The sequence below is a fragment of the Trachurus trachurus genome, assembly GCF_905171665.1.
Source record: "Trachurus trachurus genome assembly, chromosome: 8".
Taxonomy (NCBI): domain Eukaryota; kingdom Metazoa; phylum Chordata; class Actinopteri; order Carangiformes; family Carangidae; genus Trachurus; species Trachurus trachurus.
The window spans coordinates 9712774-9856952 of record NC_139905.1 but is presented as its reverse complement, the minus strand read 5'-3'; the positions used below and the strand labels follow the sequence as shown (position 1 = coordinate 9856952).

The following is a 144179-nucleotide window of genomic DNA, read 5'->3' as shown; positions in this document are numbered from 1 at the left end:
TTGCTCTGATAAGGCTGCATGATAGAAAGTGTAAAAACAGCGATAACTGCATGAGGTTTAATGCCTTGCTGGAGGGCACTTCAGCAGTGGTGGTGGTATCACGCAACCCTGAACCTTCAGACCACCATCCAGCATCCACACCAGAGCCGTCCCTGTTGCAGATCATGAGTCTTGCACCAGCAGATGTTGCTTGAAATCACCCTCTTTTGACACTGGCTCGTTATTAATAAATGTGTGTGTGTTTTTTGGTCTCACTTTGTTGTGACAGTCCCAGTCATCCTTGTTGACCTGAGCAGCTGTTTGCTCATAGATGAAGAGGAATAATTGGTATGAAATAATTTATCAAAGCTACTTTTGTGAATATTGTACCAATCCCACTGATACGTAGGTTAATTGCTCTCTAGAAGATAAAAAAAAGCTAATATTGAGTTGTCTGTCAGACAACTGGCCTTGTATATGTGCATGTCTGTGTGCATACACCATATTTCTGTCTAATAATGAGAATGCAACACTATTGATAAGCTGCCTTCTGTCCACAGAACATCTGGCCTGACCTTGTACTACAGAGCCAACTGAATAAGACTGAATGATAATGATGTTTTTTTTTACCGGCCCCGGTGCCCACATTAATCTCTATGAGCAGGTGTTCACACAGGCAGGCTTGTGTTTACCTTCGGTTTGTTAGCATTGTGCTAGTCATCTAACTGCTGTCTTGGGGCGGTGTTGTTTATTCTCCTCACATAATACACTGTGTAAGCAGCGCTCTGGCACTCCGGAGACCGGGCAGAATTACAGACCAGTACTCAAGACAGATAAAGAAAGGTACTGTAACAGTGAAATGTTGCTGTGTAAGCATGTGAATCTATTAAAACACTCTTTTTGACATTGTTTTAATAGGTTTCAGTGTGATTTAGTGTTTAACACCATGTTATACCACCATCGCTGTTTTGTGCCAAAATGAAGAATAACACAAATGTTTTAATATTTCAATTACAGTAAACGTTGACGACACCAGACCAGTCAAAATCTAATAAAGATCCACTTGTGCAGGATTTTCGCTGTGTTGTTTTTTTTTTGTTTTTTTTTTTACAAGAGTGTATCTTTAAAGGGGAAAATGTAAATCCGTTGGCTTTTCCACTGTTTTGCTAACCCTCCTCCTGGCCATGTGCATTTATTTACAACGAAACCGGTGAGAACTCAATCAATAGGGCGGAGCATAATGTTATATATCATATACGATGTTGCGACTTGTATATTTGTGAAGTCTTATCTGTCATAAACATGAAATTACAGGTTACGGGTGCGTTTGTGTCATGGTACGCAGAGACAAGAGCTGGACTCAAAAAACAAAACAAACAAACAAAAAACACCAGTGCAAATTAATGAAAAGTGAAATAAGATATTGACTTTGATCTGTTTACAGTCAGTTCTGCTCAGCAAATTAGTTTCTCAATGACATGTTCATTCATCTGCAAGGGATTTTGATTGACTTCACTCTTTAAAGTAAAGTCTGAGCTACATCAGCTCTCACCTGGAGGAGAAAATGTCCAAGTTCAAGCCAGAAGTCTTCATGATTTCTTTAGATGAAAATGGAAAAAGATCAAACCGCTGCTGGACAGAACATATTGTACACAAGCTTCTTCGTCTGATTTATTTAAGTGCACACTAATTACCTCCTCATGGTTGTTTGACTCCACCATGCAGACTAGTTTCAAGTTGCACTCATGTATATCATTGAAATGGTGTATTAATTGCTGTGTGAAAGGTCACACCTAAAGAAAATGTTTGACCTTGACCTTTGACCTTTGACCAAATCAGTTCAGAAAATATTAGTCAGATACTTGAAAACATTGCTCCACTCTCTCTGCTTTTGTGACACACTTAAGGCACATAAACACACTTGAGTAAAAGTTTTGGTACCTTTACACAAACAAGAGATTAAAAGCTCATCTGTCATGTTTTCCTGCCTTTTGTTTTCCATGGATTATAACACAAAAGCTGTGAAAACACCTGATCATTCACTTATTCTATAAAGATCCTCTAAAATGGCCTGGACAGAATGACTGATGATGATTGGTCCCCCCCATTAGCGATGGTGATAAATAAGTGATTGTGGTGCTATTTCAAGCTAAATGTCATTTTCAATCAGCACCACAGGTGTCTTCAATCTGAAATCAGTCATTCAGTCGGTTCAGCCACAATGAACCTGGAGAAGGGGAGGAAAAGAGGAAGACAAAGACGAGGCTGCCTGACCAGATAAGGACGGAAATAACTGACGAGCAGGGTCACGATGGAAAGTAGGAGGAAACATCTCCAAACAGCTGCTCATATCAATGAGAAGTTCCAAGGTCAATGGGATCAAGGCCGTCCTCCCTGGACAAGACCACGGCCAGATTGAACCCAGACTGAACTGAAAAGCACAATTCAAATGGTGGGAAAGGACTGGAGCGAAGAAAATATCAAACCAGATAGAAGCAAGACCTCCAAGATCAAAGCACAACAGTCATAAAGTACAGTGCTGCTGAATGAAAGTGGACTCCATGGAAGGAGAGCCATGAGGGAATGGCAATACTTTGAAAGAGGGAAAAAAAAACCTGACTGCATGGCATTTACTGAAAAGTCACGTTGACAAGCCACCGATGCTTCTAGGAGAAAGTCCAAAATTAGAGCTTTGTATTAAGTCACATCAGCTCTATGTTCACAGGAAGTTTCACAAAAGAGAGAGAGAAAAAAGAGAAGAACATCACCCCCGCTGTGAAAGACAGAGGAGGCTGAGTTGTGTGTCACACAGCCCAGATGTTGTCATTCATATCTCTGTCGTTGTTGCCATGACGTGTAAAAAAAAAAAAACCCAAAAGCCTGCGAGTCACCGGAGAAGAAGAAGGAGGAGGCGAGGGTGGTGGGGTTGCAGACTGTCCTGGTTCTGCCAGCTCACAGTGACAAGGAGCCACATTAATCAACCCCATCCAGTAGACAAGGGGAGAGTCCAAAATTAACACGTCTCCAAATTTAGCTAATTTTGACGACAGAGAGGTTACTACCCCCTCCACAGGAATACCCTGCCCCAGATCTCCCCACACTGTCCCTCGGAAGAAGCCCAGAAATCCTTCACCAGAGGTTAGAGTGGTATAAAAATGAATGTGGGGGTCGTTTCAGTTATTGCTGAACATGTACTATTTTAGTAAGGTCAAATTAATTTATCATGGAAAAGCTAATTAAACAGACATCAATCTATTACCATGGCTCTGAGTTTGAGTCTGTGTTGGCTTCAGGCGGACGAGAACCCAGACGCTCCTGCAGAAAAACAGCCTCTTTTTTTCACATCAAGGATACAAAGGAACTTGACTGTGTTGATTTGGTATTGATTACAGACAGATCTCCACCCCTTAGCTGCATACTTTTCTTCCTTCTTCTTCTTCTTCTGGGAGTAGCACTGCAGCAAATCAGATAACGCTGTTAAAGAATGAGACGGCCAGATAACCCAGTTAGGATGCAGCAGGGAGGGATTTTGCAGCGGCAATGCTGTGATTTGGCGGCTTGTCATCATGTGCAGGCCTCTTGCCGGCACCAGATGTAATTTTTTGTCACACCAGATTGAGCACCTCTCTCCGTCGACCCTACGGGCGGGCCGGCACTCTGTTAGCCGCGGTGACGCAGAGTGTGTGTGGCCATTTGTCAGCCCAGGCGATTTCTTAAATGAGGACATATTGGCAGGTGCCCAGGCAGCATGAGACAAGGATGAGGGGCTTCGCCAAAAAGAGCAGCTGAGGTGACAGCAGACGACGTCTCGTCTGGTCTTAATGGGGGAGAGGAAGTCAGTCAGTCAGTAAATATAGTATGTTCCCAGATGCTGCGCAGATTTACATCACAAACAAGAACTATGATGTTGAAATACTCCCAGGCTGTCTGATAACAAGACACTGACACTCTTTCCTGTATGAATCAATAACTCCGCCCTGTTATCAATTATGATTCTTTCTTATTTATTTATTTTCTTATTTTATTTATTTATTGCCGTCAAACCAAACAGCAGAGGCCACATAATGAGAAATGGGACGTGCTCTCTGATTAATTCATAACAAAGAGTCAACAAAGAGAGGGGTATTGTATATCACCTGGTGCAGACAAGATAAGTGCCAGCTTTAAATTATATTTGTTGAGATACAAACATAGATGGAGATTACCTCTGCTCCCAAACACTAAATTAAAATGCAGCATATTCACCTCACCAGGTGCCTCCTCCTCCTGCTGCAGAAAAAAAAACACACACTTTTTTTCTTCTTTTAATTTATTTGCGCCTTTATTTATTTATTTATTCATTTAAGCAGGCAGCAGGATGGAATAATAAATCGTCCTCTTTGGTGGTTGGTTAAGACTCATTAAAAATCTCTATAAAGCACTGAAGCCAACTGAGGCTGTGTACCGTGTGAATTGCCTGCAAAATAAATATTGTGCCTCGGCCATATTTTCTTTCAGGGATTTACATTAATAAGATAGTGGGTGTGCAGTAATCAGCTAATGGCGAGCCTGGCCACGGAGGGCTAATAGCGGCGGGGTTGTGCTACAATTAGCTGGTGATTGCAGGCTACAGCTGAGACGTGCCGTTCCTTTGGAAGAGGCTCAAGACTTTTTCCTTAATGAGAAACAGTTTTAAGGATTGTTTTGTGTGAGATGTAATGTTTTTTTCTTTGTTTTTTTCTCCCTCAATTTGTAAGCAAACTGCAGCCTCAGATACAATTTGCAGATAATACACCTGCGATCTCTCCGCAGCTAGAAACAAGATATCCCACAATGCCCCCTACTCTGAACAACAAAACCAACACAGATTGCACATTGGTGCTCTGTGATCTCAAGTTTGTTTGTTTGTTGTTTTTTGTTGTGTGCGGGGGTGTGCAATAAAGAGGGAAGACTGTTCATTTTCCCAGACCTGTCACATAACTCGAGCCAGTGCAGCTCTTTTAATACAGCAGTTAAAGGAAGAGCCTCGCTGTGAGCAGAGGACCTGACCTCCATTCATAAGGACATAATGTAAGGCCTCGCAATAGAACAGCGAGTAAAAATAGCAGCCTCCTGGTTTAGGAGTTTTTTCTGGGAGTCCTTGTAACTCATCCCACAGAACTCCAACATTTCTGCACCTACAGTAACACAAGTTGCAGCCGGTGAGTGATGCAGGACAAGAATAAAAATGATGATTAATGTATTGGAGTAAAAAGTAGAAATGAATAATTATTGTAACTCAGAATAGAAAATGAAAACTTGGTAACCTATAAAACTGATTTTACAAGAGTGCAGTTTTATTGTTTGTATCTGTTATCAGTAGCTAATTTAGCCAACTCATCTTGCTATAACACTAAGGCTAACAACTTGATTAACCTGAAGATTGAGGCTGCACTTGAACACCGAATGCATCACGACCAACACATTTTGATATGGACGTATTATTATGTCCAAAACGTATCATCAAAAATCATTTTCTCAATTTCTTAGTTTTTTCTTCTTGTTTTAAGTTGTTTGTAGTGGTCTTCTTGTCTGCAGATGATTCCCAGTGCACGCTGAATGAGTTGCAGTTGTTAAAGGTGATTTTAGCCACATTTTGGGTAGGTACCGAAATACAGCAACCACTCCTCCGTAGGATGGACCATCATCTGGTCTGGTCCACATGGTCTACTGAGGACAAAGCCTTCGGATGCTGTGATGCAGCCAATGAAATGAGACGTACAGTTGTTGCATGTCAGCACGCAGCCGTTAGCATTTGGCTAAAACGACTGCTGTGACTAAATATGGCATCACAGAGCTGCTAACATTGGCCTTGTTTACTACCAGTTGGTCCCTCATATCAGAACGTGCATTTTCTGGTTCTGTTAAATCACCACAGCCAACGCTCCTTTGTTGTGATTGAAGCCAGTGGACCTTTTGTTTTACTCTTCCCTGGGCTTATGAAATTGCATGTGTTTGTTTATTCATTTATTAAAGAACCCCAGTGGCCAGTAATACCTGCACTCCCTCGGTTCATGGTAAACATAAAACCAGCACATGAATCAAATCAAGGCCTGCAGGTATGTGGAAAGAATAACAGAGGGAATAGGTGGAAATAAAAAACATAAATACTAACAAGGATACGTCTGTTTTTAGAAGCATTTTCTTTTCTTTTACTGAATCAAAGCTTCAACGCAGAAGGCCGTTGCAGCAGGCTGCTGCTTCCTGACTGATTCCCTTCTATTCAAATCTCCAAGTCTGGCTTTTGAAGACCTTTTGGACCTGACCTCCTTAGACCCCCGGCATTAATGCTGATCATGAAGATTGCTTTAAAATCCTTTTCAGGTATCTAGTCACGCTTTCGATTTAGCCATTAATACAATGAGTGCATAAGAGCGTGTCTTAATGACAATCTGGGCCAACAGAGTTATAGATTATACAAATTTATAACCTGGGCATCTGCGTCACTTGGGTCGGGATTTGGTGATCTTTATTTCCCGCGGTAATTGAGGAGGGGACAAAGTCACTTAATGCCAGATCTTTTAACTCGCTGGAGAAAAAGCTGGAAGGGAATTAAACCTATTGCATACATGAATTATTAAATGGTTCACTTTCAAGTGTTTTAGTTTGCATTAAGTATTTTTATGTGTTTCCTTTTTTTTCTTTTTCAACAAATCCAGCTCAGTTAAACGTGACGTCATTGAGATGTTCCGACTGCTGCTTCCAGTGATGAATGAAGAGTCGGAGTAGGGTCACGACCTGATAATGCCCGGGTGAGTTTTCCCTTTGCCCTCTCCTCTAGAGCCATCTAGGACGTTTCAAAGTCTCTTCTGTGTGTGTAGGTGTGTGTGTGTGTGTGTGTGTGTGTGTGTGTGTGTTTTTCTCTTCCCATCTCTAGACTCCATTTCCCAGTTTCTCTCTCCATCTCCAGAGGGCCATACCGGGATGGCAGAGGTAGTAGGAGCTACAGTGCCGTACAGTACACATCCGCCTCACATTAGAAGTGGGAGAGATGCTGCCTTTCCCCCCTCAGCCCTTTTATGGTGGATTAATGATTTATTGCTCTGGCTTCTCACTCTTCTCATCTTACTTGGAGGGGGGGCAGTTTAACAAGCACGCTTGTTTTCTCCCCCGGCCTTCAGATAGTTCTCACTCACAGAGAAATGTGCTATGGTGCCACTGTGTGTGCAGCACAGCTGTGACCCAGTTCAGAGACTTTTTCACCAGAGCAGCCTCAGCAGGGAGCGGAGAAATCCAGCAGCAAAAAAACCTGATGGGTGCAGCAGCTCATCGATGCGCTTCTCCAAAACATCAAGCCCGCTCTTGGTCTCCAATGTTTACTGTACCACAGGCCGGCAAACTGATACTCACATCAGATCGACAAAATGGTGTCAGAGAAATGACTTTGAAGTTGCTTTATTTTCCAAATGCTGCAATGAGGGTTGAGTTATCTAACTTTAGGTGGCCAGTCACTGTAGTTTAATTTCTCCGTACACTGGACATGTTCTGTTTCCCTCCCAACAGACACCTATTACTTCTGTGATCCCACCTCTGTCTATCTTCCTGGGATGGTTAAAATGTTTGCTCAGGTTATTGGGTTCAATATATTACGGAGGAAAGCTGAGGCAGTGGATTTCAACACTTCCAATGAAGATGACAAAAAGAGCAGAGTGTTTGATAGTCAGTCGAACCGAGGCGTCTTTGTTGGGTTCAACTTTGACTCAGATTTAGCGTCCATGGAGCTCAGTTCCACCTCCAGGTTTCCAGACCTTTTATAGCTTTAGCTTATTGGCATTGATCCTGACATGACTCACTTTGGCTAAGCTAAAGTTAGGACAATGGGTGTAGTACATGAGCAACACACTTGACTGGATTAGGCTTAATGTGCTCTATATACATCCTATCATTCTTTTTTTTCTCTCTCTGTGTGTGTCCAGATTAATTTCCTGCCGGGCTCTCCACACCACACTGTTCCCACCAAATCAAATCACGCTCCGGCCTGTTGCTCTGTCCACTCAGCTTTCAGCTCGTTCAATAAACTGCCTCTGCTCTCAACAAACTGCTGCTTTAAGACTTTCTCTATGACGCGTGGCAGATCATTTTAGCCGAGTGAACTGATGCTGATATTTTCTTTTAATAGAAGTCAAGCTCTGTTGGTTGTAGAAAGGGGAAGGGGGGTCTCACCGCAGACTGAAGAAAGGGCCGTTACTGATATCAAAATGAGATGAAGTCGGCAAGATGGCCGATAGTGTGAAGACAAAAATGACTATTTTGAGCCTTTTTCTTCACAATTTCTTGAATAATTGATCATGATAGAGAGATAGAGAGAGTTAGGACATGGTCAGTGATAACACGTGTTGTGGATTTCTCAGATGTGGTGAATAAGTTTTAGATAACTCAGAGGAGAACTTTGTTTTGAATAGTTTAAAACCCGTTGCAACCGCAGCTGATTTTTTCTTCTCCTTTTTTTTTTTTAATTAAAAAGCATATTACCTACAGGCAACACTACATCGAGATCAATGCTGAATTTAAATTGCCATATCTGAGTGTATTTGCCTGATAATTAGCTCAATTTAAGCCTCTATAAATATATTCACAAGATTTAAGTTTAAATAAATCACCATGATACTCAATGTGCTGATTTAAACTCCTAAATATTTATTTAAAAGACACATTTATATCATTATGCAGCCTCTGGGATGTGCCCTGTGACCTCTCCTGCTAGCTTACCTATATATTTATCACATTTACTTTTAACTTTATTTTTCTATGTTTACTACTTGGAAGCAAACTTTTTCCAGAGTGCTCATAGACTTTTGCAGGCAGCCATTGTACTAAAGCTGCAATAACCTTCAGGATGTTCTCGGTGATTATGGGTGCTTTGGTGCTGCACCAACATCATAGCCATAATCCCAGGGAAGAACACCCTCCTGGGTATTTTTGCTTGAGGCAATAACAAACGCATAATCAATATAGTTTGAGTTTACACCACTTATTTGCCTGTGAGGTGCTAATAGAAGCAAAAAAAAAAAAGTGTATGCATCTACTTGCAGACATGGTGAAAATATCTCTGTCTGGCCTCTGCAAGCAAACGTGCCATGTTTATGCTTGAGTGTAATCTGTTACAGGGCTTCCATGTATGTATTCCATTTAGTTTGCCTTCAATCGCACTGTATCTAGGAAAGGAAGCTGGGTATGGTGTAATTTTATTAGAGGGTACGAAGTGGTGTCCCTGCCCAGAGATATAATGTAGCAACAGAGTGGAGTCAGAACACTTTTATTTATTCTATTCAAGTGTTATTGGAAAAAGAAAATGCAATTGTTTCCCTTCTATCTATTACAAACAACCAAATAATGGGGAAAAAAATAAACAGAAAGCATGTTTCTATTTATAGTAACCCTAATAATAACCCCTAAAACACAAGAAAACAGAAAACTGACCCAAGCACAGCTACTTTAGTCTAGTCAAGTCAGTCAGGAGTGCAGGATGTTGTATAATGCTAATGTACACAGAACAGCAAAACAAAGATCCTTTCAGATCCTTTTCTGTTGGACTCCAGATTGTGGTCAGGTGCTTCCTGTTTGCTTCAATTATCCTTGAAATGTGTACTTGAACCTGACTGAAGTCCACTTGTAGCAAGTTGAACTGATTGGATATTGTTTAGAAAGACACACACCTGAGTCCCACACTTCAAACCAAAGTCTAAGTAACTCTGTCAACCTCAGGGAAGAAACTGGTGAGGTGTGGCTCAGACCAAGGTATAAAACCATTTCTTGATTGTTCCCCTGAGAGCAGTGGACTCAATCTGGGACCAGTAGGACTTTTCCAAACTGATTATTAATAAGGCAAGAAGGATGTCGGTAAATGAGGTGACCAAGAACCCAACAAATAGCGAGGAAAAAGAAGAAATAGAATTCAAAGACAATTTTGTACATTATTTCATAAATTTGCAAATAAATTCTGAATATCTCAGGTACAGAAGGTTTATTTCATGACACCAGCTGATAATGATCTCCATTCTTTAGTATCCAAAGATCTAAATCAATTAGCTCTAAATGAACCTTTCCAAAACAGTGGGTCATTCCACTCCCCTGGATGTTTTACTGAGTGCTCTCTGTCGGCATACAGATGGTTTTTCCTCCTCTAATTTATAGTCTGCAGTATTATTTTCTGAAATAGCTGTGAAATGGCTTTTTATTAACTCATTTTATGCACAGCCCTATCTGTTCAACCTGCACAATAACCTTCAATCTTTCCAGACTGCCTCGCCCGCCTGTTTATATTATATGTCCTCTTTTTATTTTAGTCAGAAAAACCCATTTTTTTCTTTATTGTCGTGGATATGGTCATCAGTTATTCTAATGTTGTACTTGTCTGGTTGACTGTAGAGTGGCATTTCTGTTCTGCAAAGGTTCTGAGTCCAGCAACAAAAGCAGTTACACACATTTTATCAAGACCTCTTCCACGTTCAGGTGCAAATCGATCATCACAGGCTCAGCTAAAGAGAGATTGTTTAATTTGTTACTCAAAGAGACACAAAGGGGTCAATCTGTACTTTGTAAAAGATGACAACAAAGATTAGAGGCCTCCACAAAATACTGAGGCAGTTTTTCTTTTCCTATCACTCAACGAACTACAGTGTGTAGTTCAAGCTTAGTCAGGTTAAACCAAGAAAAGACTGGCTTTTTACAATCAAAACTAAGAGTAAGTATGAAGATATGTGATAGGGAAAGGATAGAAAAAGGCGTTTTGCGTAAATGATTTGTTACAGAAGTCATTTGTAAGTTTAGCATACTGTAAGATACATAGCCAGTGCTTGCATTAGCAGCTGTTTACTCACTAGAGATTAAGTTGTGTGTTAAGCAATAAAGTAGAAAACAATGTTGATGTTGGTTCTTGTTTTGTCACTATTTCCATCACTGCTTATCTTCTACTGAAGTTTGCAGGCTAAATAGCCAGCCCTAGTTGGACTAACATGCACAACCCTTTCCGATACCGAGTCACTGTAGCACCCAGTTCGCCGTTTAGACAATGTTCTCTAACCTCATGTGTTGTAATGACTGACGTTCTTTGCAAGACTGTTGATGCTACTGTTACCGCCCGCTGTAGCAATTGCAAAAAGTAAATGTAGTAAAGATGGGGGAAAAAAGACTAAATATCATATCAAAATGATAGAAAATAAAGTTTTTGCTCACCATGTGTGAGTCTTTTTTGGCCTCTCCCATTAGGGATGTTAGTTCAGCTGAACCAAGCTGGTCAAACACAGTGAAAACAACGTCCCAGTGCTGATGGACCTTGTTTATGTGATTACCGCTCTCACCCAGCCAGCCCACCTGGGAACGATGCCATCAGCGTGGGATGTCCTGGTTGGGATTCTTGTTCAATCACTACTCTTGGCGGCTGGTCCGTGTTGCCTGTGGCATTTTGATTGAATGTTTTCTATTCACACACAGAACTCCTGTTAATGGCCCTTTTCATGTGACAGTGATCTATATTCAGGTAATTACAACTGGCTATGATGGATAGTGCTGTCAAATTGACCATGATTATCCTGAGATTAAACATGTTTCAAAAATCCCAAATGTCAAAAACTATTACAAGGTCACAGTGAGAGTGGATTCTCTGATACCTCAGATTATAATTTGTTTGAATTGGTGCAACTGCAGCGTTAACTGTTCTGCCCATTAGAAACAATCCATATCATCACGATGTTTGCGATGGGAACAGTTTCACGTGCCATGAAATCTGACGTCTGTACATCTATAAACCATGTTTATGCTGATTTAAACCTCTTTGCATGGCCGTCACGCTGCAGAGAGTGAAAACATCCGCGTTTGATGTGTAGTCAGACAGGTTTCACAGTCCTGTGTGTGTGACTGAAGCCTGCCAGAGCTGTGATGGATGCTTTATAGATGTGATGACAAAGCCAGTGATGTGGATTCTTCAGTCATTCCATGGAAAAACAAAACAGGAGGAAATGTAGGAAGTATCACGAGTGCCCTTTTCTGTTACTGTCTCACTAGCATGCGTTTCTGTGGTGGATGTTTTTGTTTTGTTTTGTTTTGTTTTACAAAGCATTTACCCTATCTGTCATCATGACTCACAATTTGTTCTTAATTGACCTCCATTGTTAGGTAAAGGTTATGCATAATATGAAAACATATTAATATATATATATAATGCTCAAGGTTGTTCTCTGAAAGCTTGGCTGGGCTGCAGCCAGCCTGGCAGGAGGAAGCCAAAGAGTTTCCTGAACTAAGAGGACATCCGCCAGAAAGACAAGGCCTTAAAGTCTAATTGGTCTGATTAGAGGGACTCCTAAGCCAGCACTTCTGATTAAGTGGAGTGATGGAGGTGATAAAGGCCGACTGGCAGGTGCCGTTGGACCGTTAAGTGGGCAAAATGAAGCAAAGTTCACTCCTGGCTGGGGCGGGGATCCTGTCTTATATTTTATCCTCCACCGTGAGCAGCGAGATGTGACCGTATCAATCATCATCTTTATGCCGGTGCCGGCTCCTACGTGCGTCTCCCCTGCTGCAGACCGACACATGCTCAGAAGAGAGCGAGAATAAGCAAGGGCAGAGGCAGTGATGTTTGTACTCTGAGAATTTCACATTTTCCTCCTCAGCCACTGTCTAATCACCTCATTCTTTTACTGCTGATCCAAATTTCTTCCCTGCACCTTCTGCAATATGCGCAGTTCAATATTTGTACTCAGGCCGATATTTCTATATGTAGATAGATAGTAAGTGCTAAACTGATCGGATTTAATTTTCCCTTGGAGACACACCAATAACTTAAAATTCAGTTTAAAAACAATAACTGGGGAAGAGAGAGAACAAAGACCCCCATGTAACTGTGTGTCATAACTGAGTTTAAAAGAAACAGAGAAACAGCTCTTTCCTTCAAGTTCTGGTGACGTTTAGCTGATTTTTTTTTCTCCCCCTTGCTCTGTAGCTTTGACAGATGTGCCCCAACCTGTTCAAAGTTCAGTTTGGCATTTTGAAAGAACCGCATTTCAGCAGCCTCAACACTGCAGAATACAGAATACATGACATGAAGTATGAAAAAGTATATGCACTTTCATCACGCCAGGGTGCTGCCAGCTTTGCAGAGTATTATTGGGACTTGAGAATTGATAAGGAATTTGATTGTTTTGAGGAGAGCCTTAGGGAGATTAAAGAGAGGAGCTATGCAAGATTTTTACCTAAACAGCTTCGGAGTAATTGTGATGGTTAAATGACTTGTTACAGGGAGAATGGAGGCTCTCTACCTTCCACCTAGAGTTTCTTGGCTAAAAACCGACCATGCAAGATTAGCGCCTCCGACAAGGACTACTTTACGGCACTAAGACACAAACACGCCCGATAATCTGCAGTCTCTTATTAACTTTACCCACCACATCGCTACATGGATTGCTTTCTCACTGGCTTCATTGAAAATGAATGCACATGGCCAGGGGGGCAGGGTGGAGAGTTAGCGGTGACCAAAACAACGGAAAAGAAAGGTTCCCCTTTAACATTTAAATCAATAAAGAAATGCTGAGTAAAAGAGTAAACTTTTACTGCTATTTGCTAATCGGGAGAGGTAAAAGTGAAAGATGTGAGTCTTTAGTGATTAGATCCCGTCATGATATCGCCACCATCTGAAGGGGAGTGAGGCTGTGTGAAGAATAGGAAAGTGCCAGTGTCTGGACACTGATGGGGAAGAAAAAGGATTCTGAAGATCTGGATGTGAAGCAAACTCTGATGAGTGCTGCTGGTACTCGATGTGAAAGCTGGAGGTGGATAAGGTGGAGGAGGGTCGCAGCAATATACACTGAAATGACGGTTGATAGCAGGAGAGAGTGTGGCAGAAGTGCAGGGCCGGACACTGAGCATCATATAGACTCTGCTAACAAATCAAACACATATGATGTTTTTGGTCTGAGCACCGAACTCGGTGCAGCAGAGAATGAAGAGCAAACTGACTTATGATAAAAATATGCTTGGGTGGAGGCAGGGCTTACGCAATCCCACATGAACAGCAGCAGCGGAAGCAATTGTGTTCGGATAGTGACAATGATAAATCATCTCACAAAATGTACATTAACACACGCAGCGTTACGGAGTGGAGCCTGGTGAAGCTGAGCAGTAATCTTCATCATCTCAGTGCAAAGTCAAACCTCTAAAAGAGTTTCCACAGTCCTGAGCTGCTTGTTACCAGCTGCGACAGAAGGGATGATATCGATATGATGAGTCTCTAATGAGAAATGAGCAAAATGAGCATTACTTTACTAATTATTCAGCAGCATGAAGGCATTATATTACATCCATTTCTTTGCTCTGCTGTCACCAGATCATCCACTCATCCTTTCTTTTGTATTTAACACGTGTTGACATATACAAAACAAGACACTGCAGTTTAACAAGCAGGCCGCGCTGCAACTCAGAGGGATTTACTGAGCATCCAGCAGCTGGCTCGGCCTCAGTGACTGCACACAGCTCTCCACAGGTCTCGACTTCAGAGGCACGGCAACAAGAGGCGACTCCTTTGCCACACCAGCCAACCAAGAGCACGCTCACTTCAGATAAGACAAATGTGGAAAGAAAAACCTGAAGTCACAGTCATCCAAGGGTATGGGTAATAAAAATATTGGCATTAAAACAAAACTCACACCACACCACACAAACTCGGAAGAAGTTTGATGTATTTTTATTTAGTTATTCTAAGAGTCATGATGCCCTTTTTCTCCCTGGCATATATAAAAACAATGATTCCCTGCACGGTCAATCTTTAAAGCTTCTTTAAAGGTTGCATATTGTGTATATATATACTATATGTGTTCATGTCCTTTTTGACTGTAAAGCAGGTCTAGGATCCACATTCATATGTAAAAGTATGAAAGTGCTCAGTTGTCAGAGAAGAGCACACAGTCTGTTTTCAGACAATGAATGACCTGTTAGGACTTCTGTGACTTTGTGATGTCATAATAAAGTAGTCAAAGCCCTCAGTGATCCCGCAAATCCACCCATCCAACTTTGCAGGATTTGGTTTTTCTGAGCATTTCATTTTAATTCTGCTATATTTTAATTGGATTACTCAGAAACCACCCAACCAATCAGGAAATAGTATAGCCTCCTTTCTTCTGGTTGGTTCACTGACCTGTTACTGCCAGAGCTACTGGGAGAGGCCCCCGGAGGGTTTCTGCTTCTCAAAACACAATATACCGTATCTTCTTATGGATCAGCACCTCAGATGTAACACGGGGAAATGTAAAGTATGAGACCCTGAAATAACAAGAGCCTTTGATCTGAGGGTATAAGGGCACATAGGTCGACATAATGCTGGGAATTGAACTAGCAGGCCTGGTGTCTGTACATGCCTCTGTCCACGCTTATGATGGCGCAATATCACAAAACCATGTCACACGACGGCTCCACTGTTTGGCAGCGGGGATACAATATCATAGGGATGAATCTAGCTGAGCATTGGTCCTCTTCTCTTCTTTTAACAAACACTGTCCACTAACCGTGTGATGAGAAAGGCTTAAAAGATTCCTCTCCTCATAATAAACGTCAAGTCCTTATTGCCTCCCAGTTATTAAAAGTAAATGTTATATTGACATTTCAATCACTCACCCTTATTGCTTTCTTCAAGGCAGCGACAGTGAGGATAATTTCATGTTTTCGGTTTCATGCAAAGCTTAAAGTTGCTAGAGCTAAGGTCATCTGAATGTTTTTTGTAGGCCGCCTTTAAACCTGTATAATTAGGTTTTCATGATCATTTCCTTTTACAGGACTCACACTTTCTGAGTCCCCGGGGAGAGGAGAGGACCTGCTACGAAATCCAGCTGGAGGTTTGTGGGAAACGTTGAATGCAACAATGTGGGCAGCTGATTTTTTCATTTATTTTCTGCCTCTGCAGCGCATATCCAAGCGTAAGATGATAGTTTAATTGGAAAAATGTCTTCTTCTTTTTTTCTCTCTCTTTCCTTACCAGTGAGAATGTGTTTATGAAACCTTCAGCGTCTATGCCATCCTTAATAAACCTCTGGTTCCTCTCAGTCTCTGCCCAGTGACAGTTTCCAAAGCTGTGACATTTATATCCAAATGGTAATTGATTCAGAGGAGGCTGTTAGTATGCAGCTACAATTTAACAACTTTCCTCTTGGGGGAGGAGGAGGGATCAAGGCCTGGAAAGGAGAGACAGGATTTTTTTTTCCCCTCTTCTTTTTGCTGTTGTTGTTTTTTGGTGTTTTAAACAGCACTCCCTCTCCCCCTTTCCTCCCTCTTTCTCTCCCTCCTCCTCAAGATGGTGAGATCAGATTAGAAAAAGAGAGGTGGCTTTTGTTCTGCACGTTTGCTTCCCAGCTCCACACATACAAACACACACTCACACTCACACACACGCGTGCACACTCAGCTCGTGCAGTGGGATGCTGCCGAGGATGTTTATTGATTGGATGCCACTGACAGAATGGACTTTGTCAAAGGCAGTACTCTGTGCTCACACTGCAGGCTGTGTTTACTGGTGCGTCTCACCTGCGAAGTCGAGGTGGCAACATGGCCCTGGACAACGAAGACAACAACAGCAACAACAACAACAACAACGACTGCAACAACAACAATAACAACTCGAAGGCCTGATGGGCAGCAGTAATCCTCCCCTGATACTGTCAGGCCTGCTGCACAGAAATAATGGCATCACATCATCCAGCATGCTGGCTGCATGTGCTTGTCATCTGTGATTACCGCTCGTGAGCTCCAGCTCTGGACCGCTACAATTATGACACACTTAACGAGAACAAATGAAGCAATGATTGGCCATATAATGTGACCTCTAGTAACTGCCAGCGGGGTTCATTGTCTTGTACCACTTACTGCGCATCGTCCTGTAGCATCTGCTAACATGGATGAAGGTAATCTCGTATCATGTGAGGTGCCATTAACAACAACAAAAAAAACCTCCCCCATAAAAAACAAAAAACCCAAAGCATAAAACTGAGCCACTGCTTCACCCAAGGATTATGCCATTCATTACAGCAAACCAAGGCTTCTCCTGAAAACAAACAATTGCCCCAGCACTCAATTTTGAAGTTGGACTGGAGCAGAGGTGAAATGAGTTTAGCAACCACAGTCTCAGCTAAACAAGACAAATGCAGTGTGTGCTACAGTTTACGCTTTCTAATCTAGTCTACCCCCCTCCCCCCCCCCCGCCTCGATCATTAGTGTTGCACAAGTGATGATAAGGAGGAAATCGTCGCCTCACTCAGTTGTAATGCCTCAGTTTTCCTCTGGCATCTTTCATTACACTCTATTTCCTGTAAAGCAGCACGATAAGGCTGCGTGACTGACAGCTCCCACGTCTCTCCTTCTACACAATAATAACAAACTCTAATTATTATTATTACTATTATTATTATTTGATTGTATATATTAAGCAGGAATATATCAGAATGCTTCTGGAGTATCTGCCACCGGCCAGATGTCGTCTAATAAACAGGTATTTGTTCGTCACTGAACACCTGTGATGGTGCAATGCACTTGCACACATCCTGCTCCTCGACTTTCTGTTTTGATATTTACTTTGCACTTTCTGATCCTCCTCTGAGAAAAAAAATCTCAGCAATTTTCTCTCCCTCCAGCTCACAATCACAGACTCTGGGTCTGTACCTTAAGTCTGTTTCCCATTTGCATTTACACAAACATCTCAAAAAAAAAAGAAGAAAAAAGTGCTGATAGTTTTAATTTCCCCTGAACCTACTTTGCATTCTTTATGAATTCATAAGGTATTCTTCAATATGTGACTTCTCTCGCCCCTTAGGTCCAAATGAAAGGTTTTAGAATATCTTCTAATCCCTTTATATGCATCAGAGTGAGGGGTGTCAAGTAGAAACTAATCAAAAATGAAGAAAACAAGACTTGGTGTAATATTTTATGCAAACCTTTTGTAGGTTTTAACAGTCAATGCTGCATAAAAATGATAAAAGCTGGTTGAGTAAAACAATTTTTGCCAATTGCACGATGAAGAGCACTGATTTTGAGTAAAGTCAGAGAAAGTTTACTTTGAATATTGAAGTAAAGCAATGACGCTACTCCGCCAGTGGGTGGCAGCAGTGCATCCAACTGTACCGATTCTGCCGGAAAGAAGAAGAAGAAGAAGAAAGAACACCTTTGGGCACGCGCAGTAACCGGTCTTATCTTGCTACTTTTGAAATATTGGCGCCAACCGAGGACGAGTAAAGTGACGGGTCGGATAAGTTTCGTCGTCGTAGATTTTCCTGCAGGACGAGGGGACGCTGGCGCTGCCCGAAACGGTAACTTGACGGATTTACTAGCGATGAAGTTGCAAACTGTTGTCATGATGTGTGTCCCTACTAGCTGTGTTACAGATTTATTTCTCTCATAGCTCAGCTGGAGAAATGCAGATGAGTGATAGCAACAGTTAGGATGTAAACACTGAGGTCTGTCTCTTTACTGTAGGCTGTGTAATGATGATCACCTACTGCTGTAACACACACCTGTACTTAATGAAAGTAGTAACCAATGGATATATAATATAGGCTATTTTATAAAGCAGCAATGCCCCCAAACAATGTTAAATCTCAAGAATCTCTTTTAGAAGTGTATTTTCTTGAGTTCAAATGAGTTAGACTGGTAACATCACCCATATGATGAAGCAGCCATACATTTAACCAACTCTGTTTGTCCATGTCACCATAGGGTTTCACTGCTGAGCTCAACAGTGCAAACTCTGCTTGCCATGCAGTGTTTCCATTTTATGCACAACAGGTAGAGCAAATCTTTCTCATTGGCATAGACTTATTTCACTAGAAAAATGTTTTACAGTTAAGTGAAGATGCATTTGGATATGTTGACACATAAGGGGCAGGACAGATGACATGTAAACATTATCCTGTGGTGGTTATGTCGCTTTTGTTTTATTTTTTTATACAGGTTTCTAACAGTGATGTAACCACCTGGACACAAGTGCCTGTTGTAGGGTGATGACTGTCATCGATGAGGATACGCCTTTCTCTCCAAATCATCTCCAGTTTAACACGGTATGCACCCTTGTTTGGGCTGTCATGTGCTTTTACACTTGGACTATCCTAAAGCAACACTTTTATTCAGTTGATTCAGAGAGTGATGTTTGATTTGGGACAGAACAAACTCTTCTATCAAAGCTGCAAACACTTAAAAATCTCCTGTTGAGCTGTACTGTGAATAAGCATATGAGTGGTGACACTTGGCATCAGACCTCACTTAGCTACTTATGGATTTAGTTAATTATGTTCATTGTTATGGTTATGTCAGCAGCTTAATTAATAGTTTCAAGGGCCTTATTGGCCTGTTTGTTCTGTAGCAAATTGGGTCTCTAATCTGCTAATTTAAGAAGAAAAATATCATAAATTAAACTTTGTGTCATTGGCTTCATATTTTGTTCTTTTATTTACATTCTATTTTTTTATTATTTATTTATTTTTATTTAATTTTACAGTGTGTGCCTCATAACGTTAAAATGGTGGATATCTCTGAGGGACCTGCATGTTTTATGTGATATATAATGTTACCTGTTAAAGTCAAGAGGCACTGTATGGGCGATCAGACAGCAGTGTCGTCATGGCCTCTTTAATGACATGCAGTCTCACCAGAATGGCGACAGGATTCACTTTGCTGTGGAGTGTGGGGGCTTTTGAAACATGTTGAAGCTGCCTGGCTCATTAACAAAGGCAGCAGAACGGACCCTTGAACAGGGCCCGTGTCAGAGGAGAGCAATTCCCCTCTGCGCCAGAACTGGGGCAGACATTTTGGTTGGTGCTCTGAGCTAAGCCAAATCAAGACCCACATAAAAAATCCCTGATTGAAAGACAAAATATAGACCAACGAGATACTAGAGAGAGAATGTGGGGCAAATATCCGTGATACTAGTCAACGTGACAATTACAAGGCGAGTGCTTTCAAGAGCTTTCCTCCCGCGTAGTAAAGAGCTACATTACTTTTCCCAGTGTGATTGTTTTGTGCTGTTGGTGTGAAAATCTGACTCTAAGCTCAGGATCTCTTTGGTGCCATTCATTATTTCATTCTTCTGTGGAAATATGGTCTCATTATTCTTCAGCCAATGTCGACCCCGTCGTTACCTGTCAGCGCTTTTTGCTGAGGCTGGCGCACTTGGAGCTGTTTAACACTAATGGACAATCCCTCTTCCCTTTGTGCTCAACATGCCATGTGATGTGCCATTTTGACTGACAGAGGAATGGAGGGCCAATTTGCAAATGCTGTCTTCCAGTGCATCCAGTGTGGAAAGACATTCATCAAAAGCCCCATGTACTTTTTACTTGTCTCCTCGTCATATTATCTGCACAGCGCTGTCAGGGGCGCTGTGAAGTTGATCACCCTTTTTCCGTTTGAAAGGCCCGTGGACCACATGACTGGTGTAAAGTATGGGTGGGCAATTAAAGTCCACTTCTTCTCCGTCCAACGTCTGGCGTGTGAGATAAATGCATGCATGCATTCAACCAAGAATCCCCATTAACAAGACATTTGGATCTATCTTTACCACGGTGCAAGACTCCAGTCATACCTTGTGAATCTATAACCTTCCCGTTGTCGGTCTGTAGCTCTACAACAACGGCCCTTTAAAACAACTCAACCTCAACACATTACCTAAGGTTTCATGGAAGTAAGTCAAGGAATTAAAGATCATTTTTTACTTTTTAACTGTCCACCATTTGTCCATCAAAGCAAAACAAACATAAAAATGATTTTATGAAGCTGAAATATTTAATGTAGCATATCATCTTCAGCCCTTCAAAACATGTCTATGGAAAGACAGATACAAGATACTTTTCTCACAAATGGGCCTATAATATTGCAGTATTATTACACCTGTTAATATTTGTAGGTGCAGGTGATGGAGGGAGAAAGAGACAGAGGCAGTCTAACAGGTGAAAGTCCACTACAGCAGGATGAGTGCTGACAGGTAGGAGAGGATGTCACAATATCAAGCTTGTTTGTTGAAGCAACAGGAAACACCCTAACAGGCATCTTGTCTGTGGACAAGTCGGTACGAACTCAGACTGTACAGAGTAGACCTGTGTTATTTTTAAGTTTCACATCCCAGACAAACTCGCGGACACTCGTCTTCATCATCCTCTCTCCAACTCTTCAACTTTTTATCTCTCACTATAAAAAGTTAACGCTCCGTTTCCACTGATGGAAGGTTGGGCTTGAAATGAGGCAACAAAATGCAAACAGAGAGTGTCTATATTTTAAGGTGAAACATAAAACAGGATCATTTAAGTGAAAATATAACAATAATATTAAAACTTCTTGTCTGATGCTGACTCAAGTGACTCAACAAGCCAAATGGAAACTTGGATGCTGTCCGTGGTGCTGAATTTGTTCCCTGATCCAGTTTGTTCAGCCGTTCTTCTATTTGCAATAGAATTATTTTTCTCTATATTTATTTATCAAGTTTCTAATTGATGCTTAGCCTAAATTTGAGCCCAACTCACCAACTCAAGCCCTCTGGAAACGTCTCTTTTCTGACAGTGTGAATGCACATGGTGAAAAGACAGATTTCTCTGGAGCAACAGGAAACTCCTTAATGGGCAACTTGTCTATAAGTTATTTTTAAGTTCTGGTTCCCAAAACCTCCAGAAAACCACAAATTGACCTTTTTTTTTTAGGAAATGTGTCTGAAATGATGTACATGACATTTGAGGGTCTGGGGAAAAGCTGAAACTAGCTGGTACAAAATCAGCCTTTTAATAACCACATTAAGTTAATGACATGTACTACACTGTATGTTAAGAGGTAATGCATTATCTGAAACTCAGTGTAATATCTCAAAATTGACAAACGTAAAATGAGACATAAAACAAATGGTAAATCCAGTATTGTGTGTTCTGCTTGTAACAGAGTCTACCAATGCATGTGCTTTAATAAAGAATACGTTGATAACTAATGGTGGTTTATGGCTGTTTCAGATCAATGTAATAACTTCATCGTAGTTAACGGTTGCAGAGGATCCCAATAAATATGATAACCTCACTCCAGTGGAGCCTTCGTCAAACATCGCTGCTATAAAAGTCATAACAGCAGACCTTGGTCAAACTGCATTCACCTTGATCAAATACCTCTCAGGCTGGCTAAAACAAATAAATCCTGGCAGTGGCTTTAGTCTGAACACCAGATGGATGAGCTGTGACACACTGGATAATAACTGAGTGAATGAGGACAGGGGAGTTGGACAGTGACAGCAAAGTATTTGAAAGTCAATTTGATGTGGCTTCGTCTCCCTGTCAAATTACCTGTCTGGATGTTTCAGTGTGGTGATTTTCACCATCTGGTGCGGCCAGATTTTACCAGATTAAAATACATTTATGAATACAATTAAACCACCAATCAAAAAAGAAAAAAAGAAACTCTCCTTGTAATGCCTTTGTGAAAATGAGACATTTTATAACTAGAATATACTGTATGGACTCAAATAGGTGCCATGTTAAATCAAGAAGGCAGAGTCGTAATTCAATATGCACTCTAAAAAGTGTTTTTCAGCTGTAGTTGAAGAGGTGTACAGTTCTGAGTCAGTTTCATTCATATTTCTTCTTTAGTGGAGGCAATCTAAATTTGAGAAGTATATCAACTTGTTATTATGTGTTGTTCCCTCAGCACACATGTAACCTGCTATTCTCATTTGAGTGAACCTGAATCAATTAGGTTTCTCGTGACGCTGTGCGTCTGACGTCATGATGACTCCGCCTTCTCCCAGAATTTTTCACCTGCCGTTGAGACGCCATTTTTTCCCCGCTTCAACTTGGAGAAAAGGAAACGACATTACTTTCTACTGCTTAGTCCTCGAAGGTAAGTCAAAGCTATAGAACAAATAATTTAATATGTTAGATATGAAATGGTCTAACTGTATTTTTTAATTTGATACGTTTTTTGTAAACTGACTAACCAAACCAGCTATCATTCAGTCCTGCTAACGGTTGCAAAATACAAATATCAACCAAACCAGTTTAGTTTGTGCTTGGACTGGCAGGTTAGCAGTTTACGGGTGGGAATCCCTAATTTTATTGTCGTAACGTTAGCTCAAAGTTGTGTGTTCATACAGCGTCTCTTGGCTTAGTTTTTCATTAGCATTAGCACATTAGCACGGCAAGCTGGGCCGCGGACGGTTAAAACTAATTCGGGCGCGCGCATTTATGCATCAGTGTTGGTTTCACGTGCCTGTCGGCGCGCACAGTTCATACAGTTACGGCCACGGGTGATGTCGGAGGTAAGATTAATAAACTGTGGTGCTGCCAGCATTCACTACCGCCTGCGTTGTTTTCAATGAACATGTCGTTAAAACGCTAGGAGGAGAGGAGAGAGGGCGCGTGCAGCGCTCGTACACGGAGGGATCAGCTGGGGGAGGGGGGGTTGTGGTGTGCGGTGCCTCGGTGCGGTGGCAGGGCTGCCTTCGTATTTACGCTGGATTTGATCAAGGCATTGGTGATAAATGTTTGCTGTGTGAAGAGTTTCCCAGCTCAGTGTTGTTGTGCTAGTGTGTTTAGCACCTGTGTTAGTTTGTGTTACTGGTACAGAGTAGACTCTGTCTTCTCTGTCCTAAATCAGTTAGCAGGTAATGAGCAGTGACAGTTATATATTATACTTCTTAACCATACACAAATCAAACTTAACATACAAACTTAATGAAAATGTCCTTTTCCTTAATATTAATGGTTGTCTAACTTTCTTTTCTTTTTTTTCATGACTGGCGGTGGTTAGACCAGGCTTCAGACCAGGACACGACTCGGTTGGACCATCTATTCAGTTGGACTGTCTAAGGTAAGTTGCACTTAAAGTAGAGTGCTACAGACCAAGGTGAAATGTGGCTTTATGTAACTTACAGGATGAGGTGTTTAAGTGAACTAAATATTTGAAAACCAAAAAAAAGTACTTTCAACAGTTAAGGTGAAATGCAGGTGATTGTTTACAGGCCTGTTTCAACTTGAGCTCCAACAACAATTTTTAATGTACAGTACTAATAGTTTTGCAAATAATTGTATTACAATTTTGTAACACAACCATTAAAAATATACACAAACAAATTGATAAACAATCAGTATAACTCAGCCCTCTCCTCCTCTTCCCCTCTCCATCTCTCTTTGCCTTGTCTTTTCTCCTCCTTGTTGTCTCCTCTCTTTTCCTCCACCTCTTCTTCTTTCCTTCCCTCCTTTCCTACATTTGCTAAACCCTTTTTTAAAATATCATATCTACACTCAGTTGCCACCTAGCTAAAAAATAATGCAGTTTAATACAATAATTCAACAGTTAAGAGGGGATTTGCTTTACATATTGATCCATACTAACTGTGCTTGTGCTCTCTTCTCAGACCACCATGGCTGGTTCAACACCTGCAAGACTGAAGGTGATTTTAGGAGAGAACAACACTGAAAAACTGACTCTTCCAAATGGCATCCCAGAGTCACTAGATGACCTTCTCAGCGAGATAAAGACTGCCTTTGGGTTGAAGGGTAACCTCAGACTGCAATACATGGACCAAGATTTTGGCAACGACTTCTTCAATCTGAATTCTACCACTGAACTTCAGGATTTGGGGACAATCAAGGTGATCCACCAGCAAACAAATCCACCTTTGATGGCCTGCACTCTTCACACAGAAAGCGGTAAGAACAGAACTGAAGTGATCAAAGTCTGTATGCTTCAGAATTTATTACAGTTAACTTTTATGAATTGGGCACAATTTGATGCTTCAGTGGTTACTTATGTGTTCTGAGTTTGTATATGGGATGAGACAAGTTGCATTTTTTTTCCATAATATCTTCTGTAATTTGTGTTTTGTTTTTAGATTAATACAGAGTTCCAGAGGCTCATGGCTGTTCCACTTGAGAAGTTCATGGCCCTGTTAGACGTGCACAAGTCAGCTGATCAACGCCATCCGTGCCAAAGGAGGATCAACACACCAAAAGACTGCAAACATCATGGACACATTGGACCAGGTAAATCTATACCATCTAACGAGACGCTTCATAACTAAGAGGGCTGTCACAATATATCTGTGTCCTTCATAAATACATTACAGTAATATGGGCAGGTCAATGCTGACCAGTCTGCCATCCAGTCCTCCCATTAAGCTGGCCTGCTCTCCCTGCCGCCATCCCACCAGAAGCTGCCTTCATCAACTCTTGTTAACATTTCTATGTTTAGCATATTCTTGTGTTATAAAACTGCTTTCTTGTCTGTAACAACATCTATTCCACGTCTGTCCGTACTGGGTGAGGGATCCCTCCTCTGTTGCTCACCCTGATGTTTCTCCAATTTTCCATGGAGTTTTTCCTCAGTCGATGTGAGGGTCTAAGGACAGAGGATGTTGTTATGATGCCATGTAAAGCCCTTTGAGACAAACTGGTGGTAAAAACGGGCTATACAAATAAAATTGCCTTGCCTTGATCATGGCTTTCATTTGCATGAATGTTTTTGGTGACTCAAAAACTACACTGCTGAACTCCTCACTTTTTTTCTTTCTATAATGAATCCCTGGGCCTGCTTTCTTGTCTGACTGTTGTAAATGATCTGTTTTCAAATAAAGTGTACGAGTTAAGCTATAAGAGTGAGGATGTCTGTCTTATGAGATTTAGTACAATATAATTAATCAACGTTTGTTCTTCTAGAGTTTGGACAATAATTGGAGGGAATGTGTGCTGAAAGCCTACAGCATCTTGCTGGGAGAAGATGCAGATGACCTGATCATCAAATACCTTGTAAGTATCAACAGTTATTTGCATGTCAACACATCTTGTCGGAGGGACACACAAAATATCAGTTTACTATAAAAGAGAGTTTTTCTCAACACTTAGAACCACATGACACAAAGAAGGACTTGTTTGGCTTAGTTGATTATACAAGTTCAAGTTAATAGTTTGAAATTTTGGGTAATCTTATAATTCTTGCTTATAGTTAGATGGTCAGATTGATACACCTCTCTACTGTTTGTGGTGTGTGATGACACCCAGTCAAGAAATTGCCCAGCATGTAACACATATATAACACCCAAAAACTTCATCACAGTAAGAATTAACTAATTATGATTTGTGTTTGTGTCCTGTACCCCTCTGTAGGACCCTGGAGCAGAAAACCCCCGGTACTCCCTATGGCCAATCCGCCCCTGGGAGCAGGTGATACTCAGAGGGACCTGGAGCAGCTCACCATGTTCAGTATTTGTCATTCGGAAGGAGGGGGAAGGACTGCAGGAGCCACCTGAAGACATTGGCACCATCGTTGAGGGCGTGGAACTGACTTTGGTTGCCTCAGCTTGTGCCCTGCATCTAAGTATCATTCATGCACTCAACCTCGCTTCCATCCAAAAACTCTTTGCTTCACTTTTGAACTGCTCCAAAAAATCGTCATGCAGCTTCATCAGCAACGACACACTTCAGTGTATTCCACCTCTGGACCAACAATGGCCATATTATGAAGGAACAATGGTGTGTGGACATATGGCATGTAAAAATGTAATCTCTTTCAGATGTTGGGCCTTTTTATGTTCCAAGAGACAATTAAGAGACACAACAAATATTACTCAAACCACAATTTGAAATGCTTTGACACATTTTGTAACAGCTTTGGCAGAAGTTTGTTATCGTTTTCTCCAGACATATTTCCTTCCATTTGAAGGTAAAGGTTGCATTACAGTCCTGACGGTGTGTAACGGTGTGATTTAAAACTCTAAAAGAAGTGTTCTTTTTTTTTTTTCTTCATCCCCATTGTTCAGCTACACTGTTCAGATGTGCAATATTCATTGGCTGTAGAGGTTTCTGTGTACTCTTGGAACTTTTTCATAGTTGTGATAACACTGTATGTGTTGATATTGTTAGGCATATTTGTATACTGGTAATACTCTGTTGCACTATTTTGCACTTTACTGACAAAATAACTTTGTGGTCTGCTAACAGTTACTTATGCATTTTGTGCATATTGTATGTTTATGTGTAATGTGTTTGTGGCCATTGTGTTAATGGTTCTTTACATTTAATAAAGTATAAAAAGAAATATTAGATTTTGAGTTTTTTTTTAAATATATTTTCAGCCAACTTAAAATTGTAATTTAAGTTACATTAAACTAAAATCTTATTTTAAGGTTATGCAAATTATTGAGTTGAAATAACTGAAAACTTTAAGTTGGCTTTCCTTAATTTTAAGTTGGATTAATACAAAATTTTGATTTGAGAACAATTAAATTATTAAGTACATGTGATTTAAATCAATTGTGTTGATCCAACTTATTAATTTAATTTCAATTAACTTAAGTCATTTAGGTGTTACCAAATGAAACAATTCAATTAAGTTGGTTCAACTATTTTCTTTTTTCAGTGTGCATTCTGTTACAATAACATTTTTTTAGGGTGAAAAGTAAATAATGTGAAGTCACATTTCATTAAATTTGGTTATTTTTAATAATTTTGAGAATATATAGGCTACTGTAGGTTATATATTAAAAAAAAAAAGTTGAATCTGAGAATTACATTTTCAATGTAAGAAAATATTCATAATACGACAATCAAATTTCCTATCGGACTTCAAAGTTCAGAATAAATTCATGGTTTCTGTGAATAAAACTAGATATTGCCCTAGGTAGGCAGTACTATCTCAGAATTACATCACACAAAGGCAAAATTTGAAATTTCTCAGAAACAAAACATTACAAGTCTTCAATAAAGTTGTTACTTTTGGGAGTGAACTGATTTTCTAAGAATTAAGTTTTTTTTCTCTGTTTTTTCCCCTCAGATTTTCTGATTTTGAAGTAAAATTTCAGAAAAGTACCAATTATCAAATTATGCTCAGACTCGTGGAAAGTTTAGAAAAGTTAGAGTTTGAGAGTAAAGTTCAAACTCAGAATATTTGAGGGAAAGATTTTAAATTTTGAAGGAAATGTCTTTAAAAAAACAACAACAACAACAAAATAAAACTGTGTGCATTTAAAATGTGACATTAAATATGTTGAAATAACATTCAGTCCATTTTAAACACTAAACTTTTATAAGATTGGGTTGTTGAGTCTAGACATCTACCACTTACAGGTTTTACTCTGAAATTCAGAATAAAATTTCCCCTGGTGCTAGACATTTTTTAAGCAAGCAAATCCTCCTCCCTCCCTCCCACTGCATGGCATTTGATTTATTATTCTAAAGTAAACCAGCACGGGCATGTTTTCACATTTCCCTGAACACAAACACACACATACTCACACATACACACACAAATACACGAGGCAGACTACACACTGCAAACACAGGACGGTGATTGGTGACTTGGTGACTTGTGAGTGGATGCAGCTTGTGCGCGCACTGATGTGTGAACATCCAGCAACACTACAGCGGCACCACCACCACCACCACCTCGCCTCTCACAGACAAACACACAACTTCTAATACACTCTAATCTTTGTTGGTTTTGTTTTTCTTCAGTTATCGAGTGAAGCCCGGAGGCAAAATGACCAAAGAGGAGGAAGGAGGAGAGAGGGAGAAAGAGAGAGAGGGAGAGAGAGATGCCTATTGATAATTAACTGAGGTACCTGAATCGGTGACGTGGGTGGAGGATGAAGGGGTGGGGGTGACGAGAGAGAGAGAGGTAGAGGGAGAGAGAGAGAGAGAGGAGGTGGAGGGAGGCGGGCCGGAGAGGAGAGAGAGAGAGGTCTTGCCTCTTGTGTTGCCGAGGCTCTTTGATTCAGTGGCAGTGGCTGAGACAACCCCGTTACCGGCCACCGTTAACCCGGTAAGTCTCCATCATCTTCTTCTTTCTCTCTTCATCCGTTCATCTCTCACTGCAGGACAAAACATACATTACAGAAGTTAACGCTCCTTTTCCACTCTGGAAAGTTTAGGCGTTAAATTAGGTGGGGAGGAAAAAAAAATCGCGTTTCATTTTTTATTCCATATCAAATTAATGAAAACGGGCAAAGTCTGTTTTCTGCTTTAAAAAAACGTTTTTCATTGTTTTAAGTGAAAATCTGATAGAAAAAGATCGAAGTCTGTACTTTTTCTGACACTGACGCGCTCCAACAAACCTAATGGAAACTTGGGCGCTGTCCGTGGTGCTGAAACTGTCCGCTGGTGCGTTTATCGACACAGATTCTTCTTTCTGTCTGTGTCAGCTGATTGATAAAGTTTATCGTGGATAAGTCAAATTGAGTCAAGTCCAATTGACTGACTAAAGCCCCCTGTCCACGTCTCTTTTCTCTCAGCGCAACTGCGAGACTCGATCCCACTCAAGATCAACTGCTCATGGTGAAGGGAAGGCAGATTTCCCAGGGGGACATCGAGTCTTTAACGCGTCTCTGCAGCCAAAATCAAAGTCGACGTCTGGCCAAAGCGAGTGTCCTGTAAGAAAACAGGCTCTTTTACTGCGGTGACAGCTTCAGTCTGAAGATGCACTGTGCGTCCGGAGAGCGCAAGAGCTGCCAGTCAGAGTCCGTGAGTGAAAGCTTGGCACGTAAAGGAGTACCTGCGATGAAGAAACCCGCAAGAAGCTCCACTCGGTAAGAAGTGGGAGAGGTGATATTGAGAGAGAGAGAAAGAAAGCGGTCAGAAGAGAGTGGGGGCCAAAGAACAAACACCAGCGCGTCCTCAAATGATGGGGATAAAGCACCTTCTGCTTCTTTTGATTTACTTAGACCCACTGAATGTCCTGTGCGCAGCCACCACCAACAAAAGGACCAAAACCCCGCAGAGGAAGAACCCAAAGGTGAAGGAGGTCAACGGCAGCACCACTGCGGTCCCGGTGGTCGCGGCCGTCCCGGGGAGGATCACCCAAGTCCCGGCTCCCTCGGTCGGCGTCGTCCAGCACGACACCTGCCTGGGCTACTACGACGTGAGCGGTCAGTACGACAAAGAGTTCTCGTGTAACAACACCGACCACCGGTTCTGCTGCGGCAGCTGCTTCCTGCGCTTCTGCTGCGCGGACCGGGGGAAGCGGCTGGAGCAGAAGAGCTGCACCAACTACAACACGCCGGACTGGATCAAAACCCAGCCTCCTTCGCCGGCGCCAACAGGTGACACGTATGACCCGGAGCTGGACCGCACCAACACCACGGTGTACATCACCTGCGGGGTCATAGCGCTCATCATTGCCATTGGAATTTCAGCTAAAGTTGCCTATGATCAAGCCACCAAGCCTCAGGAAATGAATGTGCACAGGTAAGAATGGTTCACACATCACACTCTGGTTTATCAGGCAATGAAAAAAAAGTAAAAGAAATACATTTTATCTGTATAAAGTTGCACTGTAGAGGTCTTAACTCTGCTGTTTAGGGGTTTCTCCACCCTAATGCATCTGCTCATGTAGGAAAATGCCATCTATAGTTTGCCTGTAGTCAGAGAGTGCAACTGGAGTGAAGAAAAAAAAAAACACATATCTTCACATATATATCCCCACTCTGGCACACTCTTGATCCCATAATGAGACTTTCTCTGGCTGTCAATCCAGCCCAGTGGCTTCAAAGGAGAAAATATATGTACATACTGTGGCTGCACTAGTGACTCAGCTGATTTATAGCCGTGTCCATAATTTACAACCTCAATATCATACGTTCAGTCCAGCCCATGACCTTTCACGCATGCCATTACTCTCCTCCCCTGAGCCTCCCTGTCAAAAAATGTCAAGATTGTATACCTTTCCACTGTCCATGTCCTGTTCTGTGTCCTCAGATAGGGAGGAGGGGGGGTTGGGGGGTGGTATTTTATGTCCGTTCAACCTCGGGGGGATAAAGCAAATGCCACTGAAAGCCATTATGAGTGATCACGTTCATCCTGATGGGAGTCGTGTCCTCTACAATGACAATATTTTTGAAATTCTCAAGGCACCAGTAGTGGTCATTGAATTGCTCAATGAACATTACGGCAACATAAAAACACGTCCTGTGGCCAATTCAGCCAGCAGCTGAGCAAACTGCTGTATGGTGATGTCGGGAATAGACCTCAGGTGACACCATCACAACACAGAATGACTCGTTAATGTCGCCAATTATGATTTTGTTGTATTATTTCACAACAAATAACAGCTGTTCTTTATTTTCTGTGTCCGGGAGCAAACAGCTTTTTAAGCATTTTGATCTGATCATTTCTCCATAGATTCACACTCCATCTCCTTATCTGCCTGAAACCCATAATGAATGATCAAATTATGACCATGAGGAGCCTTTGGAAGACCGTTAGTGCTACATGGTGGTGGAGTTTGTTTTATCCAACAAATGGTGCAGGGGTGACATGAGCTGAGTGCTTTAATCAATATTCTCAGCAGGTCTCTGCAGTGCTTGGCCTCAAATCTTGATTTTGAACATTAAACATAACTGAGTCAAAGGTTATTTTGAGTTTTTCACCGTTGAACTCTCAGTAAACATTGACTGTTTTTGCATGGCTTTCCATGTGCAGTTTGAACAGATTTGATTGACTGTTGCTCGGCAACCTTTAAAGCCGTAAGAAGACTTCAGTTTGAACACTGCTGAATCCTGGTTGGTGCACAGAAGTACATGATGTTACCAAGATGTTTCCAGTGCTGCCCTGCCCACTTCAAACCAGTGATAAGCACAGAAAAAATAATTCTGTGTTGAAACAATTCAAACTATTTGATTTTTATGTTAATGTAGAACACATGTAGTGCCCATACAAAGAAGCTGAGTGAGAAAATGCCTTTAAAGGTCGATGGACTTATTTGTGATTCAATCAATAACTTGACTGACACAATATTAATCCACAACTATTTTAATAATTGATTCGTTGTTGGTCATATTTCAACAATGCCAATAACGAGAGTGTTTCCTTGTCTTTCAATATAAGAAAAAAAAAGGAAAATTGTCCATGGAGAATTATCACCTAGCTTTGTAGTTCTTCACACTGCTGTGGTGTGTTAGAGACTTTCAGCTCATTCTTTTGGTTTTCAGGCTTGCAGCCTCAGTGATTCTCTCACCACTCTGGTTTTAGTGTTCCTCTGCCATATTGTAAATGAGGTCTCTCCCTCAATGTAGGTAAAGGAAGTAGTTAAAATAAAGGTTGAATGAATTAAGTGAAAAGTGTAAAGGCTTTAAATACCCATTGTATGCTAACGGACATAGTTAAAGAGCAGTGGAGTTAATGATGAAGCAGCAGAGGAGCTGGTAGAGACCAAAGACGGAGCTAAAAGAATAAATATTAGGCAAAGAAGACAAGTGATCAAATTGCCCCCTGGCCTGAAATGAGTTATTTCAGGTTTAAGATTTGAGAATTGCAAATGGTAGAGTACAAAAGAGAACAGTTATGACAGTGTTGTTGATTGCTTTCTTCTTTTAGGGCGTATTAGTTTATTTTTGTCGTGGCCCATTGTCAGGAAGACTTCTTTTTCTTTTCTTTTTTTGCATTGGGTCATATGTTGGTGCCTGTGGCATCTGATTGTTTTTATTATGTGGAGATGAAATATCCATCTAAACTGCCTTTTCCATAAAGGAATGCGTGGTTGTATACTCACAATGGCCGTTTCAATGGGAATGGAAAGTATAAAAAAGGAAAAATGGGCGTTCAATCAGGGTTATGTCTGACTTAAATCACATGTTTCCACCCACTGGTGAAGAAAACCGTCATAGGCACTTAGTCATTGCTCATATCTAAGAGTCACTTGAGTCACCTGCCATTATTCATAGTTGGTGCTGCTTCTCAGCCAAAGCTCAGAGGCTTGGTTTAATGATATGAGGATAACAGAGCATTGTTATATGTCAGTCATAAAACTTTGGTGCCTGCTGCTTTGGAAATGTCATTTGGGTTTACTTGGCTTTCTCAGAGAAACACAGTAACCACCTCTACATACAAAGCAACAACACAAAGCAGTGCTTTCAGGAGATCAGCTATATATTGAATTTAAGCTCCAGTGATCACTGTAAGTGTCTTTTTGAAAGCTGGCATAGTCAGCTTCCAATATCCATATGGACTCGTGAGATTTTATAATACAGCATTAGTAAAGAACAACAAATTTCATGATGCAGCAGTTTTATTTCCCATCTATGTGCTGAGAAACGGAGCAATGGTGAAGTTTATGTCTCCTCGCTGCTCTTCTATCCTAGCCATGGGGTGTACTTTCAAGTGGATCTGCTTAATGCCATCACTTCAATATGAGCTGTGGCCATGTGAGTTCAGAGAGAGGGTTATTAAATGGTGAGGCATGGCTTCCTGGGTGTTCAATAGTGTCATTTCTTCTTTTTATGATTTGTTTATTCTCAACCAGCCATTTGGCGAATTGAACATTCATAATGATGTCTGCTGGAATAGACCTCAGAGGCTGGCAGCAGACATTTGTGATGACAGCCGTGACCAAAAAGAAGTAGTGGAACATGGGATTAGCTTTATATATGGCAAGGGTCTTCTCCTTAAAAGTGAGCAGCTTCTTTGTTAATTTCTGGTGCCTCTCTAAAGTGATTTCGACTCCTACCTCTGCAATGGAGGGAGCACCGTGAGCAGAATACTGAGCTGTTGGCAGACCTTTGCTGTTTGGTCTGTGACCTTCACCGAAACACAAGAAATGCCGAGTGAGAGCTAAAGCCAATGATTTGAACAGGCTGTATTGATCAACTTCTGCAGAGCAAACAGAGATGCAATTTATGCCAGCTAGGTGGTGAGAATAATGCATTGGTCTCCGATTGCGCAACCAAGAAATTGAGTTAAAAGGCAAGACGACTGTGAAGAGGAAAAAATAGCAGCAGAATAAGTTAATTGTAAAAGGAACTGAAACAAAAACAAGTTTGTGTAATAAGTCTAAGATATAGAATCAGTATTATCAGCCAACTTTAGCCCATCACAAATTTACTAGTCTGTCCAAATGTGTTTCATAAAAATACAGAAATGACAAATATACAATATTTTTGAGGTCATTTGACATTATCATTGTTATCCATTACAGTTTATCTACAGGAAATAAACTTAGATGTGTTTTGTAGATTGATGCTTATTACAATCTATATTTTATTACTGTGCCATTAAAAAAAATACCATGAAAACAGAATGAACGATTTGTTACTATTTTTCTGTGCTTAGTTATGAACAGGAGTAAATGTTGCAACACACAGTACTTTTTGTTGGGACCAATTAACTAATGCCTTTTTATAGGATTTGCTGACTCCTGTTCTTCTGTACATTAGTCAAGTTGTGGTGTTCCCCAAGGTTCAAGTCTTGGCCCATTGTTGTTTTAAATTGACATGCATCCTCTCAATCCTGTTTTACAGAACCCAATTGCGTTTGATATAACTCCTAAAATACAACATTATTTGGAATTATACTCATTTTTAGCATTGTTTTGCACTTCATGTGTCATTTTTAACAATAATTAAAACTAACTCTGTGGTTTACAGTCCTTTGCTTAAGTTTTTCTTTCTGTTACAACAGCTTAGTAAAGTCAGGCCTGTTCATACAAACTATAGTTTCTGCTGCATATGACATAGCAGCCAACTAGGACAATGCAAAATCAGGTCGCCTCTGTCTGTGAAAAAGAAACGGCTAAAGTGTGCTCATCCTGGAAGGGAAATGCTATTAATATACTGTATATCTCTCAAAGTCACAGAACTATAGAAAAGTGGACTGTGTGGTTGCTTTAGGTTGACATTGACACAGTTAAATTGCCCTTTCATTTCCTTTAAGAAAATGCAGCAGTGGCACTCCATCTCACAGACTGACTCTGTACACCCAAGTCGGAAACAGTGCTGGTGAAATATCACTTTTATTTTGTGGCTTCAAAGAAAAGACACCAAGTTAACTCTTAACAAATGGGCTTTGAGCTCTTGTCCGGCACAAATAATAGAACGTGTTTGTACCTTGTGTACCTTGCTATTGAAAATCTAACTCCCTTGTGTGTGTGGTTGTAATTAGGATTTCCTTTCTGCCTTGCTCCAAACCTCTATGATTCAAATTGGAGCTGTAGCTGAATAAATGAGAAGGACCTTCAGGGAGATTGGTGTGGAGGAAAAAAAAAAAAAAAGAAAGAAAACGCTGGTAATTGGAAAAAAGACACATTTCAGTTTAAACATTTTTCTTCATTCGTGTGATTTCATTTCAGAGCCCTGGCAGATATTCTGAGGCAACAAGGACCAGTTCCAATATCTCAGTATGAAAATGAAAACATGGCTGCGATTGACGGGTCACCCAAAGACGAGACGCCAGTCAGAACCTCGAAGAATCATTACACACCTGTTCACACCAATCACGGTAGGTAACACTGTTTTTTACAGCTCAGTAACTCGGACTCAAAAGGGAATATGTTTGGATGCCAAATTTCTGTGTCCATTTATAAACACAACTTCATGTTATTAAGATGGTGTCAAGCAAATAGTGTGTGGTGCAGGGAGCTCGCTTTAATCTGCCACAACCTCCTTTGATTGACGTCCTCTGAAATAGAAAGACGGGCTGTGAATCTTAAGCTTTCCCAGCAATATTTCTTAAGAGGAAACATAGGAAATATATAGAGAATTAAAACGCACAGCCCTGGATGAGTTCTTCCCCCCCTCATGCTGAGGTCCCATAAGCCGACTCAGCACTGGCTCAAAATTGAGATGCAAATTATCATCTGCTGCTGGAGACGCAAGCTTTTTGTCCGGAGATAATTCTGTCGTGCAACGCTGTTCCTCCTACTTTTATCCGGTCGGTCTCCAGATCCCTGCTCCAGGGATCAGCTCGTTTGCTAAGTGCCCTAGTATGGTGTCCCAGATTCAACAGTGTAATGTTTCACTCTCGTGTCACCCTGCCTCCACCCTCCCTACCTCTACACCAGAGCCACCACCCAACATGGAGGGAATGTGTCAGAGAGTTGATATAGACTGAACTGCAGGATATGAGCTGATTTTCTCACTTTCCTGCAGCAGAGTGACGTTATTTCACTGGAGTGTAAGACTGACATGGATTTGTCCAGCAAAGATGGGACACAATAGATGACCATCCTGACCATCACCAGGCAGGATGGTCTTCAGTTATCGTCTATTCATATTCTGTATTATTTAAAATATCATCATTCTCAAGTAAATTATCTTCCCTTTTTCAATCCCTATCAACTTCACTCTCTGTTTTAAGACTTAGCTTTGAAGTGTATCTCACTCTAAACAAGTGAGAGGAAATTTGGGGAATTTTTTGTACAACTGAGTGTGTCTATAGATTCATACAATTTAGGGTTAGTTCTGTATTGATTACTTGGTGATTTAGCTCTCAAATACTTAATAGGACTCAAGACAGTCCAGAAAGTGCCAGAATAAAAACATTCATTAAAAACAAAAGTTGCTTTTGCAAAAGCAAAGCCATAAAAGAAGAATACAAAACACAGAGGCTGATCAAACAGAGAATAGTGCCACTGATTTATCAACCAGGCAAAATTGGCAACTGCCCCAGAGCCCCAAACACTTTGCAATAAATTTAATTACCACCTACTTATAGGCAAATTTGTTTGATAGTCCTGCATGCATACTAAAGCACATTATCAACTAAAAAGACCAGCCCCAGCCGTGTCATTCTTTGTCGTCAATGCAGAACATGGGCCTGGAATAAAAAAGGGATTTTCTTTGCAAGTATATTGCGCTTCATTTGTACATTTTACTGAAAAAACCACCAACTGATCATATAAGCAGGAACAAAATCTAACCCAACACCAAATAAAATTCTACAAGCTTTAAATTCAACCCCTCCAAACCATCCACATGAAACCTTTTATTAAGTCAAAATCACCTTGACCAAGAGGTGATGTGCATAAAAATGGCTTTCATGCAAAAGTAACATGACATTACGGATGATTCCCAACTGACAAATATTACATTTCATTTCGTTGAGCACTGTGAGAGCAGGAAATTGTCAGCATGACTTTTTCTTTAATACTTCCTCATCTATGAGTAGCTCTGCAGCATCAGTATCAGCAGCAGCAGCAATGTGTCTGGACCTTGAACACATATCCAAAACGTCATGAGACATGAAAAGATTGAGGAGGCTTTTTTGAGCTGTGCCATTTTGCTACATACCCAGTAGTATTAACAGTTGTTTATGTGCTAGTTATATCAAAGGTTTTGAGTTCAGCATTAACTTTACTAGTGATGGTAGCAATAGCAATAGCAGTCTTAAACAGGACTGGCTCACAAAGTTGAATAGACTCAACATCATAATATGCTTATGACATGATGTCAGAGGTGCTTTATTAGTTTCAGTTTGGGATTTATTTAGATTAAAACACAAGTTTTTAGCTCTGAGAAAAGACATGATTTTTCTCACAATCCCAGAGATCAAGGCTATAGGTCAAGGTTTCTGTTTTCAGTATTTACTTTAGTTCCAGTAAATATGAGTTTATATCAAAAGAAATGTATTTCCAATCGATGTACCGTACGTACATCCAAGACCCTGATGCACTTTGCCTATGTGGCGATGGCGATTGTGTTTTTCCCCTCACAAATTCTCCTTTCCACCTTTCCTTGACCCTTTTATATTTCCCATCAAGCTGAGGGTAAGTGGGTGGGAGAAGAAAATGGATTTTGAAAATGCTGTGACTATACAGATCCACTCCAGGTTTATAAGATGGCCCTTATGAGGGCAGGTGGCAGCTACAACACTCCTCTGGTCTGAAACCATCTCCTGGGTCACAGCAGCAGATCAGAGTTAATGGGAGAGGAGTATAAAGATAGATTTGAATAGATTTTTTTCCTTTTTGGGACACTGACTATAAAAGAATATGAGCTATAGTCGTGTTGTCAGAAGCCACTCACATTTGATGGTGTCCTGTATGTAGTTCAGTTCCTTTTTTCAATCACCCCTCAATAAAACTCCCCTTCAAATAATAATTACAAATGAGCCAGGGAGAGCAATTTTATAGTGTTTCCAGTACAAGGGGAAGAGACAATAAAAAGAGGCTGATGACATGCAGCAGTGGTTGGTTTCTGGATCTGAACTGAAAACAAGGAGTGTGCTCAATGCGAACTCATCTTGCTCAACTTGCCATTGCAGAGGAGACATTACACTTAAATGTAATGCCGATAGAGAGCGTCTTCTGGTGTGGATGATACTCCTCCACAACTGTCCTAGAGTGAGCATTATCACTTTCAATTTCCCAGAGTTCTGTTCTCGTCTCATCTTGCGCTCCAAAGTTTCTATGATGCTGTGAAAATAGGCGACAAATGTCTTCCTCACTTTGCGGGCAGAGAATGGAATCATCTCTGTAGGACACTCGTGACAGCTGGGTTCATTTTGAGTTTTAAAACCCATCAGAAAGTTGACACTAAAATGATATGAGGACACGTTTCTGATGGAGTTTTCGAAGGATTGCATCATGGTAAGATGACGATGAGGCTGGACGTCTCAGGCTGCCTGTAGAGTCACAATTAGAAACCAATTTTATCTGTATTCATTCAACAAAAAGAAGAACATTTAAATTCTGTGAATCGCTCCCGTCATTTGACATTGAGCATTTAGAGTCAGTGGACACCCAAAACCTGATATCCAAGTCATTTTTCTTTATATAGCCGTAAAGTGATGTGGGGGAGTAGCTCTACACTGACTCTTTTATAATATTAATTACAGAGGCCCAGAATTCCCCCATGAGCAGGGCCAAAACCATGGGCATTAATCTGCTGCTGTCACAGCCTCCACTCTTCTGGTTTTGGGCTCTCCAACTGATTTTGGAAACAGGCTTCAGGGTCCTGGATTGCATCCATGCGTGAAAGAATTAATAAGGTCCAACACTGATGTTGTGAGTCCAGACCTGGCGCACAGATGTTCCAGATGATTCCAAAGGTGTTGGATGGGGCTCAGATCAGGACTATGTGTGTGGGCCACCATGACAGCACTTCTAACTGGGAACACCATGTCTTTACTGGACCTGGCTTTTAGGCAAAATATTGTAGAGTGTAACATTTAAGGAATGGGATATTTTGGAAATATTCTTATTTTCTTGATTTATGGTACCACTTCTATATCTGTAAGACAGATAGTATGATGCTTAAGGTGTCAGCTTTTGACTATTCAAATGTTAACTGTAGTAGTGGTGCAGGTCAATGGAAAAATTTGATAAATGTGAAAAATGTGACAGATTGAAGACTTCCTTCTGCACAGGTTGAAAATGTTTCAACCAGACTTTGACGTGTATCTCCGCTGTATAAATCCCACCCATAGAAGACAAGGCAAAAGAGACACAAAAAAGTAGTAAAGAGTTGCCTTTAGAGTTGTTAGATATTTTTACTTTTTACCAGACCAACACAGTTGAGCTAATTCCCTCCCGTTTGCAGTATTTGTGCAAAGCATGTGAATAGAGGTCATGCGTAGTTCAATAAAACCTGAAGATGAAGATGGTGAGATTTGGCTGAAGGCTTTTAAAAAGAGAGCAAGTAGACCTTGAGTTAAATTAGTTTTGTCAATCTATTTCCAACCTGTGGTAAAGACTCACTCCCTGAAGGACGACAACTCTACTAAGAGCAGTCAACAGTCATTTAAGATAAACCTTGTCTGTTTAATACATGACCCCCTTTACCTGCTACCCTACGTGACGGGAGTGCAGAAATGTTCAGGCTCGGCTGGCTAATTTGATGACTGTTTACTTTCGCCCGAAGGCCAATTCAAACATTACTCTGCAAATTTCTCTCTTATCGGGATATTTGAGTTTTTATCTCTGAAATAAAACACTTCACCATTCATTCGTGAACATAAGATGAAAAGTGTGGTTATTCATTATGGAGAGAAGATAAGGCAATTTTGAGGAACATTTCCAGAGATAATGAAGGGCTATAGGTTTGTACTGGCACACGGGAGCAATTTATATCACAGTCAGCATCTCCAGCTACCTGATTTCAGCTCCACAGTGCCGTCCTTGGAGCATGCAGAGGTTATGAATCATCAGCATTTCACCCTATGAGGCATCACAGTGATACTCTACTTCATCATCTACATAGATACATCACTTTTGCTGTTAAAAAATCCCTGGATATAGAAAAGTGCATTAATTCCCTTCTTTGGATATTTGGCGATTCCTTAGAAGGTCTCAAATTAAAAGTGACTTGTGCGTCAGAGTGTGTCAGTAATCAGTTTATAGACATCCTCTGGGTTTGATAAAAAGAAACAAACAAGCTGTGGAGCAGAGGCTTCAGTGTCAAGCTTTGGTGTGATGAAGACCAGGCCTAATGGTCCCAGGTGTTCTTCCTCATTATGATAATTTGAAATGCTGTTCGATCTCAGCTTCCCAAGGCCCAAAGGTCTGAGTGATGTTATTGACTTTGAAGTGGTTCCTTGGAGAAAGAGGCATTTAACCATTCGCCAGTTAATGTAGAGAATGACTAAGAGAGAAAGGAGAAGGGAAAAGGAAGGAGGAGAAGCTATCTTATTAACCACGTCTCCAGAGTTGGGATTATTTTTCTCATTTCATCGACACTACTGTACGTTCTTTTATTTCCTTTGCAGACTTGTCTATGATTGGCAGGACAATTGAATGTTGTCAAGGTTTTTGTAGGCACCTTGTCTTGCTCCTTGTGTTCATGCAGTATTGTCAATTACAGCAGTGGTTGGGAGGGGAGTTAACAGTGATGTGGTACAAATTGCATTACAGAGTGATCTCTTAACACCAGGGAAATCCAGAAAGGGCGTATATACCCGAGGTGTACCGCATTGCATCCTGACAAATAACTCCAAAAATCCTAAACGGAGCATAAATCGATACTAAAATCAACTGTACCACAACCTAATCTTCTTCCCCCTCAGGGGCCAAAAGCACCGACTGTCCACATAATTTAATATTTCACTCAGTGATGGAGAAAATGGAGGAATGTCTGGCGGCTCTGCAGGATGGAGAGGTTCAGGAGATCCGAGGGCAGTGGCTCATGACCTGAGGTCTGCACTATGAAGCAAATTCAACAAACCTGGGATAACTTTTCATTATCTGCATTCAGTGAACCCAACACCTGGACAGCTGCTACATTGAAGCTGGCTATTGCCCGTCTAACTCTGGGATTGACTCAACATAGAGATAAACCTGATGTTACCTTGATAACCTGAAATCCTGTTTCATAGCACAGGCCTCAGGACTATTGAACTGTTGTTATTAATTATTTTTCACCAGCATTTTTATGAAGCTGCTTGACACATTAATTTCCCACTAGGGGATGAATAAAGTATCTATCTGAAACCTACAGGCAACATCTCTGGCATCCTTAATCACCATGTATTGACAAGCTGATGATTTCACCTGAGAGTGCGTGTTTAGTCGGTTATGCCATTTTAGCCCTGCTTAATATTCTTGTCATTTTTGGCTGCTCTTTTATAAAATGGCTGAAATGACTTGGGAGTTGAGTGCAGATACTCTGTATTAAAGCAGAGTTGAAGCAGCGTTTAAAATGGTGGAAATTCTTGCATAAAAAACAGTTCATTTCAATGGTGTTGCCATTAGCGGTGGATTCACACAATGGGGACAAAGTCAAACTGAGTGAATTCTTAATACTGATTTAAACTTTTGTAAACTTTGACAAGGTAATTTCTTTCTTGGCCACTTACAGAGGGATTGTGCTAGAGGCTCAAGATGGTAGAAGCCAATGTGGAGTTTGTGAGGTATCAGATATTGCACCAACAAACGCCTCTTGAGAAGTTTAGTGATAGTTTAAAAAATGGAGTACAAAGAAAATGCTGTTAAAGGTAGACTGGTGACTTGTGGTTTTTGTTTTCTGAATTTAAAAAAACACATTCAGACTTGGAGACAATGGACTTCTCTGGGTTTTAGGCTTTCTTCCTTAGCACTGTTGAATTTTTCTCTGCCTTTTCGGGAGCAACCACACTTTCAGGCAAACAATTTTTGCCTTCAAATATTTTGCTGACATTTTCCACCATTTTTATTTTGTCTTTCCAGGGCACTATGGGAAAGACACCCTGCGCGGTGGAGGCCAAGACCTCCACAACTTCATCTCCTCTGGGTTTGTGACACTCGGACGCGGCCACTTGAAAGGTATAGTACCATCCTCGTTATCTATTCTTGACTTGACAGTGCCATGAAAACCGAATTCAGAATAATAGTAATGATAATTCAAATCGAAAGGCTACTGTGTCATGCTGTCATCCTCCCTCAGCCAAAAGAGTGTGTGGGACTCAGTGGAGGTTGGACTTTACAATACATAATGGCTTAAAGTGACATCTTGCACCGTCCTCGCGCACAATCTACGCTGCTAGCGACAAAGTAACACTTGGTAGTGGTAGTGTTGGTAGGCAGTCGGGGAAACAGCATGGCACAGTAGCAGATTTCCATGCCTTTGTCTTCCATTGAATATCTTAAAAATGAGAAGCAGTGCTGGAAAGGGAATGAGCTGTAAACAAGAGGCTTGTTTTCTGCTGCTGTTGTTTTTTTACAGCTCAGCACTCCATAGATGAATCAGGGCAGATGTCCTGGCAGGGTGATCTGGACATCCCCATCTCCTACGGTACGTTCTCCAAATGTTCTGCTTTCCTGCTGGGGAGAAAGCCACACAACCTGCTTTCTGCTCGCACCTGATAAGAAAAGTCACTCACACACTTCACACACTCACACACACACACACACACAGACCAGTCGAGTGCCCTTGGCCGATAATCACAGCACAGTCATTGGGTGCAGAGAGCCAGAGTTGTAATATTTTATTTATTTCTTACAGTGGGTGGTTCCGTGAGCCAAAAATATTTCCAGTGGTGCTTGTTTGACAGCAGGTTTGAATGAATGCCATGTCCTGCAGTTAAAAGGTTTATTTGGATGACTTCTATTGACGTGAGGGTGTCAGGTATCTGTGTACAGTATCAACAGGGCTGCTGTCATGATTAACAGTGTGAGTGTAGCAAGCTGTTAACACTTTATAGATGTCTGCAAGGTAAGTGAATGCTCAGACACTCAAACTTTAGAGTCTCTGTTTGCACTGATTGAGAGTTACAATCCGACAGTCTTATTGAATTTGTGGTGATCACAGTAAGTAGGTTGAGTAGTTTCTGTCCCCGGTAATCTTTGTTTGAAGCCTTCATCACGGTTGACGTTTTAAAAGCATCATATCAAATCTGAATCTAATGTTTAAATCAATTCCCATATAAAATCACTTAATTATGTATGTAATACATAAATAAACAGGTGTAGCACCTTATTTTGATGAGCTATTTGATCTAAGGACTTGAGGTCCTGATCCAGAGCTTTTACACTGACCAATCTAAATGGTTGATATGATATAAATGAATGTTTAAGTGGAGGTTTATAGAAACTGAAAAGGATAAAATACAATAATATGGCTTTTTCAGAGCCACAAAGTTTTTTTAAAATCTATTTATGCCCATCCGTTCTTGGAAGTTTCCTTTGGGTCTGTTTTGGCTAAGGTCCACGAAGACCTTTTCCTCAACACAACCTATTGTTTCTACTTAAAATGACAAAATGAGTGTTTCAAACTGCTGTGCCCAATGGTGTTTCGCTTCAGGAAGCCATTACATACAGACAATCCGCAGAAGTTTTGCAGAATCAAAAACAAAACAAAAAAGTAGCTGCACCAGGAAGTTTAAATGAGGAAATTCACACCTTATTTGATAGTGATTAAATTGCATGTTGAACTAGCATCAAACAATATCTCTTGGGTAGGACATTTAACAAACATTCATTGTTAATGATGGGTTAAAAAAAATCCTCAGACCTTGAGCCAACTAAGTGTCATACTGTACTGTAGTACATTAAAGAGAGTGATGTTGTTAATCTTGCCCCCGGTGTGAAATCTTAGTTAAAAACACACTAAATTTTGACATAACACCTCAAAGCAGATACAAAAAGGCAGGTCTGAAAGCTGCAAATGTCATCTTCCATGAGGCGGGTGAACTCCTGTCAAACAAGGGCTGATGTTTTAAATGTTGTCTGAGGCGGTGAGTCTCTCCTGAATGTACCTGTCACCCTCTTACTGCACCTATTAGGTGACACGCTTTAGCGGCCTGATGGCGGTGGCTGTCACTTCAAAGCGGAGGTCCTGTCAGCCTCCATCGTACATGTCTTAGTTTAACAGCTGGCTGTCGGCGGGCGCTCCACTACCCCCCACCCCCTCCCACCCCCCCACATGCCTCCTGTCAGGAGGAAGCAGACTGACAGATGTGCACCGTGTCCCTGCCTACTGCTTCCTGCCCTCGCGCCAACACCACACACACACACACACACACACACACACACACACACACACACACACACACACACACACACACACACACACACACACACACACACACACACATTCCTGCTGTAGATAGTGACTATAACATTTCAGCACAGGTCTGCTCCAAACCCAACTAGATACACAATTCTCCTTCAGTGTGAAAGTGGGAATGTGAATATCCGTCGCCGACTGACATAGTGATAAAGTTGACCCATTGGTCGGCTGAGTGTTGGAGTTTCCTCGTTGGTGATTGAATCAAATCATTTTTGAATTTGAGCCAACATCAGGGGACGTTTGCACCAAGCAACAAAATCTAAAGACTTTTTATGAGTAAATATTATTGAAGCACGTTCTCTTGACGGGTCTTTTTCCAGTCAACATTTCAAAATGCCCTTGATTCCTCTTGTTCATCCCTTTATCCTTCCTGTCCTTGGCTCTGTCCTTTCTTATTCTCCTCCTCGAGTGATCTGCAACAATTTGAATCCCTAAATCTAAAGAAACAAGACTTTGACATGTTGGATTATGGCATGAACAAATATTGGCAGTCAGATGTATTCCTCGATCGGATTCAAGACTCGTGTTTTTTCTGTTATTGTACATTAAAGGCTTAGAGTAACTGCAGCCTGTGCTGCGTTGTGCTGCTTGTGTTTGCCTTACAGCGCTCTACACTCGAGGCAAACACGTTTACAACCGCTCCTTTTAAATCCACTGTTTTCTAAGACTACCACGTATGAGTACGATCGGCAATGACCTCAAACTCAACTCTGTGTGCGTCGTCTCTTTGTTTGTGTGGGAGCGCTGTAGTGAAAGGAACAGTACAAACCGTCCAGATTCATATCTAGGGTTTTTTGTGTGTGAGGGCTAACAAGCTGCTAAACAAAGCTCCAAGTAAATGTTATCATTAATATTCATGCACCGATGATACAACACGACTGTGTGTGAAGCCACAGAGACAGCATCACCTACCTGCTCCAAGTGTCTGGTTCAGACAGTACAGTAAAGTGACTGTGTCAGTGATACAAGAGATGGATTTATGCCCGATATCAGTGGGCGTTGTGAGGACAGTGCTGTCCGTCCACCATCTCTGCTCCCTGTGATGGATCGTCTGTAGTGAAGCGTCCATTTAACCGCTTTGGACCACGGTGGCTTTATTTTGATGGAAGACAGAGCGGTTGCCACAGTAGATGTTTGAGGAGAATAAGATTGAGAAGCTGGGCGTTGATCAATAACAGCTGAGATACTGAGAGATTCATATCTGTCCCCTGATGTGGTGAAAAAGGAATATTTTTTCCCCACAAACCCATCCACGTTAGAGTTTTATCTCCTGTTTTCCAGTCCATTATAAAAGAAAAAAAAAAAGCTACAGCAACACATTCTGGCTCTATAGCTCAGAGAAAATAATACTGGTCCATTTTCAGTGCAGCAACATCCATTTGGTGTTCAAATTAGTTTTTACAGCTCCAAAATCATTTGTGGTACCGAAATAAAACTGTTGCCATGTCCAGTTATTACTCTGCCTTCTGAATAGACACCGAAACTGTAACCCTATTGATCGATTGTTATCAAATCAGTTTGTCTGATAATAATGGTCACAAATTAGAACATTTCTATTCAGTAGACTTTGTGCCAGAACTTATGAGCATTTCATGTGGTGCTTTCTGATCTGCTGCCATTGTGCTTCAGGTTCAGTTTTACAATTTAAGGGAATGATTGTGACTCTTATCGTTCTCAGGTGTATAAAGCCCAAGGTGATGTCTTTAAATTATGTCTTTTAAAACCAAATCCATCAATATTGAACAAAATCCAAGTCTCGATTTTGAATTGCTGCATTTAGTGAGATTTTTTTAAATTATCTTCTGGCCATTTAATGCCTCCTTTTTCTTTTTTTTTGGACCAGTAGAGAGAGAAACTAGAAATTCAGGGAGCCGGGATGGGAATGACAAGAAGTAAATGTTCCAGCAGGTTAATGGCTCAATGCTCAGAGCATATGAGCCCATGTGTTACTGCTCTAACGAGTCGGCCATCAAGTCACCTCAAAAACTTCAGAAATTTTAATCTACCGGCCCAATTTAAACGATTTATAACCAGAGAACAATATCGAGTGTTCATATTGAATTAGAATTGTTTGACCATCAATCCAGAAGCCACAGGTTTGGAAAAAGCATCAAACCACCATGGAATAATCAACTTCAATCGATTTTTTAAAAAACAGGCCCATAGCTAATAGATTTGATCATTTTACGGTGTTTCTGAAGCAAATCCACAAAGATGTCAGAGGTTAAACTATCTCCCAGATATTGTTAGTACACCCCCCCAACCCCACCCCTGTCCTCGGGGCTTATACGGCTCCCTCCTTGCCTTCTCTGCCTGTGGCATCCACTGATGTGCATCCTGCTTAATTACTTTTTCATGAATTGCTCCCTGTTTTTCTCCTGAGGGAATTGCTTCACACACACTCACGCTCGAACACACACACACACACACCCACACACACCCCTCCTCATCCCAATCCACTTAAGGTGACCTTGTCTTACTGGGACGCACTGCAGCAGTTACCCCCGCACTGTAATCCCTCCAGACCCACAGTGGGTCCGTGCATGGGCTTCTGTGTGGCTAGAGGTGTGGGTTAAGTAAGCCAAGTGGGTATCACTTGCCCCCTCCCCACCCTTTCCATCACTGAGTCTTTATATGTCGCTGCTCTTAGTGGCTCCGTACTCAACCAGAACTGAAATTGAAAACTTTGAACCCATGAATCACGGATCAATAAAACCACGATATGTGACATCAGGACACTGCTCACTCATGTTTACCAACCTGACTATGATGCTTTTATATTGATTAAAGAGGGGGAACAGTGGTGAGTCAAGCTCTTCCTGGATCTGTGGTCAGGCAGTGCTTCACTGCCTGACATCCGCTCTTTTAGTTTGTCACTTCGTGAGGAGGCAAGCATCTCTGTCAACAACCAACATTTTGTTTACTTTCATCACCTCTGGGTGACTCGGGTGCAGGAGTTTGATTTAGACTGATGAAGTGTAATTATTTTAATATCTGCGTCTGCACAGCTTCTTGCTGCTTTGATTAGTTCTAATATTTATGGGTTGGTGTTCGCGTGTTGTTTTCTGAAAGAATTCATGAGGGTGACTAATGTTTCCTTTGAAAAGAGTTCAGCTAGAAAAGTAGATGGTATAAAAAATGAGCTAAATAAAGCGGCTACATGCACTGAATATACTAGGCTTTATTCTGGTTGAGTTATACCTCCCTTGTTACAATATATCTTTAGTCTTCTAACATTAGCCAGACTTAATGTGATGAGCAGACATTGTATAAAAAGCAAGAACAAAAGTGTTAAGTGACATTGTGAACTTGCAGAACTTCAGGGCTCCTGTTAGCGAGGTAAGAAAGTCTTGGCTTTTCGTTCCCACTCCCAAGAAAATGGGCCCATCCCAACACTTTGTTAAATGAGCAGCCGTGGTAAAGTCTCCATATGTAATGAAAGACAAAAAGATGCTATAGGGTCTGGTACCATCACTTCTTAGCAGCCAGGGCCCATCTCCCAGAAGGCCACAGTCTTACGGGGCAGCATAAAAATACCCAAAATGGCTGACACATGGCGGGATCGAAACACGGACACCGAGTCAAAACTGCAGCTTTGTGTCTGGAGACGATCAAAAGCATTCAGAGACACAAAGACAAGGCGTCAGATAGTGAAGCAGCACTGAGAGCTTTGCCCCTGCAGCTTCCTGTCACAGGACTGTGAACTTTTCATCCTGGTGATTTGTGCGACAGTGGAAGCTTGTCGTAGCCCAAGCTGGGTCAGACTTACACACACTTACACACACACACACACAAATCCTTCAAAGCTGAGCACTTGGACCACACAATACAACTCTCAGATAGAAGTACTTCTTTTCCTGCAGAGGGCTGAGAAGAGGGAGAAGAGGCTGAAATATTGATGAAGTTGTCGGGGTCATGCAGGAAGGAGGCGTTTGTGCAGTTGTTTGAGATTAGAGGAGCAGGTGATAACAAGGTTAAATAAGAAACTCTCAGCATTTTGCACTCCTGCAGAAAAAAAGAGTGTATTTATTCCAAACGGTAATTGGTGTATTTGCATAAAGCTGGAATTACATTTTTCATAGAAATACACCGTTTTAAAAGATGCCATTAAAAACATTTGTCTCCAAGTGGGTTAATAGCATTACCGCCTGCCAAAGTACAGAAACAGCTTTATCTCTTTATTATGTTGAGGAAAAAAAAACTGCATCTAATGAGTAAAACGCAGTGATTTGCTGTTTTCATCTGCTGGAAATAGATGAATGAAATAAGAAGCAGTGATCAAAGCCGACTGAAGAATGGGAAATCCGAAGGTCGTGTTCTTGTAATGTTCAGTGATTCAACACTCGTACCACAACAATAAAATGCAAAATTAAATTAAACACTGGGCTTGATTAAAAGGCTTTGCACACCTGCACAGATGTTTTCAATTGCTGTCAATAATGAAAGTTATAAAACAAGAAAGAATGGTTAAAGGAACAGTTCAACATTTTGGCAAATTGCCCCATTGTCATAATCCCTGTGGTCATAACAGTAGATTCGTTACCTTTAATTGTCGGTGCAAGCTGTTTTTAGAACGGCGGAGCAGAGCCGTGAGCTGTTCAGAGTTACGCTATGGAGGCTAATGGGATTTCTCGGTTTCCCTTATCGAACTCATCAAATACACAATCCAACAACTCCAAAACGACAAGTTGTGACCTGCACATTCACCACGCTATGAGATAATAACGGAACATTACGAGAAAGAGTTGTTTTAGAGGCAAATGCAGAGACTACTTGATGAAAAACTGCGCCCGATTGGAACGCGCATCAGCGGTTTTGCATGAATTTCCCTCTAAAACAACTCTGTCTCGTAACATTCTGTTATTATCTCATAGCGTGCAGGTAACAACTTGTCCACCAGAGCGTTTTGGAGTTGTTGGATTTAGTATTTGATGAGTTTGATGAGGGAAACCAAGAAATCCCATGAGCCTCCGTAGCGTAGCTCTGAGCAGCTTGTGGCTGTGCTCCGCCATTCTAAATACACCTTGCACCGACAATTACTGTAAAGGTAATGAACCTACTCCTAAAACTATAGGAATTACGGCAATGGGCCAATTTGCCAAATTGTTGAACTATCCCTTCAAGTGTGCAAGCTGCACATTTTATGCTTGGCTCTATAGTTTCGGCACAAAGTTTGTTCTTTTTTCCACTGGAGCCGAAGAGTTGTGGGCCAGGTCTGTTGGAGCAGAGAGGAAGCTCAGCTTGTGTGGAGACTGGGTTGGGTGAGGCTGTTGAGTCTGGAGCTGGTGGGGCAGAGGTGGGTTGTGTGTGAGGCACGAGCGAGTGGTGAGGGCTCGCAGGTCGGGGGAAGTCAGGCAGTGAAGCAGACAGATACAGAGCAGGGGAGGAGAGAGGAGAGCAGAGGCTGGAGGCAGAGTGATGCTGGTGAGAGGAGGGGCAGGGGAACGGAGCAGGGAGAGGAGTTTTTTAAAGAAAGAAAGACAGGCTCAGTAAACTCAGAAGCAAACAGAGCTGGTGGAGTCACAGTATCACGAGTGAAGAGCTGAGCTGGGCTTAAATACAGTTGACAGGATGATGAGCAGCAGGTATGTGGTTTAGCCATGCCCAGCAGGGCACACATGAACAGGGAGAGAGACAAACTGGGAACAAACAAGACACAGCAGGAGGAGAAAACAAGGGGAAAGAGAGGTAGAAAAGGAGAGAGACACACAATCATATTTAGTCCTTGGTCCCAACGAGGGACGTGAGATCACAGTTAAGATGTTGTTGGTGATGAATACATTTTCTGCAGAGGGATTTCAAACTGTGAACGGTGGATGATAGAGATGCTGCAGTTTGTAGTGTAGTGGTGTATTTATGTAGTTCACAGGGTGATGCCGCCTCTTTAATTTCCCACCACACTGCAGCGGTGTTTATGTTTGTAGACCGTGTGCATCTGCAACGGAGGTGAACTCAGGGTCTGCAGAAGCAGGATGAAGATTAGACTGAGACGAGCGCATGAATTGTTGTGAAGACTTCGACTGAAAGATGGTGCAAATATTTGCAGAAGAGAAATTTAATGTGACCAAGGAGCCCTTTTAAATTTTGAACAGTAAAAGAAAAATGTGCCTTTTATTATTCATTTTTCAAATGCTATCATTCGGATTTTGGATTTTCTTTCCTATGAAAATTGAAAGAAAGAAAGAAAGAAAGAAAGAAAGAAAGAAAGAAAGAAAGAAAGAAAGAAAGAAAGAAAGAAAGAAAGAAAGAAAGAAAAAGAAAGAAAGAAAGAAAGAAAGAAAGAGCATGAGAATCAGACACAGAGCGGTTAAGCAGAAATGAACAAGGTCTATTAAAGCAGAAGTGAGTGGTCCGGTCGTTTTCGCTAATGCTGCGTTCCAGGCAGGCTTTTGAAATCGTAAATTACAGCTTCAAGTCACAACTTACACTCGTGTTTTTCCGACCAGTTTTACCGGTGAAAGTCACTATAACGGCCACTCGTAACTTCCGACCGGTGAACTCGTACCAGATCGAACTGGTACCACTTCACGGTCGGAAAAATACGAGTTTCCTTGAACGCACCATAACAGTCCTCGTCCCTACGTCACCACATTCACGGCGTTCCTTGGCTGCACACACAGCCCTGCATGCCGTTCTCTCTCCTCATTGGATAAAAACTGTAGGATACGATAAATGTTTTCTCTTCGGCTCAGAGCAGAGCAGAGGGACTGAGAGACCCGTGTTTCAGTCCAAACACTCTATGTAAGTGATTGCTGTCGGAAGATATAACTATTTAAGACTTATATTAACACAAATATATCACTTACTTCTGCTTTAATGTTGACAGTTCAGCGTCAATACAACGTGTGGTTCATGAACCCCTCCAGACTCAAACAAATATAAAAATCAGTGCAAACTTCAAACCCTCATGCTGTTGCTGGGCAGGTTTCAGGCAGCACGCGGCCCGTGGTTGGTCTTTATCAGGTCATTTTAAGTCGGCGCAGCCTCCACCAAAGTGGTAATTTCCGCTTCCTTCTCAATGAGCGTGATTCAGAGCAGCAGGGAGACGGGCGCCCTCGCGGTGCACAGATCTGCGACCGCCAAATGCACAATATGAATTGATTCCTCTCCTTATCTCGCCTGTCCATTAAATAGGAGGCTAATGAACCTGATTAGGTTGGTTAGATGAAACGCACACGCCCAGAGTCCCACAAGCCCGCCTACCACACGGCCAGGAGTGAATACAGTGATTAATACACACACATGCACACACACACATACACTGATATGATATGCAGAAATGTTTGATCATCACAGGCATCAATCTGCAAGATGTTAAGAGACTGTCCTCTAAAAAGCCCGTAGGTCATCTCTGCAGCAGGTTGTGATGACCCACAGTTACATTTTGATGCTAGGCGACATCTAGTGGTCGCAGTGATTATGACACAAGCAAAACAAAGTGTGGTAACATACCGTAGTATAAAGACCTGCATCAAGAGGAGGGTGTGGTGGAACAACAACTCCCATGCTATTTCACGATGTCACCCAACATCATTTTTTATTAACGGGTGGAATAAATTGCATAATTCACATTTGATATAATAAAAAACAAACATTATTTATATTTCATAATGTTAGAGTAAAAAAAACAATCCCAACTATTGTAACATAATATATATTTCATTATCAAAGCAAGGCAAGATCCCACAGTTTCAATAATGTAATTCAATAGGGCATTTTTCTCTTTGAATCTCACTTTGACTTTTAAAAGCTCCTCCACAGCCACAGAAGACGCAACACCACACAGCTCTGTTTTCCCTCTGTCTGCTGAATGGATCTTTATGGGCCTTTTTAAGACAAACAAACATTTTCCAGCCCCAAATCTTCAATGAATAAATATGTTACTGTTGCATTTTAATGACATTTATTTTTAAAATTTCAATTTCAAAGCTGAATCCGGTATGCATTAGTTCACCTGCTCAGCCACGGCTCAGACGGTAAAACCTGTGAGTGCGTCGGGCTCCACGCTTGAATCCTTCCCCTCTGAAGGCCGTGGGCTGTGCCACCGTGAAATGCTATTAGCAGCATAACAAAGTTGTGAATTGAAAGCGGTAGCGATGAGAAAGCCACTATATGACATGTGAAATCCTGTTAGGATGCAGATTAGCGTTATCTGCGCTGCACCTGTCAATATCTATTATGAGTGGGGGGCAAGGACAGGGCAGAGCTGGACATGGAAGTGCCTCTGTCAGCACAGCGGTCGCAGACCAACACCAATACTAAAGAGGACAGCTTGTATTGGTATGCAAAGAATTAACCCGGTTACAGTAGGCAGGCCAGCCCGAGGTGCTGTTGTTTTTAATCATGCGCGAAGTAGTCTTCCCTTACAACGAGGAGGTATCGCATTCACACCGGAGAGCTGCCAGTACGGAATAATAATTAAAGAAATAGCATAATTAAAGAAAAAAGGCTGACGACCAAGGACGGGGAAAAAAGGCTTCAGTCTGGTGGAGAGAAAAAGGGCGAGTGGTAATGGCCGTGTTGTGAAGGACAATGTCCTCATTTGGTAAAATAAATAGGGCTCATTTTCTAAATACTTAGACAAGCAGAGGACTCTCACGACCACACAGATGTCTCACTGATAGATTCCAGTCCACAAATCAAAAGCAACTCAAGAGAGCAACATGTTTGAGCCATTTGAAGACGTTTCAATGCCAGGATATTAGATTTTATGGTGGCATTGATTTCATAGAATTGTGTATACATAACAGCAGAATATAGTACATGTCAGTCGATACTGTAATATACATGCACCAGAAACAGCCCACTTCTGCTTTACTGACCAATTTTTCACTTTGTTTTTATTTGTACTTGCTCAGGGTAAAAGGAGAAAAAAAGAAAATAGCCAGTGATCATTTCATTAAATATTCTAGTAAGTGAAAAAAAAAAAAAAGAATCAGCGTCTTACTCATTTGGATGTAAATTAGTTTTGCCCAGTGAGAACTGTGTATCTCCAAAATTGGTAAATAAGTATTTTTCATGTAGAGCTTTTTCATAAACTGAAAGATGAGCTATTATCTTACTAGTGAAAGATTTAAGAGACCATCATGTCACACCAGACACTGATCTTTCACTTAAAACTATGCAACAAAAATGAAGTCAACACAGACTGCTTCAACTGTGAGTCGAGCCCCGAAGACTCCCCATGTCAAAATGTCCAGAAATTAATATATCTTCAACTAGGTACAAAAAAACAGTTTTAGTCTCAATGGTTTATTTTCTCTTTCATTACAACTGTAGGTAGATGAATTTAATCTAACTCACATTTTATTAATGATGTACTGCTTTAAATGATAGATGAGAGTGTGTATGTTTGGCTCTGTGTTTATTTATCGTCTATGCTTACATGGATTTCAGCTAAGGGTATAAAGTGTAAGGGACTAATGGCCTCCCCTCTACTTTCTGCACCTTTGCTTGGACCACACCATCACGAGTTGAAACCAATATTAGCCACATTGTAAAAAAAAAAACACAGGATTGTCTAAAACAAGAAGCTTAAGGCTATTTTTGTTTTCCGTCAAGGAACAGATGGCATTTGTGAGGTGCTTGTTTTTTTACAGGAAGGCGACAAATGTCACTTCTGTTGACTATATAGAGTGTGTATATACAAACACAATGATCTAATCTGAAGAGCTCACTCGTCTCCAATCAGAACGTACTCACGCTCAGAAGACAAGTCGAAGGCACAATGAGCTCATCAGAGGCAGAAAACCGACGTACAAACAAATCAGCGCCCAGTTGGGTGTTTTTTTTTTGTTCCACATCAAACATCCTCCTCCTCCTCCGCTCCCGTCCTCACATCGCTGGTGCTGCCACCTGAGTGTCAAATTACAAGCGGCGGCTAAGCTCTCAGGGCACAAATGGCTGGTAATTGTATGTAAAATGGCATCAGAAATTACAACTCCGACTCATCCGCAGGTTTACGGCGCCGCCCGAGCTTTTCTCCTCTAAATGCTTCATTAGTCGGTGCCTTCTGACGCTTTTGTGTGAATGGGAGAAGGCGAGCCTCCCACCTAGTTTCCTGTGACCCTCCAGGGCAGACCTGCAATCGCTCGAGCAGCACAAGCCCACACACGCCAGGCTTCATTCATAAATCTGGCTATTTAAAAAAGAGCAGATGCAACAGAGGCCCCCTAAATAAATGAAAAATTCAGCGTCCGTGCCGCCTCACGCTGTGACAGTAAGATCAGGGATTGTCGGTCTACTACAGAGCAAATGTGCGGAGTAAGACCTAAGAGTGTGTAGCAGTGATCGGCCCTGTGATTAGCATCGTCCCCTGTGTGATGTCCTGGAAAAAGCAAAGAGCACACACTGCCCTGCATGACAGAGGAGCGAACACTTTAGGTGCAGTTTTAATTCTGGGGTGTGGATGGTCTCTAGTCTTACAGGAGCCTTGACACACATTATGTGAAACATCTATCAGAGATGTTTCAACAAGCTGTGTGGCCACGCAGTCGGCGCTCATTAAGAGTCGACGCCGGCTGGTTGCCTGCAGGAATGCATGATGGCTCATTATAATATTGAGCCATTTAGCATTCATTCATCATTGAATATAATGTGGTTTACAGTACAAAGCATCATCAGTATTATTCTAAGAGCCAACCTCTGAGCATGCACACAGGTTACTAAGATAACTTCAGAGACGCCGAGTTGGGTAAAGAAAGTAGATGAATGGATAACCGCAGAGAGGCTAGATCTACTTTTTTTTTTTTTTTAATTTTCTGACAGTATGCAAAGCAGAAGTGGAACCAGGTCACCCTTGAAACAAAGTCATTCTCAAGTTGAAGGCTTGCAGCAAGGAGGTCACAGGACAGAACGTTTAGAATATGCTAACGCTTTGTCATTAATTATTCGTACAGTATGATCAGGTTTTGGTCTTTAGAACAGTTGTGTGAGGTTATAGAAGGTCGCTGTCATTGTTATTCACCTGAGATGAGACACACACTCCAGTCTGTGGCAGTGAAATTCAACATGACACCCACCACGTGACGTTATCGCTTGCTACTCAACTGTTTCCTGCATTAGTGTTAATTTTCGCCTCGTTCTTCTGCAGAATCCCCAAATATGACCTGTAGGAAACTTTGTATTTGATTTAATCTCAGTTACAAACAAATGATAACATGTTACAGCAGGTGAGACACATTGAAAACAACTTGTGTGTTTATTTGTGACAAGTATTTTTAGAAGGCTAATCACATATCTGATGCGGGCAGATCCACACAGCTTTAATCCGCACTACTTTCTTGTCTGATGTATTTCATGGACAATTTTAATCCAGTTTTCCTCTTCAGAGATGTTTGTCTCCGGGCAAATCATTAGCTCCCTCCATCTTTGATAATAGTTTTAACAGGGTGACACAGTAAAAGTCTGCGGCACAGCACGTGATCTGTGGGTTGGACTGAAATCCATCACCCGTCAGACCCCGTGTAGCTGGAGGGTCAAAGACAGATGGGTCGACCAAATAGTGACAGAAGACATCTAAAGCTTATGTAGGTCACCACCTTAGGTTACACACAAAATATGTGTCTTTTTTCAATCGTCTCTACCCTAAAACATGAAGCAATATCACAGAAGACTGTTTAAAGTAATGGATTGGCAGGTAAAGTATGAAAATAAGTAAATGGCAGTAGCCTGTGTGTCCTGAAAAGCTTAGACTTAAAGGTTCCTTTAGTTTAAAATTCCAGGGTTCATTTTGAAGTGTTGATCAATATGAAAATATTTGGTTAGATAACTAATAATCCATCTCAGTGTTGTTTTAAATTGACTTTTGCGGTATTTAATAAAGAGGCCAGACCTGATTTATAATCAGACCAAGTTTGGGTTAAAGGGCTAAATAGGTAATGTCCAACAGGCTATGATTTATAGCTGTAAATGAAATGTTTACAGGCAGATAGAGTTGGCTATTTAAAAGGCAGGAAGCTCACAAGAACAGACATTGACACATGGTCAGAAATTTTGCAGAAAATTGAGATGGCCAGAAGAAGTCAGCTTGTGTTTACATGATAAGAAGTGCCTGATATTGTGTTTAGTTTGAGGATCCTAAGACATGGTGTTGTGTTGGTGCAGTGACAGAATATGTTCCTCAGAAAAGCAAAGATTGTTAGTGGCCACTGTAAGCGTCCACCTCACACCTGGGTATAAATGTTGGATCAGAAGGTGAAGCTTTATGTGGTGTCTCTTTCTGAAAAGATCAATCAGCTTATAAACATAAATTACAGTAGTGAATTGAAGCAAGAGTATTGAGCTATTTTGTGGCTTTTTATGTTTATGCATAAGAATGATTCAAATGTTTACATCACACATACACGCACAGCCTTACACCCAAACAGTGGGTTGTGGAGAGTCGGTGTCCATTTTGTGAATTTGACTCATTCATGTGGAGATTTCGGGGCACGTCTGGAAACGCTCACAGTTTTATTTATTTGCTTTTGAGGCTCGACTCAGCTTCTTCAATAAGACCAAAGTCTTTAATGAGCGGCATTTCTTAATACATTTATAAACATTTTCTGTTGAATGAAATGGAAAAGAGAGTCTTTATGGAGCAGTAATGATGCATGCGGCCGTCTCATCTCCGCTTATCGCCGTGATGTGAGCTTTAATATGCTGCAGAGCCACGGCCCTATCAGATCAGATGTGGCTGCGGGCGAGTGGAGCCTTCATGGATGGAGGGGATGGAGGCGAAGAGGAGGAGGAGGAGGGGCTGAGCGGCTCGGGGTGCATCATATTCTTCCCATTTCTCTCCAGTTCCAGACAACAGGCCCCGGTGAAATGACTGTGGGTGCCGCCAACTGTGAAATTAATTGAACTTGTGATCCGAGGGGGTAAGAGACCAGCATTCGGCCCGAGGAGGCGCGTGTGCATCCGCGCTTACATTAGTCCATGACAAAGGAACAGCCAAGCCCAGAGGCGGTGACCGGATCCGTGGTCAGTTTTCCTCGACAAGATGTCTCTGGACGTGGCCAAGCTTCACTTGACTTGTGTGACATTGCTGCAGAATGTGCGAGACGTGTTGTCGTGCCGCCGGCTCGTGTTTTAGGCGGCGTTTTGCAGAGGAATCGGATTGTGTTGTCCATGGATCCATCTTTTCAAACTGATTAAGAGCCTGAAGATCACGATTCTGGGCTCCGGAGACGTTTAGATTAAAGATAGTTAACCAAATATACAGAGTGGATTTTATAAACTAATCCAGTTAATTACAATTAGATCCGTGTTAATGCAGATTTGCCCATATGTGTATGTTTCATGGTGAAACTGGACTTAAAACGATAATTACTGAGATCTAGGAGTGTGATGATGTTGTCATGGCCTTTTCCAGATAACCGCTGTAACCCCAACCCTAGGTAAACATAAAGACAGCTTATCCTTCAACACTCTGCTGCAAATCAGCTCAGTCAGACTATGTTTGGTGTACTCTTAATCGGCTTCAAAAAAAAGAAAGAAAAGAAACTTCCCGACTGGTGGAAAATGTTTCTAACTTTCCAATCTGTCTGTCACAGCCACTGCGAGCAGCCAGGTGTGCTGAGGTGTGAAAGTAGGTAGAGGGTTGAACGTCTCTCTCTAGCTTGCTCTTGTAATTCCTTGCACAACTACTCGTGTCACTTTTTTTTTTTTTTTGTGGCCACAATCAAGTGCAACACCACAAATGTCTTTGAGGAGTGGCTGTCTGAAAGGGTGTACTGTTATTTCCATTTAGGTGACTCAATGCATGTCGCACCCCTGTCGATGCTAATGTCGGATCTGATTTCCTTAATCAACATACAGAATTACTCCCAGGTCTGACGGAGGCAGGTTTAACTTGAAATATTGAGAACGCTGTGAAATAAACACCACAACTTTACTCGTAGAAGTGATAAAATCAAACAGTTTTCCCACAGGGATCATTTAATCGCTGCATTTCTCCATGTGCTAATCATATTAAGGTTTTAGATAGTGATGTGATGTGTTTCTGTATGTTCGAATGCCAGTGCTTAGTTAAGGTCTCCAGAGTCAAAAACCAACAATTATAAATTCATGATGTTTTTCTGAAAGACAAGTTTTCAGTTTTTTTTCTCCTAACCCTGACATTAACAGTAAACGACAAGAGGGAGTAAGATAAATCAATGGAAATAGAAAGATGTGCAAATTAAGGTTAACATCTGCCTTCATCTTCCAAACTGTTGCCTTCAAGGAGTCTGATGAAATTCAATCAGCGCGGGGCAAATGAATCCATTTCATTTCTTTAATTTTTTCCCTTCTGGCCTATGGCCGGAGGCAAAGCTGAACGGACTCTGAGTGGAAAGGAGTAGTAGGCCATCTCCACCAGCGCTCTGCTTTAAGCACTTTGTGTCCCTGAAGTTTCCTGGCTCTGCGGTCCCCGGCCCCGTGGATACAATGCAATCTGCGCTGCCCCACATTAGATAAGTATCCTCCAGCTCTCAACCAGGTCACATTGCGCTGCAGAGTGCAGCAGGGCTTCCAAGACTCTTCTTCTTCTTCTGCTGCTGCTGCTGCTCAGGTGGAGGAAACACTGCGTACGTGACAAAGAGCCTGTTGGTCAAAATGTTTCAGGTCAGCCAAATTGTACCGCGGCTCCAAATAGATCTGAATCTGCTCCAGTCCGTCACTGGGTAAAAATGGATCAGGTTCCCTCCAGATTAATGCAGCAGAAATACTGATCTGCCTCCAAGACATTTTGCATGAGAAAGTATTTTTTAAAACTGGAAAATCATCTTTTATTAAAATAGATTCATAACATCTCCATCATGTCCATCATATTAAGCACCAAGGATTGAGCTCCAGAATGAATATCTCATGTTGTGAATGAATCATATTTGAAAAATGATGACTAGCTTCAAAAGGCGGCTTTAAAACTATTGTCCAGGTAAAGTTGCCTCCAACTAAATCTGAGTTTAGACTTCAAAGTTCTTGAAAACAATTCTAAGCACAAGGCGGAATGAACCAAGATGAAGCCATGTATTGAATGACCAAGTCCAAGCGTGGTTCTGCCCAACAAAATCTTTGGTCAAGTGCAATGATATCAATGTATAGTTCCGGACAGCAGGTCTCCATTTTGAGGTTTAAGTTCTTGTGGTCAAGTCAAGATCAAGCCATTTCTAGCAGAGACAGAAATCTGTCCAAGCAAAGTCACATCCAAAGTCAAGCACGGAACAAGTCCAAGTGTCTTTGACGGCACGTCTCCAGTCCTTGAGGGCTAGTCTAAAGTTAGGTCCAACCAAGTCTAGATAAAGTGTTTGACAAAAGAAGTCCCACAGTTCCATAAGTTTGTTTCAGTCATTCTCGAGTCTTTCAGGTCTCTGAATGTCACATCATTTCAAAGCTTTTTGCATGCAGCTGCAGTGAAGTCTCTTACATTCCTTTAATATAAAGACTTAATATTTAAATACACAGGCTGTGAAGTAGCTACTGAAAACTTGCTTACAGTCATGTCTTATTTTGGTTTAAACAGGTAAACACTTGACACTTGGTAGTCTTTGTTTTTAAGTCTCAAGAGTTCACGAAGTCAAAGTCATAAAAAAGTAAAACTTTTATTCTCAGAGAATAAAGTGTTTGATACTTGCTCTTTATGTTGGTGGTTGTTTGAAAACCCACAGGGTCCTCAACAGAATATTTATGAAAACCTAGTCTGAAATACAAATATGGCTGCTGCACTGATCAGCGAACACAAGCTGCCCAGGAAGTGTCTCAACTATTTTACAAAAAGTTGTAAATCAGTTTCTGCTCTGAATTTATCCTGTCATGCTTTTTTTTTGCAGCTGTGATAGTAATATACAACATGTAGCTGTTTGCTTTTCCAGAATCACCTCAGTGTGACGTTCATTTATTTATAGAAGTCAGAGTATACTGATATTTAATTAGGACTCTTTGAATATGTTGTTCAAATATCATGACCTTCAAGAAAACAGTCGTCTTTGTTATGAAGCACCATGGCTGCCTGCCTGCCTTAATCAATTAAACGTGTAAGCTTTTAAGCTCATTCCTCTTGATATCTGTGATATGCATAATAATGACCTCATTACTGCGGGCGTCGGCATTGTGTTGGGGGAGATTGGATGCAAAACACACTTTTATCATTTGTAATTCATCCTTCAGACGGGGCAGAGGGGGGAAAAAAGAAACGAGGAGGCTGCGACAGAGAATTCAGACAAGAAATTGAAACCAGCCCGACTCATTCCAGGCATGAGCACACAGCCAACCAAATGTGGTGTCTGTACTATGGGCTCATGGTTTATCGCAGGCTGTATTTATATTTAAAAAAAACACACTCGCCATTTCAAAGGCATATCTTCCTTTTTACATATAAAATATATCATCCACCATTTTTGACAAAGCCAGCTGCCAGGAGGAAAAAGAAAAATGACCTTTTTTCAAGCGAGAACAGGCCTTGGACATGTTTCCTTTCAACCTGCGCTGTTTCAGTTTATCAAGGTCCGTCTCTGCTGTCAAGGTTTCAGCGTGAGGCTCATCTGTTAAAGGACAATCTTCCTGTTTTTATTTGATAATTGGATGGCTCTCTGGCCCGGCCAGAGCCTTGAACACATCACAGCTCAAAATGCTTGACTTTTTTTTTCCCTTCTTCTTCTTGAAATGTCGGCGCAGTAGCTCAGACAAAAGTATAGATAATTTCATATTTAGTGAAGCGTATATCATAAAATGATTGTTGGTTGTGTAATATGCTGATATTCAATCCAAAAAATCTAAGGAGCCAGTTGTCTAGATGAGATCTTTGACTTAACCAGGAGATTTTAACAGTAGTGTTCAATTCTTTCATTTCCTGGGGGAAGCCTGGAGTTACTCTGAGATTAAAAAGCAATGCTTAAATTCAGTTTAAAGCAACCTGTCAATCAAGTTTCATTTAAGAGCAACACATACAAGTGTGATGTGTGAAAAACAAAAGCGAGTGCAAATGCACAAGACAACATTTAGAGTTGTGTTGATGAGCTCATCTTTTTATGCAAGAATCAAAATTTAGATGCATCAGATTGAAATCAAACACTTTAAGTTTTAGAGGATATTGAAATATGTTAATACTAAACATATCTGACAAGAATTCATTTTAAATGCACCTGCAAAATATTCACACCCTGAAGCACCTGCTGCTTTCTGATTATGGCTGTGATCATGGTTAAAATGTTGTTCTCTGTGAAGGTGGATCTCTCTCTCTCTTGAATACACATCCTTTTCTCAACATCGCAGCTCTTGAACTGTTGTTGCTGGCACCGAATGTGATGTGCTGCTGATGTTAATTAGTTGCATCTGATTTGTCGGAAAAGTATAGGCCGATCTTTTCCCTTTTTGCTGCTGCTGTTGTTGTTGTTGTTTGTGTTATAAATGATCTGCCGCAGGTTTTCTGAGCAGCCACAGGACAGACGGGGCAGTTTGCAGGTCGTCTCACTGACCAGGACACAGACATTTGAGATGAATCATTCGTTCATGACCTCCTTTTTCAGCCCAAAAACAGTGGGTCAGGCCTCTGCATCACACATGACATGTTCCCTTAACTCTTAAATAAAACCTTTAACAACACATATAGGTTAAAAAGAGGAGCCTCCTCAAACCACACCCTAACCCACTGCTGTTGCCCTGAAGCCACTCTGAAGTGTGGAGGTCCCTGTTGATGCACGCTGTGGCAAAAGTCTACCCGTTGCCTGCATGTAGGACTGTTTAGAGGACATCTGTGTGTTGTGAGGCGTTCAGGGGAAATCTGCAAATTTTATAGTCTCTGCCAATAAAACAAGTGGGTGAATTACAACAAGCCACTGAGGATGTTGTAAAACGTCGACAGATCTGGAACTTTAAGATCCATCTAGTTGGAGTTGAAGATCAGAGGAAAATTTAAAGCCCTTTAAACCCACAGATAATATAGTTATTCCTCTAGACTGCAGCTCAAACTCAACATTATTGGTTTCCAAAAAAAAAAAAAAAGAGAAAAAGAACTGCCTTTCCCGTCTGGCTTTATTTATGAGTTGCAGTAACACGATGTCACTGCCAGGTTTCCTCCACATGCCTGTGAAGTGTTTGTATTCAGGTGTAACCTCCGCGGCCCGTGGTCACAGAGGCGGTAGCGGCAGCAGAGCGGCGTCAACACGTTTTAAAGCTCATCAAGTGAAGTGATCCCGCTGAGATCATTAGTGAGCTGCCACTCCACACAGCAGCAATATCGCCTCCTCAGAGGTTGTTCACCTCCACGCAGCCCTTTAATCAACAGGAGATTGACTCCGAGAGCAGTTTGGCCTAAATTCTGACAGGATGCTTCACGCCACAATCATCTTTGTTTATTGGGTTGACAACTCTATTAGGTGCTCGTGCTTTAGGACTTGAGCCGACAAAATGCTCAGAGTTCACGGAGGTGGTTCTGTTTAGCCCTGTAGTTGTGACTTCAATCAACATTTCATTTGAACCAAGTTTGATCTTTGTGCTTTTTTCTTTTTTTTATTATTATTTTATTTTTCCGCTGCTGTGGCTTCTTAATAAAATAAAGAAAACCTAAAGCTCTGGTAGAAATCCACCCAGGAGCCATGAACATGTCATCAGTTGAGTGCAGTGCATTAGATTCATGGGAGAAGCAAAAATATTTCCAAGTAAAATTGCAAAATCATCAAAAACGGATCCAAGTGCAGCCTGTAAACATTTAGAGGAGGGTACAAACTTTTCTCACCTCTGATTCTTCTTCCTTCTCTGTCACGTCTGCCGCTGCTGCAGTTAAATAATGTGAGTGTGATTATGGCCTGGGTCCTGACAAGCTCAAACTGCTGCACACAGATGGTGTTTCCTCTCCGTGACACCATCAGGGATCCTTGCTGGCTTGAAAACCTGGTTTTGTTTGTGAGATGGCGGACAATATAAGTTCCATCTGCTGTTTCTGCTGCAGTCTGACTGCTTGAATGCAGATCAACCTCACGACAGCTCCTTATTAACCCGGACTGTTTAAGTGTCCTCGGTGTAGACGGGTGAGGGGCAGCACGGTGGTTAATGAGGGTTTATCAAAGAAGCTTTTAGTCATGAATGACCTTCTTCTGTTGTTGATGAGTCAGGATGAAGTTTTAATTACTTTGTAGTTTCTACACTCGTTTCCCCATTGTTAAACTGAAAACAGTAAAATGAAAAGCTGGAAGTGCAGGTTTTATGAAACTGGGACCCTGTAATAGAGGGTAGGGACAAATTACATGGTTGTTCTGTTTGGGCAATTTATGGATTAAAGGTCCCATTTGTAGAAAAGTCGATTTCCATGTCTTTGATCATAAAGCAGGTCTTTAGGTTCTGTATTAATACTGTGAAATAATTGAAGTGCTTAGTCCACAGAGAAATGCACACAGCCTGTATTCAGGAACTGAGCTTTAAAATGAGCTGTTAGGCCCACTGTAACTTTGTGATGTCACAAGACACTGTCCTTGGCCCCGCCCCTTGCATGATGTAGTTCAAGTGTGTGTGACCTGAAATCTGCTGCGTTTATTCAATAATTCAGCAAAACAGTCAGTCAAACAGAAGTGGGGCACCTCACTTTGTTTCATTTTTGGGTTTTAGTTTTCTTTAAACCTCCAATATTACTTCTTTATAATGACTTGCACTTAGTTAATATTATGAAAGCCATGCATAAAATTTAAGCATTAGTTTAAGCATCAAAATAAACAAGATCTAAATTTTCAATCTGCAGAGCGGCTAATCTCAGGGCCTAGTTTCCATTACTTTTTACTAATACATATAAAGATTACCAAATTATGATGCATGTGTTTTTGCACACACTTTAAAGCAGATATCAGTGGAATGTTTTTGTTAATATAAATCCTAAATAGTCCTATTTTCCGTCAGCAATCACTTACATGAAGTATTTCAGCCTAAACACGAGTCTCTCCGTCACTCTGCTCTGCTGTAACCCGAGGAGAAAATTTTCCTTGTGGGATACAAGTGTTATCCAATGAGGAGAGAGAACGGCATGAAGGGCTGTGTGTGCAGCCAAGGGATGCACGTGAATGTGGTGACGTAGCACGAGGACCAATTGATGCCTGACAAGGGCGGGGGCTGCTAACTCATGGTGCGTTCAAAGAAACTCGTACTTTGTGTTTTTCCTTCCTGTGAAGTCATACCAGTTCGATCTGGTACGAGTTCACGGGTCGGAAGTTACGAGTGGCCGTTATAGGGAACTTTCACAGACAACAGGATGGTAAAAACACGAGCTACGGGTTACCTGGAACGCTACCAAGTCGTAGTTGTGACTTGAAGCTGTAACTTACGGTTTCAAAAGCCTGCCTTGAACGCAGCATTAGCCGAAACGGCCGTGAAGCTGATATCTGCTTTAACCTAAAATAAAGTACTGGAATAATTACGGAGTGAAAGTACAATATTCATGATTTCTACTCCTTGTTACTGTAGCTCCTTGTTTAAACTTTGATACTACTCTAATGTTAAACAAAGACACTTAGCAGAGTTTGTCTCCATTACACTGTAAACCAAATACCAAGACAGCAAAGTGTTCATAATTAAAATATATGGCTCATGTTTCATTTACAGTGAGAGTAGTTGTTTTATCAGCTTGTGGACCTCTCTGAAAGTTTCTTATGCCTATTGAATCCAGTTGTAATTAAATGTAAAGAGTTCATAAACACTCTCGATGTCTCACTCATCCATCTTTCAGATTTATTTAATCCCTGTACAAGTCATTTACAGAGATTTACAGTAGAGATATTTGTTCTATCCGAGGGGTAAGAGGCGTGTATCTGAGCAGTCGGCAGGGATCTCAAATGAAAAGTCACATTTTTTGGATGAGTTCATTAGATTTCAGGGGAACGCCAAACGCAGCAGCGGAGGAACCCTTCGGCAAACAAGTGGTGTACATGCAGCTTAACAAAACAAAACTGGCACAGAGCGATTAAAATATATTTGAAGAGGGATTAGAGAAGGTTAACAGATGCTCTGCGGGGTTTTTCAGGATCAGTCAAACACTTCATTTTGCATTCAAGACTCACACGTGTGCAGTTGTCATGAAGAAAATGTGCAGCTTTTAATTTGCTCCTTCATTTCGTTGTTTGTAGCATCGCTGCTCCTTCAACATTGTTTACACATGACTCTGTTCCCGTGTTGTGATTAAGATGAATCGTGTTGATCTGCTAACTGGCAGCGTTTGTGCTCGGCAGCTACAGCGGCAATTAAAATGTCACAAGTGGAGAAAACAGGCTTAAGAGCACAGACGGTTTTCGAGTACGACGCAGATCAGAGAGAAACCGAGAGGAAATGAGATTCACTCTGAGAGGCGGCATATTTAACACTTGACCCCATTACTGAGGCCTGAGCAGAGAGGTGTGGCTCCACTTTACTGCCCTTTGCACTGACAATGTGCATTTCATAGAATGACATGATCTCTGGTTGGGATTCATGGCCTACTTTCTGCTGTGATATCCTCACTGTCGAGATCAGACACTGAATTAATAACTTCTTATATCGCTAGTATACTCTCCGTCTCCCCGCACGCCCCCATTATTAAAGCTTTATTTTCCCACTGCTGTGTTCTTCTCTTAGATTGTTTCCAAGTATAGCCACAACTCCAGGGTCTCACTCGAAATCTACCACGCGTAAAAACCTTTGATTCCTAAAGTATTGATGAGCATCGTCTGATGTAAGAACCTCATCGGGCACATTTTCAAACAGGTTTTGAAACATTAATCAACAAATGTTATTTTAATTTTCAAGGTTTCAAGCTAAGATGTGAATATTTGAAATAATTGCTTCCCATTTCCAGTGTGATGATATTTCTGAAAAGGTCTTTTAAAGGTCAGAAGCTGCAGTCTTGGGTCTGTTGTTGAACTCGCCATCAATCACTGTCTATGCCAGGGGTGGCCAACCAACCAGGGACTTAGAGCCAAATTTATTTTACTGTGGTACTGCAAAGAGCCACATTATATAGGCACACTCACCCTCTCTCTCCCTTATATACGTATATATACAGTACACACACAGAGTGAAAAATAAACAGTTTGCCATGTCACAAATGTCTCACACCCCTCGCTATGAAACAGGAGATTGACAGAAATGGACTTAAACGCCTCCCAAGACTACAGGCCAGTAGCAACACATGCACACATGTTGCTCAGCCAGATTCACATCACACTGCAAGTCCTCCCTAACATTTGCAATAGCATCCAGAAAACTGATTTCTTTTTTCTTTTTTCCTTATTGCCATTTTTATTTTATTATGTTTATTATGTTTGAATGGAGTGTGCTGAAATGGTGCTGTAGATTTGAAGCTTTGAAATGTACTAACAACGTCTCACATACTGTTATCAGACAGAAAGGCTCGCCTTTATGTTAAACAGAATGTAAGCTTCCCAGTCCTCAAGAAATGTGCTTGTCTTCATATTTGCGCTTAGCTTTGCATTTAGACATTTTTGTGAATGAATCACAGCTTGCCGTGAGAAAACATCGGAGTGTGCAGTGAAGATCGCTCACCGCTTAATAACCCTTAACTCAAAAGATCTCAGTATCTGACGCGAGTGGCAACGCGATCCTCTAGCAGCAGAGACTCTGACAGACTCTGACTCGGTCAGCTGCAGGTGAATTGGCTGGAGAGTGAGCGCCTTCTTCTTCTTTTTTTACATTGGAGAGCTGCATTCTTATTGGCCAAGATAAGAATTGGCCGCCCCTGATCTATGCATTCTCCAGTATACCTGAGGTCTCAGTCCCAAGATCCAGACAGAGGGTTGAGGTTTTGTGCTCGACTGACTTCAGTAAACACAGCACAGATTATAATTAAAATATCTTCACCTTGGCCTTAATGAGATTCATCCCTGCTTTACAGTATCTCTTGCAACTTTGCATGTTGTAGAAGGGTTAAATCAGATTCTACTTTGGCACATGTAGGTTTGTGTACAGATTAAGATACAAATATCTGATATGGAGATAGTAAATGAAACAAAATGTTTCAGTTTTGCATTTTAATCTGTATTAGTTGATGTTTTAATGGAACATAGCGAGCCAGAAACTCAACAACTTATATTTAAATTTGTTAACAGCAAACGTGTTAGCAAATATTTACCCATTAATTAGCAGTATACTGCATTACTTTGAAGTTCAGCTTTTCAAGTTCTTCCACTATTCACTCTGCTTTTACTGCTATTTTAGTCCTCACTTACTCCTTAGGGAAATATCTGCCACTAAATTAGCAGCTAAAGGCTCCATTATGTGGTTAATTTAAACTCTTTCACAGGAAACAGCTGCCTGCATCTCCAAATGGGGTTGACGGGAGTAATAAGAGTGACACAAAACAGTAGAGAAAGGCCTAAAAAAATAATTAATTAATAAATAATGAGCTGAAAGACACAAAACTTCCCATCAAGCGGAGGAACTGCAGAGCCTGGTGTGTGAATATATGTATAACTCAACGATGTCGGAGCAAAAAAAATGATTCAAAAGCTTCGTTAGGATTCATGTGAGATGTTGGCATGCTGGTCTGTATGTGGTAACCATGGCAACATGCTGCATTCCTGTAGTGTGTAGGGCTGGAGGAAGGTTAGATATGATGCACTCACATGGTGCGGCGTGGACTCCGTGCGCATGCTAATGCCTTGGGCTGCAGCCCTGTGGCTCTCGCCCTCAGTCTCCCGTCAGGAGGGGCTTGTTATGAAGCTGAAGGACTCAAGAGTTAGAAATAAATAAGATAAAAGAAAAAAGAAGAAGAAGAAAGTGGAGAGATGATGGTGCTTTCCTTAACACTGCTGGGGAAAATAAATGGTTTAAAGTCAGAAAGTTTTAGGTTGTTTGTGGCTGGATTTACCTGGTTGGTGGAAAAGAAATCAAAGCGCACAGTGTGAAGCGCTGAGCAAGCTATTCCTCCCAGCAGAGTCTGGCTCGTTGGAAAGGTTCAGTCTGTGAGAAACATTCTCATTACCTCCAGGTTAAAGGGACATAAAATGATCTTGACTTTTAAATCTCCAAATACATTTGATCCTGTACAATCCTGAATCTGGCACTCGCTTGCCAGACTCATGATAACCGCCCAAAATGTCAAGCTGCTGCTAATTGGAGCTGCTTTTCAGCTTAAACTGGCACAGGTCTGGACCCCCGATGACACGGCTAAATGTGGCAGATGTGACGCAAAGCCAGCTCCGATCTGGTCCCTCCAAGTGGCGTGCACGTGTGCCGAAACTCGGCCGTAACTGGGCCGACTGGAGGGGACTACCTGAAAAGTTTTGACCCACCTCATCTGACATGTCTGTCATCTGGGAGCCAAGTGGTGCATCGTCCATAAAAAGATGAGGAATTTCCAGTACTTGACTAAATTTGTCTAAATCACAGAACTTTTAAACTTGACTGGAGACACCCGTGTTTCCTAAGTCATACAAACATATCAGAGTGAATATCAACATCATGCAGCTTTAATGAGGAGATTGTGCAAGGTGACGCACAGCGATACTGTCAGACAGCATGCAGAAATGTTCTGAGACAAAAATAAAACAATTGTAACCCCCCCTCCCCCCAAAACCCATTATTATCATGGATTCAGTGGGTTACAGCGTTGGCTCCAACTCTGTACCTCGTCACATTCTGGCAAATGAGCAGCAGTTGGAGGAAGTCTAATTAGCTATTAACGGCTCCTCTTTGCAGTATATTCCCATACATACTTATAGTGTAACTATCACTGGATGACACTTAAAAACTTGAAATTGTCACGACTCTGCAGCCATGAGGTGTTTGTTTGATTTCCAAGCACCTTTCCTGGACACTGAGGATAATTATGTTTAAATTGCACTGAAAGTATAAGCAGCAAATTGCAGCAATGAGGAGCAGAGGGTTATAAAGTACCTTAATCAACTCCATGAACTGTGGGTCACACCTACAGCTGCCGCTACCGCTGCTGTTAACTGTGTTTATTAGGGACAACAACTTGTTTTGTTTGCCATATTGAGGCTGTGGATGATTTAATCTCTGTGTTCGGTTCAGCTCAAAATAAACTCAAGCTCAATCAAACCTAAATATTGATCTGGTTGCAAATTATAAACACTGCATATAAATGACGCACAAGTAATTGGTTCACCTGAACAGGAAATGCACACATGGATTTATAAGTGCAGGCTTCAGTAGACATCCATTTTCTCGGCCACGCCCCTTCTGATCACCTCACGTACTTGTACTACTAGTGTATGCAATCAGACAACTCAGGTTGTAGCGTAACCAGCTGTTTCCTCCCTTTAGATTAAAAGACAATTAACAGGAAAATAAAACCAGAGTAACTCGGGAGTTGAAGAAGTTAATTGCAGACGGATTCACCTCTTATCTGTTTTCCATTGGCTGAACGAGGCTGCAGTTTTTACTGGGTGAGAACAATTCCATTTTAAAGTCTCCAATTAGTTGAATTGATTCCATGTTAAGCTCAGTCACCAGAGACGACGCGTACAAATAGAAAGGAGGTGATTTGTCTCTAATATTTGGGTCAGTCTTGCTTCCACTCTTGAGGTGAAACCTATCTGTTCTACTTCAAGTATTAGTTCAGACTCAGGCTTAACAGATACCACATGTTTAGTCTTAAAGCTCATATAACTTTTATTCCAATATCAAAGTGTTGCAGAGTGATGCATGCACTGGAGCATCAGGGTTAGTGATGAGAGAAAAGCTGCTGTTGCATTGTATAATGCCGACCATTACCTGGGCCTACAGGAGCCACAGAGACTATCATGACTCACATTAGATTAGACCAGGCTTCTTTCATTGTTCCCCAGGGCCACATTCATCTTGTGGCAGTCACCAAATATTGACTGTAATGGTGACAAATGTGGCCTGCATTGTACAACACTTTGCAGCTTATATTGTGCTCCCCTGTATAAGGCCAGTTCATTACTGGAATTCATTATATGTGCAGGACAGACTGGGTAATGCTGCGAGAATTGAAAGGCACCAATTTACTTTTAACAATATGCAAGGCTCCCCTAATCCCTCGCTATAGACCTCATCAGTGAAACGGATGGCTGTGAATATGGAGCCCATGAATCTTTAACCACCGGCGCTCTGTTCGCTTGTTTTAAAGCACCCCAGTTGTAGAAGTTGCTTTGCTGGCGCTTCTAAAAAAAAAAAAAAAAAAAATCCAATGTAGCAACTCTGGAGTTAATCCTCAGGCTCGGTTCTGTACCTGCTCACTCATGTGGGTCGTTGTGCAGCAGGTAAGTTCTTAGCATTTCAAACCTGATAACTAAGACAGCCTCATCAGGCTTTTTTTTTTTCTTCTTCTTTTTTTTTTAATTCCTCAACCCTGCAGTCAGCTGGATCCTGCGGTGTCTCGTGTTGGTTTATGTAAGTCGTGTCCCGCCTGTGTGGACAGGTTTGCCATGCAGCGTGCTACACCACGAGCCGTGTGTGCTGCCCTAGTTAAAGGGGTATTTTAAGACTTCCCACACGGATTCATTTGCCCTCATCTCCCTCTCAAGTTCAGTTTTTTTTCCTTGAGAAGCATCTTTTAGTGTCAGACCAGAGGAACGAGCCCAAGACTATTGTTACACCGTCGTCTCAATACAGTTAAAGCTCTGACGACTTGTTGGGTCAGAGAACACCAAGAAACTCAAACTCTGCTGTTTACGCTCAAACAAACTCAATTGGGTCATTTAAAAGACTCACATGAACTAAAACTTCCCATTGTTCCCTTATTGTCGAGTCTTGGAAAAAAAATTATGGAAAAACTACAAGGGTAAAAATCAGAGGGAGGCAGTAGAGAGTGACCTTCATGTTCTGCTGCTTCCACCTTGACTTCTGAGATGACCAAATTATTTGCATCATTTACACAATCATGACTTGCATGATTTAGTTTGGATGCATAAAACAATAAGACAATGGAAGACAGAAATACTGAAATATTAATTTGTTCTCTTGGCTATCTCATTGAGACAGTGCTCTTATTACTTATCCTCACATTAGTGAGGTCCTCCAGCAGCAGAACAGACAGTGGTGTGCACAAAAAAAAGTTTAACAACATTGAACACACAGATGTGTAGCTGCGGAAATCATTGAAAGACACTAACATGAATAGAATAAAATGCACATTTTCACTTATTAGTCTAGTAGGAATCGGGGGGTCCCATGCACCCGGAAGAAATATTTTTCTAGTTCTAGCTTTTTGTAATCCTTAAGGTGTCTACTAGTAAATGAATGTTGATGATCCCCACACCAATTATTGTCCCATGCATGTTTTTTTGACCATCTTTTGTGGCCTCTCTGGATTTCCGACTGTGAAAAATGAAAAATTTAAATATAGCTCCTGAACTATATGTTCTACACAGACAACTAACCCCATTTTCTCTTTGTCTTGGCATGAGGAATTGGTAGAGACGAAGATGATTAATGCCATGATTAAATCATGTATGGTACATAAAGACAAAAAAAAATACCAATAAATGTTAAAACAATGGCAGAATTTGATCACAGGAACTCCTCCCCCATGCACTAACATTTATATTTTTACAATCTCCAAGATGTCTTGTAAACAAATGTTGATGATCCAAACCTGAAATATTGTCCCATGTATGTTTATTTTGGCTATATCGGCTGCCACCCACTATATATATGATGCTATAAAAAAAGTTGCATGCATGGAATGAATGAAGACTGTGGTCTTCTATAAATTCTTTGACATTTGAGAGGGAGGGGAAAAACATGCACACACAGTCTCCTTCTGGAAGGTTACTGGAGGACATCCCACAGTCTTCATTCATACTTCATCCTTTTTAAAGTGGAGGAGGTGTTGGAGCCCATCCCAGCTGACACTGGGCAAGGGCAGGATTCACCCTGGTCACCAGTCTGTGACAAACGACCGCTCATGCCCATATTCACACCTCAGCTAGCCTGACCTGCATATCTCTGGACTTGAAGCCTGAGGCGAAGCTGTGCAGGCAAGAGGAGAACACATCGTTCAAACTCAGAACCTTGTCTCTCTGTGAGGTGGCACTGGATCTCTGTACAGTTAGTTTATGCAGAATTTCTGCATCACACATGTGCCCTTTAGTTGGAAAATGCGTGTGAATAAAGTTATGTTTGAAGATTTAAGCAGCCGCCTGTTCAAACAACAGCTTTCAAACCATGCACAGTGTAAAGACTGATGGAGGAGAGCAGTGAAACACTGATGGGACTCAGCAGTAGCTCCGTTAATTCTTTCACTTATCACCATTAGGATCTTTTGATGTGCCTTAGATGAATGCAATTTCACTAACACTCCACTCAAAAAGCACTGGAGTCATTTTAATGGCTTTTGCTTCAACTTTTGGAGAAATTTAATTAGCAGGATATTATTTGAAGCCGTCTTTCCAACTGCGATGCCTTTATTTGTGACCTGATGTAACGACTCCTCCCGCTCCCCCTCCTCTTCCTCCTCCTCCTCCTCTTCTTCCTCCCCTCTCAGACCGGCTCCTTTCAAACACTGATCTCCGGGCCGCTTTCATCACATCAGACACCGAACACTGGAAATGAATTATGTGCGTGCGATGTTTGTGCTCAATTGTTTTTAATCTGCCAAGGTGATAATAGGTTTCTGACCGTGTCAGCAGTGAGGGAGGAGGTTCATTACTTCACATACTCCTGATCAGCATTTCCTGGAAGCTGGTGGAGACTTTCCTGTTATTGGATTTATTAAATCTCCTCCTCCAAATACTTGAGGGTGATTTGTCATCTACATCATCTAGATTATGAAGTTCATCTACCTCTTTTATCAACCTCTAAGAAAAATATCTGACCGGCGTCTTGTAGATTTTGCTCTGATTTGCGAAAGACCTACTTGAACCAACACTTGTGAGTCACGCATGAGTCTAATCTTCAGTTTTCATGTGCAAATGTCCAAGGAAATCAGACTGAACATTTCCTGTAAAACTCAAACACGTAGTAGGTCAGTGATCAGATTCTTCCCCAGTATCTCCAAGTGACTTGCATATGGTAGGCTATGCACCGACTTAAAACGCCAGAAATGTGTCAAAAATTATTTAAAGAAGCTGAATCTTGTGTCTCTCAGTGTTTATCTGAAGTGTCGGTCCAGGAGAAGATAATTTGTAGTTTTAAGAACCACAAATTTGAAGATTTACCTGTGAAGGCATCATTGAGCTCCAGATGTGCTATATATTCTATATGGACCTGGCTTTATTACCTCCCAAAATTGTTGCCAGCAAGCAAACATCACTATATCCTGTGGCATTAACATTAATCTTGTGCCCAAACCATGAGAAACTGCTACTTTTGTGGCTAGAAAACTTTTCCAGCTAATGCCCATCTCGTTATTTTGTGGTGTCCGTGCTGCATCGTGTCGGTGTAGCTGCTCCTTCCCGACCTGTAAACCTCCTGTTTTGACATCATGTTTCCATGTCAGGAGCGACGGCCGCCAACACAGACAGACAACCTGAATCACTACATGGATTCCAGTCATGCAATGCCCGCTGGGATTTCATCTCCCAGCAGTCATAACCCCTGCAAACCCACAGACAGATGTGTCTGGCACCCAAAATGAACAAGAACAGCAAGAGGTGGAAAAAACGAGCCACTCCGAGGGCTTGTTAGTGCATCACTCTGTCTTGTGAGAAGTGCCTAGATGTTGTTTGTTCTCATAGTCCCAGAGGGGTGTTTTTTAACTCCCTTATACACCTATTCCTTCAGCCTTTTCATCTCTCACGTTTGGCTATAGGCTCTGGTTTTATTTAGTTTTCATCTATCAGGTCCTCCAAGGGCAATTTCCTGTATTTTATTTTATTTTATTTTTTTCAAATAAAGTCCTGTCTGTGTGATTGTCACAGCGGTTTAGCCATAGGCCCATATTCGCAGTAATCTCTACAGTATGTATTTTAAATTCAGAAAATACCACGCACATGAAACACGGAGCAGCTTCCTTCCTGAGTCTAATTAAAAAAAAGCTGATGTGTTTGGGTAAATTGGGAGAAAGGTGCGAGACATGAAAGCAAAGATCAGAAATGTGACGGGCGGAGGTTCGCTGACAGCGGGAGTCTTCAGATGGAAGACAAAGAGGGAGCAGGAAGTTCATTTACTCCACCACGTGAGGAGACACTTGAAGGCACGACGCGGCTCCAAACAAATCAATCTCACAAATTGTTGTTTTATTTCCCTTCCTCGTCTCTAACTGTAAATGAATGCCCCAGGGTCTTGCAGCGTTCGTCCCCTCCGTGCAGAGGAAGTAAAAATCAGTTTTCTTTTCTGCGGCTTTCATTAAAACCAGAGGATTTTGTGTGATAATATGATACCTGCAGGATCCTGTACAGCAGGGGCAGAGGATTTCATACCACTGACTTTACACCATTTGTTTAAATTGAAGAAAGTAAGCGGGAGGGAGGGGTTTGAGGGAGCAGGCTCCGGTGTTTCAAATGTCATTACAGCAGGAGGTGTAAATGTTTTTCATTGACTACAGCTCAGGAAGACAAGGCTTCACAGGCTTGAGACTGTGATCGACTGCACAGTGACACAGAAACGACAAATGGAAGTTGAGAAAGTGAAAAGGAACTTGTTCTACTTTCTTTATGTTTTAGTATTTGCTGTTTGTGCCAAGCAGAGTTGGGTCAACATGGAGTGATGCATCCACTGGGTAAATAGCTAGAGTTCAATCAATGGAGTCATGAACCGTGACCCAAGCGCTCGATTCACTGCAAACACTCACAACACAACCAAACAAGGAAACTGTGACAATGGAAATGTTTCCAGGAGACAATAGAAAGTGATGAACGCCGCTGTCGCACACTTACTGTCTAATACTTTGTGTCTTCTGAAGTTTAGAGCACTAAATGGCGACTTGTGAGTATTTGCGGAGCAGTCGTTGTCTAATTGATATGTTATATGATTGCATTACGTGGTCATAAAAAAAATGAACCCATTTCTGAGGCAGTTTATTCTTATCCATGGTTACAGTTTGGTTTGAGGCGACATCTAGTGGCTGCAGTAGTTATGACAGGAGCGCAAGGAGAAGTGTGACGCAGTATAAAGAGCAGTAAAGTCTATGTATGTTAGGAAGTGGTTGTGTTGATCGAGGAGTCAATCAAACAGGAATTTCATGCAGGAGAGTGGAAATTGGTTTGCAATAGAAACTAATGCTTGCGTAGCTTTGCTTGTTGAAACCCTAACCAAGTGCTTTTAGTGGCTAAACCTAAAGAAGACATGGCGATAATTGGTATGCCAGTACAGTTGTGTGTTTATTGTGGACAACCAAGGTCAATAATGCATGGCGCTGTAAGTGCAGGGAGCTACACCTTCTGCCAGTGTATAGCCAACCTGGCAACTGGCTGCTTTTGTTTCCTTAGAGGCCAAATAGAGCAGAGCAAATGACACATGCAGTAAAACCTGAAGAATATATATAATGCGTGTACCTTGAAGAAAAAAGTCCTTTTTAGTTGTCTTAAGCCCATCACACCAACTATGTGGAGACAGCCCACACCATTGAGGTCAATGGACTGAATCAACACAGACAGACAGCACTGAACTCCACCAGGATTGTCTCAGAATAACTTCTTTTTTTTTCTTTTTTAAATGTCATAAAAATTCAATATGCTGCCGCTTTGACAAATCTTCCAGGGCGCCTTCTGTTTCAGCGACGACATTGTAGCTTTGTTCAGGAAATAAGACGCAGCTTTAAGATGAAATACCTTCAAGTCGGTGGCATGGATAAGCAGAGACCATAATCTCACAGGACAGGTTGGTTTCACTCTTTCTTTGCTGTTCATCCTTCTCCTCTTTGAAGTTGCCTAGGTCAGAAAATGTCTCTCATCCCTCGGAGGGGTTGCATCCATCCCCTTGCTCTCACCTGTATTTCTCATTCTCTTTGTTTTTTTCGTGCGGGATTTCTTCTCCTACTCGTACAACAGGCCACCTACCCTCCTCCCCTTATCTGTCCGGTGACCCCTCCTTTTATACGAACCAGACGTCTCTTCAAAAGCTCAGACACAAAGCCTCAACAATCATTTCACTGTTTCATGCACATTCAGCCTCTTTCTTTCATCTTTTCTCCATTAAAATAAATCCTTTCTCCCCCTGTTGCGATAATCTGATTTCTCCTCACTTCTTTCCTTGTAGGCTACATGAAATAACACGCTATCAGATCAGGTTTTATTCCTTTCATATCTTCAACACCCACCTGCCTCTGGTCAATATCACACTTTAAGCAGGAGATCGTCCACGAAACAAAGCAGAAACAGAAACTTAGTAGGTTACATGCAGCGAGTTAGTGTCGAGTTACCTTTGCACAGCGGGATCCTCTGCTGTTGTATAATTAGCAGTCGCTCCTGCAGTCCGGACCGCGGGGGGTGCTGTGAGCGGCAGGTCGACAACCAACAACTGTGGACACACAGTGAGAACAAAAAGACCTCTCTGAGCAACTAGTCAATTAATTCACCTCCTAAACAGGGAGTTTCTCCTCTCTCTCTCTGGTTCTCGTTACATTTATACATGTGTTTATTGGAGGGACATTTACAGCTGGTGTTCAAACGGTGAACATGGTGAGATTGTAAGATGGTGTAAAACTTCCCTGTGCAACAGAAATATTAACAACAAATTTCAAGGAATCAGGGAAAACCCTTGACCAGCAAAGGGCCAGTTATGTAAAAGTGTAACTTAATAAATGAGGTATCACATTTGAATTATTTGAATGTTTAGATTTTTCTTTTCAATTGTTAATAGGCCTACCCAGTAAATCATTTCAAATTCTTCTTTAAAACCAATTCACAATTGTTACCAAAAAACATGCAAACATGCTACAATTTTGACAACAATTAAAGAATCTGTGCACTGAACAACACATGCCATTGAACCAACACAATATAACTTCAGCCCTAAAACACAAATGTTTTTCTAGGGAACACTAAAAAAAAAAGATGAGCCTGGCTGTGATTTATTGTTCAATTCTCAGTTGTGACTTCTGAAGTTAAAAGCAATGAAAGCAATGAATAACAAATCCCAGCAGGTTGTTTTTTTGCTGTCTCTCACTGTGGCTGTAATAAAGGAACAAGCTTGGGAAAGTAACTTAAAAGTGTCCATAAGTAAACACAGCTGCGCTTCACCCACTCTTTGTTTTTCATTGCAATCATTTGTACTGTAAAAATGGTCAATGACAGCAAAATCCACCTTCAGAAAGTCAGCGCCACTCGGCTCCATGCATAACTAAAAGTTCCCAAATGTGTCTGGATTAATCAAGGAAGTCAAAGTAAAAGATGGAGGATCACTCTGACCTGCAGTCAAACCTCCAACCCCACACCGTTTGGCAAACACTTGGCATCTGCAGCCCAGTGGCGAGCTGCAGGCGCGTCACCAGCTCACAAGAAACCCAGTGGCTCCGCAGGCTTGAAGCCAAAGTTTTAATAAGCAGTCTGACTGTGTACCTGTTGAGGCGCGACCTGACTAGAGGGCATGTTTGACACAAGGCTGCACAGGGTGAGAAAATGTTCTGAACACCTTCATCCGGCTCCAGGCGGAGCTGATAAAAATTAAAAGGCACAGCGGGGAGAAGGAAGACAAACTTGATTATGTCTTAAACGTATGAATACACAATCAAGACATTGTTGCTTGTTGTTTATGAAAATGGGATTTTCGGCATCTCATTTTCAGCAAAAAAAAAAAAAAAAAGGTCCTCCTGTGTTTTAAAAACCATTTTGATTCATCTTGACATTTCCAAAAGTCCCGCTGCGCTCATATTTTAATGAGTGCTGGCATTATCACTCAAGTGTTCATCTCAGAGTCTCATGAGGGCGGTCGATACTGTGCATGACAGCACCTGATCATTTAAGCCCAGTGTGACGGTGAGTAGGAGCTTTGTCTCTAAATAAATAAATAAACATGTATGATTATGTGATTTTTATTATGCCGGCCTCCTGAGGTGCAAACGGTAAGAATAACTTAAAAAACAAGTGCAAAAACATGAGTGAAATACACTAAAAAAGATATTACAGGAGTTTTTCACCACATATCTGAAATAAATGAACAGGTGTAACAACTCAAATCATTTGAGAGCAATTGGAAGCATAATAGAACCAGCAAAACTATTTATTATTCGGGACATGAATGACATCAATGAGCAATGAACAAATTAAAGGTCCATAATTTACACATTTCTTGTATTTTATTTGACATGTTGCTCCATAAAAATATACAGTATATTTGTAGTTTTAAGAACCAAAACTCATCTCAGTGCATCTCCTCCCTCTCAGTCGGAAGAACTTTATACAATAAAAGTAACACAATAACCTTTAATCAAGAAGTTGTTCAACCAGAAAGGCTCTTAAGACATGGGCATCTACCTCTGTGCATCTGATCTAAAACCAGTCAAAACCTGTATGAGTGCTTTCTCTTTAAACCTGGGTTTATTGCATGACTAGGACCTAAATGCAAATTTAAAAAAGATTAAAATTTACAAAAGTAATTTAACCCAATCTCAGCAGAACCACCACGACCATAGGAAGTAAATTATCAAGCTGTGTGTGGTTCCCCTCAACCTTACTCAGTTATTCGCAGCAGAAATAAATGAATAAACAGAGAAACATAATTGTCACGTGACCATGAAAGTGAACGGTAAGATGCTATCTAACAGAAGATAATGAGATGCCCCTGTTTTGCCAATCAAACTCATTGATGGGAGACGGCGAGGTAGATTTACGACGCACTTCAGCTAATAAGCAAATATAACGTTTGCATGAATGTAAATGAAATTAGAAGTGTGCACTCTTGGTTGCGCAACTGAAACGAGGGATAATAGCAGGCTTTATTAACTAGCGATAGTGTGTGTGTGTGTGTGTATGTGCGCCTGTCAACGCGCACTCGGTGACGGGGTCGCTCCGTCACACTGGAAGGAAAAACAGATCTTACTGCGGCTTTTTATGAAGCCGTATTAATCAAAAGTCTCCTAATTAACATCATCAGACTAATGCAACAGTAGCGTCTCTGAACACGCGCCGCCTCACAGTGTTCTGCCATCGTTAATTAGCATCATCATCCCCAATTGTTTACTCGTCGCGAATGATCATTTAATTAGGTAACTTCAGATGGAGGATCCAAATATTATGGATAGATTATAACAAGATCAGTGGCAAACAGCTCCTGCGGCAGCTTAAGGAAGCTTAACTCTGTAGGACAAGTATCAATCACATTTATATGTAAATAGATGTAATTATCTGTTCTAATCATCGCACATTGCTCATCAGGCTGGAGAGAAAAAGGGCTGCTTGTTGCTTTAATTCTACAAAGTGACACAAGTGTGAAGAGGACAAAGCCAGTCGCTCAAAGACATCCAGAGCCGAGCCAAGAAATGCTCCACTGACGGAAACGGCTGTAAAATAACACCCACTTACTGAAAAGCTTCCTGAGAGCTCATTCTCTCAGTAGTCGGTGACACATTGATGCTCTTTTCTCTTGTTGTTTTCCTCCAGGAACACTGAGTTTAGGGTTAGGCTGATCTGCTAGGAGAAGAGAGCTAAAACATCAGCAGAGGGAAAAAGAAAAAAATCACGTCTCTGCTCAGCAGCCATGTTGGTCACAGACCCAGTTAAAGAGTTAAATTTAGATCTTAGATTGTAAACAAATATCTTTTTTAATTCTACCTTAAATTCTTTTGCAACTTGACGTATGAAAAGTAATTCACCGATGCGCGGCCCCATTGGGGCAGTCGTTTTTCGGCAAGGAGTCTCTTTTCGGCACAACACCGGCTTTGCATTTGCCTCGAAAACAACTCTGTCTCGTAATGTTACATTATTATCTCATAGCGTGGTGAATGTGCAGGTCACAACTTGTACACCAGAGTGTTTTGGAGTTGTTGGATTGTGTATTTGATGAGTTTTGAAGGACAGCCCGGAAATACCATAAAACCTTAGCTGAGCAGTTCACATCTCTGCCCGGCCGGTCTCTAAACAGCTTGCACTGACAATTAAAGGTAACGAACCTATAGGAATTATGGCAATTTGCCAGAATTTTGAAATATCCCTGTAATGACCTTACTGAAAGTAACATGGCGTTCTCTGAGTCCAAAGTCCAAGTCCAAAAAACACAAAGTACACAGAGTTTACCACAAAACAACAACAGTTGAATCAGCTCAGAGATGATCCAAATGTCCAGCAGGTTCAGACTGAGCTCCCCGAAGTCACAAAAAGCGAACAAATTAGAAATTATAGGTCGGCCCGTTCATTTGTACCCGTAGGTAGTTTAGTTTTTTCAGTGTGACCTCAGCGTTTCCACTGGTAACTACAGCTCCGACCAAGATGGAGAGTTTACAGAGTGTGAATTTCAGAAGCGCAGCTTTGTTTTCTCTCCTCTGTCCCCCCGCGATCATTTATCACTGTTTCTTTGGCCTGCAGGCTCTGGAGAGCTCAGGAGTTTGTCTGCTGGTATTTCTCATTCCTGTTAAGAAGTCACAAGGTCAGCCTGAGGGGAGGGGGGGTTGGAAACAAAAGACTGTGCCTGCTCTTGACTGGAAAAAGCATGTCGGGAGAGCATGACGCGCCCGGGAGCTGAGACACACAATCCCTAATCAATACGGCAGAAACAAAGATCCTTGGCTTCAGGGGCCCCAGGTGGGAAGTCGTCATGTGTAATGCCGAGCCGATTGTCTCAGTTCTCCTGTCCCTGTTCCTTTTAAGGAGGCAGAAAGAGCCACAAATACACAATTAAACACACAAACTCTTCTTCCTTCTATTTCTGAGGTGCTGGGGGAGACGACAGAAGCCAAACAATGACTCTTCTTCAGTCATTTGTTCGGGGTGGATTTCTAGTTCGCCATGAATTTTACATGACGCGTGACTGATCAAAGACTGAACTCGCATGAACCCAAATTAGCCGACTGTAAAGTCTTTCCCAGAACTGGAGCAAACGTTGTGAGCGTTTAGATCTGATGTCACGTGTGCCGCTCTCTGCTAAACACCAACAATCAGCCCAACTCGGGCTTGTAATTGCAAAGTCATTAAAAGATCTCTGTGGTAATTTGCCATCCTGCATTTTTCTCTGCCTCTTAATCGTTTCATCAACCTGCTCACCAACACTTTGCCTCGTAACAAACTACCGTGATAATTACGGAAAAACCTGGAGCATAATTATGAAAAATAACGAAGTGGATAATTCATTTGGAATCCTCTGCCGCCTTCATTTTGCACCAAACATGAGGAGAAAGTCTTAACGCTCAGTGCGTTTTTTCTTAATTACTTCTGCCATATTATGCCTACAGTTTGAGCCATGAGCCTTATTAAATTCTACTTTTGTAGCTTCGAACCATCAAAGTTTCATCATTAAACTATTTCCAGCGTGAGGCGTTCTGTCTTGGCTTTCCATAGCTACACGTTCAACGGACAGAAAAGCAGCCAAAACGTTTTCTTTAATTAGTTCCTGGAGCGATTAAATCTCTAACGTCGCACGCAGCATTTTCAATTTTTCAGTGTATTGGTTCACTGTATGTTAATATATGCGGGTATCCAGAAAGTTCCAGCCAATGTGAGATTGTTGGAGATGTAAAGTGCACAGACTCTTCTCTGTTTGGAGTTTGAAAACGGGCTTCTGGGATTTGCTGACAGGACACAAGAGCATTAGTGAGGTCAAACTGGAGCTGATGTTGGACCTGCATGAAAATCACTCTTATTCTGACTTGGGAGTGTTTCCTTTGTTTGGGATGAATGTGTCACCTGGATACCAGCTAGCCAAAATGGTTAGCCCCAGTGCTACATTGTAGCTGCAGATAAACATCCATCTGCTCCCGTTGTTGTGTTGTGTAATTGTAGAGCATCATCACCAAGTTAAAACAGACACAAACTGATTGTACTGGTGTTGATATTGGATTGGATTTTAAAGCTATGATGCAGACGGTGGCTGGATTCAAAAGTCATAATCTGACATAAACAGTTTTTCAAACTCAGCTGCTTGATGTGACGTGAATGCCACATTAGCTCAGTGTTGGCAGTGCATTTCAATGAGTGCACTTGCACTGATGAAGCAGGTGTGTCAACACAGCTGCTGTGGGGGGGGGGGACAAACAAGTTAGATGATCCAGCAAAGAATCTGTTGCCTCGGTTTCTCACATGTACAAGCACATGCTCTTGTTACATTAACGAACTGAAGCCGTGGGTTCAGGCAACCAACCACGAGTCCCTCATCAGCACCACCTCCATCCCATCATCCACCTCTGAGCCTTCCTTCCCCTCGGGGGCGACATCATTGCCGTCACGCCCCCCCGCTCCCAGCTCTCCTGAGCTCATGTTTACTCACAAGGTCAGAGCCTGGTTGCCAACGCAACCCTGCTACATTTTCTATGTTTTCCGTGTTTCCAGGCTGCGTCATCATGCTGGCCATGTCACCTTGTAATTTTTGTTGTTTTGCATTGTGATGAATACTGCACCAAACCACACCATGACTGTGTTGTGTAAGCATCTGATAAACCTTTTCTACTCAGGCTGGTCATCTAGAATGAATTTGAGATTAACCTGAACGTGAATCAACATTTTTTCTTAATTTTAATGCATTGATATATGATTATATAGTAACGAAATATCTAAGTTAATATGTTACATGGCTAATAAAAATAAGCACATAGATAATGGGGGGGGGGGAAATGCAAAAACATTTTTTTTACTCTTATTTATCAATGTGTGTCCATGTTAAATTGGTGGGCAGGCTCTCCTCAGTCTAAATCCAGATTGGTTTTTTGGCTTTGCCTTTCCAGTGGTGCCAGCTGTGGACGTTCCTACTGGGGGAAAAACAATCTTATGAACCTTCCTTGTGCATGGTGACACTGTCAAAATGTGACAAACATGTACGTGTTCTCAAGTCGTTGCTCCAAAGGTTGAAGCACACAGTAGGTCTTTGTATATTGCAGCATTATGATTTGTGTCACCATACTGTTGGCCTTATAGTGTTTGAGCCAATGTTTGTTCAGTTTGTGTTGTGTTTTAAAATCTATAGTTTCACAGTGCAGATCTTTTTTTTCCTGTATCCAGTCTCTGCTGTTAACTCAGAGTCTGGACCTCACTGATGCTCGTGTGGCTGAATGAGAGAAAAACTCCCTGCAGCCAAGTTTCGAGCATCAGGTGTTCAGCCTGAAACCAGAAGAATAGAAGCTGTTAAATCTCAACAGCAGGAGTAAAAGCAGAGTGACAAACATTCAAGAGACACTTCATCCATCCAGCACTGTAGCGCAAGACTGTGGTGAATTGTAACATCAGTTTTTCCTTCAGCAGATTCTTGTCACAGGTTTTTTTTTTTTTCTTTCTTTCTTTGTTCCCTCTGAAGACCTCAGCCCCGCCCGGCCTGGCCCGGCCCGACCCCAGCTGTTTTTTCCTCTCGATTCATGGAGTCCTATATTCCACGGCAAGGATAACGGCAGCTTTGTGTGATGTTACTTCTGACATATCGAAGAAGACATCAGATAAATCTGTGCTTATCCTTGTTAGTAATTCACAGACTCCAAGAAGCCGTGCTCCCCCCCCAGACGCCGTCGTCGGTCACACTCATGACACTGCATGGGTAAGGCTCAGAGACGGTGTCAGTGTGGACCAGCACTGAAAACACACAGGACAGAGTCGCAGTTTGTTTCCCAGCTGCAGCTTGTGGGATGGAAAATTCACTGTTGTTGTCAGGAAAGGATATACCGGTTAAAATATATAGTTTTTAAAGGATTGGTCTTTCAGATTGTGATGATGGTTCACGTGTAAACAGAATTAAAATTAATTCATGTGCAGAGTGAAATACTATAAGTGAGTGCACAGAGTGGAGAGAGTGACTTTTTTAAAATTCCCAGTGCGCTGAGAGACGCCATTAAGAGGCACAGAAAGCAGAGGTGGCATCAACAAGACATCAAAAATGAATAGCAGCCAATATTAATTAAAGCGCCGGCTGCATGCTTCAACATACATTCACTTTTTATTCTGCTGCAGCACTGAAGCACTTTGCCACTTGATGTTTGACACAAATCTACAGCCAGAAAAAGGAGGATTTTTTTTTTCCTGTGGTAAAATATAGTGTCCTCCAAAAAGAGCAGGGACAAGAAGTGAAATAAAAAAATTGCAATCACAACTTAAAGACAGTGTCCTTCAAACACTCACTTTGGCTTGTATGGAAGAGTGCGAGTTGGAGTGGGTTTTTCTTTTTCTATTCCTTTGACTGTAAAAAAAAAACAAAAAAAACATTGCCATCAGAAAAATCAACATTACTTTGGTGTTTATGGTGTTTTGTTTTTTTAAACAGACTCATTTACAAGCACGTCTTTTATTATCTCTGGTTATTTAATTAATTGCTGGGACAATTTTTTGCTTTGGTCTTTGATTAAAAAGATTTTTGCACCAATTTACAGCTCGCTGGAGAAGTCAAAATAAGCAAGGCTATTTTATGCATAATAATCAAGTTCTTCTTATTCTGATAATTTGATACTAAAATGTTTTGGCTGCAGTATCACCTCAAAGTGATGATGATAAATTGATAGTAGTGTGATTTCTTTCTGATTATCCATTTGGAAATTGATCTAATGCGGCTGCTCCAGTTTAAACTGTCTCCATTTGAGGGTTTTGCAGCTCATCGCAGGTACTTTAGAGGTTAAAGTCTTGGATAGTTCGAAGGGGCAGACACTTAATCGACAGCATGCTCCACACATCTTTCTCTCCTCCCCTCTGTGTCACTCTCCGTCTCCATCACACATAATATGCACAAGGGCAAAATGAGGTGATCTGTCCCACCAGGTCCACATGGTACTTCACACTCTGCCAGCATAATGACATAGCATGGGCTCTCTCCGTAGCCCGCGTCTGTCCATCAGCCTCCCCAGAGCGAGGCGTTTAAAATGGATCTGGGTCACAGTGGGATCCCCTCTGTCCACCCGCTGGAACCTGGAAGCATTCAATTCATTTGTGACAGAGCCGCCTGTATTACTCCGACCAATCCATGTGACACGCTTTACCGTCGGCGAGAGCTGCTGCATTATGCATTAACACTTAGCAGGTATGCTCTCCTCTGCATACTTTGCATAGTGCTGCTGAGGTCGGTGACGGGTGGATTCACAATGTTTCTCAATCACTTCTGGGGTCACATGACTGGAGCAGCAACAGATGTGACCTTTTTATGTCTTCTTCAGTACCTTCGAGGTACAGGGCTGCACGATGGTAACGTTAGTATTTAGTTTAGTGCTGGAGTCACAGGTTATTATTGAAATTATTCATCATCAAGTGTTAGGAGGAGAAAAATGTGAATATGCAGAATAAACCAAAAACAATAGTAGAAATGTGGTGGATCTTAATCTTAAAAGTCACTCACGATTGCATGGTGTTGTTATCAACTTAAAAACATTTACACTTGTGTGTTATATGATCACAATGCCTCTTTGGCTGAATGGTGTCACAATCTGTCCTCAGTGCATCTTGGGTGCGTTTACACCTCTACTTTCATGGAGTAACACACTGTCACATCAGCAAAAGATGAAGTTAATGTCAGGTGCAAATGGGGTATTTAGCTTTTCACTGTGTCTGTTTCTTGTAAATCAACTATTGATGGGTAAAAGCATATATCAGACAGGAAACTTCACATTTTTACTCATCAGTTTGTTTCAGCATCTTCAAATTTACTTGTAGCCAGTTCATTTTAACATTATTAAAATACTGTACATGTATGTCCAACTCAACACTGTGTATGTAGCATTTAACCCTTATCACTTGCACATGCTGCTCCTTATTCTTTGTAGATACTTTTCCATACTCATTTGTACATACATTACTTTATATCATGCAAGTATTTTATTCAAAAATGTTTTCCACTTTATTCTTTCTCTTATTTTTCAATTTGCATTGTGTGTAATTTGTTTCCTGCTGGAACACAGTAATTTCCCAGCCTGCGATCTTAATATTAATCTTAATGTGAAAGATGTTTAAAATCACTGTTATTGTTGCGGTGGGTGTAAATACAGAATTCGAAATAGGTTAAAAAAAAAAAACCTTATTGCCACCTGTTTTGTGTTAAATCACACAACATTTCGACAATAGTTTTTTCTGTCTCTAGTGAGCTCATCCCTGTCTCTTTGTCAGTCTGACAAAGTCCCTGTGCACAAACCAAGGTCCATACAGGCCTGTGCGTTTCCCAGTTAGTGGTGGGAAATTCAGAAAGCTGAACACCTGAATTTGGACTGTGAGCTTTCTCTGGGCTTCACTGAAGCTCTTGTAGCTTAATGGGAAAAAATCTCTGCAGCCAATTTTTTTTTCCTCCAACATCTGTTGCAGAGACAGAAACCAGCAGGAGACTGATGCCTGTAAATGATATGTTGAAATATGAGGAGAGTATTCAGGTGTGCTCATACATTTATGCAGCTAGTGTATTATGTTGCTACATTTTCTTCATGTGATGGATTTGGAGCGTCTTAACAGCAGGTGAAATGGAGAGAAACTCTTTCTACTTATCAGATTCTGGTGACTTCAGATTTGCACGATGAACTTGTCTCTGTCTGTTTTGTTTTTCCTCCTCTTTTTCTTGCCGTGAATGAGAAACAGCTGACGACGTGGAGCTGAACAAGTGATTCATGACCGTGTTTTTTGGGGTCCTCAGATTGTTGAGATGTTGCCACAGTTTACTTGAGGACAGATCAGATTTTTCAGGCGTCTCGCTGGAGCTCCTCGGTTCCACTTGAGCTCAGATGACGTTGTTATCCACAGGCCAAACAAAATTAAACCACTCCAGCCTCAGATATAAGTGTATTTGGTGTGAATGTGTTCCCTCCGACTGCTTTGTGCTGTGTGATCGCTCACCGGCTTGAATCGCGGCTGCGTATATACATCATTGTGTTGCTGGGGGACCAGACTTTCTCTTTGAAATGCACACTCCTCAAAAAAACAAATTACAACTGCAGACATTATTTTTAGTGTCAGAGCTGCTGCACAATAGCAGCAATAACATTCAGATATCTCACATAAAAGGAATAATTGGATCACACACATGTAAGCCCTGAACCAAGGAAAACCCATCCTCTCAGGGTGATAAACTTATGAACCCCGGTTAAACACTTGAGATACATTTTAATGTGTGAAATTCATGTGGCAGCTGCTTTTCTCTTTCCTGTGTGTGTGTGTGTGTGTGGGGGGGGGGGGGACTAAACATGGAATTACTTAGATAGTGAAGGGCTGTTATATATTTGGTGCAAAAACCAATTTAATTTGAAGTTCAAGTTCATAGCAGAGTAATTTAGCAAAAGTCAAACAACATTTGTCAGAAATGCCACAACCACCCGCTGAGAGAGGAACATCAGGACTGATCTTTACTGAAAGCAAAACACCCCCCCCCCCCCAACCCCCTCAGTCGTCTGTTCACAGCTAGCTAGAGCGCTCACATATGTTGTTTCAAGCTATCAGAGCTCTGTTTTTATTGTCTTTAGCACTCTTACAAGATGATAGATGAATATATTTAAATGCAAATGGGGTACTGCCGTCATATATCCGTGCTTTGTACGCTCTGCTGTTCAGAAAAAAACAGGTGTAATTGAATAAAGGCAATATTTCCTCCCTCTAAAATTATTTGAACTCCCCATTTCTGCTCGGTGATTGAGGTCTCAGATGATGCTGCTTTGTTCTTTTAACCACTCAAACAACACGTAACGACGTTAGCGCAACATCAAATGAGTCATTTCCAGCAGAGATGGATCACCACCAGCCGCAGCCATGTTCCATGTTCCCTTTTTAAAAGAGAGGCTGCAATCAATCATTTTTCGGGGCAAAGCGGCGTTTCACTGTGAATTCTGTCAAATGGAAGAAACACTCACAGACCCAGAACTGAGCGGTGACAGTTTACTGCCCACTTGAGACACACTGAACAAATCAAAGCTCTTATATCTAGTAATACAGCACAAACACTGACTGGAGTGGAGTGGAGGGGAAAAGCCACACTGATAATCTGCCGAACATGACGATGACATTTGCCGCAGTGTTACAGCAGCTTGTTGTTCAACAGAGGGAGAGAGTCAGAGTTTTCCCCAGGTTGTGACTTCTAGATAATCCACAAGGTGTAAGCATTATTAGGTCAAGACGAGGTTTTTAATAGGAACACGTTATCAACAAATGGACGATGCATTAAACCGGACTAAAGCTGGCGACACACACACACACACACAGGCTGCAGTGAGTGTGTATGGTGGTTGCATCGTCGAATTGCTGAGGCTTGCACACCTGTGTGTATTGATCCAATGCAGCCAGGAGGTGTGAGATGCAGCATGCAGGACGTGCATGTGTTCACCCATTTAACATGGGCTTCCACAGCCGCCACACACACACGTCATGCAGCCAGTGTGTAAACCCTAACATGCTCACAAGGGCAATGCTATGTCTGCCAAGTATGTTTAACTTAATGCAAACTCCTTCAGTTTGATGTGGTTATATTGCAATAATCAAAAGATACAGCTGACGTCAATGGAAATATAAACCAAACGAATGGAAAAGGTTAAAACTTTGATTATGGCCACTTAATTAAAAACTCATGATACAGCTAAAAGGAAAGTCAGAGGTCAATGGAATTTATCTTTGAAGGACAAGGAGCCTTTACACCACATAGCAATCGATGGAAGAGTTGTTGAATTACATCTGGATCAAAGACGAATAAGTAAAGAAGATCATGATCAATTTCATAACGACACTATTCATCATTCAAAGGTTAAGTTTAATTAAAACACTTCAAACCTGGAATTCAACACAGTCAGAGTTAGGTCGAGCCCTTGGACTGTCTTGTTGGTCTAAATGCTGTCTTTTCATTTCTAGTATGGACTCTGGAAACTGTTGGCAAACCTGTATCACAATACCACAAAGGTCAAAGAGGGGAGGTCTATTTTCTTTTGTGATTTGAGTGAACTGACCCTTTAATATCAAGGGCAAGGACTAAACATAGAGTGTGCTAAAGTATATCTACACCTGTTGTGTGAGTTTTTTTTTCCTCCTGTGAGGTGAAGCCATCGTGTTAACTCTTCCTGTTCTTCTCCGACACTAGGAAACCATCACCACGACTATCAGCACAGCCACCTGGACCTGACCGCCCTCACACCCAAAATGGGTAAGAAAACACACTTGTATAGACTTTTAATCAAATAATGACATATAAAGCGTGTGTACTGTGTTGGCAGACCTCATCCTGTGGCATCTTTCTAGTGCGAAAACTAAGTTTGAGTGAGATTTGATTGTGGTGAATGACCTGGTTTGACTTTCTAAAACAACATATGCGTTATTGTTTGTCTCTAAATGAAATTGAGCCTCGACATACTAGAGGTGGACCATTTCCAATTTTCCACGACTATGGTGTATCTTTCAGAGGGAAATTAAAATCTGAGAAGCTGATAAAGAAGACTTGTGAGAAAATGAAAAGCACAAAGAGAAAACAAAGTGTATGATAATCAGAGGATCATCTGTGCAGTTTGAAGTTATTGAAAAGTCAATTGCTGTTATTGCATCCCATCTATTTCTCTAAATGTGATTTTGTGTGAAAAGGGGCTGCAGCTTTCTGTGTGGAATTATTGAACGCTCCTGAAACAAGACGCCAATGAAATGAAACACCGTGTAATTAAAGAGGGAATCAGGCTTTATTTGTCATATAAAAAAGCCCCTCTGTGATTTTCCGAAATCGGCACAGGCAGATGTTTTGTGTCTGTATTTTTTTAGGTTGAAAAACTAAGAGTCATTATACAAAGTTTTCCACCATTAACGGAGTGCCGATGTTCACTTCCTGCCTGCGCTCGTCCGCCTCTTCAACAGGACGGCCTTTTTCCTTTTCACTGGGAGGAAAATGGGTTTCAAAAGTCCTTTTCACCACCAAATAAAACTCTTCAACCTGAGCTTTTGAAGTCTATTTAGCTTGTGACGAGGATTGTAGGTGCGATGCATAATTCACGAGTTGCTGGTTTTTGGTCTTTGTGTTAACCCATGGCAGCCTCCGATAATGGGAGGTTTGGTTGAAAACGTACTGTGCACATTGATTGTCATTGATCCTTTTTTTCTCACTTGGCTTTGTTAGCCCACAGACAAATGAGATACGGTAAGTAATACACATGCACATGGTGTTTATGTGTATTTTTCTTCATCTTTTCTTATTCATGTATCATGTAGAGTTCAGAACTGTTTACCTGCACAGTGGGGGTCATTTCTATTCTCCCTTTTTCTTTCAATTTTTTTTTTTTTTTTGTATAAGTGCTTGTGTATTTTTTGCAGTCACAAAACTTCACGCCGCTGCATTATAATCCATGACCTTTAGTCCAATCTCTAAATCTTTTCTTTGCACATTATTTCTCCGTCCTTCACTCCTCTAACTGGCTCTACCTTTCCCCACAAACCCGCACACACACACACTTTTTCCAACCCAGTGATCGTCTCCCCTCTACACCATATGTTCTTCGGTGTTGTGTGTCCCTGTCCTCCTTGCTGCAGTAGTCGCCCGGCCCTATTTTTAAATCCAGAGTCCCTGCCCGTATCCCGGCCCTCCCCACCCACTGAGCCTCCTGACCCATGACTGGGCGTCCCAAATTCTCGAAGCCACGGGAGCTCCGCGCGGTGCAGGGAGCCTTAACGGTGCCACACATATCAGCGATATCCCAAAATGAAGCGTTGAAGAGAGGATACTCGAGCTTGCTGTCAACAGACGCAGTCTCCAGCTGCCTCAGCAGTAAAGATAACTAAATCGTATTGACGCTACAACTTGTCAACATTCAGCGAACAATCACATCAGATGCCCGGGGGGTGAAAGTGACCAGACTCCCTTCAAAAATCAGCAAGTCTAGTTTGCCTCAAGGAAAAACACTGCTCCTTAAAACCACATCTTGACTGCTGCTGGTGTTCTTGGAAAGTTTGTAAAGGACAAAATCATTTGAGGAATCTTAAGTTCAGCCAAGCAAAGACATGTTGTTTTTTTTCTTATTTGGAGGCTGTATATTGGGAATTAGGTAAGGTGAATTTATTTGTATCGCGTATTATCATACACAGAGGTCATTCAATGTGCAGAGCAGAAGGCAAGACAAGGCGAGTTTATTCATACAGGACCATTCAGACTCTAGTCTAGGCGATTCAAAGCGCTTTGCAGGGGCATGGAAATACATTGAAAATAGAGCATTAGGTGGCATACTGTAGGATAGAAAAAAAACAAATTTGAATAAATGAAAATATTTGAATAAGTTCTATGATGATTGCATAAAATCAGACAGAAAAAGTTTGAATGCGTCATGTCATTGAGGTCATAGTGACCATATTGTGGAATTGGCTTTTCCACATAATTACATACATGCAAAGTCTCCAAGCTCCTGACACAATGGGTTCTGCTATAGTTTGTCCCCTGAATGCATCAGCTGTTTGTAGCTAAATAAAAAAGAGTCTGATGAGACTTATTTTTGCTTTATTGAACCACAGCATTTTCTTGTAAAATTTAGTTTGAATGCACCTTTTTATGGTGTGAAGTGGCTCCCTGCAAACAGACGTGGTTTAACAGAAACGTTACCGGTCTTCTCAGGCACATCTTCTTTAAAGCTGGCCTCCAGTAGATCGATCCGATGGTGCAGTAGTTCACCTAAAAGCTGCCATTCATCCCCACCTCCTGTGTACTGACTACCCTGCACTGCTTCCTCCTCCTCTGTCCCCCTCCCTCCCCACTCCCACTGTAGAAAGACCCCAGCGGATGAACAACATCCTGACCTCGGCCACGGAGCCCTACGACCTGTCTCTGTCCAGGTCCTTCCAGAACCTCAGCCATCTGCCGCCCTCCTACGAGCTGGCCCTCAAGTCTGACTTAAGTAAATACTCCTCCTCTCTCCACAGATTAAGTAGGTGGTCCTTCATTTGTCCTCCGCCGCCGTGTTTTGCCTGATGCATTGAGAAAAAAAAAGGCAGGGAATGACGTCACCCCTGTGCCCTGTGCATTAAAAGGGTTGCCGCATTCACCGCGTCTGGCCTGATTAAACGTCTGAATGTCCATTACAGAGACATGCATCATGATAAGTATCTCCAGATGTTTGGTGCCTCATCATGCAGATAGTTCTCTCATTTTTTTCCACCTTTTTAGGGAAATAAACTCCTTAAAATGCATGACAACGTGCTAAAGCCTCCATACTCATTCCCATCGACTCATCTATCGGCCCATCGACTGACATCTAATTGGCGTGTAATTTGGCTCCATCTGCGGCCCATGTCATGTTGCTAATGTCTCTTAATGACATATTAAGAGTCGTTCTTTTTTTTTTTTTTTTCCACCCGAATGCCTTCTATAAGCCAACAGGATGGTGCTTTAATATCCAAGCGATGCTACACTTCATTATCTTTGCTATGGCATTTTCAGCTCGGCGGTGACGTGGATGCTGCCATTTCAAACTCATGACCAGTGCATGCCTGCCCGTTCTTTAGATTAGATGCATACTCTGTGTGTTTATCCAGATGTTTGTTTATGTATCCAGGAAGTCGGAGTGGAGTAGTTAAACAAGAGTCACTTACAAAAACACATTTACAATCCACACGCAGCAGTGACATTTGAATGAATCACTCCAGGTCCAGTTTTTATCAAGTTCACTACAGATTCTCTATTTGAACACTCGAATAATCATGTGTGGACAATGTGTGAATTTGCCATAGAATTTGCTATCAGAAACGCATACCGATTGTGAACCGCTAATAAATCCCTGACCTTATCCGAGGTTCCATATTTGCGAGGATTATCTGGTTACCATAGTAACACACAGGCAGGATCAGCACACAAATATGTGGAGTCATACGTCAAAGACCTCACAAAAGAGGTTTTGACGTATTCTCCTACAGTAACGGTCCCCACATTGATCACTGATGCTCATCATCAGTGGTTTCTTCTTCTTCATCATCCTCTTCTTCAAGTCCAGTGATGCAATTTATAAGATGATGTCATCAAACCCAAGGGTGTCCTGTTAGTTTATAGGACGTCATGTCTGCACCTACTGGTTCATCTGGACCCATGGAAACAAATTTAAAGTTACACAACAGAGAGCTTTATACAACAGACCAGAAATCATGACTGGAAAAGGATCCTGTTTGAAAGCCCTAACCCATTTATAATCTATAAATTATTGAGAATAAATAGGGTTAACCCAACATCCCTGAAAAAGACTAAAGAAGATGGATGGCTATAGAGAATTAATGAATGTGTGCAGAATCAAGGTCCTTTGGAAAAAGGCCCGATGTTGTATAGTGGCCTTGTGGCTTAATGGAGAGAAAAAATAAACGTGTGGACAACAGTGTAAGTGAATTCATGCAACTCTATTTATTTAATCTGATTATTGTGTGCAGATAATATCAGTGTGTGTTGGATCTGATACAGAGCTCAGGAGGATTTTACGTGCAGTTCAAACAGAAACTTTAAGGTGCCGCTAGAGAAAGCGTTTCTATAAAACCAAACATTGTTAGTCGACTGTTCACACTTCAGATCGTCCACTGGAGACCGTCTGTTTTTCAGTTTCCAGACAATCTTTAAATGTTTGAATCAAGTAAACAGCGTTTGAATACGCGCAGCTACATGTGTTGTCATGTTGTGGAGGCTGATTCAAGCAGCACAGTGGAGACACGCTGCATGCTTGCAGGTGTATTATGTTGTGTTACCGTCCTTTTAGTTTTAAAATGTCAGTAAAAACGCTGCTGTGCCAGTCGTCCAGAGGATTAGAGTTGTGGCCTTTTCTACAAAGCAACAACACAGTATTTGCAAGAATTCAATGCATAACAAATTGCTGCAAAGTTGCACCGAACACACGTGAATACGCTGCTCACTGTCCTTGAATCTTAAGAGGTAATTCCATACTGGGAGAGAGCTTTTTTAAAAAGTGCCATTGGTCCCCTCTTCTTTTTTTCTTCTTTTTTTTAATGGCACACTTAGGTGATAGGAAAACATGCATCGGTGCAATCTCCTTTCAGCGCATTCAACATTCGTCTTTTATACATTTGCCTTTTCTCTCCCTTATCGACTGGAGGCTTTGCTCTTATCTCACCAGAGCCTTGTACACACACACACAAAATCACAGAGATGAATCACGGCGAACTGCAAAGAGGCTTTTCGAATTTGAGACAGGAGCCCCGCAGAAAATTTGTCAAACAAGCAAGCAAAGTCGTCTCTTGAAGAAAGCCCTTCCACTTGGGGGGAGGGGGGAGACATTAAATAGTAGGTTGAAGCATGAGTGAGGTCTTTGGAAACAAGCCTAAAAGTAATATAATTACTTGCTGTTTTAATTAAACCCATCTGGAGAGATGATGACGACTGAATTAAATTAGTACGGTTTATTTGCAATTTTAAACGATCGGTGCATGTGCGGGTGCGCGTGTGCCATCCTACAGTGATGTCAACGAGGCGGAGATTGAGGACGCTGCTCTAAAATAACCTGCTCCTCCAAGGAGGCAGCTGAGATGGAGGGGGAAACCAATCTTATACCTTCCTGTTGTCTTTCACCTTAATCACCTTGAAAGGAATTCAAACACCTTTTAGAGCAGATGAGCCACCTTTTAATCCTCTCACAAAGAAAGAATAAACATAAACATAATGACGCTGCTGCTTTCTCCCTTTAAATTCCACCATGCCTGCTCTGCACTGCTCTAAAGATCACTTTATAATTGATGTTCCACCAGTTTGGAAAGTGTTAGTGCATTATATGATTACAGTCTTCTACAATCAATAGCTGACACATAAATACACCGGCTATATTGAACCTAATCTAGCAGAGTGGGAGCTGGGGTTTAATTAGCCACTGTTAGCAATTTCCTGTGTTTGTAACTCCGCTGCATGCTTGGGACCCTTTAGCCCTCTCGCAATCATGTTAATTGTAAAGGGCTGCAGAGATGGGATCGAGCAATGTGCATCACCCCTCTTAAATCATTTCAGTCAGTTAAAGTGTAAACAGTGTAACATGTGTAGGCTCATAAAAAGCAGGACTTAAATCAAGTGGCAGCTCTAGAGGAAGACAAAGTGCATTTGTACTTGGCCAATTTCAAGGAGCTGAGAAAACCTCTACTGACATTAGTATTGCAGCGAATGAAAGCTCCCATATAGAATAAAAGTAGATCTCCATGTCCATTCTTTATTATAAATGATGTCCATGTTCAATATTACAGTAATACCATGAAAACATCAAAGTGCTGAGTTCAAAGAGAAATGCACACAGCCTGTACTCAGAAACTGAGCCTTCAAACAAGCCATCAGGACTTCTGTAACTTTGTGATGTCACAAAGTAGTCATTGCCCTGCCATGCCACATTGCTAGGGTAACCATTTTATAGATAGATGGATAGATGGATAGATAGATAGATAGATAGATAGATTGATAGATAGATAGATAGATAGATAGATAGATAGATAGATAGATAGATAGATAGATAGATAGATAGATAGATAGATAGATAGATAGATAGATAGATAGATAGATAGATAGATAGATTCTAGGTCCAGTTAAGAACAAATACAAAAAGACAGAGAAGGGGGGAAACAAAACGGGGTTGTCTAGCAACCCCTTATTAAAAGACACTTATACCAGTGTTTCCAGAGCAGTGACAAATAACGTGGCACTGAATGCAATGTTCGTCAGTTACAAAACAATCTTTTGGATTTTCTGAGTTATTCAGACGGCAGATGAACTTAAACATGATGTTTCTTGAGACAGATTGGGGAGTGTTGACTAAACATTTCGGTGGCGCTGGTCCATCTGGGCCTTTTTAACAAAATTGTCAGTGAGTCATTGTATGCCACTTGCAGTCTCCGAAGGCTCGCTTTTTTATAATTTGACCACAGATGTGCAGTGTACAGCAATAAGCTTTAAACAGAGCCAGCTTCACTTCATCAGAGTGAATCAAGTACACATTGTGATCCATCAGTAGAGTTAGTCGGCCTGGCTGTTAAGCATATCAATCCCTGTCCTTGTTATGCTTTTATGTTGTAGTAAAAACGAGTGGCAGTGCACACGCTGAATTTTGCAAGGTTTACAAAATTTACACCACCAAGGTCTTTGTGAACCAGATCAAGCATGTGCTGGTTGTGTCCCATAAATAAATACAGCTTTGGGTACATGTGAACAGTATCCCGCCCTCAGGCATTTAATTTGACACATTTGCAAACATTTGGGAAAATGGCACAGTAGAGAAAAAAGAAAAAAAAGGGCATGACCCCCCCAACCGCCTGCGTCATTGTTGCCTTTTTAGTGGTGCATTTATTGTGCTTTTTACCTATCAAAGGGAGACATAATGAATTCCTCCCACATTAACATTTGAGTGTGTAATCACTCCAGATCTCTCACAGTCACTGGGTGCTTTAGCTTGACCTATGAATGGAGCTATGGGCCACGGGCTTGTCAATTGTCTCTATACTTGTAGCCTCTGGTTGAGTTTGGTTGACATTTTCTGCCATAATGTCATATCTAAACCGATCCTTCGGGGAAAAACTCTGGAGCTCATCGCCACGGGCCAGAGTCGAGCTCCCTTCATTAAGAATGCACAGAACAGTGGACATGAAACCCCTCGTGGTGGGACAATAAGGTGACCTTCTGTATCCAGGCGTGACATCTCTCCCTGAGCATCCAGACAAGTAATCCCCCTCGTCGCATTTCTCTGTGAGTCGGTGAAGCGTGGTATGGTCCCTGAAACGGCCGTTCACCCTCTGTGTTCGGCAATAATTAATGGCCATACAGGTAACGACCCCTCAGCCGCAACAGTTAATCAGAGAGCTTCGGTGATAGTGTCCCCCTGTGTGTCAGAGCTGCCAGAAAACAGGTGATTCCCACTCCCGTAATGACTTTAACATTAGAGGTGTGTTCACGCAGCGGAGAGACCGACCGACCTGCTTTCTGGCAGCGGTATCAAACGACCGGTTGCTCATTCAGGCACCAGCAGCGCGTGAACTGTTGAGTACTGTGGCATCCTGATGAGGCCTCTGTGCTGAAGGACAACTGCGCTGATGAGAGTCTGAGTTTTTTTTTAATGGAGAAAAAGGACAAAACAACTCAAAACAGTCTGAATAGGACCGACTCGCCAACTGTTGTGTGTGCTCATACTCATTATCATCCTCTCAACAGCAGCCAGAAGGTGCAGACATTAGCATTTCTCTCCCTTGAGCCTTTCAACAACTCTTCCTCCCTCCAGTCAGAATATTTACATCTAAGGTCCAACCCATTTAAACTAGTTAAGGATTAACCTAAATTTGAGAGTGACACTTCAATAATGTCATGATTATAATAAGCTTGTACTCGTATTGGAAACTCGGTCATGGTGCTTTGCTGAAGGGAGTCATTTTGACACCAACAAAAACATGTTGGCAAGAAGCACTCCTACTACCAGTAGGATTGCAGATCTCCCTTTTTTCATATTTTGTGGGCAGACATCATCAACACATTCAGGGAAAAACAAAACATCCAAAAATCTGATCAAAACTTTACTGATTCCAAACTATGTCTCCATCGAGTTCCACAAGTCATTGGTGCTTGAATATTGCAGATACTGTATATTTGCAATACTTAAGTCCTACAGGGCTTTTGCATGCTCACGCATGGGTTGCAAGATTTGTTTGTATGTTTGTTTGATTTGAAAGAAAAAACGATCTCATGCGGCAAATTTGCAACTTGCATGTTGCAGATTTGGTGTAATGGGTCCCTGGAGCTCCGTCGTTACAGTGTTATTGATTGTTATTGAGAGGTATTGAACTGCTGTTTGGAAAACAGAGAAGGATACTCATTCAGAGAGAGATGTTTTTTGCAGCTGGAAGTACTTAATAACCCATTTCATGAACAAAATTGTACAAATGTCCAAGGACGTATGTGCATTCAAGGTAAATCCAGAAGTCACATCTGTTTTCTCGTTCCCCAGGTGATAAAGACATCGATGAGTACTACACAAGGAAGCATCATCATCCCGACTTCGGCGGCCGGGGACCGACTCACATGGTGAAGCTGAACCCAGATCCCCAGCAGCACCAGCACCAGCAGCATCAGCAGCATCAGCAGCACCAACAGCACCAACAGCACCAACAGCACCAGCAGCGCCAGCGTCGCCCACGAGTTCAGAGGGCCATGTCCCAGGACCACGTCCTGTCTCCTCCCAGGACGCCGCGTCGTGGAGACTACGGCTTATCTTCCTACGGCGTCATGGCCGCCGCCGCGTACGGGAGCAGCCGCCACCTCTCAGAGGAGCAGCTACTGTCGGCGGACCGCCTCCACTCCCAGGATCCCTTGCTGCTGTCCCCGGCAATGAGGCGCGACAAGTTCCGGGAGAAGGCGATGGCACGGGCAATGTCTCACGCCGACATGCTGATGCCAACCACGCCTGTCATGGACCGCCACAAGATGACCAAGATGCACTCTCAACCCAGTGCCTCTAACGACTCCTACAACACGCTGACGGTCAACCACCACGTGACCACGTCTAAGAGGCAGGCATTTGCCTCCCGACGAACACACACAGTGGACCACCTACAGTATATTCCCGGCCACCACCACACATACCGCACTGCCAGTAAGAACGAGGTAACTGTTTAACCGCAGAGTAGAAGGATTCCCGAGACACACCACGGACAGTCTTCTCGTTAAAACAACCTCCTGCATTAAAAAAAACAAAAAAACTCTTCCTGCTTTTTAGCACAAGCTTCCTGTGTCATCCAGATTTTTGGGGTAACTAGAGTCAACCCTTGCAAAGACATTTCTCTCTTAGAGCATCATAAGGGCTTTGAGCACTGACACAAAGAGGGATCCTTCATGTCAGATATTGGACAGCATGAAGAAAATATTTTTTAAAACTGGACAACGGACTGGAAGGGAATTGTATCGACTTTATAAATATATAAATATACTATATTTACGATTTGTATTTTCAGTCCTTGTTATAGCTTTAGAGATTCTCATTGACTGATGTAAGCACTTCAAGTGGTGCCTCTTAAAATTGTCCCATTTCAGTGATGAAGTGGATTTGTGGGTTAAAAAGCACAATTAATGAATTCCCTTGTTTTGTTTATTTACTTTTTGGTTGGTTTTACTCTTCTTCTTTGGTAAATGGCCAGAACATATCAGCTTATTAGTGAAAAGAGAGGCTATTTTTGTTGCATACAATAGATGATTGTAAATAGGCTATATTAGCAGCATTAAAAACAAGAGAAGCTGGCCGTTTGGCGCTATTATTTTGTTTTTTCTTCTCCCACCTGGAATCTATAATAGATTCACAATTAATCATTTTAGTTTTAGATAAGGCAAAGATCCCTGATTAATATTATTTCCACAGATGTCTGCGAAATATGTGGATCTAATATGTACAAGGGAGATATATTTTTTCTTTTTTTAACTGTGCTTAGTAGCATAGAGTGATTGTGTATGGAACGCCCTTTCACCAATATCAATTGGCAGCTTCACTCGACAGACGTAAATCCATCGGCGAAATGGAGCCTGATTGGTTGTTTGAATTTGCATCATTTTCGTTCACACATCCCCTCGCTTTTGCCATCCATGTGATGACCCTCCCCCGTTCCATCCCGTCCCAGTTTGTGATTGGCCAGCTGCTTCCTTCCCTACGCATCAGGTACTATGTGTCACTAAGGAGTGTGTAGGTCCAGTTGTAGTTTTGTGTGTCGATGTGATGATTGAAACAATCAGTACTAAGGAGGACATCATAATCATTAGCATTAATTAAAACTGTGAACTGTTTGTCCAGATGTTTTCATCAAAGCAATGCCTTATTGTATGGAATCCCATATGCTCTTAATTGCAACAATCACGCTTTTATCGCGTCTCCTTGTCCTTGCTTTTTGTGCAATATTACTGATTATAATTTACCAGCAGAACCAGCAGTAAAAACCTGTACAGTGACGGATGATACAGTACATATACCTCAAAAAGACGTAATTCAATTGAGGAGGTTCTCGAACTGTAAAAGGGAAGAAAAAAAAAAAAAATCTAAATTTACATTGTACTCTTATTGGAAATCAGTTCACCTGTTCACATGACCTGAATTAGCTCTGCTTAAGCTTCATCAGCTCTTAAGTATGTGTACAGTGTTTTGTGTTCAGCTGTTCAGTCAGATTATCTGGACTCTTCATGGGTTCATTTGGTTCCTTGTAATTCAGACCCAATCTGGGGTCAGATTGGTCAGAGTTCAAATTAGATTTCATTTTGTCAGGTTGGGTAGAGTCTCATCACAAGGATGTAAGTCTTTGTGCAAATGGCTTCAAAAGGACTCCCTGCCTTTTAAGATACAACACCAGTGGGTTATAATCATAGTCTGGCAAAACATATTTGTAAACTATGTAAATCTGATCTGATAGTTAGTGTGGAAGTGCAAGAAGACTTGCTTTTCTTTTCAAGCTCAACTTTGAGTTAATTGGTAGAAAGTTGTTCTACTGACAAAGTCTTTATTTTGAATGTCAGAACTAAATCTCAAATCCAAATCAAATCAACGAACAATTTACTTTCAAAGTGAAGTCCCAAATACTTTAGGCTCAAATCACATCCCAGATTAAGGTAACATAGTCCAAGGTCAAGTAAACTAAGTCCTAAAACCAGTCCAACCAAATCAGTCCTACATCAAAGTTCAAAGTCCACTATCACGTCCAAATTGAAGACAATTCACTTCCTAGTCAAGTTCCACATCACATTCAAAGTAATGGCAAATTATTCCAATTTCTAGAGTACTAGATCAAATTCCAACTCAGGTCCTAAATCAAGATAATCAATCCCATGTCAAGTGCCATGTAATGACAATTACGACTGAGGTCAAATTTCAACCCCAGACAAATCAGTCCGTCATCAAGTCCAAAGTAAAGAAATCCCCAAATTACACAAATGTAAGTCAAAAGTAAAGGGTCAAGTAGAGACAGGGAAGAAGAAGTTGGTTTACTTTCCACTGTGCCCAACATTTTAGACCCATGAAGACTTCTACTGAAGAGATTAAAAGTTGGTCTTCAATGAAAGCTGGTCTTCAAAATGAAAAACTCTGTACTTATGTAGACTTGCACTGTTGATTCCCACAATGCCACGAATGATGACATTAGTTATATGTTGATTATTGTACAAGTAAAACGCGAGGACTGCTGATTCTTCAGACGTTCAAGTTGTAGGCTACTGTATAGTATAACTTGAATACAATGTTATTTGTGATGGAACTGTCTGATTTCAATAGCAGGAAGACAATGTCTCTATACACATGAATATACATGGTTTTGTTGATACACACTCATGTAAGTTGCACATTATTCTTCTGTTGACAGTCGTAATATTTATTTAAATAACTATGATGTATTGACAATGTAGGGATGTGGAAAGTTGGCCAAATGTATCTTGAGTTTAACATAGTCATTTCTCTAACTTGACATGCTAATTTACTTTTATATGCCAGGTCTGCATTAAATGATGTCAATCAGAGGTTGTTTTTCCCCCTAAGATTATTGTCTTTGTACATATGATATGATTTTGTTTCCTTTTTCTAGGAGATTGTTTGCAAAGTAACATTCATCAGCTATGGGTGAGGGAGGGTGTTAATTGTTTAGTAGACTGCTTCAGACAAGTTTCTGTACCCATAATCCTCACTCAATGAATCCACACATCTTCCCCTTGTTTTCACTTAATTAATAATGATGTCATCCCAAGAGCCTTTTTCTCTATGTGCAATATTTCCTGTTCATGCAGTATAACTATAGCCACTTACTCTCTTTAAAAATGTTGTGAGGTTCATTTGCTGCCATAAAGGCTTTGTTGTCCTTTTTCATTTAGGACTGTATTTGTCCTTCATAGTCGAAGAGAGTTTTTGTTTTTTTCCTTTCTCTTTTTTATAATACAGCTAAATGTGGTATGAATGAAAATGGTGTCTGTGTAATTGCACAAATAACTGGAGACTAATTTAAAGGCTTCAAATGAACAAAATATGACTGTTCTTGTGCATTTTGTTTGTTTACAAACTATTAAAGCACATCATGTGTGTTGTATACATCAATTTAATTACTTTCACTTTTCGTGATATCCGTGGTTTACACGAAACATGGTATATATGAGTCAAGAGAGGCAAACAGGTAAAATGGGCCTCTGATGGCCCCCATAGTGGAAAAATTATAAACTCACCACCATTAAAAAAAAAAAAAAAACATACAGTGTGCTGCTGTTGCCCCAAAACCGTTAAAATGGGGGCTCCGATGAAGTTTGTTGGAGCTATAGTGTCCACCCATTGCCTGCAGGTGAAGCTTTCAGTAAACTTTTAGAATTTTTAGACCAATGTATGTAAGGTGTGTAGGGGAAACCTTTACAACTGCCAGCTGCATAGATGTGTGTGTCGGATGATGTTTCTTCATCTGGCCTTCTTGGCTGAGATCAGAAACTCAGAAATTAAAGAGGAACTGTAGCTTAACTATGCTACATTTTTATCTTAATGACTGGTTTAATAAATGGCTTAACTTGTTACGGGGGACAATGGAGGCTGTCTGCCTTCCACCTAGCGTCTCTGGGCTGAAAACCAACCCTGCAAGATCGGGGGCCCTGTGTCCCAGCTCTCGTCTCTGCGCACCGTGACACAAACCCACCCCGTAAGCCATAATCTCTTGTTTATGACAGATACGACACAAATATACACGTCGTAACATTGTATATGATATATAACGTTACATACCGCTCTATTGATTGATTTCTCGATGGCTTTGTTGTGAACAAATACACATGGCCAAGAGGAGGGTTAGCAAAACAGCAAAAAAGCGACCACTTACATAGTTGCTCTTTAATGCTGCCATCAACATTGATATGAAAACACAGAGACAGTGTAGTGACCCAGAAGAGGTGCTTGATATTTTCTGAAAAACAAGCTGATTAGACCTAGTTTCATGAGGTGAGACCTAATTTCCTCAGCTGTCATTTTCTGATTATCTTCGTTCCATTTAATTATGATGTGTTTAAAATGACACAACACTGCACAGAGGGAAAAATACAAAGGTCTTTCCGCTTGGCAGTGCTCACAGCAGCAGCATTAGCAGTAGATCAGACTTCTCATATTTTATCATTAATATCAAAGAGGATAAAAGCAATGGTGCTTACGATTCAAGCACTTGCACAATAATACTCTACTGTCAACTTGCCGGTTGTAGTTTTTACACACATGTTCCACAAACCAAGGAAAATCAACTTTAGTTTAAAATTCCTTTGTGGAGGCTTATCTAACGAGGGAACACTTCGGTTCATTCCGGTTTCAGTCCTCTCAAGTTTCTTTTTTGCATTTCATTAAAGTGAGTTTGTTTGCAGTTTAATTTTTCAGTGGTTCCACCCATCTGCCTATTTCAACTAGCTTTCTGCTGTTCATTTCAAGTGAGCCAATTAACTATGTGCCACAAGTCAGTTCTTCACAATTTAGGGAAAATCATGACCCAACCAAGCAGAGAACAAATAGAAAGCAAAAGATTGAAAGGGTTTTTTTTTTTTAGCATTAGTCTCAGTTTTATGAAACCAGTAGACAATGTAATTGAATGTGGTCCTTGAGAAGTGGTGCTTTTCAGTTCTTATACCATCAAAAGACTTAACAGAGTCAAAGCAATGCCAGAATGTGATTGAACAACCACTTACTTAAAAGCAGTCTTTGCAAGACTTTGCATTTAATCCGGTTTGTCCTCTCTCAGGTTAAAAGATGTGGTCGGATGGCACCTTCTATTTTCATTCCCCATTTGGTCTGGAATTCCCTTCACGCTGCTCTATCTGTGATTATTATATCCGAGGATGTAAGTCGATACCCGTGACCTTGCGGACAAAGTTCTTTCCAGGTTTCCTTGGAGAGAGAGCTGTTTGTTGAGCAGTTCTCTTTTTCTTTCAGACAGGCGCTATGCTTGACATTGTGCAGAATCAATAAAGACAAAGCTCCCAGGTGGTCATCTACGATGGCACTGTTCGAATAGGATGTGTCATTTGTGTAGTGAGTATTTAACCTTAGTTGTTATGTAAACTGATGCATCTGTCAGTTTCATTTGCATTTTTGGTTTTAATGCAGTATATTTTCTTGGTAGCAACTTTTTGACACAAGGATAAAGAGGAGGGGTTCTCATATGTTAATCCTATCCTCAAAAGAAAACCCACAAGGAATGTAAATTCACCAAAAGGGAGCAGAGATGCATATCCTTGCAAACATCAAACTCTAATTCTTAAAAAATACAAGACTTGACTTCTGTTCCTACTTAGAAGGATGCAATGTGCTTTTCGTCTGATTGGCTGGCTGTTTTTCTAAAATACTGTAAGGGTGGATGGTGGGTCCAGGTGGGCGGAGTTGGGGTATGGCTGAGAATAGTGATTGATACATCACAAAGTAACACAAAGTCACTTGAGTCCTGATGGTTCTTTCTAAGGCTCAGATCCTGAATCTAAGCTGCATGGTTGTATTATTCTGTGGACTAAGGCCTTGACACTTTCACAGTAGTGTGAATGGTTGGTGAATGCGTACCCCACATTGCACTAAATGACAAAACAAACTCAATTTATGAACATAATTATTGTGGAGATCATGATTAAAGCAGTGGTCAAAGGCCTGATCACATACAACACAAAATCTATTGGGGGGCTTCTTTTAAATATTGACTCCCTTGTGTGGTGTAAATCCAGCTTCAGGAGCAGCCCTGACAGTAATATAAAGACAATGACACATGTCCTTCATTCAAGAGATACAACATAAACTATTTGGGTACATTTTTGGTGCGGCAGAGGGTCTAGACTTCAAACTTGCTTTTGCCACACAAGCTAAAACTATGTGTTTCTAGTCACTGACACTATCAACAAACACATTGACACTCCTATTACGTTTATGACACACGTATTAATACCCACTGTTCCCATCACGTCCTGGGCCATCGGAAACCCTTTTGAAATTCATAGAGGAGCGAGTGGGCAATGCATCTCCCACAATGCCAGAACAAGATCTTATTGTTACAATAGTACACGTACAAATGGGAAGATAGCAAATGGCAGTGGTTTCCACTTCCTCCAACACCCGTCCATTTGCATTTAGATGGAAAAAGGAACAGGGTTATTTGGACAACCCTGGCCCAAATGGGGGAGCAATGACCAAATGTTTGGCCATTAAACAATTTAATTCTGTTCTCCGAGTGTCCTTATCAGGTGAATTAATTCAATGTTATGCTTGAGTGATGCTGATCGACAGAAAGGGGCAACAATTGACCATCTATAAAGGTGATGTTGTGTATATTTTAACAAGCATTCTTATTATCATTGATTCAACCATTAGACACGCCCATCTGTGCCTCTGTGTCTGCATTCAAACCACATGCTAATGCCAAAAATGTCAAATATCCACACTCGTCCATAAATCTTCTTATTCCGTCATTGTGTTTCACTGATGTGTAGCGCTGAGGTCTGTTAAGATGACCTTTCCATTATTGAAAAAAAACACATGCAGACCTCTGGGAAGAAGTCTGAACTTTTCGCCTTTATCCCGCTTTATTTTGTATATCTTGAGAGTTTCGGCTGAGCTGACTGGCAGGGTGAAGGTTTTCAAAAGGCAGCAGTTGACCTTATGTATCGCTGCCAACCAGATCTCTGATCAGATGCCACAGTACCGTAAGGGACAAGTTTTGCTGTGATTGACTGATGTCTCAAACAAAGAGCAGGAACAAAATAGGAAGTCAGGTGAAAAGATCTCAATAGTTTCATCAACAGTGGTGCCAGAAGTACTGAAATTGCTGGACAAAGAGCTCTTCAGCATCCTTAAGCCAATTGTTTTGGTTTTACAGTCAACAACTTAGTTAGTAACAAACTAGACTAGATGAAGCATGAAATGTTAACTCCTTGTGAATTGGTGGAGACCAAACACAGAACTAAAAGGAGTGACGGGCCTAGATGTGACTCCAAATTAATGCCATTGAGGCAAATAATATTTTTTTCCCCCAATGATTACCTCATGAACTGATTTTGAAAACACTCAAACATTTCAAACGAGTTAATCAAATGTTTTTTTGTTTTTTGTTTTAAAGCAGAAGTGAGCAATATTTTTGTGTTAATATAAGTCTTAAATAGTTATATCTTCCGACAGCAATCACTTATATAGAGTGTTTGGACCGAAACACGGGTCTGTCAGTCACTCTGCTCTGCTCTGAGCCGAGGAGAAAACTTTTCTCGTATCCTACAAGTTTTATCCAATGAGGAGAGAGAATGGCATGAAGGGCTGTGTGTGCAGCCAAGGGACGCGCGTGAATGTGGTGACGTAGGGACAAGGACCAATAGATCCATGACGAGGGCGGGGGCTACTAACTCCATCGGCTGACAAGACGTTATGGTGCGTTCAAGGCAACCCGTAACTCGTGTTTTTCCGACCTGTGAAGTCGTACCAGTTCGATCTGGTACGAGTTCACGGGTCGGAAGTTACGAGTGGCCGTTATAGTGACTTTCCCAGGTAAAACAGGTCGGAAAAACACGAGTGGGTTGCCTGGAACGCTACAAAGTCGCAAGTCGTGACGTGAAGCTGTAATTTACGGTTTCAAAAGCCTGCCTGGAACGCAGCATTAGCCAAAACGACCGGATCGCTTACTTCTGCTTTAAGGTAAAATCTGATAAATGACTGAAGAGGAGACTATTTCCCTCTGAAATTTACCAGCTGACTATAAAAAAGGCAAGACTCAAATAATAAATATAGTTTAGTCTGTGCTGCTGACCAACCACCCAGGCAGAAATAGGAGCCATTATCTGAACTGCAATTATACCAACAACATCCAACCTGAGCAGAAATTGGACAATTCGTGTTATTTATGGTTCGCAGCTACAGCTCCTCACCTCCAGGGAAAAACGAATGGATGTGGGCATCATGTAAATGCAGGGAGTTAATAGAGCAGGGTGTGCGAGTGTGTAAACACCATGGCATTCACCGGTGACCATACCACCATGGGATTCTGATGATGAATGCAGCTAATAGGCTCAGGCATTTCTCATTGCACCACACACACACTCGCCCACCCACACACACACGCACGTAATTCTCATAGGAGGCTGGTATCGATTCCCCCCGACACACTGCTTCACCACTGCTTAAATGAGAGCAGTCAATAGTAGAGCTGCCTCTGAGATGTTTCTGCAGAGGAATGGGCAGTTGTAGAATGAGGAAGGAGGCGAAGATTGTTTTTGTACAAAGAGGGGAAATGGTGCAACTACAGGCCGAGGATGGAAAATCCACAAAAATTGACTCGCTTCTATTCTGCAAACAGACAGACATGATAGTTTTCTTTTTTTCTTTTCTTTTCTTTTCTTTTTGAGGAGATTTATTTTTTCCTTTTGGTTTTATGAGTTCCACAAGCTTTTATGAATTTTATGAAAGTTGAAGAGTTCATGCTATTCATATGAATGTTGTGCTATTCTCATGGCTACAATAGAGATTGCCTTCTTTGTCACAGGCAAAAGAAATAAAAGCCATTTCTTCTGAATAAATCCAACATTATTCATTGACAATGAATTGGCCCAAATTTCATGGTTGAAATCATTTTGAGCGGTGGCCATAGACTGTTGGAATGAGGCTAATGTCTGTCCTAATGAAGAGCACCTGTCAAAAGCAATGAAAAGTGAACCTGTGTTGGATCCGACTTCTTTTCCATCTTCTTTTAAGTGTCAGGCTATTTTTGGTTTGATCCAGCACTGTGGTGATTGTTTCCTGACAAAACTTCAAGTCATACATGTATTTTTAATACTGTAATACTATAATGAGTATTGCTATGTATACCGGGCCGATAAGAGGCCACAGTCGCTATCAGAAAGTGACTAGACGAGCATTGGCCAGAATCAGCCGCCATTTATTTGCAGATTATAATTGTTTCACAATCTTTTAATTGGCTTTTAATGATGAAGTACCTAACAGTCTGTGTGTTAAGGCTGAGCTGGCAAGTTTTCTTGTGCTGATTATTTGCTTTGTTAGACTTAGGGTTTGGTGATAAATATAAATTAAGTAACCATGGCCAAAGAAAAATTGGCTTCATTTTACGACTTTTCTTTTTCCCAAAATATTATTGGGGATAGGTGGGTATTGCAGTATGACTTTATTTGTTTTGTTGTTGTAGTCTGTCTTATTGTGCTTCTCACTGCTCCTTCGCTTTATTAAACTCGTTACTTGTTTTGTGCCAGAGGGAGTTTTTCCAAAAAAATACCCCACAAGTTTCTGAGTGTTTTACAACAACAATCTCTGATTTAAAAGGAGAAAACTTCCTTTTTATTAATTCATGGTATGGTCCTTTAAAATGGCTCTGCCGGGGCCAGGACTTCACATTAGCAGCCAGCCAGCAGTTTTTAGAAGCCACAGTCTTTACAAATAGAGAAGTGAATGATGGTAAAGTGGCTACCTGTAGGTAATTATCCATAACTTGCATATAATTATAGTAATTTCTTAATGAGGCTTAGCAAAGTACTGTCGGACCACAGAGGATCCGTTATATAACCAATGTGCTCAGGCCTCATCAGCTCGGTAAGTTTTGTCCATAGAATGAAGTTACAGGACCGTTGAGCACCACAAAGTGTCAGGGACGATAACTCTGTTCAGGAAATGATGATGATAATTACTGTCATAACTGTAATTACAACAATTATGGGAGTTATTATTAAATCCCTCCTCAAATATCATGGAAATACTGACAACAGGGAACACTTGAAAGGAGGCATTATGTTTACAACAGCAGCTGTAGAGTTTCAATACCAGCGTTATGCTAGTTTGTGTGCAGATAGTTCTGTTTTAAAATCTTTCATTCTGGTAAAACAAAATTAAATTATGTTAAGGTCATAATAGAAATAATACCTTATGTTAAAATACAATGTTGGCTACTATAGGCCTACGGCAAGATCAATCAATAGATTAGTCAAGAGCAGAGCATACGCACCACCATCTTGATTTCACAAGAACATTCAGATTAACAAACCTTAGAGTCTACAATTTGAGCCATGAGAAGGTTATTTTAAAGTCAAAACAAAGTTATTTTTTCCTGGAAAAAGTAAGTAGTGGTTTAAAATTGGGAGCAAACTCACTCCACTGCAGTTTTAGTAAATTAAAATGTTGTTTTTAAAAGAACAAGACTAAGCTAGATGTCATAAAATAGTGAAATCGCCATCAATCATCTTCTGCCAACGACACGGTTTTTCAAAGTGTGGGAAACTGAGCCTTCCTTGAGAGAACATAAAAACAGCTCACAACTGTGTCTGGTACTAGCAAAGACACTTGCATTGTGTGTGTCCAACTGTTTTTTGATTACATTTTTCCCTACGTTACATGTGGGTTTGAACCCCAGTCCCCCGGCTAAGTACGCTGACGCTGACCATTCGACCAAAGGAATATCCCTGTGTCAAAGTAGCCAGGACGCATGATCAATGGGAGCCATAGTGACAGAACCGGCAACTGTCCCATAACGCAATATCCCCATCTTGACCATCTTGATACACACTGCTACTATCAAAGGTCACGACCTTGTCTGTAGCTAGTAGAGGTCAAGATTTATGCATAGCCGCTAACATAGTCAGTGAATGCCACCTAGCCTACAAGCTAACAACAAAACCATTCAACTACACTGATCCATATTCTGGACACTTTCAGTGCAAAACAAACTCCTAAATTGTGCAACCAGCTCCTGAGTCTGTGGTTGGATCGCTTTCTCTCTCTGCTTCCTGCTTCTAGCCATCTTGATTTTCTGCTCTTTTAACGGTCAACCAACACAACGACAAGTGTTGGATAAGTGTGCAAAACTGAATTCAGAATTTGTCATTTTTCGTTTATCTTCATGAAAGAAAACAAAACATTTAGCAGAGTAGTTTCTACACAATAAATCAGTATTATAGTACAATGTTTACCATTTTTCTTTAGCATGTTAGTATGCTAAGATATGCTAATTTGCTCTAAACAATGGGATATTTCTGGGATAGGCCTATTTTATGCTGCAAGCATAGATGCATAATTCAGCCCTCAGAAAAAAAAAGAAAAAAAGATTGACAACTGATGCACTGACTTCATGCACAGATGATGATATGATGTGACAGTTTGGACAGTGGGGTGAGATTCATATGTGTCAAATGTAGCCGAACATGTTATTTCATGATACAGTGCATTAACTCCCAGCTCCAGAAAAAGTCTTATCTGTGTGTGCTCCACATTCAGAGAGAACATTTTTCAGTTATAGTCAGAGCCTCCTGCCAGAGTGACGAATTAACATCCTGCCTGCATTGTCTTATTGACAAGCACCTTCATTAATCACACAACACATACGCACAGTTCTGTCTCCATCTGCTACCAGGATAACAAGGGTTTGTTAACGGCTCCGCACACACCCGTTTCATATTCCTCAGTCATTCTCCACCTTTTTCGTTCCTCTCTTCACCTTGAGGTATTTTCATCTTCTGGTCAAAGTCTTTTTTTTTTTTCTCCAGTCTGGACTTTAGTGATGAAGCCGTGCAGAGGCTCGAGACTTCAGACGTTCAGGTCATGGAGCGGATCAGTGTGCAGCACACAGAAGATCGGCTTTCTCATGAGTCTCAGTCTGAGCTCATATGTGCGTGTGTCTGTGTGTGTCCATTTGATCAAATGTCAGCTGAAAAAAAAAAAATATATATATATATATAGTAAGGGGTGGGGGTATTATTATAGAACTCACAGTTTATTTACTGTCAAAACATGAAGGTGAACAAGCAGCCGCTCAGGTTCAATTGCCACAAGACTGTCAACTCAATAATAAACTAATGTTATTGTAAACAAGATATGGTTACAGCTACAACAATAAAAGTCCTTGAAAATGAATGGTCCAGTTGTTCTTTGTTATTTCATGCACCGTGTACCTGCGGGAAAAGGTATTAAGACGCCATTGCAAACAATTCAGGTTTACACAAAGACAGCAAGTGTTATTTTATTTTTAATTAACTGCTATCGTTGTGTTATCCGTAGGTACATTGCAACTTTGCGATGCTGTGTCGGGAAATTGCTGGGTTCCTAATATAAACCTAACAGTTCCCATGTTGTAAGGAAGTTCAAAATAAAATTAAAATAAAAATAAAAACAGGACTTGTTGGATGGGTTAATCTTTTTCTTCTGATCATCAACTAATCCCACCAAAATATGTCTATATGTTACCATGTTGCGGCAGTTTGACAGAATGAATAATGTGGAAAATCCTTTTTATGAAGATAATGAGAAAACATCACAAAATGTTTAGAATAAAAGTTCCTGTCAAAACCTGCCAATGTTACCATTAGCACCCAAAGGTGTTACCTTGATAAAAGTATTTTCTGTTGCTTATAGGCGTAAACACCTCATGAACACCCCATTCACCACATTTTGTATGACCTTCAAGAATATATATCAATTTCCCCCAGAAAACATTTGTCAAAACCAATTAGTGATGATTATAACAATGTGTGTATCCAGTTTGATGGAGAAACATCACCATGCCAATGCAGCACTGAACACAGTCAACAGCTGCTTTGCTCTTTGCCGACTTCCACTGGTCTCAGCTCTGTGAAGGATACGAGTCCTGGTCTCAGTCTGGTTTCTGGTGGCAACACAGGAACCAGATGTGGGACCTCCTGTTTTCTCCGGTGTGAGGAGCCGAGGGGAGGTGCAAGGCTTCCCACTGTTTGAACATGATGAAACGAGGATGTTCACAAGCCGTCAACAAGATGCTGCTGATCTGACTGTATCCTGCTGAGAACTATCTGACTGAGGGAGCCACCAACAGAGAGCAGCACTTGTTTACAGAGATGCTTCTGTGTATGTGTGTGTGTGCGCTCGCACGTGTGTTTGCTGCTTATTTGTCAAAGTGTGTCAGGGATAGTTCAGATACTGTTTCCTGTTTTTCAAGAGCTGGGTGTGAGACTGTAGATGTGAGTAGTTAAAAAAGCACAGTAAGTTTCCTTGAAGTTTATTTTTTTTCTTCTATTTTTTTTTTAACATTCATTGTATGAACCTCAAACCGACCATTTGCAGGAAGAAGTTTTTAGTCTGGGCAACTATAGAGGAGTCTCAGAGGATTTTAACTGGAGGGGCACAAAGTAAGCACACAAAAGCAAAGAAAAATACTCACCATGGTCCATAAATTTCTCCACAGTAAACAGCTCCGAGAGGCCTCCCGCAGATTGGCTGTGAGAGACTTCACATCACAAACTCATCAATCAACAGCAGCGATCCTGCAGAGGGCCCAACATGAGGCCTGCGATCTTTCAGTGGATCACTGCATCCTGAGCGTGCAGAGATGTCTGTATTTATGTTAGCATTTCATAAAACTGAACTTGTTTTTGAAGTGAAGTTGTGCAGCTTTGCAAAAAAGAAAATTTAAAATAAATAAATAAAAGAATAGTCCAACTATAAAGTGTGCAGTGACGACTTGAGGTTGTGTAAACTTCCATGGAGTGCCACCCTGGTAATGTGAGGTAGATGAACAGCTTGTCTCATGAGGCGAACTGTCCTAGATTTTAAAGACACTGTATGACCTTGATTTCTACAGGAGAGAAACCTACAGAGCTCTGATTTATTTCCCTAAGCCTAAAGGAAAAGCTGCACCTTGAGCAGTGTGATCTGGCACAGCCTACTTTAGTTTGGAGGCAGGAGCAGAGAAGACCTGGGAGTTATTGATACTGACGGGCACACGTGTCGGGTGGATTATGAAACTGGAGTAACTGTGTCATGTTTGTATGTGTAAGATTAAGCAAAGCATTAAAGGTCCCATAAACTGCAGTATAAAGATACATTTCAAAGTCTTTTTGATTATAGAGCAGACTAGTTTTTATATTAATACTCGGAAAGTATCAAAGCCTCGGTCTATAGGGAATTTCACACAGCCTGTGTTCAGAAACAGAGTATTAAAAGCAGCTGTCAGGATTTCTGTAACTTTGTGATGTCACAACAAAGCAGTCATAGACCTCAGCCATGTCTTTATGTCTTAAGATTTTTGCATATAGGCTCAGTGTCGCCCCCTTAAAGGTGCTAAAACGGAGCTTCCTGAACTGGATGGTATTTGGGACATTATACAGTGGAGATTTGTTCTCAAAAACAGAATATTGTAAATAAATTAATCAATTAAACATTAAAAAATCAGAATTTTGGGGACCTTAAATCGGGGTCACAGGCCATGAAAAATTCAAACACTGTGTTAAATCACTTCACAGAGGGGCTCAAACCAGACTCTATGAATTTTCTAAATGAAAAGTACAACATTTGAATCCTGGGATGTGGAAACCAGGCTAACCACTACCCTAATTAACATGGCTTCCCTCCTGTGATTTGTCAAATCTGGGTGCTAATTCCCCCCTCCAGCACTGCACAGGCTACCTGAAGCTTAGTAAAACTGCATCCTTGCTTATCAAATTGCTGCTATGTGTTTATGTGCATGATCCATGATGCTTTTGCCAAAAAAAAAGAAAGAAAGAAAAAGGTTTTAAAATGTTGTTGTTTTTAACGATAATTTCCTTTGGTGGTGTCTACGGTAATATAGGAAACACACCTAGAGTGTCTACCCATCAGAAAGTATTGAAATACTGGCATTGTTACTGTATTGAGAAGGTTAGACAGAAATCACATATTATAACAATATAGATTAGTTGTTTTTTACCTCAGGTCTTTGTCTACATACAATCTGAAAATCAATGTAAATGACTGTGAGAGTTTTCTGTTTTGTTTTTCTGTGTTTTTCTTCCCTTCCTTGTGCTGTCAGCAGTTGTACTTTTACTGTATATCACCAGAAAATAACCTTGGAAGCCCCACCACTCAGCCCCACTATCTTTTCTAATTTACTGTCGATGGGCCATGCAGCGCGGAAAAAAGAAATCCTGATGATATCACATATTTGAGTCCTGGCTGTCTGCGGTTTCAGGCTTTTGGAGAATCATTCACAGTCACATATATTGATTTGAGCGAACGAGGGCAAAAGGAATAACATCAAGAAATTCTTAAACATGTGCCTCCCTGGACCGGCTCTCACTGCTGAGCCTGATAAAAAAGACTGTTGACCTTAACTTGCTGTGTACCACCGACAAAAAAGAGAAAGAGAAAGAAGTGGTGAGAAAATGAGCAGTTTCTTTTTGTGAATTCTCTTTATCTGGCCTTTCAAATGTCCTGCACAGCGAGCAATGTCCTCAAGAAAAAAAAGAAAGAAAGAAAATCGTAACTCTTTTGATCTGAAATGGCAACAAGATTTCCCCCCGTTAAGGTCAAACCTCTTTGTGTTTCCTCTATAAGCCTGGAGAGGCTTGCGGAATAATTAAAATGCGGCATGACAGTTTGAAGCAAACAAAAACAATTTTGAGAGAAAAAGAGTACACTCATGAATAATTCAAAATGTTAGTCTTTCAGCAAACGGCACTTTATAATGAGCTATGAGTGTAAGAAAGTAAAGCTGCCAAGAACGTGTTGATACTGACAATGTTTGAGTCAAGCAGAAAACACAGGCATGCCGAGAGGAGGTGACAGATAAAATTAGGTGTACAGTTTTGAATCTACAGATACTGAGGAGCTGCTGTAATTATATTGCTGTTTCTCTTTTTGAAATGAAAAAAAACTGAGAGAGAGAAAACATCAATGCTGTCTCGACGGAGAGATGAAAATGAAGGGAGGAGGAAAAAATCAATTTTATTGACATAATCCGAGGGAGTAAGTGTTCCTGTTCTTGTTTGTCCGAGAAGTGCTGAATGAAATCTTTATACCTGAATGAAATCTTTCACAGCTCAAATGGCAGAGAGGAAGTGAGACTCCCACCGTCAGACACCGAGCTCGTCAATATATGACATCATCCAAATGTCTGATGGAGGCGCTCATTGATAAATGGTGACAAAACAATGTGACAATGATGTCGGTGTTTAACACACACATACACACACTCTGCTGCTGTAAACCTCGCACACCAAAAGTGGATCTATCCCTAGTTAAAAATTATGAAAATGAAAACACATCAGTTGTTGTAATTGCAAATTAAAAACTCTGTATATCATACTGCAACTCATTACGATGCAATCTACTGTATGCTAAATGGATTTATGTCTCTATTTACTGTATTGTATTGTTTTATTATGTGTATACTGGTTGTGTTGACCACTATTGCAAATGAAATGGCTCCTCGGGGACAATAAAGACTTTCTAATCAAACATATCAGTAGTTTTTATTCATTAAGGTTTTTTTTTAACAAAGTTATTTTTTGTTTATATAAGTGGGAATTGTTTGTTACAGCTTATTGCTATTCATTTCGCAATATTGTGTTTCTTAATTTGCACAAAAACAGCAGGTTGAGCAAAAAAAAAAAGGTATCCTGACCCCAAAGTAACATTTGACAGAAAGTATATTTGGCCTCAAAAATGTATTGAAAAAAAAAGAAGGTTTTCTTAGATCTTAACTTTCAAAGGAAATAATACAATTAGATTTTAATCTAATTAATTTAAACCCTTTTCAAGCCAAAATATGACAATTGCTTTTTGAACTGTTTTATACATTTTCATACCTTTATGAGTCCATGATAAATAACCAGACACTCAAGCTATGCTCATAGCATCTCATCGTAGTTCTGCTCTTGTCCCAGTTTACATGCAAGGGGGAAATAGAATAGTTGATGGAAACATGTCCACCTCCTGAACTCTAGGTGGCGATATGCGTCGTTTCAGCAGGTTATTAATACAACAATTGGATAAATGAGTCATTTCGAACAGTGAGAACATGGAGAAGGCAGCTTTGTTCATTTCTTATATACTGTATGCATTGCTTATAGTACAGATGAAATGCACGCTATCCCCCATGGTCATTGGTTTCAACCAGACCGCCGTACGCTAATACTACGCTAATTCTGCAACTGGCTTTGTTGGATGTTTTGGTTCCGGGGTCAAAGCCAGCGTGGGAATTGTAGAGCAAGCGCACATGCATTAGTCGGACTAACGCATTATGCACTTTAGTTGTCCAGTTATAGACAGATTAAAGCCATAATCCGTCTTTTTCAAGTGTCACGTAAACATACTGACTGATATCCGGTCCAATGAAAACAACTGATCATGATGGGACTGTTATACTGAAGCTTCCAAGAACAGAAAGAGTAAAATTCAGAGGTGCTTGTGATTATGATCATGGACACAAAGTGACTCATGAATTTCTCTTTGCTTTGTCCAAACAAAAACAAAAAATAACAACCAAATCAGCAAAACTGCTTCGGAGCTGTTCATCCTGGGCTCAGAGTGACAGATAAACGGAGCGAGTTGAACGGGCCAGTCTAACTTCATCTAACACTGTGCCATCTCCACACTGAGCCACAGATTAATGAAATCTCCTCAAGAGGCCCCAAACAGCCCATCACGCTGATTGTTTGTGAGAGTCTGCCCCTGTGGTCGCAGTTCACGGTCGCAGCGGCTAATGGTGATTTCTACGTCACGGTTTGAAACGAAGGGTAATGTGATCACAGACACGTGGTCGTTTCCCAAGCCTCAGTGATAAACAGCAACCCAGGACGTTTAGGTGAAATAAACATAGTGAATGATAAACTCCCTATTTTTGGTGCGGCAGGAATCCTTTTTTTAAAAAAAAGTAAATCAGGCTTTTATGATAAGTTAAAGGGACAGTTCAAAATTTTGGCAAATTGTCCTAATGCCATAATCCCAATAGTTTTAGGAGTAGGTTTTTTTAGAACGGCGGAGCAGAGCCACTAGGTGCTCAGAGCTACACTACGGAGGCTAATGGGATTTTTCGGTTTTCCTCATCAAACTCATCAAATACACAATCCAACAACTCCAAAACGCTCTGGTGGACAAGTTGTGACCTGCACATTCACCACGCTATGAGATAATAACAGAACGTTACCAGACAGAGTTGTTTTAGAGGTAAATTCATGCAAAACAGCTGATGTGCATTCCTGTCGAGGGCAGTTTTTCGGCAAGCAGTCTCTGCATTTGTCTCTAAGACAACTCTGTCTGGTAACGTTCCGTTATTATCTCATAGCGTGGTGAATGTGCAGGTCACAACTTGTCCACCAGGTCGTTTTGGAGTTGTTGGATTGTGTATTTGATGAAGAAAACCAAGAAATCCGATTAGCCTCCGTAGCGTAGCTCTGAGCAGCTCGCGGCTCTGCTCCACCGTTCTAAAAAATAGCTTGCACCGACAATTAAAGGTAACGAACCTACTCCTAAAACTATAGGGATTATGGCAATGGGCCAATTTGCCAGAATGTTGAACTATCTCTGTAAAGAATATGTGTAAATACTGCTTCATCATGTCCAGGCTTATGGCCTCTTTGTGTTTATCCCATGGTAAAAACCTTTCACTTTTTATGATACATATATTCCAGACTGCTAAGTAAACAGCTGATAAGGCTAACATTAGTTATAGCAAGGGCGAAACTTTTAAAATAACTCCTTTAAGGTGAAATCACAGAACCAGAAAACTTGCTAATTGCTGCTTGTCGTGACAGTCTGTTCCCTCAGAGTAATCTAAAGTCTGCCAGGCCTCGGGCTCCACAGGGAGTCTCTCCAGGTAACTCGGCAGGACCACCGTAGTGACTTTTTCAGCATGCAACAAAAGCCTCCCATTTATCTTTATTAGGTGTGAACATCTGTGCAGCCTCGACCCTCGAAGTGTCACCGAGCGTTAAGCGCCTTAGCCTGCTCAGCGTACATGTAAAATATGGAGGTCTGCGAGGGTGGAAAAGGGGGATGTAAAAATACTTATCCATACGAGCGCAGGATCTTCTCCTCGCTGCTGATGGGCACGTGGATCGATATCATTGATCGGTCCCTTCTGCTCCGAGGGGTATTAGCATTTCAAAAGGAACTCCAGCTACAACCGATATTACATCCACCAGAGGGTTTCTCCATCAAAGGTGAGACATGCCTTAGCCTTGACCTGTGATCTCTGCACCTCGGTGAAGACAGACTGTACCGTAACTGAACGCCAGGCAGCTTTACAGCCCAGTCACAGTGGAAACCTCAGCATTATGGAGTACTGATTGTGGAATCTCAATCATATATATTGGGTAACAGCCGTCCAACTGCAGCGCCTTTATCCCTTTGACCCCCTGACTAGATTGCTCTTATTTCCCATGGTTCAGGAAGCCAGGCCCTCTTGATATATATGGAATTAGATGTCAGAGTCTCTCTTGTCAAGCGGAGTCATAACTTGCTGTATATTGCTTCACTTCTTTTGTAACCTCAACCAAAAGCTCTCCGCCCTGTCTCTGGCCTGACATCATTAGGGTTTTATTGCCTCTAAGAGGATCATAGAGAAGCGAAGGTGGCACGCTGGACATGTTTTTTTTTAAGGCATCAAACGCTGCTCGGGCATCTCAAGTTCTTGCATCCGTCCTCTCCTATCACTGTGTTTAGTGTATTTAATCACAGAGCAACTGACGTTTCGCGACGATATTTGCAGCCAGTTTGTATCTAATTCATTTTATAAATGCTGGAAAATCTTCATCCAGAATCTAAAATGACAGCTGGTGAATTCCTCCTCCTCCGGGCGGCTGTGGTGTTTCTGCGCTTCGGTTCACAGAGGTCACCTTTTAATCAATTACCGTCCAAACCCTGTGACAACGGTGTCCTTGGGTTTTTATCTCCTGATGCCATTTAACTTGATGTGGGTGGTGCTTGTTCCTTTGTCTTCCTCGTATCAATCAATCATCAGGTTATAGCTTCAGTTTTCTTTTCTTTTTTTTTTCCTTTTTACACATATCTAGACACGTGTGCAAAGGTGAAGTTACATGTTTTCACAGGTGCAACACAATAGGACCTCTGAGTCAAACCCTATTTGGCCTTCTGTATTCACATGGCTTGCTGCTATTTTATTCCCAAAACTGAGGTAACAGATACTGAGTTTTAAAACAGAACAGAGTAATGGAAAATAATCTCTGTCACTATAAGCTGCTATAAGCTACAAGTGATTTACGAGCTGCAAAATAAACACACTGTGAACACAACACTGATAAACTGATGTGACAAACAAACGTTATCATCATTTGGAGTCTGTCCAATATTTATTCTCCTATTGCTCTGTTCTTTGGTCTCGACTAGGGGTTACAGACCCCCGCCCAAAAAAACTAAAACAAACGTGGGACAACCATTACCAATGAGAGGTTGTGTCAATGTTAAGGACCTGCCTAAAGAGACAGTGGCCAAGCTGGTTGATGGGGAGCCTGCTACCATGGGGGCTCAACACACCCAGCTGGAGAGTGGGTAATGGCAGTGAGTTTGGTTTGGGAGGAGGCTCAGGGGTTCGAATCCCATTTAGGGTTAGTGCTACGAGAGTCAACAATGTCAGTGTAAAACTCTTGCACAACACTTTTAGAGTCATGCAGGTGCAGAAGGAAACACCCAGGAGACACTTGAATGATTTGTAAAAAGGTAACTTTTACTAGTCCGGTCCAAAGTCAAACACAGGTCGGCAACCAAATCCAATCAGGGGGAAAGCCCAAAAATCTAAGTTGGAGAATACCGACAGAGTCAAAAACCAGGCAGGCAAACACGAAATAACAAAAGCTGGAGACCATGTGCACAATACCGCCATAATGACAATCAGGCAGAGGACACATGGAAACACAGGGAATAGATAGCAGAAGACTAATCACTTACGAGGCACAGGTGTGGCACAGAAAAAACTGGCGGGAAACAACTTTTGACAAAATACTCACATCACTACAAAATAAAACAGAAAGTGAACACAAGACAAACAACAAAGACTAGGCAGAGTAGGCTATCACAACATATTGTGTTTTGTGTAATTATTAATAAGTATTATCAGGAAGTGTAATGTAAGATATTTGACAATGCTACTGACTTTGGATTTGGAGACTGGGGAACTAATCCCACTCAGGGCAAATATGTTGCCTGGGTAAACATAGGAAAGTTTTATATTGGGTCTGGCCACTGCCTCTCTCGGCCATGCAAATTTTGAACAGGTCATTTCATATAATTAAAACTGTAATTAAAAGAAATATTATAACTGCATATATTTAGAAACTTAGTGTACATGCTTGCATTTTTATAAGGTTTGCATGGACAAAGTGACTTGTAAGAAATTATGTCATAATGCACCTGCACATTGTACTTTGATACAAACTTCGGGGCCCCTTGAGGTACTGTACATTACTGGTCCTCAAGCCACCTCTTCTTACTGAAAGTGTGTGAAGTATAATATTAAAAGTAAGGGAAGTCCTACAACTGGCTAAATATATAAGAAAGTTTTCCCTTAATGCAAATAATATCAAGACCTGAATGTCAAGTATGATCCTTATTCTTATACCTATCTTTATGCATGCTCACTTAGAGGGAAACAACATCATTTACAGTGTACTTGTAGCATCGATAACACTGTTCAGACTGTATACATTAGCAAAAGGACCACAGAAAATCTTCCATACAGCCTTCATTAACAGGTTCTTCACCTTGAGTGCATCATACACAATCTTGTATATATTTCTGGCCAAAGCTGTAAGTGTACATAACAAGGCTTTAATGCTCACTGCCGACATGTAAGTGCTCATCTTCCATACATAAAGCTCCTCTGATGCTCTTTGATGAAATCTGTATGGAGTGTAGTGTGGAAGACTGAATTGAAATGTAGACGCTGTTATTTTTAGAAATCATTTCATCATCCACTGCTCTGTTTTCCACAGACGACCAAATATGTTGAAATCAATGTGGTTGACATCAAACCCAAAAAATGTACTTGGTTCCCATTAAGCTTCTCTGACAACATGTGTCTTGGAAAAAAAGACGTTTTTTTTTTTGTTTTTTTTTCTGCTGTGTTTTCCCTTTAGAGACTTTTCCTAACTCAAAATGGGTTAAAATGTATGACTCACTATCACAGACTCATTACTATTAGATAACATTTTTAGGAAAATCATCAAATTATTCATTTCACTTGTGAAAATTGCCCTTTAAGTGTGCTCCTCCGGCCCAGTGTGCTTGGGAGAGAGTAATAAGCAGAGACAAGGTCTGTCATGAAAGACGGCGTCCGGTTAATTCTGCCAGATTTCTCACCTGAAGCACCATGTTCACACGGGCTGCCACTGACAGTTGTGGAAATGAGCCGACACCTCCGGGTTCAGACACCACACTTTTTTATTTTATCTTTTTAAAGAGGCAGTTTGAGACACCTCTCAGTCCTCAAACATGTTCTTTTAGCTGAATTCAGACAAATTCCTTTGAGTCTCCTCTTCACTTTCTGCATTGTGATTCATGTCTCGATGAGGCACCTGGCTGGGATTTCACATACGTTATGGAGGGAAAATGTTGGTGCACTTTTGAGTTGAAAAAATGCAAAACTGAACACAACGCCAGTAAAAATAAGGCCTTATTATCAAACCTGATGGCTTTAGTGGGCTCAGAGCTAACACTTAAAGGGGAACTATGCAAGTCCAGTCGCTTTTTCACTGTTTTGGTTCCTACAGTTTCGCAGTGCATATTTTCACTTTTTTTGCATTGTAGTGCCGTAAAACAGTCCATGTTTCTCGCAAGACGACATTTGGGACACCGGGTCGGAGGCACAAGGTTGGTTTTAACTATCGCAATTACTCAAAACATCTTGCACAGTTTCCCTTTAAGCTCACCTGCTGCTGTTGTGGTCCCTGTGCTTATACACACATAGAAGATTCAGCCGTTTAAAATTAATCAAAAAAGCAAAATCTGATGAATTCTGACTCTCCAGCAGGATATTTTAACAAGCTCTCTGGGTATTTGTAATGACTTAAAGTGACTTGAAAAGTGGGTCAAATGTGTGTAATACATTACCAACATTATAAGTGAATGTTAAATTGCCTTGTTAGCAGTGGTTTGTCTCTCCGGGCTGGTTCAGCACAAACAATCCTAACAAACAACAGTGGGAATAACAGCGATCCTGGTCTAACATCAGGTTAGGTGAACCAGGCAGGTTATTACTGCTGCAGACAAACACCACTGGGGATTAATAATGGAAAAAAAAAACTGCCACGAGTGTTTTAGCATCTGTATTCAAAAGCACAATTAGACCCGATGAACTGTATTCAAGATCTTGTTATTTCATCCAAGATTAACAGGCTGAGTGCTGTGGTTCTTTGCAGGAAGTTTGATGAGAGCGAGATACGATTCTCTACAAATATTAGCAGGCTGTCTAATAGATAATAAGCAAACTCCTCGGCAATAAATGGTGTGAGAGTGGGGGATGACATGGCTCCATTTATTTCTCATCTTACCAATATGTTTACATGAACATTGCTCATTTTGAATGTGACAGCTAAACAGCTGCAACATGGAATATAGGAATCTGTAAACATTACCTAGCCTTAGATCATCGATTTACCGGGGTGTATTTTCTGTGAATGAATGTGTTATGGTGGATTTTTCCATCCACGGCCTATTTCCAGGGGGGAAAAGTGAAGGCATCCTTCACTGCATGCATTTTCTTGCTTTGATGATCACAGCATCTCTATATATTAATATATAGCCTACTACATCTTCTTGTCGTCCAGTTGATTCAGCGCAGTGAGAATAAAAGTAGAGTTCATTATACATGCTTTCACAGAAATTAGAGGAGAGGTATACCCGCTGACTGCCGATGGTCCTTGGGCCTCCGTGACGTCAATGCCCCTGCTCTGTGCCTCCCCTGCTGTGGCATGTCAAAGATGGGGGGAAAGGCAGCACAGTGCTAATAGATGCTGTGGGAACGGAGAAGATGTGCAGGGTATAAACAGATCAATAGCTCAGCCACATCTCATTTCTGACAGATTTGTTTTCCCAGTCTGATAATTGGGCAGAGAACAAAGTGTGCCACACTCCTGTTGATCCGATGGTTCACGGTCTCCGGGTTCACCAGACTCTCTGCTGGCTCTTTTTTTTTTACCCCCCCTAGGTGGGGATGTTGGAGAGTGATGGTGGCCACACAGAGGTACGATTTCTTTGCTACATGTTTCCCTCAAGAGAAGGTGTTTACCTTTTTCCCCTCCCACCAGCCTCTGGGAATCTTCTCTACAGTGTGATTATTGACTTGTAAGCTCAATCGTTTGGCCAGAGCTGCTGCACATTGTCACTCAGTCCTTGTGCTTTCAGTAGCCCAGAGACTATAAGACAATCGCTCATACTGTACCTCATGATGTTCAATAAACCAGATAAATTCACTGAATGGTCATCTGAAATAGAAGGAAAAATTCAGATATTGTTTTGAACCTTATCATTACTGTTGCCATTATGATCAGGGGACACACTAATGTTGCACTAAACATTACAGCGATTCAGGAAATGTGGAATCGAAACAACATGTATCAGGGAAAAAATCTCCCTGCTTGTCTTTGCTTTTCAGTTGTTGCTGTTTTCATGTTTAGTATAGGGTCAAGGTCATCGTAAATGTCCACTGAATAACCACCATTTAGTTGCCACTGAAGAAGCATTAAATCAGCAGTGACAGCTTCCACTCCATGAACAGGAGGTCTACTTAAAGAGCCCAGCCCCTCCTTTATTTTTTTTTTTTTAACATTGTTGACATATGCATGTGACATTGTTTATGTAATGCAAGACATATCATAAATAAATACTCAGTGAACACCACGAGTGAGTTTTTCTGCCTTGGAAATTCTGAGAAACAGTTATAATCTCATCTAAGAAACAAGTCTTGACACAGAGAAGAAGAATTTCCCTGTGTTAGCCACAGTTACTGTAGTTACAAGCAAACAAATTACATAAATACAATATGCTAAGTGCACTAATATGTCTGACATGGCTCCATGTCTCAACAGATCTTATTCTGACAGAGTCTCTATGATGTTTCCTCCTCTGACCATTGTTTTTTTCACTTGTCAGCTAACATGAGCAGCAGTGGTGGTGGATGTGGAAATGTCTGAACCAGTATTGCTCAATTAGGAAGATATAGTGTAGATGTGCTTCAACCTTATAATGTGGGAAAACTTTGTGTTTTTGCAGATGTTGTGAGTTTTTTTTCACTGCATGCACTGTCAAATTGATGAGTTTGTTTTGTGAATTTGTAGCACATTTGTGTCTTTGTGTGTGTTGTTTTGCTGTTGCAGTGGATTGAGCTCTCAGGGCCATTATAGATAAGTTTGATGAATCATGAGAGAGGATTTTACACATTTTAAAACTAATATCCAGAGATGAACTGCCCTTAATGCTTAAACCAATCTGCAATATGTATGTGGTGTCTTTAATCTATTATTTATTCTTGCTGTATTTATTCTTTTTGCACTGGGGATTGCGACTAATTTCGTTGTACTTGTGCAATGACAATAATACAGTCAAAGTCAAAGTTCGGGGCGCCGCAGAGGAAAATAAATGCTTGATGGGAAACTTTCACCTTAGGTTATTGGTGCTCTGGAAGCAAAAGGTTAAAAATATGTTGGCCTGTGCTAGAGTCAGTTTTTGAGACTTGTGCTTTGTCTCAGTTTGATCCAGGTCCTGTTTCTCTTTAAGTGTAGTTTCGTTTGGACCTAGACCTCCTGATGAAGTGATGCTGGACACTTCTTGGCACAGACAAGCCCCTGTTGGTCCAAACTGGCTGCGTTTGTTTGCTCTGAGTCATGGGGCTAAGAACATAATGCCTCTTATTTAGTGATCATCAATTCAGTCTAAAACACAGTAAATTCGTGAGAAAAGTGGGAGGCTTAAAGTGCGCGGCTGGTGTTTTTCTGTAAGCAGAAGTTTGACGGAGAAAGCAGAACTATGAGTATCGCAGAACTCTCTGTGTTTCAACGGGTGAAAGAACCTTTATGCTACAGTTGTTTGCATGCCCTCCCCCCTGGGATTACTCAACAAAAAGCTGTAAATATGCAAAGCAGATTAATTAGCTTTCCAAGGTCACCTGTACAAAAAAAAAAAGAGGCTGCGTGTGTTAATAAATCAGCAGCGTATTACCAGAAATGTGACTCGTCTGCATTCGAGCGAATATCTGAAGTTGCTGCACGGGTTTTATTGATATTTGCTCAGTTGTTAACGAGGCTCTTTGCGAGGCTTCATTTGGCCAAAAAAGTATTCCTGTTTAATCCACAGCCTCGGAAAGAAAAAAAAAGAAGAAGAAGACGAAAAAAACGCAAGGGTTGGAGTTGTTAGAGCATCTTAGTTCTGGTGGCTTTAACCGGAGGGTGCACGCTGCACCTCAAAGTCCACAGTTCATTTGAATCCGGTCCTAAAACCCCTGCCAAAACCAACAAAGTCAGCGTGCTGACTCAAGATGAGGCTTATTAGCTCTAATCCCTGGCAGCCCTCTGTGTTTGTATTATCAAACAGGATTAGACTGATACCTGTATGTCGCTTTACCAATACACTGGCTCAACTTTTAACTTTACAACACTGTCAAGTCCCATAATCCACCTGTGATATGACACGGGATCCTCTGTAACGTCTTTTTTTTACATTTTCAGCCTTGTCATCTGAGAGTACATTCTTATTATTAAGGCCTGTCCATTTCTCATCTGGTAACATATGATGACCACTGATTAAATGCAAATCATTCAAATGAATTGAATTGTAGTTATCGGCAACAAATCTTTGATATAAAGATATAGAAATATCAGTGTCAATATTAATAAGCTGCTGATCTGATTTTAGGCGCCAATTTCTGCCACTGGGATCTCTAAACAGCTCAATGTCTCATGCCCTGTAAGATTTATTGTTGTATGGATTTGGGAAATGTAGCTCCGAATGCACACATTTCAACAATATAGGAAATTAACAGCAAGCCTGGACTGGCTCAATCAGGGGGCCACTCTGTGATTGGTGGATACAGTTTAGGGCCAGGGGCCTCATGACAACAAAAACCTCAAATCAATGTATACATTTGACCCTGACTCCTCAGGCCCACAAGATCAGATTGTTTTCAGAACTTATTTGATTTGTCTTTTGGAGAGAATCTGCCAGTCACTGTTTCCTTTAGCAGAAGATTATGTGCCTACGTGTTATTTTGTTGTTTACAAGAATAAAACCTAAAAAATAATCTATTTTTGAGAAGCTGAAACCAGGAATGACTTATAAAGATCATTACATTTACCAATCCATTGTTAAGGCCCTAAATCTCAGAATCAATCGCACTTTATTGCACTTAAGGCCAAAAAAAACCCAACTTCCTCCTGTAAGTTGCTAAAGTGCTTAAATTTGTTAAATCATCCTTTAAGGCTCTTACCTGATCTACAGTCAGTGTGTGAGGAGGAGGTCTGCAGCGGCCCCTCATCGTTGAACGGGGTTATTCAGCAGTGTAAAATACCTTCACACGACTATGATCAACAACCCACTTAATCGGACCATTAAGGAGAATTAGGCACATCATAATCGCAAGATACTGTAACACATTACATGGGATGGATAATTAGTTTCTCACATGTGGCTGCAAAATAAAAGACTTTGATCCGTAAGGAGCATCAGAACAAACTGGAGCCAGGAGGTAATTAGGAAAAAAAAAAGAAAAAAGAAAAAGAGAAACCCACTGAACTAACCCACTAATTAACTAACCCTGGTGTGAAATATTTCACTAAAAGTTAATGATACAGCTAAACTGGATTCAGCGTTCCCCTCCCCTCCAACGCCAAGACACATGTCAGCACTGCCCTCTGCTGGATTAGGTGGCTCATTGCAAGTGTTGTCAGATTTCCTGTTGGCAGCGTTGTTGGGCCCACAGGACGGGTACCATGGTGCATTTTGAACAGATGACATCAGTAATGAGATCAGGCCAGAGCTCCGGTGTTTACCAAGTACAAGTATCAGCGCTGAGGAGCCATCTTCAGGGCTCAGGAGCTTCTCTTTAGGGGGGGTGGGGGGTAATTGTGATAAAGAGTGAGCTCATGTTCAGATCAATGGCCTCACACTGCCACTTGTGTCTTTCCAAAAGAGCACACGAAAGCAACAGAGATACAAATGTAATATCAGGGCTGTTTAATGGAAGCAGGAGTGTCATATTGCAGCAACATCCCTCTTGGGCCTCACCTTCTCACCCCCCCACCCCCACCAGCATCACTGCCACCACCACTACCTTCCCTTTTGCATCCGCAGCAGGAAGTTTGAGGGGCTGAATAACGAGGAAAAGACGAATAAATCCTAAATCTGACCAAAGTTCTGTAAGATACCCTGCATTTTCTGAGGGTTAATTATGCTACACAGATTTCATCGATCTCATGTTCGCCGAACAAAACTACAACTTGCAGATAATTGCTCCGGGGCTACTTTGGGATCAATACCGTGCCAACATATCAGGCTGTATTGGAAAGTCTCTGTATGGGTGATTGCTTGCTGCATCAATCCGGCTATAACAGAGAGCCATTTCCTAGTCGCTGCCCTGCCCTGCTCCTCTTTGTATGGAAAGACCGAGGCAGAGATTTTCCTCTCATTGTCCAGTCCTGGGAAATATCAGACATTTCAAGCTGTTTGTATAAGTTGTTTTGTTGTTGTTGTTTTTTCTTCCAAAGCTTTTTACAGCCCAGTGGTGGAGACAACATCAGTGCAAGCGGTTTACTGTCTATGTATATCCTCTGGGGACCAGAAGGGAAGCTCCTCGCCCTGGATGCAACATCAGGATTGACCGCCTGCGATGGTGGATGATGGTAAGAGGATTGGTGGTCACAGGATGCTCTTGAGGAGGTGGAGAGAGCAGGAGACGAGAGGAGGGTGGGTAGATGGCTGCTCGGTGGGAATGTGTAGCATTGCACTCTACGGGTTTCTCTGGACGGATTGTCTTTTTCCTCAGCTTCCACTTCAGATTTCTGGATGTTTTCTGATGGTTGAGAGATTTAAATTTCTTGCTAAATCTTTAAAAATACAGATTAAGGGACTTGACTCAGATTTTGAAGGTAGGTGCTTCTTGTCTACTTGTTTACTTCTGCCTGATGTGAACTATTACCCGGTTCAGGTCGATGAGTGGAAATAATTGCAATTTATGATGGAGATAGGTGACTTAAATAAGCATAAATATGCAGCTATGATATAATTAGATAGGGAAAATGTTGGTCTATATATTTGAGTTCATGAAAAGTTAATATTTTAACAAAAATGAGCTCTGATTTTAAAATATGTATCATCAGAATGATCTAACTGCTCAACAAAAAAGTATTCCTGATGAGTTATTTCTGTTTTTTCTTATTTCTAAAGACAGTATCGTTGTTTAAAAAGCTTATTTATGGAGAAGTAGAATTTCAAATTCACATTTTCTTGTAGAACAACTGAGACGAGTGCCACCTTCAGATTGATTCTTAGTTGCACGTCACTTCCACAGAGTCATCCAGGAGGCCATGCCAGGCAGCCCAGAGAACATCCCCCTGGGAGAGTGCACCCTCTCCCAGTCCCGGGACCAGCTGACGCCCCCCAGCCGCACCGAGAGCACCGTGTTCAGCCTCTCTCGCAGCGAGTCCCTCTGGACCAACGAGGCCTCCCGCGGCAAATGTGAAGTCTACTGGTTCCCCATCCACCTCATGTCCACCGGGGGCAGCTTCCTGGCGTGCGGCATCATCATCAGCGGCCTGTACTTCGCCGGGCACTGCAGGAAGGTGACCACCATCCTGGGACCGGCCCTGCTGTCCATCGGGCTGATGGTTTTTGTGGTGGGCGTGGTCCTCATCCCCATCACTAAGGAGAACAGGAAGCGGTCCACCATGAAGAAGCCGCTCAGCTACTACAGGCCTCCCGTGTTCAATCTGTGAGGATGAGGACACGTTTTGGGGGGAGTAACTCTGAACTTTTAAGACCACAAAGAATTGAAATGTACTTCTTTCAGCATGGGAGCGTTCTTGGTGTTGACATTTACATTTATTCCTTTGATTTAAGAGGATTGACAAAACAAAGCACTTATCCCAAGTGTCTCAAGTGTGCATGACAACATTTTGCATTAATAACCCTGGCAGGCTGAAAAGAAGGTGAGAGTGCAAGGACAACAATGTGCTGTATGAAACTCAATTACTCACACATTTGCACACAATTTAGCGATGAGGATACTAGAGAGAAAACTGTATGAATATTTATGAGGGGAAAAGTGGACAAGGGAGGTGGGGGAGTCTTCCTAATGCTGTGTGGTACAGTATATGCCAATTCATAAATAATTAAAGATTGTGAGAGCTAATGTCAGTTCCCGGTTTACTGCGTCCAGTCCTCGCTGTGGGACAGATTCACTGAGAGGGCAACTTTGAATCCGAGTGCACTCATCCTCAAATATATGTAAAAGAGAAATCATTTGACTACTGTGACCTGAAGGTGCCTTTTCATGAGATTCAAATATTATGTGGTAGGAAAGTTTAAGTAACCCCTTCAGGCCCAGATTTCTTTTCTTTTTTTTGCAATGGACGTTTTTGGATTAGGTTTGGTTTGTGTATTTAAAGTGTCTATAGTCAATATGTTTACATTAAGAATTATTGAGCAGAAAGAAGAAATAAATAACTGATAGTGACGATGAACCTGCAGAGATTTATCACACACCTCTGCAGTTTTCCGGAGCTTGTTAGTCTCATTCTGCTCTTTTTTTTTTCTGATGTACAACTTCATCATGTTGGTTTATCTTTACCAGTCTCAGCGGCATATTCTGCTGCAGCAAAAACATTCATTAACAACTGTATGGTATCTGCCCTCCACCATAAGAGCAAGATATTACTCTCAGGAATTAGATGTCCTGATCTATCTCTGTTCTTGTTTATTATCCTCCTGTCGTGCTCCACCCCAGATGTCCCCTGACTTTCTTCCTGTTTGTTTCCAGCTCCACCTGCTCACCTGTGTTCCCATTTCCAATCCCCGCCTACCCGCACACCCATCGTTCATTTCCCCTAACGTGCTTCCTGGTATTTGGACCAGCCCACTTCTTCACCGCGTCAACTTCCGACATTGTTTGCCAGTGATCTCTGTTTGTTTCACTTTACTGTGCTGCTCATCCTCATCCTGTTTCTGCTGTAACTCTGCGTGTCTGCATGTCCGTCTGTCTGTCTGTCAGCCTGGTCCTCATCACTTTGTTAAAACTCCCTCCTTGCTCCTCTGTGCCTGTGCTCCTGTACCACCAGCTGTGGCACAGTTTGCCATCATGACAGAAAGAAAAAGTTAAGTCAGAAACATCATCGTTCAGCTCATAAACCAGAATAAACTGTGCATTGACAATGTTGATGTACAGAACAGAAACTAAATGCTCTCACAAAAAGAACACCGTTAGCTTTTGAAAAACTGAAAGTCAAACCTGACAGACCAGTCAAGATAAAATACCTATGTTAGATTATATCAAGTCAATATTACAGATACCAAGGTGGTTCATATTTATTAATCGGTGGCCGCTGTCATAGGTCATTTGCAACCATGAATACTGTTCCAGATGGAGCCACTTGACCTCTGAATCCATTAGATTTGTATTATGTTAAGTCTGACCTTATAACCCTGTATGCACATCACTGCCCTAAAAGGTTAGAGCTGAAATGATTAGCTGGTTAATTAACAGAGAATTAAATCACAACAGTTCTGATAATCAAACAACTCCTTGTGTAATTTTGCTTTAAAAAAAATTACAAAAAACTTTCAGGGTTCAGCTTCTGAAGTGCAAATATTTGCTTCTTCCTAAGATATCTGACATAATGCTTCTGGTTGTTGGTCAGAAAGAAAAACTGTTATTTGATCATTGGTCAGTTATAATTATCAAGAAGATAATTAAAAATGTACCTTAAGGCCCTGAGACTGAAGCTATTGAATCCATTGGTTCTTTTATTTATAACATGATTGATTTCAGTAAAACTGCACAAAACGAATTAATCTTTATGATATTTCACACAGTCTAAATGTCCATCGCAGAAAACAAGTTTACAGAAATAAAATGTTGATGTAGGTGTAAAAATACTCTGATCTGAGGATGCTAAACTCCATAGTTATATTGTATCTCATTATACAAGGAAATGGGTATGTGAAATAATAAACTGGGGAATGTCTTGTGGGTGCACAAATAACATATGAAGGAGTTAAGCGCCAATACTTGGTTCAAATAGACTGAAAGTTCAGTTTATATTAGTCTTCTGGTTTTATGTGGAAGTCTAAGCTGGGCACCTGCAGATGGTAGGTAGCCTACAAACAAATTATATGCAACATACAAAGCTGCGTCATGCATAATCATTTATTTGACTACCAAATCCAACTGCTCCCGTGAGCCTTGTGCCATTTGCATCATGGGAACCAAACTACATTATTGTGGTATTTGGACATGGCAGGTCAAGTCAGTGATGCTGCTATTAAACAATAACAACAACACAAAAAGACGAGACTGACTGAAGCGGACGTGAGTGTGTACGTGTGTGTGTGCGTGAGTGATCTGTGTGTGTAGATACACTGTTTATGTTCACTTTAAGGTGGGGCGTCGCTCCGCAGGTGCGCTGCTACCGCCTCAGCTCAGGTGCTGCAGGATGAAGCATCCTCCCGTTACACCGAGCTGAGCTCAGAGCGGCTGTGATGTTCCCACCATGGAGCTGGTCAAGTGTATCGGCAGCTGCGTGGGGTTGTTTTTCCTCGCCATCGCTTTTGACATCGTCGGTCTGGTCCTGCTTTTCATCGGGATATTCGCCAACCTGCGCATCGACGGACGCTTCTACGGCGACTTCTTGATCTACACCGGCAGCCTGATCACCTTCTTCAGCCTGGGCCTGTGGCTCATGTGGTACGTGGGCAACGTCCAGGTGTCCGAGGATGAGGAGTGGGGGAAGAAGCGGGACAGCGTGGTGGTGATGCTGGCGAGGAAAATATCCGAGAGGTTGAGCCAGAAACTGAGAGGAGACGAGGTCGCCGTGAACAAGGGGGGCGCCGCCGGGGAGGACAGGTGCAGCCAGGTGGGGTCAACATCTCCACACAAAGCCAGCAGGGTGACGTGGGGCAAGTCCGCCGCCTACCACAATGAAGGGTACGATGACTCCCTGGACTCCCCCACTGCAGAGAAAGAAAAGGAAATGATGAAACAGGAGTTTTCAACCACGATATGATCACTGCAGAAACATGTTGGAACAAGTTGGTTGTGACTTTATTGGCAAAGATCTTTTAGAAACACCGAGTGTCACCCACAAAGTTGATCTTGACACTCAAAAGAGGGTTTCTATATAATATGTGCAATTATTTTTTACTTTCCAGTACCACTTTATTTCACAGGTCCGTGATTTCCCATCACATACAGCTTCCTGTAAAGAACTATGTATTTTTAGTTATAGGGAAGATCAGGGGTGTTCCTAGCAGTGCATTGACAATGGAATAATGACTGAATATTCATTTGGGAACTCCCGTAGATAGATATTTCAACAGAAAATGATTTCATTGTTTGTAAAACATGGGTCTATACATTATCATTATTTTTCATTTTAAACAAATTTGTATTTTATGTACATTTCATGTCCAAAATGCTGTTTCAAAGCTTCTATCATACCACCGGGCAAAGTTGGATTACCAATCTGAATATCAAGGTGGGGGGCAGCTACCAGGGCCCCTCAAGTATCAGGGATGTATTATCATGTGCCTATTTTGTGGTCATTTAATTAATCAAACATTGGTTTGTCAAAAGTTGCCATTTGAACAGATTATAAACTGAAACTCAAAGACATAATTATTCAATTTGAGGTCTATTTTGCACAGGGATCCTAGTTTGAAGGTATCCTATTTTCCTTTTTTTATATTGTCCTAACTCAAGTTAACTTAAACTGATTTAATGCACGGAGAATGGGGGAAACGTAGGGTCCCTGAGCTCATATTTATCCCATGGGGCCCCATATTAATACAGCCTATATGTTGACTCCTTAAAATACTTTAATTTGTCAATTAAAATCTTTAGTTTTGTCAGGAATCGTGGCACAAACTCCTCCTTAGGTTCCAAAAAGACCTGATTGTCCTCCACTATTTCACATGTTTTTCCATTTGTTTTCCAGAAGTGCTTTGTCATCTCTCGCGCTGTAGCTCCTGTCAGGTGGAGTAAAGCGAGCCCTTGTTTGCTCTCTGATTTACTGTCAAACTTACACACTGGTCGGACTGGTTTGTGTCAGTGGTGTGGTGTTGGTTAAACAAACCTGAAAATCCTCAACAGAGGATCACATGTAACCCGAGAACCTGTATAAGATAGTGTAATATCTACCGAATATCTAATAATCACACTGTTGAAGTGGTTTAGCTGCAGAGTTTTAGCCTTTAGATTTGAATTATTACACCTCATGCAAATGGAGTTTGAGTGTGACGGACAGAATATACGACACCGAGATCTGAGCGGTGAGAGCGTTCCTGTAAATAAAGCATCATTCCTCTCTGCTGTTGTGGTAGGCAGGGCAGTAAGTCAAAGCTGCAGAGCAGAGACAAATAGTGGCAGGGTGACTGGTCAAACAAGACAGAGAAGTTTCCATTACGTGCATTTCCTCTTTGTGACAGTCACTTCACAATAGACCGGTATCGTTATTGTACTGAGGCATGAACTATGGAGCATTAAATATTGAGGGAAGGCTTGAATGCAGCAAATCCCACCCCGAGCTGCTCCCAAGCTAAATAGAAAGGGTGAATAAACGCACTTCCTGGGGTAAATCTTTGAACTCAGTTGGGAGTGAAGTCAAAAGGAGGCTTTATAATGATGATCTGATAAAAGATGCAACACACTGATGCAGTTTCATTACACAAACAAAAAGTGTGTGGGAGGGGGGATAGAGGGTGAAAGGTGGAAGCAATTAGTTATAGCAGACTTATCAATGTGTAAACATGAGCTCAATGGCCGGTGACTGCGAAACGAATGTGTATAAATCTGTCACACAGGTTACAGACAATGGGTTGATGTGAAAGGTGTAAATAGCATACAAGTCAGCCCTGCAAAGGAATGAAGATGGACTGTAGTAGGGTTTTTTTTTTTTTTCTTCAGTGGGTGTTAATGAGCAGAACAACCCGTTGTTGTGGTTGCATACCAGTCCTTCCACTATACGTCTTGAGCTATGAAAGAAATGCAAGGTGTGCTGCTGCCACTGAAAAGAAATGATGTAAAGGGACAGGAAAGCACTTTTGCGGAGACACTCGTCACCGGCTCCTGTCAGACCTTCAGACGACGCGCGAGTCCCACCAGGCTCGACCATGGAGGAGGGAAATAATTGTACGAAATTATTCCTGTCGCTGGCTATCATCCTGGACATCGTCGGCCTCGTCCTCTTTTTCGTGGGCATCTTCGCGCCTTTGAGCTTCTGGGACTTTTTCGTGCTGTCCGGGCCTCTGTTGATCTTCCTCAGCCTTGTCTTCTGGATATTCTGGTACCTGGGGAACCTCACCGTGTCTGAGGAGGAGCTCAACCTGCTGCCCAAGCATGACATACTGTGATGGCGGACAGTGTGAGGGAAGCTGGACTGAGTCAGATATAGACAAAAGACTTTTGACTAATTTAAACCAGCCGCACGATGAGGACGAGGATGATGATGAAAATGGGACTGACTGACAGGTGGGACAGAGAAGAAGCTTCACCAGAAACCATGAATCTGTGAGTCTCTGGATCCCTGAACCTCTTGAGGTTTTGGCCTCAGTGAAGGATATGTGATAAATTCAAATCCATGCACAACCTGGAACACATTTGAATAATCCTGGAAGATAAAAAAAAAAACTCTATTCCACCCTTTGACTTCGGGGTAAAAGCATCTTGTCATGTTTTGCGCCAGTGATTCCTGGACTTTGTTTGAGTGGAAAATTTCTCAGCACTTTTCAAAAGGAGGAGGAGGCTTTGACAAAAAAAAAAAAAAAAACTGCACTGTGATTCCACCGTGTGCCTTGTGTTATTTATTTTAATGCCATATTATCACTTGTATACACGGAAATGAGATATTTATGTTTCACCATGTCTCTGCATGTTCACAAATGACAACTGAGCTTGTGAAATTAATAACTAAACATGGTCTAAAACAACTGGTGTTGTGTTCTCTGTTGAGGCGGCTGCTCATTAAAAACTAGCTAAACAGGCAGTGTGGGTTTTTGCTGGAGGTTATTTTAGTAAGATCCACCCAGTGCAAAGCCAGAGAGGCAGAATAAACACCTCTCTCACAGCGACAACGAAGGTATGTTAATGGCAGGGGGAAAAACTATTTTCTCAGAGCAATGAATGTCCAACACCTAATTACATTTACTGAGGAGGTTTTTGCCAATTAGCTTTTAGCATTTCCTTTAAAGCAAAAACAAATACACTCTGAATGCTGAATACGTGCGTCAGTCCGTTCACCACAAACAGCACAGCCAAGAGAATGAAACTAATACTCCTCCTCCACGCCCAATTCTTCCCAACCTTAATCAGCACTCAAGGCACCATTAGCTCCCTCAGACATGGAGAGTGTTATTAATGTGTCCATTTGGTTCCTGCCCCTGAGAGAGGAAATGGAGAAGAGGCGTAATGGGTCTCTCTCTCTCTTTCTTTCTTTCTTTCTCTCCCTCTTTCTCTGCAAAAGAGATGGAAACCCTGCCGCCCAGGAGACGCCGCCGGTTCTGTTACACTGAGATCCCCGGGTTGTCTTGATGCTAAATGTATGGCAATGTAATCCTAATCATACCTGCACTCATTAATGTATAATATCTCTGCTTATAAGAGATGCAGATTATATTAGGTTTTTTTTAAACTTGAGAACAAGGCTGATTCATCCATCAACTCAAACAACGGAGTTATAAAACATATATTATTCTGCAGGTAGTGTCGAGTAGATATTAGCCTGTAAATCCCACAGCTGTGTGGCTTGGAGGAGCTTCCACTAGCAGGAGATTTGGTGTGAAGTGTGTCACAGCGGGTACAGCGCTTCCTGGAACATGGTGGGAATGAAAACCAGTGTTAAAAAAAACACAAGAAAGTAAAATAAGATGGAAACATGCAAGACAAATAGATCAATCTTGCAAAAAGGTATTTGATTTAAAGGTTTTTTTTTTCTTCAGATGTGGGTTTCTAAATGGCTTTATTAAATCACCCTGATAGGTACTATAAGCTGATATTTGCAGAATCAAAAGTACTGTCAAATTAGCTGCTCGAACAATCAATCTCAACAAACGTGTTGTTGGAAAAAGATCGATCCCATCAGGCAGCTCATGTTGATATGGTCTGGACTCTGCAAATGCTGGTATTAATAAGTAGATAAATGCTGGTGGGCTTTGGCTGTGCATAAATCAGTCTTCTGGCAGATGATGAAGAGATGCTACTCTGTGCGAGTGTGTGTGTATTACAGTGCAAAGTTTGTGAACACAGCTCCAGACTAAAATGGCTGGCGAGTTCACATGATGTCATCTGTGGAGGATTGTGAAGGTGCATGTCTCCCTCCAGTGGTCGGTCAAGATGAAGTTAGAGGTTGGTTCAGGTGGTGGTTCCTTCAACTCTTCACTTCCTTCAGTAGGAAGGAAAAAAATTAACAAAATAAAAGCATAACATCCTGCTTATAGTTAGTTAGACTGTATCTGTCTCTTCAGGGCTGGAATCGACCTACATTAAAACTCAAATTCTTGTCTTTTCAGGGGAGAAACCAACATCACATGTTTTCATTTCAATGCATCACTTTAACATAAGCTTCTTAGTTTCTATGGCAACTGCGCAACTGGCACAGATTTTACTTTTCTGTTGTTTTTGAGGATTATTCATGAAGACATACACTCAAAAAAATGTAAATAGATTGTCTTACTGAGACACATTTGCCTCATCAAATAGAATATTATATGAATATTTAATTTGTGCATATTCAGTATTTCAATATTATGTATTATTTTCCACAATTTATCTGCTCTTTGACCAACTGTTGTGGTTTATTGGTTATACGGTTACATTTGATGTTCCTACTTAAATAATCTCATCAATTGATGTTTTTGATGTTGCACTGAGGATCAGTGAGGATCGCTGAAGTAGCCATTGTGTTTTCACTGACTTTCATCAAATAAAAAAAAGTCTATATTTTAGCAGCAATACCTTCCAGAAACCATCTACTCACAGACATACAGAAGTGAAATAAAAAAATAAAAATAATAATAATGACAACAACTTATAATTTAAAAGTGTGAAACACAGCAAAAGATTAAGAAAATGTGACATAAATCTCATCTGTCCTCATCTAATATGTTCACATGTGGCAAAACATGTCACATAAAGTCTTTCCTATTGGTTTTTATTATTGAGCAGTGCATGAATACATTACAGCTGCAACCAATTGTCACTTTTTCTTATATGTCTCTATAAGTCTATGTTATTGATTTAATCACTTCAGTGACTGGTTATCATATGAAATGTGACAAAGTCATTACTTCCCTTCCTCTGGGCCACACCAACTGTTTTGTTTGACCAAAGGTTTCCAGACATAATTAATTTACAATTATATAAACCAGTGAAAAGCTGAAAACGCAAGGAGCTGGCACCATTAGGAAACTTTTTTGATAAATAGCTAACATGAATCAGTTATCAGTTATTAATTTCCTGTCATTGTCTTCAGCTCTATAAAGATGTCATAACCTCATAGAAACAGGAACTAATAATCTTGCACGAGTGGCAGAACAAGTCACTTAAAGTTTGATGCACTGTTTTCAATTTTCAATACATCTATCAAGAGAAACAAAGATAAAATGGTAAAATAGTTGGGAAATCTGAATATACAACTCCGCATCCTGGAAGATAAAAAAAAACTCTATTCCACCCTTTGACTTTGGGGTAAAAGCATCTTGTCATGTTTTGCGCCAGTGATTCCTGGACTTTGTTTGAGTGGAAAATTTCTCAGCACTTTTCAAAAGGAGGAGGAGGCTTTGACAAAAAAAAAAAAAAAACTGCACTGTGATTCCACCGTGTGCCTTGTGTTATTTATTTTAATGCCATATTATCACCTGTATACACGGAAATGAGATATTTATGTTTCACCATGTCTCTGCATGTTCACAAATGTTTGAGGCACTGTTTTCAATTTTCAATAAATCTATCAAGAGAAACAAAGATAAAATGGTAAAATAGTTGGGAAATCTGAATATACAAGAAGTAATTTCCTTCTTTTTCATTATTTCTTGTCTTGATGAAGAAGACTTTGTGAAAACTGGGTGCATGTAGCTTTTGCATGGTCTTAGCTGTGAACAAACACACTTACAACAAGGTCCTCTAAAAAAAATCTCCATGTTGCATTCAGGTGAAACCGACTGTTAACGCCTGATCATGACTTCACACCCTGTCACAGAGGTGTTATTTATCTGATAGAGAGAGGCCTTGAGCTGCTTCACGCGCGCGCACGTGCTCGCGCGGCCACACTACTTCCCCCCACAGACAGTGTTTACAAACAAGTGGCCTACAGATGGCAGGGTCACTCACCCTGGTGATAACACAGCCCGCAGCGGACCAACAGCTCAGGATTATGGGAAATAAAATACAAACTGCAGCACTTTTCCTCCAGGGGGTGGGGGGGTGGGGGGGAAACGTGGTGCAGGCAGGTGTGTCAAAGCAACAAGATTTGTTTGCACTGATTACAGATGTGTGACGATGATAATAATTTAAAAGATCGCTATATAACCTCATCTTTTTACAAACTCACAAGATGCTGCAAAGGGGGCGAGGCGGAAACCCAGGCATGGATTCCGTAGTGGAAGAGGGACACTAACATGCCCCGTGGCTTTTCACCGCTGCGACGTGGAGATTGAGGTGGAGGCTGAATCCTACCAGCTGCTTCAGTACACACGATCGATTCTTTCATTGGATTCATTATTATTACATGCTACCGAGGCCTGATTATAGATTATTGAGTATCTACCGGTGGGGGGGTTGATTATTTTTACGACTCATTGCACGTGTAAAAAATGGTCGGTCCACTCCCTTCCTGTGCGGTTTGAATCACATCGCGCCGCCTCTTCCGTGCCGCCGAGCAAGCAAGCATATGCGCGTACTGTGGCTGCTACACACCAACCGACCTTGAATCTGTCCTCGGATTAATTCTGGCCTGTGATTGGTCGGCGCGTCGCGGCCGTAGCGGCGTTCTCTCCTCTGATTGGCTGCGGCGCCTTGTCACTCAAGCCAAATCCGCCTCCTGCTCCGTTCGGTTGGATCTCTCCGCTACCCTTTCTCTCGGCGGTGGGTCGGAGGAGCCGCTGTCCCTGGCCTCGCATGTTCCCCTCTAAATACCCGTTTTGAATTTGATGCCCCTCTTGTAGATTCGCTCCATTTACACGCCTCTGAAGGGCCGCAAGTTGGGCATCCGTACACTGGTGTCTTATCTTATTTACCACCCCCCACCCCCCCAGCATTTAAGCGTTTAAGAGACTTTTATCCCCCCCCCCACCATCCTCCTTCTCCAAAACATGGCCGTGGTGAGCGGATCGTCTGGGCCGGTTGCCCGGCTCGAGGGCCGTGAATTCGAATACATGATGAAGAAGCGCTCGGTGACCATCGGCCGGAACTCGTCGCAGGGCTCCGTGGACGTGAGCATGGGCCACTCGAGCTTCATTTCGCGCAGGCATCTGGAGATATTCACCGCCAGCGACGATGGGACCGGCGGCGGCGGCGGTGGCGGCGGCGGCGGCAGCGGCGATTTCTACCTGAGGTGTCTCGGCAAAAACGGGGTGTTTGTAGACGGTGTGTTCCTCCGACGGGGCGCCCCTCCTCTGCAGCTACCACGAATGTAAGTTTCCCCTTCACCTCGTTGTTTGGTTGAGCATGTGGATGCGACGCTAGCAGCTAAAAGTCAACGCTAAACAGTTAACAACAACACACTGATGGGGCTGTGTGTGTTGTGTTGGTTGGTTGGCTAGCAAGCAAGCAAGCAGGGGACGATGCGAGGACCACGTGTTTGTTTTAGCCTGCTAGCTAGAGAGAAAAGAAACTCCGCATCCTGTTCCCAGAGCCCTTTTCTTTCTTTCTTTGTTGACATTCTTGTTAGCAACGGTGTTAATTAGCCCGCCTGCCCCTGCCTTCATCTTCCCACATTGCCTCCCGTGGTTAACGAAGCGTTAGCCGCATTCCTGAGCTGGAGCTAGTGGTGAGCTAAGACAACTCGGCTAGCTCACAACTGTTGGGTAGCACACACACACTGTTGTTGCTATTGTGTGTGTATGTGGTGTCTTTTTCTTTCTTTCTTTCTTTGATACATGTTTTTCTCAAATCACATGTACAACCACTTAGAAAGTTAATGCATGCGTCGTTGTGATACTGTAAACATTTACCACTGTGGTCAGTAGTAGTTGTGAAGTTGTGAATGGAGCTCCTCTCCGACCCCTAAACGTAAACAAACCAACCAGCCCGTCCCCGCCCTGCCTGCTCACAACAGCAGCAGCAGAGCTTGGGGAGGGGAGGGGGGGACTTTGGCCTCAATACAAGTTAGCCAAAGTCATGCAACCTGTTGTATTTAAACATTGATTGATCAATATTAACTATTTTTTTACTCGAGTTTGAGTTTGAGCGTTAGACACAGTGGCATGATGCAAAAGGTTTGGCACCGCCTGGACACAAATTTCTTTGAATGTGAAGTGGAAGGTGAGTTGATCTCCAAAAGGGCATTAAGTTATAGATGACACATTACATTTACTTTTTAAACAATATATATTACAGGGCTCCAGACTGCTCCTAAATGGGGACATTTTGCTCATAAAATTTGAGAGGGTGCAAGGGAATTTTTCGCCTGCATAAGCCATGTGCAACCAGTAAATTTGCAGTGTTGTTGTGCTGTTTTTCTTTGAAATATGGGACAGACAACTTAAAAATGAAGAATCTATCATTACAGGTGACAGGCCAATGTTTCATGAATGAAACGGACATGTGAATATTTGCTTTGCAAGTCAATTTATTGTGTGCACCCCAAAACATTTGTTTTTTTTCATCATTTATATTTTCAAAATGACAGAAAAGGAAAAGGTTTGGGCACCCTGCATAGTTAGTACAGTGTGTAAATAGCTTGACTGATACCTTTGTCAAATTTATCTAAGAGCTCAACACTCCTGAGTTTCCCATTCTTTTGTAGGCTGCTGCTTTGTTTCCCTTTTTTCACTGTAGACAACCAAAATAAAACACTGATATTGCTTAAAATATTGCAAAAGAGTGTTTATCATGTTTAACTTTCTAACTTTTGGAGATCATTTCATCTTCCACTTGCTTAACTGTTCACATTAACAGACATTTTGACCAGGAATGCCCAAACTTTTGCATGATGCCACTGTAGGTTGAGTTGATCGTTTAATAATATGATCATTTACTGAGAGAGTTTGGTTGAGCTGCTGCAAGGAGGAAGTTTCTGAGCTATGTTGTGCAGGTTGCAGCCTGCAACCCAGTGCCAGTGTTCACTTCTGTGATTGTCGATCACTGTGTGTGCTGTTGTGAAATCTGCTGCTTTCCAAAACATTTATTATCGCGCATAGGAATCTGCCCTGATCTGTGTGTGTGTTTAACGTTCCCAATGAGTTGGAAGAAGTCAGCTCTTGTACTCCAAACGTCCAAACGTCATGTCCTGCTTGAGTTTGGATGTAGGTAGGCCATGTTTGAATGGCTGATACTGATAGTAAGAAGATATGAAGTACTGAACTGAACAGGTAATTTCATCAATGGAAAAGTAATCAAAGGCAGTTCTGATAATCTTTGGGTTAAGACTGATCAATTCAACAAAAAAAAGGAAGAAAAACAAACATGTTGCATTTATATAACAAGGATGAGACTGAAAACAAGCCTGGTATTATCCTTGACACTTTTATATCTGTGTCATATTATCCCTATTCTCTTAAAATATCCAATGAACTAAACTAAAACAAAACAGTAGATTGTTATTCATTTTAAAAATAATAATCAAATAAAATAAGAGAAGAGCAAAGCTGTCCTTTTTTTTTTTTTACAGAATTGAAACTACAAACCACAATAGGATGCTTGTGTTTGACACAAAAATAAACTAAACCACCATGTTTACATTTCAATGAGACAGGTTTGTTTGGTGAATAAATTGGAACCACTTTTGTTTCAGCCAAAAACCCAAAGTGTCCTGTCATGTGGAGAAACCTACCAGCCTCTGACTGCCAACCCTGGCCATACTCCCCAGTCTGCTCTCAGCTATTGTGCAATCCTTCAATGTGAAACCACTTTTCTTTTTCTTTTTTTGTACTGCACAATGAACAGTCTTGTTTTGACTTGATGCAATTTCTAAATTGGCTTTTTGCACAGAAAAATAAATTCTCTTTTAGTGAGGTTGATGTTTCTGCACTCCATAACACCCGATCCATTTCATTATGTAAGCAACCCAACGCTAGGAAGAAGCAGCAGCAGCAGCGGCGGCGGTTTCACATTCTCATATTGATCAGGCCGCCTGCCAATAAAGAGCTTTTAATCAGCAGCGCTCTTTATTACACCCTGAGACACTTCTCCTGAGCGTGGGCTCACACACACACACACACACACACGACACGCTGGCTGCACTGTAATTCCTGAGCCAGAGGAGGAGACGTCCTAAACGACCCTCAGCTTCTCCGGGTGCAGCTGAAGGAGCAGATTGACAGCATGAGAGAACTCGCAAGAGCCGCGGCCCAGGGGACAGGTCGGTTGTATTCCAGGGATTCCTGTTTGGTGATGTAAACACAGCGAACAGAGAGGAACATCTCTCCCTCCCTCTCTCCCTCCCTCCCCCTTGTCTCTCCCACACCCACAAATTCCCCTCCCGAGTTGGTGCCCTTCCTGTCTTGCTGTCTTCTTTTGTTTACATTCTCTCTCTTGTTTTTGTTTTTTTGCAGTGCGGGAGGGGGGAGGGGGGTATGGGTGAGAATCAAGTGAAAGTTTTCACTTGAATAAGCTTTGTTTGTTGCTGTTCCAACAGCTTAGCAGCAGCATAGCAACTGTGCATCTGTGTTTTGGGTGTTTAGGCCCTGTTATTCGCACAAGAGCAAAATGGGGTCGATAAAGAGGTTAGTGTGAGAATACATGCATGTAGACCGGGAGGGAGGGGGTTGTTCAGTAACACAAACACAAAGCAATGAGCCTCAGAAAGATGATAAAAAAAAATCTTTAAATTGTGAATTAAGTGTTGAAACATTCAGTGGATGGTAGAGCAGAGTGTTGACGAGAAACTTTCAGTGGAACAGTTGGAAGTAACATGTGCTTCATAAAACTTGTCGATAAGATGTTGAGAGGCTTTCCTACCTCAAGACTGGTTTTTAGAAACAAATATATCATGTGCTCCTTATTGTCTCACTTAAACACATACAGTCTGAAATATTTTCTCTCAGAAAAAAGTGCACACTCAATTTTTAACAACAAAACATAACAAAAACAATAATGCAACATCAGTATGAAAAACATTTTTTGGATTCATTCTCTAGATCAATTTACCAAAACAAATCATTAGTTTTGTTTATATATTCTTCAAATGTAAGTGTTGTTTTGATACCTGACATGAAACTCTCCCTGAATCATATTAAACTGAGATACAGAGAGATTTTCATCCAGCGTGCAGACAGAGCTCTGATAAATGTGAGTACCAGTATAAATAAGGCAGTGTGATGCTTTTCTTTGTTATCATACCGTATTATATTATTTCACAAAACATCCTGTTTTATTTTTGCAGCGTCACTGCTGTCACCTTTTCACTTTTCCCACGGAAACGACTTCAACAATGAATTGATTAAAGGTTGAATAATCATTTTAACTGGAAAGACTTCAGGTTTTGTGGCGACGGTCGGATGAAATCATCATCAGATCTGGGAAAATTTGCATCACATCATAGATTAATTGACGATCAATGATCTCTACTTGCGTGATCATATAGACCAGGGACGGTTTGAAGGAATGAGCTCGTTGCAGTGGTTTTCAGGGAAGAATTGGGGATTAATTATGACTAAGTCCAAACCCACGCACTGCACACACTCTGAACCCTCAGGAATTATTAGGAGCTGCCCACGTTATATAACATAAATGATATATAATATTATGTCTATAGCTTAATAGTGTCTCTAATGTTTAACAGGCAGCTTGTGTTTGGGTTGGTATTAATATTTGAGCTGGAGAAGATGAAACACGGGGCAGAACAAACAGGAGCTGTGTTGTCTTTGATGTTTTATTATTTATCGTTATATTTAGATATCACTGTCCCCACTCTGTCAGTCAGACACATTCGCTCCGGCGTTTATTTAAAGATCCTCCAGAACTTGATCAGAAAGGCAAAGAAGTCTCTCCAATGCCCACCCACCCCGCCTCACCCCACCTCACCCCTCAAAGGGTGCTCCGAGGTGCCCATGCATAATGAAAGTGTCTCCCCCTCTCTCACCAGTCTG

The 144179-nt window shown here is 41.3% G+C and overlaps 4 protein-coding genes across 4 annotated transcripts in view; all 4 read left to right on the top strand.

The window, feature by feature from the left end:
* Nucleotides 1–29598: 29598 nt before the first annotated feature.
* Nucleotides 29599–98617, top strand: LOC310989616 (shisa family member 6; the record flags this gene model as incomplete). Its single annotated transcript, XM_083976725.1, has 8 exons — nucleotides 29599–30164; nucleotides 35038–35186; nucleotides 41827–41922; nucleotides 42323–42391; nucleotides 89114–89176; nucleotides 90131–90151; nucleotides 91764–91892; nucleotides 97950–98617. The coding sequence occupies 8 exons, from the start codon at nucleotides 29599–29601 to the stop codon at nucleotides 98615–98617; spliced, it is 1761 nt and encodes a 586-aa protein (XP_083832851.1).
* Nucleotides 98618–128248: 29631 nt separating this feature from the next.
* Nucleotides 128249–128659, top strand: pirt (phosphoinositide interacting regulator of transient receptor potential channels; the record flags this gene model as incomplete). Its single annotated transcript, XM_083977220.1, has 1 exon — nucleotides 128249–128659. Exon 1 carries the CDS (start codon nucleotides 128252–128254, stop codon nucleotides 128657–128659), a length of 408 nt encoding a protein of 135 aa, XP_083833346.1. The 5' UTR covers nucleotides 128249–128251.
* A 2772-nt stretch (nucleotides 128660–131431) lies between these two features.
* On the top strand, nucleotides 131432–131944 carry tmem238l (transmembrane protein 238 like; the record flags this gene model as incomplete). Its single annotated transcript, XM_083976980.1, has 1 exon — nucleotides 131432–131944. The coding sequence occupies one exon, from the start codon at nucleotides 131432–131434 to the stop codon at nucleotides 131942–131944; it is 513 nt and encodes a 170-aa protein (XP_083833106.1).
* Nucleotides 131945–139016: 7072 nt separating this feature from the next.
* Nucleotides 139017–144179, top strand: part of foxk2b (forkhead box K2b) — an 18615-nt gene continuing 13452 nt past the window's right edge. The window contains exon 1 of the mRNA XM_083976722.1: nucleotides 139017–139561. Within this exon, the coding sequence (XP_083832848.1) occupies nucleotides 139242–139561 (320 nt within the window). The 5' untranslated portion in view covers nucleotides 139017–139241. The remainder of the gene's footprint in view (nucleotides 139562–144179) is intronic.